Below are 144,179 nucleotides of genomic sequence, written 5' to 3' on the forward strand. Positions count from 1 at the left end.
CACAGTACTCCAACTGAGACCTAATCGGTGCAGAGTAGAATGGATGAATGACTTCTCGCGTCTTGCTCACCACGCTCCTGTTAATGCATCCTAGAATCATGTTTGCTTTTTTTGCAAGTGTCACATTGTTCAGTCATATTTAGCGTGTGGTCCACTATCACCCCTAAATCCCTTTCCATAGTACTCCTTCCCAGACAATCGCTTCCCATGCTATATGTGTGAGACTGGTTGTTCCTTCCTAAGTGGAGTACTTTGCATTTGTCCTTATTAAACTTCATCCTGTTTACCTCAGACCATTTCTCCAGTTTGTCCTGCAAAGCAGTTGCAACCCCTCCCAGTTTGGTATCATTTGCAAACTTAATAAGCATACTCTCTATGCCAATATGTAAATCATTGCTGGAGATATTGAGCAGAACCAGTCCCAAAACACACTGCTGGAGAACCTCACTGGTTATGCTCTCGCCGCATGATTGCGAGCTGTTAATAACTACCCTCTGAGAATGGTTATCCAACCTTGCAAGAGCCACTTGTGGAGCTTTCTGAGTGACCATGGATTTCCGTGACAACGTGTTCCATGGAAATTAAGTAGTGTTCAAAGTAGAATTGCTTGTGAACACAAAAGCCACGTAGCCACTTGCTGCTGGGGTTAGAATTGCCTGCCCAGTATCCTCTCAGTGTTCTCTCTTGTCTCAGACTGCAGGGAGCAGCATCGGTCTTTTAGCTCTGTATTTGCAAAGCACCTGGCACAACAGGGTCCTGATTCATGACTGTAGGTCCGAGACACAGCAATAATGAACAATTACAATGCTTGTGTGGGTCACTTACAGAGAAGCTGAGTGTGCACATGGCTTTTAGGAGCATGGCTTTTATGTCACCCCCTATTTAGGCTACTTATTGTTACGGATCTTGTTAATTACCAGTGGCCCCACATGGATGAAGCAAGGCTGAGCTGGGCAGGCTGACTTGCTCTTCTGTCGGCCACATCAATATTCATCTCTTTGTAAACATAACCTGCCTCTGCTGCTTGGAATCACTTGAGAGTATTCATATTGATTTTACAAACCGTTAATGATTAAATACAATATTCTCGAAAGCTAACATTTAACAGGAAAATCTGACTGGATTTGCTGATTTCTGCCTCACGGAACATTTTGCCATGGTGTAAGTGAAGAATCACCCTATTGTCTTTTAATAAAAATTTCCATCTCAGAAGAATTCACATCCTACTGCGTAATTGAATGAATCATTAGCATACTGTGCACTGTACCATCCCCACTGCCACCCAAAACCTCCTGAACAAAAGCTATATCCAACAGGGCAGCTCTGTGGGATTTGCAGGGTTGGGCCCACATATCTGCATTTTTACCTCAAAAGGGGTGTGTGTCTGCGCCCACCTGGGTGGGGGTGGGGATTTGTCCCCAGGTTGCAACACTTGCAGCGGAGAGAAACCTCTGGGGCTGAAACAAGGATGTTAGACTCAAGCACTTGGGAGCTGTGGCAGAGCTAAGTGGGGTCCAAGAACTGAGCAGCAGGAAGCCAGGATAGAGGTGCATTAGGACAGACGCATGATGGTCAGAGAAGCAGCAACTGGGTTGTTTAGGGTAGAAGCTTGCAAATCACTTAACTATCAGTCATAGGTACTTTTACCACCATTACCAAAGTACCTGAGAGCCTCAGACTCTTTATCCTCCAGCCCTTGAGAGGTACCATTAGCACATTATACAGAGAGGAAAGTGGAGCACAGAGAAACCAAGTGCTTTGCCCAGGATCACGCTGTGGCAGAGCAGGGCCTATGACCCTAAACCTTCCAAGTCCCCATGCTAGCACACTAACCACTGAAACATCAGTCCTCTCCATGCTACCCCCGCCTCTGTCACACCTCACACACTGGCTATGTCTACACTAGCACACTACATCGAAGTAGCCCGTTTCGACGTAAGAACATCGAAATAGGCTACTTTGACACATATCATCTACACGTCCTCCAGGGCTGGTGCCATCGACGTTCAAGCTCGAAGTAGTGACAGAGAACATTGAAAGGAGCCGCCCCAGAAGGAAATGCGGAGCGTCCACACACACAAGCACTCCCCATCAAAATAAGGGGCCAGCAAAGCCCCAAGCCGCTCCCTTAAAGGGCACCTCCCAGACACACTCGCCCTGCACAGCACGAGATCCACAGAGCCGACAGCTGGTTGCAGACCCTGGCAAGCAGCATGGACCCCCAGCTGCAGCAGCAGCAGCAGCAGCAGCAGCCAGAAGCCCTGGGCTAAGGGCTGCTCCACGCGGCGACCATAGAGCCCCACAGCGGCTGGACAGAGCGTCTCTAAACCCCTCAGCTGATGGCCGCCATGGAGGACCCCACTATTTCGACATAGCGGGAGGCGGATCATCTATACATGCCCTATTTTGATGTTGAACGTCGAAGTAGGGAGCTATTCCCATCTTCAGCTAGGAATAGCGATTTCGACTTCTCGCCGCCTAACGCCGATTTCAACATCGAAATAGCTCACGGAACGTGTAGACGCGACGCGTACTCTTTCGATGTTGTGCCAGCTACGTCGAAGTAGCTGGCTAGTGTAGATGCACCCACTATGGCTGGCGCTAGCCAGCTCCTTCTAGTCCTCAGATCCCCAGGTACTAAATTCACTCCGATTTTTTTTTTAACAGCAGTAACTAGAAAACAATACCACCAACATTCTGCAGCTGACCCAGGGGCAGGACATCTTCTCAACAGGCAGCTGCACGCCCCTGTCAAACCCTGCTTAGACACAGGAAGATACAGTCTAACATAACAAAGCCATATCCCGTCAGTGCACCACCAGGACTCAGTGCTGTTTTTGCTGAAACAGACTAACATGGCTACCTCTCTGGCACCCAGCCAGGTTAGAGCTGCATGACTAGAGCTGGGGGAACGCAGCATGGCAGTCAGGCTGGGGTGGGCTGCCTGCAAGGTTTTCACTAGCTGGGCTGTGTAAAGAAGATCTTAACAAACCCTCGTGGGAGAATAAACCCAACCCCCAGCGAGAAAAAAAAAAAGATGGATATGCAGGAAACATCTGCACACGTTTTAATGCGCATCTCGGATCACAACAGCAGATGGATGTTCAGCGTGATGGTCATATTAATTAGTTCTGAGTACAGTGACCTAGAACCGATTGATCTTGATCCATTTAGTTAAAGGCCCAGTGGATCACACGTTTTATTGGCCTGCCACACAGATGGCTACTGACAGCTCACATTTGCCCAGTAAAAGGTGGCATCATGAAACTGCTACTTGATGCTCACCAGTTGTACCCTGCGCTTGGTCCCTGCTTCACTGACTGTCAAGGCAAAGCGAAGCAACTATGGGATCTGGGAGCAATGGAGCGTGTAGATTTAGTACAAAGAAGTTAACATGTGGGGGGAAAATACTCCAGCCCTGGTCTGGCTTTGTAGAAACCTCCAAGTGAAGGGTGGTGTAGGGAGAGGAAGGCCAAAGCAAAACCAATTTGGGAAGTGGAAATGCTGAGCTAGAGCAGAACCTGCATTGCTTCCGCTTCCACTTTTACCCAGCCTGGGCTGAGGACAAACGAGACTGAACTGTTAACTGGAGGTGGTTAGCTCGCATGGCACTGCAAAGCATGGTTAGCTAGGTCACCAAACTGGCTCCTCATAGCCTCACTGTGCACAGCTTCCCATGATGTTTGAAGGCAAAGTCATAAGAGTTATCTGAACACCATCACCTCCTTTTACCTAGTTCCCCAACCCCCACTTCATGCCCAGGGCTCTAGAGATAGGAGGCCGGGGAAAATAATTCTTCTTAACCTTTATCACCATCATAGTTCTTCATACGGTAATGAAGCACTTCTTTGCTTTTTCAGTGGCCTTGCCCATTCATCAGCTCAGCAAGATTCAAATTAAAATGAAATTAAACCTCCCTTGAAGGCAAAAGCCATTTAACGATTTCACAATTTCTTCATTAAAAATGAAACAAAGCATAAATATTTATTCATGCCTGAGACAGCTTGCCTGGTGATGGCGCATGTTTCTCTGGTAATGGGAGTGGTATTGTTGTTTGCACTCCTTGCTGCAGGTTTTTTTATGTTTCAGCTTGATGTAACTCCCCCTGTTAACACAGTATCAATAGAACTGTTTTTCTGTCAAGGGATAGAAAATGCAGTAGATTACCAAGTAATACACAACTGGGGTGCAGCTTTTTGCACCCAAGGATCTCAGAATACTTTGCAAACACGAATAAAATCATACATCAAAGGACCATCGCCGTCCAGAGTGTATTGCTCATCTTCCACACAGGGCAGAGTCAGGGTACAAAGATATGAAGAGACTTGCCCAAAGGCCACCAAGAAAGTGTCAGAACAAAAAAAGAACCCAGAAGCCCTGACTAACAAACACACACTCCCCTTTGCTATGTTCTTATACAATGTAGCAATATAGCATCAGGTAGCCAGTCTCCTTCTAGTGACACCTCCCTCCTACACACTCCTAAAGAAGTCGGTATCTAAATAGCAGAGACTCCTGTGGGTTCCATAGACTTCCTGAGTTGAGAATTTGCCCTGTGACATGCGATTTATTCCTTCCCATCTCTCCCCAGGGCCAGCCTTTTGAGTGAGTGACATGGGTGACAGCTCAGGGCACCATGGTCAGGGGGTGCCACAGTCAAAAGGCATGAGGTGGGCAGGCTTAGGGTGCAAGGCTGTGGAAAGGAGCTTGGGTCAATAGGGTGGTGGCAGCAGAGTTGTGGAGTGATGGGGTAAGTGGGGAGACCAGGGAGGCAGAGGGGGCCATGGGAGTCAGTAGAGGCCAGAGCAGTAAAATACAAGCTCACCTAGGGTGACATTTTCATTAGGGCTGGCCTGTAGTCAAGCTAAAGAAGTGGTTGAGATTGATTGACCCACATGAAGTTCTTCTCAGAAAGTAGACCAATGGGGCTGGTGAAAGTGGCATGCCTGTATACTATATCTCCTTCTAACAGTCTTTCCCCAGCAATTCAATGCTCATAGGTCAATGCTTAACCTGTTGGGAAGTGTCCAGCTTGTAAGCATCTGCCCCAGCAGGACTTTAGCAATCCCCTTGCATTCCATTCCAGTTTGAACACCGAGTGGGTCTTTGATTTCCAGCTCTTTTCTAGTCTGAAAATGTGGGATCTGCTCTGCCCCTCCTGCTCATGTGAGGGCTGAGAGATTCCCCTGTCTCCTTACCCCGCCAGGCAGAATGCACAATCAACATGTGCTGGCAAAATGCTTGTTATCCACCCCTGTGGCTCGGATGTCCCATGACGGGTTAACACTCCCAACTCCAGGGTGTCACCTAATGGACTGGAGATCCACTGAGCCTTCTTTCCACCTGCCTGGGCTCCTTCACCCTGCTTTGCTAAGTCAGGCTGTCAAGCCTCTGCTAGCATACCATCTGGTAGGAACACACCCAGCCACAGACAGACAGACACTGAAATCAGCACTGCATGAGAAGGTTTTTAGCTAGGGAATTAACAAGCACTCAAGTGCACGCTCCTGAGGGGTGTAACCCCCAAACTGCATTGTCTTACACTGCACAGAGAAATCTGCCTTCTCTCTCAGTGTGAAAGAAGAGATGCACCACTGCTTGGCCCCCTCTCACTCTGTTATGAATTACACAAACTGGGGTGGGAGGTGGGGGGGGGGCATTTGGAGAAAACAGAATGAGATTTTTCACTATGAATGATAGCCTGTAAGTGATTGAAAAAGGGATAGCAAACTGATCAAAGAAGATTACTGAGCAAATAAAACCCATGCGCAAACTAAGCTTAATACACTACAGAAACTGGCTACAAATAGTAATTTCTCACCCCAAATGACATTCTAAGCAGTTTGCAGAATTTCTCGAGGACAAACTGCTCACGTGTGCAGCTTAAAGTTCCAAATGTCCCACCCATCAGCCAGCTGCTGCTTCTGATCTGGGCCCAGTACTCCCGGCTCCCCACTTTTGTCTTCCCTTCTGCGATGTTTCCAGAAGTCAACCTTGACGAGCACTCAGTGAAGAACGAAGCTAAAATAACTCACTCCCCAGCCTTAAATAAATTTACGTATGGTGGGACTCCTTTGTTTCTCAGTTTGAGCCCCGTCCCTACTAGTAGAAATACACTAGCAATCCAAGATGGAGTCCAGGACTAGGTGACATGATCACATGACCCTGCAGTGTCCTCACAGCACTGCAGGAAGGTTGGAGATTAGCATCTTCAAAGTCCTCTTGCTCTTCCTAATTGCCCATCCAGGCTGATTGCACATGCCTCGTGCAGTGGTTCCCAGGCTTTTCAGTAACATGGCTCACTTCAATGAGACAAACAATTCCATGGTACATGCACTTTTTCAGTTGAATTGATGACTCATAAACATCACATTTACTTACATTTACTATGGTTACAGTCTTACTAAAGAGGTGTGCAATGCAGAACTGCAAACAACAAGCTAAACAAGAATCAAATGCAGTAATGTTTCAAACCCACTACAGAATACACTGCCTTAGTGTAGCCACACATGAACCCCCCATTTGTCCTTTTCTTCTTCTCCCCCCACCCCCCACTGGGAGAGACAGAGAGAGAAACAAGCAGGCGAGACAGGCAGCCTTTGATGTCCTGGGAACGCAGGTGTGCTGTCTCGCCCAGCCTCTCTACTATACACAAAAAACAGACAGTGAATGGGCTAGCTAATGGCCGCCCTTCTGGCTGATCTCGGTGATTGACATGCCTGATCACTTCCCCAGGAAGAACGGGGAACCCCTGCCCATCATCTCCAAAGGTGCCCAATTGTCCATAATTCACAGGTGCAAATTGAGCCTTGCACCTTCCCTTGGAAACCTGGGGTTCAAACATATTCCTCCCGATTAGCCACTTGAGACCAGGAAGAAGCCTACATGACAAAAGGGGTATAAAGGGGCTTGGCAGCCCACCCCCTTTGAGTTTCAATCACCTACACCTGCTGGCCAGGTCTGGAATTAACTCCCGAGACTGGGGACACCTGGTTCATATCTACTTCTTCCCGAGGGACTGAGAGAAAGATTCTGGGTCACACCGGATCTAGGAGGCAGGGGTAAGAATTACACCTGTATTACACTTCTTTCCTATAGGAATTGAGGGAAACACTCTGGTTCCACCAGGTCTAAGAGGCAGTGGTGAAAATCACACCTGCAACTTGCCTTTCTTGTGTACACATTAATTGTATTAGTTTAAGCTAGCTAGTCTAAAACTTTTCTTAAGTTAAATTGTGTTGTTTCCCCTTTAAAAACCACGAGTACTAACTTGTACTTTAATCATTTGTTTTAGTTAAATTGTTTCTATCTTTGTATAAATAAAAAAGTAACTGTTAAAGCCTCTCTAAGTGTAATTTTCCTCTTGCTGCTGTGCCGGAACTAAACACAAACCAAAGAACCCAGCCTGCCCTGGCTGCTTAGCATAGCTGCTGGTGTGGCATCACTCCCTTTGCCCCACCAGACCCTTAGCTAGCACCTGGGCATCGGCTCACACTTAGTCAGAGAGCACAGACATGTTTTTTAAAATCTGCTCTACACCATGCTAGGGACGCTGAGTAAATGAATAAGCATTGCTAGAAGGCTCCCCTCCACACCAGCCCATTGGAGCCAGGACGTGGCATTTAAACCACATCCCAGCTCCATCAGGCTGGCGCCCTACCTCCCCTTTGCCATAGCAGGTAGCGAGGGTGGGTTCCCAGCCAGCTCGTTTGGGCTGCAAAGCAGCATTTCAGCTGCCTTCTGGAGTGAACAGGGTCCTGAGGGGTCAGCATTTCCCTTCATTGTGGCTCTGCAAAGAGCAACCATGGAGTGTGGAGAGTGGGCATAAATTGATGAGGCACCAGCTGGGATTCAGGCAGGCTTGCTCCTTGAGGCCCAGCTGGTATGGGGTCACTTATTCCCTCCCCACCCCCAGAGCCACAACAAGGGGAAACTGACAAAATTTCATGGCACACTGGTTGAAAACCACTGGCCTAGTGAGCATTCCCCAGGTATAAGAACAGTTGTAATTGTTATATATCCAATATTCCTAAATTCAGCTTCAGAAATGACAAATGCATACAAAGAAGATAATCATACTTGGTAAATCAGAAGCTTTCCAATGACAGCTCACTCGATCCATCCTGCACAAAATACATCTTGTTATGCCAGATTCTTCTTATAGCAATATCTTGAGGATGAATATGGGGTGGACTGTCACAAAACCTGCCTCAAAATGATATCCTTTGGCACATATGATCAGGTTCTCTGACCACCTGAGTGACGAGTTCTGCAGAGGAACCAGGACTTTATTTATAACCAGACATTACACTCAAAGCGCCTGAGACCAAGCGCTAATCCAAGAATCACAGTCTTTCAAGGGTCTCCTAAACTGCTGTTTGAATGGTGACTCGAACTAGAGGAACCGGATTCCCCGGCTCCTGGCTGGAGTTGGAAAATGGTACAGTGGCACGTTTTGCCTGAATGCCATTGTAGTGAGCAGGAGTGGGAGGAACCCCACCCTGCACCTTGGTGTACAGATGCTATCCCTGCTCCCTTTCCTCACTGGAAGGCAAGGGGCAGGGCTACCAGTATAAAACACCCAGCCCAGAGCTCAGTAGAGGCCCAGCTGCCAGGGGAGCCAGACATAAGTCCTGAGCTCTCAGGCTGGGAGGAGGACGCCTCACTCTGGGAGGCTGAGGACTGACACATACCACTGGGCCCCCTCCAGATGACCCGGAGGAGGCATACTCCCTGCCAGACCCAGAGAAGCCTGACCAGCTCTCAAGCAGGTATGAGGAAAGGGGGAAATATGGAAGTGGCCCAAGGACAGCAGGGTCAGCATGTTGCAGTGGGGCTCCCCGATGATCCTGGCTGCAGATTGCTGCTGCTAATGGGGCCCTGGGTTGGCGCACAGTGGGGAGGGTGGGCCTGTGCCCCCCACCACCACTAACCTGTGGGTGGCAGTCTCCCTGCTCCCACCCATCTAGGTGTATGCCTGGGTTGCCTGGCACTCTCTGCTTTGGAAGGGACTTGTCTCATTGGCTGCTGTTTGCTGCCCCTCCTTGCACCAGGCCTGGGCTTATTGGCTGTATATTTACTTTATATTGTCTTTGCTTGCTTGTTGCCCCACCCTGCACCAGGACCCGGGTGTATATTCTGCACTGAACTGCTTGTTTACTGCCCCGCCCTGCACCATGGCCTGGGCTTCTGGACTTTGTGTTGACTCTGTTTGTTGTTGCCCTGCCCTGCCCCAGGGCCCTTTCACTTCCGAGTAGGGCTAACTGTGTTGCCTGCCCAGGGGCCCGGAGTGAGCCCACTGAGGCCTGCACACTGGACTGAGCCCCAGGACTGGCTGTGTGGCGAGCAGGAGTGGCTGCTTACTAAGCCAACTGGCTAACTGCCAGTCAATCAGTTTCCCACTGACCCTCGCAAGGAACACATCTAGGCAAGCACCGTAATCATGGTGAGTGAGGGATGGGGGCGGCTGGCAGCTGTACATATACGGGCAAAAGAAATTCCAGCCAGGATTGGAAAATTCCCTTTGCAGGAATATAGTTCTAATTATACCACATTTGTCCACAGGTGGGTAACACCCTAGCAAACATCTCCCTGCTTGGCGTGAGCACAGAAACCAGGACACAACTTCTCCAGGCTTGTGGCTCTTGCCTTGCTCCATAAATCTCTTTTACAATTGCATCCAGGCTGCATCCTCCATCCCTCCAATGCAACACATAGCCAGGAACATACTTTTAAAGACTGCAGGGAAGTTAAAGCGTTCCCCTGTGGGTTTGTGTGCGTATTCCAGTCCCTGCTATCGGATTTATGTCCATTCATTCTTTGGTGCAGAGGCCGCCTGTTTTTCCCAATGTACATGGCAAAGGAGCATTGAGGACACATGACAGCACATACCACATTAGTGGATGTGCAGGTGTAAGAGCTCCTGGTGGTGGGTCTGATGTGGTGAGATCCAGTCATGGTGTCACTAGTATAGGTATGTGGACAGAGCTGGCAATGGGATTTGTTGCAGGGCTGCATTCCTGGGTTAGTGTATCTGTGGTAGGGCGTGTGGCTGCTGGTGTGTATTTTCTTGAGGTAGGTTGGTTGTCTGTACGAAAGGACAGGCCAGTCACCAAAGGCCTGGGAGAGTGAGAGACCATGTTCCAGATCAGGCTGCAGGTTGTTGATAATGCACTGGAGGGGTTTAATCTGAGGGATATACAAATGGTGTTCTCTCTTTTTTTTTTTTTTTTTATCTTTTTCCTTGTTGAGCCTTTCATGAAGTAGGTGACTTCTGGGTACTCCACTGGCTTTATCAATCTACTTCTTTACTTCCCCAGGTGGGGCACGAGGAGACACGACAGAGCTGCCAAAGGTGCAAAACTGCCCTAGGAGAGCTGATGAGGAACTTTTTTAGCTTCTGTTGTATCCTCAGGCCATGATGTAGTTTTGGCAGAAGCTGCTTTTGTTGCCCTTCTGAAAAGGCACCTCCCATAGACCAGCTACAGTGGAAGAGCAGCTGTGGGGAAGCATATGAGGCCTTGTCTCTACTATGTGGTGGATTGATGCTGAAGCAGTCGATCCACTGGCTGTCAAGTTTTTGCATCTGCTTAGATGTGATAAATTGACCTCTGCGCACTCTCCGTTGACTTCAGTACTCCACCTGGCTGGGAAGAATAGCCAGAATGGACGGGAGAGCAGTCCCCGCCGACCTTGCTGCATGGAAGACGCTGTGATGCGTATGTCAACTTCAGCTATGCTGTTTGTGTAGGTGAAGTTGCACAGGGCAAATTGACGGTGTGTATGCGTGTGTATGTGTGCTAGTATAGACAAGCCTGAGATTCAGCCCCATCAGATTACAACTAGAGTCCTAGGTGGACTGCAGGGCCACTTAGCAGTTTTGGAAGGGGAAAATGAAGCCTTGAAGGGTTTTTCCAGGCACTCAGCATTTTGTTGCTCTTAACCTTGTGTTTCTGCAAATCGTGTAGCTAGCAAACTGCTTGCCAGCTGTGCAGCTAGTGCTGCTTCGCGTGACTTCCTTTTCCTACCAGCCCCCGACTGAAAAGGCAAACAGATGATTTCCTTTCCCTGAAGCTTAGGCTCAACCTGGGAGAATTACATAAAGAAAAAGCTAATTGAGCAGCGACTGTGTTCTGTACCTCCATGAGAAGGTTTGTCCAATTTATCTCTGATTACACGTGTAGCTACTCAGAGCAACAGCTTTGTTGAGATCCCCAATGGTGGGGAATGCTCACATCTTGTGTTCACATGTTGGTCCCCGCACTGTTATTCCTGGGACCTCCACATTTCCCTTCAGAGCCTCCAACACCCTTCACGCTCCAACTCAAGGCCACAGCCCAACACACTAAGCTGTAGACACTCTCTTTTCACTGGAGACAGACTGGATATAGAGAGCCCAGTCTCTCAGACCCTCATCGTGCTCCTTCATTGTCCAGATGGAATTTGCTCAGGAGAGCTGGGACATTCCCTTCACCAGAGCCCAATGCTTACAAGGTCGTGAAGGATGAACCTTTCCTTAGCCATAGCCAAAGCTATAAATGGTATCCCCTAACCCAGCCCCTGTGTCTACATGAGCCCCTGGCAATTCCAAAGTGCGGCTTTCGAATCACTTGGCACCCATGGAGACGGGGACCTTCCAAAAGGACCCCCCAATTTTCGAAAGCCCCTGCTTCTTTGTCTAAGACTATTGCATTGTATGTAGCTAGTGGAGCATCATGATTTTGCTTTATCACCATTGTGTCTTTAAACTTCTAGAAGGCTTTGATGTGCAGCAGGAAACTGCCATGTGGTGATCCAGATCAGACTCAGATGACTATAGAGAAAACATGCTTGGGCTCTGCCACTTCTCTTATGAGACTACTTTTTATGTCTCTTGTTCTGCCTGAACCTAAAATAAAAGTTATTAAAGCAGAAAAATATATGGCTATTCCTTATGTGTGGAAAACATGATGGGATCAACACAGGTGCCTCATTACAGCAGGTAAGCTATTCTGTCATTACTATATATCCTGCAACGCCACGTGTGTGGAATAGAAGATCTAATGGCACATATACACTATGGAAAGCTGCTGGGCAGAGAGTAAACTGCCTCCTATAGCCACAGCAAAACACCCTCTGGATCTAAAACAAGGAAGAGCTCAGAGAAAGGGATGTAGGCAGAAAGAGGCCTTTGCTTGGAACAGAAAATCTTAAAATTATAATCCCATGGGAATCGCTTCCAGTATCTCATCCTCAAACACCCTGAAGGGGCCAATTACCACATAAATTACTCACTGTAGGCAAAATCACCACAACACTAACAGTATGAATCTAATCTAGAAGCACTTTCATTGCCTGCTTTTTGCATTCGTCAAAGTTTCCACCCTGAGGACTTGGTTTTCTATAAACAAACAATGACAATTGCCTCCACAAGAGACTGTTAACATTCCTTTGTTGATTCTATCAGCCGTAGAGGATAACAATTGTAATGCCTAGCTCTAAGGTCAGCTTTCCTCAAAACATAAAAGCAGTCGAGTATAACTTTAAAGACTAACCAAATAATTTATTAGGTGGTGAGCTGTCATGGGATAGACCCACTTCTTCAGACTAGAGCCATACCAGAACATACCAGAATGTTCTGGTATGGCTCTGGTCTGAAGAAGTGGGTCTATCCCACAAAAGCTCACCACCTAATAAATTATTTTGTTAGTCTTTAAAGTTATACTGGACTGCTTCTGTGTTTTGATATTATATAGACTAACACAGCTATCTCTCTGTTACTATTTAGCTTTCATCAGTGTATCTCAAAGTGCTTTACAAAGGAGGTATATCATTACCCCCATTTTACAGATGGGGAAACCAAGGCACAGAGTGGCACCAGTGACTTGCCCAAGATGGCCAAGGGCAGAGTCAGGAACAAAACCTGATATCCCAAGGAAACTAGCTGCTAGAGTAACACTTCCTCCTGTTGCAAGATTCCTGTTGATCATTAGTGATCTTCAGACAATGCATCTTTAGCAGTCACTGTCAGATACCCCAAAGATGAAGGTCCTTCCTTCTGTAGAAGAACTTCTTGCTGCTGTTTGACTGAGCTCCCTTCAGATATTTGGACACACCACCTGCTCATCACTAGGAAAAGGGCTCTAGTAGTCTCAGTGAGAATCACAGATCCATGGGATTGGAAGTGACCTCAGGAGGTCATCAAATCCAGCTTCCTGCTCAAAGCAGGACCAATCCCAACTAAATCATTCCAGCAAGGGCTTTTCAAGACAGGACTTAAAAACCTCTAGGGATGGAGATTCCACCATCTTGCTAGATAACTTATTCCAGTATTTCACCACCGTCCTGGTGAAATAGTTTTTTCCTAATATCCAACCTCCAGTCTCTCCCATTGCCACTTGAGACCATTGCTCCTCGTTCTGTCACCCGTCACCACTGAGAACAGCCTCTCTCCATCCTCTTTGTGATCTCTTTTCAGGTAGTTGAAGGCTGCTATCAAATACCCCCTCACTTCTCTTCTGTAGATTAAACAAGCCTAAATCCCTCAGCCTCTCCTCATAGGTCATGTGCTCCGGCCCCCTCATCATTTTTGTTGCCCTCCACTGGACCTTCTCCAATGCATCCACATTCTTTTTTGTGATGGGGAGCCCAGCACTGGACACCATTCCAGATGTGGCCACACCAGTGTTGAATAGAGAAGAACGATCACTTCCCTAGATCTGCTGGCAGTGCTCCTACTAACACAGCTCAATATGCCAGTAACCTTTTTGGCTACAAGGGCACATTGCTGATTCACATCCAGCTTTTCATTCAAGTGACCTACTTCATGATATCCTAACGACTCCCCATTCAGCAGGACAATATTGGAGCCAGGACATCAGAGACCTGTCAGGACTAATTTAGGAAAGAGACCTCCTGACTCAATGCTTCTTCCCCAAGGCTGAGCTCATACTGGGTCAGGAGAGGTCTGCTGGAGCAAGACTCATGGAACCTTTTGTTCTGAATGGAAACTTTGAGTCAGGAACTAGCTAATCAAGTCCCCTTGTGACAAACAGCTGAGATTATAACTCGGTAGGTGGTTAAGGGCTGCAACAATGCACCACCCAGAGAAGCCCACTGGCGTGATTTGGAACAAACTTTGCTCGTAGAACTTGGCCCACCCCTGGGCCCTCAGGTTTGATTACAAAGGCACAATGGTTGGCCTGAATCCCAGTTTATTACAAAAGAAATGAGAGTTCATCTCAAGTTCAGTCTCCCTTAGGGGACTGTATGTCCCACTAGTGTCTTGGAGCGAGTTGGAATTGCACAGATGTGATATCCAGTCTAAATCCATTAACCTAGCTCACCTGCTGCCTGAAGGCAGTGTGTGGCTCCAGGAACCCCTTGGAGGAACTGTTATCCCAGGACAACAGCCCAGATTTGCAGTGCGGATTGTAGACCAGCACAGCCAGGAACCCACAGGATGGGAATATGTTAGGACTGCTTTCTCACCTGCTGGGGGGTCAGGGAGGGAGCAATCGACGCACGGCTCAGGGGTAGCATGCATGTCCTCTTGTGCAAAGGGCATATTAATTATCAGCAATTATTTGTATCATCACAGCACACAGGAGCCACAATGAACCAAACTTGCTGATCTGGAGTCAGCTGGAGGTTACGTATTGACAGACACCAGCACTACACTCCACCAGGACAGCACTAACAAAACCTCAGTGCAGCTGTGTTGTTCTCTCTTTGGGCAGCACAACCAGTGCAAATGGGCCCAGAGCTGCTTTACAGGCTGAACTAGAATGAGAGGTTCTTCAGGGCAATGACCCACATTGCATATTTGAAAAACACACTGGCCTGAAGCAGGACTTTAGAGCCCAGTAGGCTCGGAGTCACCACTATTCTTATCACTAACGTTACAGCAGTTCCTAGAAGTTCCCCAGGACCTCATCATGCCAACAAACCAGCCAGCTTTTCTAAACCCTATAGGTAACTAGTGAAGTTGGCAATGCTCGGGGTGGATTGGAATCAGTGGCTTTGTTTATTCCATAAGCATAAGCCTTGGAGCCACTTTCAGCAGCAGACTCCGTCCCTTACTATTTTAAGCAGTCTACAGGTTTCCTGCTTCTCAGTGGAGGAAGCTGGGTTGGCTCAGACAAGCTTGCAGTACCATGGCAGAAGAGCGAGGTTTGCTTTCCAGTTACGTCCATGCAGACTGGCAGTGGTTGGGTGTGCTGCTGAGACTGAGCACTTTACTTAGGGACAAAAATATCGTAACTAAAACAAAGGATTCTGACACAAACTGTAAAACAAACACAGCAAATGTTCTGTATGCAAACAAAGGATGAACATTTCCCGCCCCCCAAGGACAGATCTTACAGTGATTTGCATGCGGAATGGAGCAGAAATGAAATAACACAGGTGTACTATTTCTCATGACAGTTGCTAATCTTGGCAGCCGTGTATACACTTTTCAAGATTACATTGCAATTAATTCAATTTAGCGTCAGAGCTACTTTTGTTTCATTCCATTATCTTTTCCCAGCCTTTGTCAGACCTGGGCTTTCTCTTTACAATTACTGTCTTCTCAAGGCAACAGAAGTTATTGCCTCTCACATTTAATTTCCATAGCAACAAATTCACAGGCCCAAACCCCAATAAAGTGAGTTCAGAAGATGTAAATGCGTATCAGGCAGGAACAATAAATAACCCTGGGGAAAAGAAAGTAGAACCAGCCATCCAAAACCAGAGGAACTGACTGTGCTTCAGCTAACTCTACACAGAGCAACATGTGTTGGGAAACTTGATTAGACCATTAGACTGTCAAGTGCAGTGTCTCTCCTCAAGCTCTAGTAATACCTGATGCAGCAGAGGATAAAACAACCCTGTAAAACTAAGTGTGTAAGTCTGTTCTCCTGTACTCCTGGCTATCAGCAGAGGCCCTAAAGTTTGTGCTTTCAATCTCTTTGGGATCTTGTTTAGAGCCTGCAGAACTTGCTGGCAATAGTCACAAAGTAATCTGGACCTTTAGAAGAGCTACACGTGCTGTTTATCTTGATGTTCATCTGCAGCAGTTATTCCTGCAGCTCTGCCATAAGCTAGATGGAGAAATATCACCCCCTCTTTGCTTTCAGGTGAAACCAGTGCGTTCACTGTGACTATAAAATGAGTGAGCTTCTTCACCCAGACCTGCTTAGAATACAGTATCTATAGCTAGAGGGTAAGACATGGTAGTGCCCTAACTTTGAATAGGACCAGGATTGTAGGTCCCTACCTTGGACTGCAGCCAGTTGGAAAAATTCCAAGACAAGTTTCATCAGAATTTGCTGATTCCACAAAAATCAATGTTTTCCAGAGAGAGTTCTGTTTTCCCAAAGGAATCTTGCCTGGCCAGCAGGCTGCTAGACAGCCTGGGCTCACGGGGCTTCAGAGCAGCACACCACCAGGATGTGCAGCCCAGCAGGTAGATTCACATTAAATCAGGGACACAGGAGCTTCCAGCTTTGACAGCATGAGGGCAACCCAGCCAGGTGGAGTCTAGACCCCATAGAAGAGAACATCCATCCTGGTGGGTTGATCATAATCAGAATGAAACCAAATATCAAAATACCAAAATCCTCCAGGAAACAGAATTATTTTCCTCTGCTCATCTCAGCCTCAGCTGTCTTAGAAGGGCCTGGTTTTCTGAGAGGGCTGAGCACTCCTCTGAGCACGAGCCTGCTTTATGGTATTGGCATCTGAACACCCAAAACCTGACACTCACCCCCATCCTCAACCACTAGTGCCTTATGGAAACTGCAGGCAGAGTGCCTTACTCCTCTACAGTAACCACCGTGGTCCCTCAAAACCTTCCTAGTGTCCTCATTGTGACCCTGCTCACTACTTGTTCAGAGCTGCCCTGAGAACAGCCCTCCTGCTGGGGTGAGAGATACAGATACCTCTTGTCTCACCCCCACGAGATGATAGAACCTAGACTTCTAGTGATATGGAGGAGCCCTTAACTCTCAATTGAAGGCAGCAGCAGCTGCAAATGCTCAGGTCCTGGGTGTTCTCATTTAATGTCCCTTCATCTAAGCACCCAGGAATAGGCAGGCTTGAAGAGGAACAATACACAGTGTAAGAAAAATCATTCTCTTTTGCAATCTTTTCCTTTACAAGTCTGCAGCATTCTTTCTTTCTAGCCTTTCCCCAGCAGAACTGAAGCCATCCCTCTCCTACAGAAGAGACTCCTAAGATAATTGAGTGATATAGTATGCAGGTAGCTCAACTAAGTTTTCTAAGCTTGAATCCCCTAGTGAAATAGAAAATCTTCAGCCTCGCTTTCCCCCCATGCCTCCCACCCTTATTACTAACCCACACAATTAAGAGTTATTTTAGCTGATGAGGAAATAGTTTCCTAGCCCAAGTTCAGTTCCCCAACACTAGCGGTCTATGAAACACTCAGCCACACCCTCCTACTGCCACTAGCCAAGTTCAGCTGAGGCATGTTTACAGAAGCACCTGTAGGCTGACCAGCTGTTAACAGGAAGTACGCAGTAAGGGCACAGGGTACAGTTATAAAATGCCTGAGAGAGGGCCCTAACATCATTTCTGCTTGGTGGTGGTAGATGGGAGTGTAAGAAAGGAGCTGTGGCTTGAATTGTAGTTGGGGATTGTGCTCAAGAGCTGAGGAAGCAGAAAATCCTTTGTTTGCCATCTTTAATTTGATCTATCTGTGTCCCCTTTAGGCATTGTAGCTTGATGACATGTATATTTATTTCCTTTGATAACAGCTCCCTAATATGTCTGTTTTGCAAGAGGGTTATCTTACAGAGATGGTGGCTTCTAAGTCGGGGGGATGCCAGAGCTGGGAAGTCTAAAGTTAGATCTGTTCTCTGTTCCAATTTGCAATCAGCCCACTTCATCCCCACCCCCATACTCTGGTAATGAAGGTCATATATGTTAACTCAATAGACCAGTTATACTGTTGTTTGGTGCCTGGTCCAGTGGTCAGCAGGCACACTTCAGTTGCTTCACCCTACTGGAGTGCAGTAATGCAGCAGCCAAACGGTCTGGGGGGATCTGGTGTTAAAAAGAATGCACCACCCCCAGTCTGCTATCTGGGGAGGGTGGAGCTGCTTACAGATTTGGCATTGCAGCCTGTGCTTGCCAGGAGCTTCCCCTGCCTCAGAATTGAGGCAGTTTATTTTGAGGTAATGGAGCAAGGGATGCTTGATGCTCTTCTGTTCTATTTGGGGGTCATGTTACCACTTCTGTCACCATAGGATGTGTGTGGCTAGTAGCTCCTTTAAAGCTAATCCTTCTGGGTCTGCCCAGATAGGAAGTCCAAACTGCTGACCATATGCTTAGATAGGGCTGCTCAACACCTACCTGTCAGAGTAGCTGAGCTGCGAGCCACCTCCCATGAGGTAGAGGGTTGTGAGAGGCAGTCACCAGTGGAATCTTGCCAAGTGAACAGTTGCTTGTATCTCCCTAGCTTAGTTCTTAGGCTGTGTCTACACTAGCCAAAAACTTCGAAATGGCCACGCAAATGGCCATTTCGAAGTTTACTAATGAAGCACTGAAATACATGTTCAGCGTCTCATTAGCATGCGGGCGGCCGCAGCACTTTGAAATTGACGCGCCTCGCCCAGACGGGGCTCCTTTTCGAAAGGACCCCGCCTACTTTGAAGTCCCCTTATTCCTATGAGCAGATGGGAATATGGGGACTTCGAAGTAGGCGGCGTCCTTTCAAAAAGGAGCCCCGTCTGGACGAGCTGCGTCAATTTCGAAGTGCCGTGGCCGCCGGCTTGCTAACGAGGCGCTGAATATGTATTTCAGCGCTTCATTAGTAAACTTCGAAATGGCCGTTTCGAAGTTTGGGGCTAGTGTATACACGGCCAAGGTGTCATAGAGGGTCAGTGACAGAGGGCAGAACGCAAGCCAGCATTGTCAAATCCTGCTCCCACGCCCTATTTTCTAGACCTGCCTGTCTCAATACCACTTTATTTGTTCTGCGGGAGGTTGCCTGTGAGTTCATGCTTGGGGAAGCACAGAGGGGAGAACATCTGTCGCACTGGTCTCCCTTAGGAGATCATCTCTCCACCTGTGTTGAGGCTGATGGGCGATGACTCAGGAGAGACCTACAAACAGAGAATACGCCTCCATCACTGCATCAGACCCTAGCCGGCTCAGTGGTTCAGGACACACCAGGCATTGAATCTGCCTCCTGTGACTAAAAAACAGTCTCTTTGGGGGTTAGACAAAAGCTAGTAGTAATGACCTGGGTAATAAAAGTCCCTCCGGGAAAGAGCAGGCAGTTCTCCAAGCCTCTCTTTTGGTAGAGCAACCCCAGCCAAGGCTGGATTAACTCTGCTTGGGGCCTAGGGCTGTTAGATTTTGTGAGACCCGTTGGCTCTGGGATGGGGCCAAACTAAGGGGTTCAGAGTGCAGGAGGGGGCTGTGCGTTCATGCAGGGGGGTTGGATGAAACAGGGGATGAAGACTCTGGGGTTGTGGGCTGTCACAGAGCGTGGGAAGGTCACCAGGCCTTGCCCCCCTATCCCTAGTCAGGTGTGGCTCTCACTCAGCGGGTAGGACAGAAGGTTTAGCAGGCAACAGGGACACAGAGTAGAACAGACTTGCCAGCACAGAAACCAGAAACAGTACGATCCATGTTGGGAAGAGGAGGCCCCGAAAGGGCTGGGGTCCTGCCTCCTTTGTCTCTCTCCAGCCGGAATGCTGCCTCCCAACTGCCCAGTTCCAATTCAAACGGACCAAGCCCCTCCTCCCTCCTTTGTCCTGATTCCAGGGGATTCCCTGTTGGCCGTCATCAGAGACTTCTATTGCCTACGTGTGTGATCATCCCCCTGAAACTCACGTTACCCTACACACTGAGGCTGGGCCGAGGGAAACACAGCTTGTGTAGGGGAATAAAATCCTCAAACTGCCCCCTTTTTGTCACATGGGCATGAGATGTTTGGGGTGCAGCTCAGGGCTGGGGTCAAATGATTTGGAATGTGGGACGGAGGTGAGGGTGAGGGGCTGGGATCCAGGTTCTGGGCAGGAGCTAGGCTGCAGGAAGGGGATACGGCCGAGGGTTTGCGATCGGGGGCGGGGAGTTGGAGTGTAAGAAGGGGCTTGGGGCAGGGCACTTAGATGGGGCAGGTCCCCTTTGGTTCCACAGGCCATGGGAGGTGGAGGGCAGGTGGTGCTGTGTGCTGCCCTGAGCTCATTTGTTAGCACTGCAGCTGTCATTGGCCATGATTTCTGGCCAGCAGGAGCTGCTGGGGCGAAGCCTGCAGCCAGCACAGACAGAGCTCCAGCACGTGACGCTGCAGCCAGGTAAGAGTGGGGGGTGGCAGCACTCCGAGACTTGCTCCCTCCCCTGCCAGGCAGGGCTGGCAAGCCAGGGGTTTTGAGGCTGCTAGCCAGGGCCCTGGGCTACAGAGCCCCACCAAAAGTGTTGCACTTTGGGTGGTATGGAGGTCTTTTTTGTGGTTCCCTTACCCAGGCACCCAGAGCTACAGCCCCTAAAGCCCCTTGCCGGATCTGGCCCTGATCCCTGCACTCCCTCCCTCCCTGAACCTGACCTCCTTCATGGGCGCTGGGTATCTGCCAGGCTCGGGGAGGCGAGGCCCGCTTCTTCCGCCCAAGGCACCACCCCATCCACGCCCCTCAGAGCCTATTTTGGCTGCTGGCTCCTGTCCCGCACCCCCACCTCCTCCCCATTGTGGCCTCTGGCTGGGCCCTGCCCCAGGCTAGTGTGCAATGTTCCCTCTAAGTTCTTCCGTCCATACGTGGAATACAATTTGTTATGTGCACCAAGGCAGGTGCAGATGCGCACCACCACTGGAAACACAGCTTCCAGGGTACCCTGCTAGTGTGCCCCTGCATCCCAGAGTGCTGTGTTTCCAGGCAGCACAGCTCCAGGCCTCACCCCTGCCAGGTGGCTGTGCAGCGCCAGGCTTCCTACTCCAGCCACATGGCTCCAGCCTTTCTGGCCCCAGAGCAGCAGCGGGCCAGGAAGTACAGGCCTCACTGCCAGTCCTGACCTCTAGCCTCAACTCCAGGCTAAAAGCAGCCTGCCACACACAAGTTGGAGGGCACTGGACCTGGGGCACAGCATGAGAGAGGCCAGCTATGTCTGTTTGGATAGGCAATGCTTTGCTTTGCCTTCATTACCCACTGCCCAGGACCTTCCTTTCTCTCTTGTGTTGCCTCTCTGCAGAGAGGGCAGCCAGTGGAAGTTAGGAACCTAACTACCTTTAAGGAGCTAAGTCTTGGAGGCTTTTGGAGGGGGAGAGATTTAGCCCTTGGGCCTCCTGCCCAGGGGATGTGGAAGTTATGGGAAGCAGAGCCCTGCTGGAGAGGTTAGACTTTGGCCATCCGTCTTTTCTGCACAAAAGCAGGGGGTGGTTCCTACTGAGATGACAATGAACAGCATCAGCCCATCTTCCAGGCTACCCTGGGGAAAGTCAGCAAGTGCTTGTGAATGGATTCCTGGGTAGGCAAGGAAATGGGAGAGGAGAAAGACCACGTCCACAAGGCCACGAGAAGCCCTCCAGCAGCTCCCGGGTTGCTGAGAGAAGAGTGTTAAGGACAGTTATGAAGGGCACTTCTGTCATCAGGCTGACACCTGCGTGGGGCAGGCCAGGGCTGCTGAGCTTCCGCAGGCAAACAAGGCCCTGGAAAGACTAACCCCAAAAAGGGGATGGAAAAGTAGCACAGTCATGAACTTTCATCCCCGGATAAAGGGTCCAGAGTGGAATTCAGACACAGGTGCAGCCAAGGCAAAGAATGAGTGAGCCAAGTTCCTTTTTCCTCCCTCTAATAATACGCTGCAGCCTCCCCTCTGGAAAAGTGTTACAAGGAGAAGTGCCCTGGGTTACATTAGGTCACAGGGAGTCAAGCACTGTGGGAATCTGAGCTCATGTGGCTCTGGGGAGAGGCAGCGGTCAAGTAATTCCACCCCGGGTATGATTCTCTACTCAGTTACACCAGTTACACACAGATGTCACTCCACTGACTTCATTGGTGGTGCCCTAGATTTACTCCACCATAACGGATGGAATTAGGCTGAGTACGCCAGGGCTGAAATCCACACGATTGCTGCAGACTCCAGCAGGGGACTCTGCCCGAGATGGGTTCTAGTTATTGATTTCAGCTGGTGATTCTTTCTAAAGAGAAGGAAAGTCCCAAAGAGAGCAGCAAAGAGACCAAACTCTCGCAGCATAACCCCATTGCACTGTTGAGAGCTGTGCACTCAGCTGGAGTAGAAAGGTACAAGCCCCTCTGGCAGAAGGGAGGGTGCCAAGTGGGGAGCTGTGTTAGTGAAAGAACAGCTGCGACTCACCCTTAGACATTAGATGCTATGTAAATAAACTCTTTCAAGGAATCCAAACTGACTCCTCACCGCCACCTCCTTGCCCAAGCGTTTGCACTAAGCCCAATGTGCAACCGTTGAATACAAAGAGGATTTATTAATTCCACACAAAATAATCAGCGTATATCATCTCCTGTGCCTGTCTGGGGACAGGCAGGAAAATGGAACAAACTCACACCCCAGCCACCCTACCTCCCTCAATATGGGATCCCAACAGGGTATAAGGCTGCTGCATGCCGCAGGATGAAAGCTACATCGCCCATCCCCTGGGATGCCGTCCCTAAGTTTCACTGATAAACTTCCTCTGCTCAGGGCTGCACAATGGATCAACTAATACAGAGAAAACTCCATTGAGTTCTCTTCTTTTGCCATCGAGGCAGACAGAAGCGGTGAGAGTGCTTAGAACTTGAAAGCCCCCTGTAGCCCTGCAGCCAACGGCTCCCTGCCAGCAATCACTGAAAGAAGGCTTAGAAATGGATCCTTTCTCCTTCCAAACAGTCCAAAGGCCGAATCCCTGGCCCCTTTAGGACCAAGAGGCAAGATTTAGGCTGTGGGGCCTGAGAGAGTTAGCCAGATTGAGGCCTCTCTAACCAGTGGCGGCCTCCTCAGGGCAGCACGTGACTCTCACAGCAGTCCAGGATCCACACAACTCTCAGGAGGGGTATGACACCTCTCGCTTCCCATTCTGAGCCTGCTTTACCGCCCATGCCAGGGCTTACAAAGAGGACAGCAGGGACCTATGTCAGCCCTATCCTGCTTTTGCACCCAGGGAAGATTTCTCTTAGTTCACAGTCAGCAAAAAATTGTACACAAGGGACAGAGCTGGGGCCCTCTAAATTTAAGCTGCCAAAGGCACCGTGTTTATGCTGTGATCTATGCAGCTTAGACCCCTCCCACACCATCCCCATGGGCTTGTTTCCAGCATCCCAGAGCTGCAGGAGGTGTGGGCTAGATTAAAAGCAGCAAGTAAGGAGTCTGTCCCACTGCCTTTCCCCCAGCTCTGTCACCAGCAGCATTTAGCCTCTTCTTGTTTACTACACCTTCAGAGCAGGACACAGCAAGGTGTGGTCAGGGTTCATTTGTGTTAATTTTCCTTCCATCTTCTTGTGTGCTAGTGATCCCTATCTTGCTGTCACCATCTTGAGACGCCAGACATTCTCTGCCCTTTTGATTGGCTTCAGTCCATCCAAAGCCGTCTGATGGTCTTGGCTTATCAATATCAGGTGATATTGATATATATAATACCAGTTATATTATTATAACTTAAATATAATATCAGTATATATAATATAATGTAATATCAGTATATACAAAATAATATAATAAACATAATATCAGTTATATTATTATAACCTAATGGTTGCTCAGTTGAGATCCTGGCTACTGCTGTTCTGGTGCTATCAATTGTGTGTTTGTGTACGGACATGCTCTTGTTAAGTTCTGTTGTGTGGGTTCGTTTGGGAACCAACTCAAAAGTCAGCATGGAACCTACTTCGAGAGATGGAGCTGATAACTCATGTATTACGTGACTAACTGAATACTCCAGAGGTCAGAAAGTATCTCAGAATGAATCAGATGTGAGATGTTTATTTCAGCAAAAGGATTTTCATTTCAATTGGCAGTGGCAGCCATAGTGCTTATAAAACTTACTTCAGCTTTTCCTCTCTGAATATGATTCCTTGCACCTTCTGAACGCCTGCTTCTAATCTTCCTCTCTCTCCAAATGCTCCTAAAATGACAAGAGGAGTGTATGTAGCAAAACACTGTGATTCTACTTCATTTTCTCTCCTTTCACAGCTATCATGCTAGGATAGCACTCCTTTTTCTTCTTTTTTTTTGGTGTTTACTAAAGCACCTATTTTCTGTAATGAAACTGCCCACCCAGATCAGCGAGAGGAAATCCCAGTGTGCCAGGTTTATTAATTAAGAATATGAGAAATAAACATTGTGCTTCTAAGCATAAACTAGTCACCAGCAAAGCAATCAGAAAGAGCTCTCATTTTGTCCGGACCTCTTCCTCCCCTCATATTGAGCGTTGAGGTGTTACAGGCATTATGACGATTTATTTTTATATCTTCCTCTAAATACTGGGTGCTCTTGGAGACAGAACAGATCTAAGATCTATTATCCTGATGTGCTAACCAGCACCATGTTGGACTAGGTGGAAGGAACACTGTTTTCTTCCAGCACAACTGGAACAGGGGCACCAAGAAAGAGAGGCCATTGAGCTCTTAAAAATTATTTATCATTTGCATTATGGTAGAACCTAGAGATCCCAACTGAGACCAGGCTACACAGCAGATCAGTGGATGAGCTGCGAATAGGCCCCAGGGCTCCTGACTTGTAGGTTAATGACCTAGCCAGTAGGCCACACAGCTTCCCAGAGGAACCTGTTCCAGCACCACTGCCACCATGGTCAAAACATGGACCATGTGTATCAGATACAACACCTTGCATGAGGGAAGAAGCACATCATATTAACGCTTTGCAGCAGAACAGATTCCTGTGGGAACATCTGTGAAACCCGCATTAATACCCTATTAGTTCATTAGGATTCATGCTCGGGCCAGGAAGCCTTTGCCAAAGGAATGAATAAGAATGAGGCCATTATTTTACAGGGTTTACTGGAAACAATTCTTTTTTTTTCCATGCAGCATCAGTGTAGCGTAGCTGGAAGATGATGTTCTAGGCAGAGCTGAGAGCTGTTGCCAAAACGCAGTTGTCTCCTAACTCCTGTCTGAGCCTGGCTTCAGGACTCCAGCATCATGCTTCCCTGCCTATTTTAAAGACCATGCCTTTTCCTATCCAATTAGTAGGAGCCTGTTCCAGGGCCATTGCCACCATGCAAGGGGTCAACTAGTCAAAACTGGTCAGGGCAGTGACGCTGCTGACTTCTTTTACCTCCTTTCTTCCTCTCTCTCCACTGCCTTTAGGAATGTAGGGCAGGACAAATGGAACAGTGGCCACCATTTTTTGTGGGTCGGAATGAAGCTGTGCCTGGGACAGACCAGAACAGATCTTCCCCACTTGCTGAGGAGAGTGATCGGAAACAACCAGAATTGCCAGCATCATCATCTCTACACTCACGTCTGTGGATGTTAGCACTATGAGAGTTGTGTCTTTCCTATCTCTCTGCCCATCTTGCTTCCCTGGTGATTTTCTCTCAGTATGTCTGATTGTCTTTTCTCTCTCCCTCTTTCTGTGTTCCCTGCCCCAACCCTCTCTTATTCCAATGCTTTGCCATTGAAAGGTGCCTTTTGCATAGGGAGAAATGGGAACTGGCTGTTCCTGAGGCTCAGCTGCAAAACTGATATTTTGAAATCAGCACTTACTGTGAAAACAAACCCCTCACGGCCTGTTTACACTGTTCTGTTTTGTTTTTCAGAAAAAAAAATTCCAGGAAAAAATTATCACTTGCATCCACACACTGTATAACTTGCTATTATGGAATAACAGAGCATTTAACTTTGTCATGAATGAGTGCAAGGCAGGGGTTAATCTTCCTGAGGTAACCTGAATCCCAGGTGAGCCAATGGTAGTGAAATAATTCTGTTTAAACAGAGTACAATTGCAGTTCCCCTGGGTTTTGTCTCTGCAGACAGCAAGGAGAAAGACCCAGAGGGGAGAGGGCTCACAGGCAATTGGAATAAAATCAAAAAGATCTTGACCATTGCAAAATCAGCCACAGAGGTGTAAGTACCAGGGAAATATGTAGTTAGACGCGTTTAGGTTATAGTTATTTTAAAATTGGTTCAATTCTCTGCTCTGTATTCATTTTTGTGCTGTTATTTGACTTGATGTTTTCCCTTGTAACTTTTAAGTTAAATCCCAGAGAAATATATTTCCCTGCATGCAACCCATGATTTACTTTTCTTGTTTTGTGAACAAATTACATTTTTTTTCTTTTGCAAATGGTTTGATGTCTATGTCTTGAGAAGGGTCTGTGTATACGTATGCCTTAGACTGAAAGGTCAGCTACTGAATTACAGGTTTTTTTGTGACTAAGGGGTTTTTAAGAGCTTGGGGTACCGCAGAGGAAGACATCCTGAGTGTGTCTTCCTGGGTTAGGGGGTCTTTTCCCACTTAGGTGGTGGCAATGAACTACCCCCCCAGGGTCAGGGAATCTGTGACCCTGGGAAGTTTTGAGGCTAAGCCCGTGTATAGGCAATGTGTTTTTAAGTCTCTGCAAGGCCCCACTTTCTGCACTCAAAGTGTGGAGTGGGGAAGGAACCCCTGATGAAATAGCAACGCCGCCAAAACTAAAGACTTTCACCAGCCCCACCCCCCTTTTCAGTTTTGAAATTGGCTTCAATGTGTACTATGCAGAGGTAATTATGACTTACTTGGCCTCCAGGGGGGCATCCCATCATTGCTCTTGCATCAAAATTGGGCTCTCTTGTGTGAACACCCAATTATGAAATGCTCTTGCAGTGTGAAAGCTCTTTTCAGAAGCAGCTTATTGAGATGTTAGAAAGTCAAAATAAGCTATTTCTGGAAAATCCTGCTGTGCCTCATTGCCTCAGAGGTGTTCTGCCCCTCCCCGGGCCTGAGATGTGTGCATGCAGAGTGGGGGAGGCGCAGTCTGGAACAATGAGTGCAACGACTTCCCCTCCTGAACAACACTCCGACCCCCAAATGCCAGACAGATTAAATTCCTCAGGGATAATTTCAAACAAAGGGGAACAGAGCAGGCGGAGGCAGGGTCCCCCAGCCAGTGAGGAACAGCCTGGGGCAAACTGATATGCAGGTGCCTGGTATGCTTTGCTTTCTCCCAGCTTGAGTTCCTGCACAGTCTCACACCACATGAAACCAGCTTCTCCTGCTGCTTGTTTTCTCACTCAGAGGTGGAAGCGCAGCTGTGCTAATGCCATCCTCGGAGCTCCCCATGTGCATCCCAGTACAGGTGCAGATGAAAATTGTGTTCCTTATTTTTAAAAATCCTTCAGAGACTCACTCCAGCCTCCTCAACTCTGCATCAGCACTTCATGCTTTTTGTTCCTTCCACACGAGCCAGTGGCTGTTGGCAAAAGTCTCCTTTGCCTTGCCTGCCGTCTGGAACAGCTTCCCTGTCTTTCTAGAAGGCTGGTCATCCATCTCATTTCAGACCTCAGAGGAAAGTCATTCTTGTTTTCTCACACCCATCTGAACCCCTGCCATAACCCCTGGCTATTTTTCTCTGTAATGTTATCACCCAGCTTCAAAGAGCTGAAGGATACTATACGACCTGTATGAGGCACACTTGGTAAACAAAATTAAACTCTGTTCAGATAGCAGCTTTCATTATTCCCATCTGGTTTTGTAACAAAGCCTCAGTACTGCCTGCTGAGTACTTTTCCCCCGAGTCACAGGAGGTCGAGATGAGCTTCTAACCCAGAATTCAAACCAAGTAAACTAAGTCCTATGAAGTCAGGTGGGGTTCCCTTCCAGTTACTCCTAAGGCAGGAGTAGTACATACTCCTGAGCTAGTTTATTTTCATGCTGTATTCAAAACAGCTCTTTGAATTTTGGCCCAAATAAGCTCTCCTGCTGTCACATGCCTTCCAAAAGTATCAGGGGGTAGTCATGTTAGTCTGTATCTGCAAAAACAACAAGAAGTCCTGTGGCATCTTACAGACTAATAGATATTTTGGCGCATGAGCTGTCATGGTCAAAGACTGGCTTCATCAGGTGCCGTGTAGTGGAGATTCCAGAGGCAGGTCTAATTATACAGTGTCATGAAAAGGAGGGAGTCCCAATCAAGAGGAAGGCCAGAGCTGATGAGGTCAGTTTAGTCAGGCAGCATGTGGCCCACTTCCAGCAGCTAATGTGTGTGTGTGGGGGGGGTGGTGGTGAGTGCGGTGACTTTGTGCATTCCTCAGGTCTAATAGCTCCCATAGGCTTCATCTTCTCTCACTTCCCTCTAACATCCATGAGAGCTGTGGCCATGCACAGGGCGCCTGAGTCACAGCCCACTGATGTCCATGGGAGTCTTACAGCTTAACCCAGTGGGCTTTGGATCCAGTCCAGTGACAAGAATGGGTTCCTGAAAGGGCAGAACGGCTACGGAAAAGGTTCCTTTTCCCTCCTAGTGGCACTGCCTTTTCCTGAAGCATTTGCACTGGGCAGGCAACTCTCTCAGCAGCTCAGTTAGAAGCGGGAATCACCTGTAATTGCACTCAGCATGAAAGCAAGTAGCCTTGTAAGGGCTAAATCTTAAAGGTTAATTTTTATCTCTGTCAATGGTGGAGCAAGGCAGGCTTACAAAGAGACATAATGGTGTTCAGAGCTTCACTGATAACAATATCCAGGAATCATAGCTCTGCCTGAGTAGTGTGTGGATTTGTATTCCAGCAAGTCTCACAAAGGCTCATTTGTCTTCTACATGCAGTGACAGAAATAGCATTAAGATAAACCTACACCAGAGACCCTACATGGAAGAGGAGGAGACCCCAGGAAGTATCTGTTTCCTGATCCCAAAACCTTAAAATGCTTGTGCTGAATATTGTATTTTGGGTTTCACTGTGGCAATGACTTTAAAAGTGCTCCTCCTTTCTAAACAAAGATTTGTATAATAAAAAATCCCAGCAGGGACTGAATAGCTCCAAACCTTGCTGTGAAATGTCAGGTATTTGTAATGCAGCACATGGAATTTATACCCTGATAAAATAGCAGAGCAGGTTAAAATGGTGGGAATCAAAAGATGCAAGAGATTCTTTTTCACTGCAAAAGATTAACAATTACAGGAGAGAAAACCACTTGGAATACCTGGTACTGCACCTGCGATAATTGCCCAGCAGGTCTGGCATCTTCCTTTCAATGGCAGGATTTGGGCAGACACCAAGCTATAACTAGGGTGACCGTATCTCCTTGTCCCAAATACAGGACAGCGAGACATGGGGAGGAGGGGAGGCTTCTCCGGGCTCAACCAAGCCTCAGTGAGCTGGGAAGGAGATGGCAGCTGCTGGCCCTCTCCAGCCCTGGGGAGGCAGCAGCCCCCTGCAGTCCTTGGGGGCCCTGGGGAAGTGGCAGGGACGCAGCAGCCACCCAAGCTCCCCTGCTTCCCTGAGGCTTGGGGAAGTGCCCTACATGCTCTCCAGCCAGCAGCAGCTGGCAGAACATGTCAGCAAATACGGGACAATTAGGCCCTTTTAAAAAAATAAGTCAGGACACTTTTTGGTGTCCCGAATATGGGACCGTCCTGCCAAATACAGGATGGATGGTCACCTTAGCTCTAACTGAATATGGCTTGAATAGCCACGTTACAGTGCCCAGCACAAAGGTCTTGCCAATGCGAGAGACGTTGTTCAGTAGTTGTAGTCTGTAGCTGACTTAATCCTCTCACGGTTTAGTTTCCAAGACTCCTGGATGTCTATGCTATGGCGAACCAGAGTCGATATGCCCATAGGGCACAAGATCCCCCGGGATGGGTTGCTTGAAGCATGACTGGCAGTTATTTAAGCAGAGCAAGCCAAAGAAAGTTAACCAAAATGGGATTTCATCACAAAAGAATTTATTTCAAGGGAAAATATCAATTGTGACCAAACTTTTCAGTAGAAAATTATGCAGCACAGCTAAGCTTTTTGTTTCCTTATCAATGGAAATGTTCCCTTTGTTTCCGCTTTTGAAGACAGAACATTTTTCAAAATGTTGAATTTTTGTTTTTTCTTTTTCCCACTCCCCTCCTCATACTGAAATCAATCCCAGTAAGTGTTGGACTGTCCCGCATTCTGCTAGCTAGAGAGGGGTACTTCTGGCAAGATCTGAGGTTGAATTCATTAACCTAGAAAGTTCTTTGAAACAGGTGGATGGATTATTCTAAAGAAGACTGAACTATTATGGAGGTCTCCTGATCTCACCAAGTCATTGCTCTCTTTGAATCCTTTCATGATCTGCCTACTACTGGCAGCGCCAGGCTCAGATTCCATATGCTTATCACTCAGGTACCATACAAATGTGTCCAATTTATAATAATGCCTATCTTGGTCAGGATTATTATCCCCATTTTGCAGATGGAGAAACTGAGGTACATGGAGACATGATTTGCCCAAGGTCATCCAGCAGGTCAGCAGCAGAGGCAGGACTTAAACCTAGCTTTCCTGAGACCCATACCAGTGCTCTGTCTCCTAAGCAACACATCTTCTTGAGGTCACCACTTCTAAGCCTTGCTCCCAGTCCTATCTTTTGTATCCCATTCACATCTTTAAGCTTTCTTCCATGCTGTTATGGAATTCTAAATTGTGTTATATTGTTCAGCCACTAGGTGGCATTGTGTGTAAAAATACCTTATCAAAGATCCTAAGATGAACACAGCTGGCATGTATAAGTAAGTTCTGTGACCAGTCCATATTTGGGGCGAAAGAACATAACCTGGTGTTCACAGTAAACTAAGAATGATGCAGAAAGAAAACTGCAATAAGTTTGCAGCCGAAAGGAACAAAGAAACAGAAGTTGCAGGAACTCAACATGCCACTTTTCAATGCCTATAGAACTTCAGCTTCAACAAATCTTTAGAAGGAACAGATTGGAAACAATATGTTGCAAGATGTACCATTCAGAACATATTCCACAAAAGAAAGTGCAGATATACACGTATCATCTTTCGCTTATGCTATGGCGAAGCAGGAGGGGCCTATCTTTAATGCCATTGACTTTACTGAAGACCATCACAAAGATGATGAATGATAGGTTCTAGCTAAGGTGACCATCCGTCCCATGTTGGGCAGGATGGTACTGTATTTGGGAGGCCAAAAAGGCATCCCAACTTATGTTTTAAAAGGGACCAATTGTCTTGTATTTGGGCTGTTCCCCCGCTGACCTTTTCCACCCGCAGGTGCAGCTGCTGGCCGGAGTCACTTCCCTGAGCCTCAGGAAAGCAGGGGGAGTGTGAGCAGCTGTGGTTTCCCCAGGGCTCTGGGGTGGGCTGGCAGCTGCTGCTTTCCCGGGGCTCCCAGGTAGTGCCGGCTGCTGCCACCTTGTTCCTGGCTCCCCGGGGCTTGGTGGAGCCAGGAGGAGCCATCCCTCCCCCATATCTCCCTGTGCCATATTTGGGACAGGGAGCTATGGTCGCCCTAGTTCTAGCTATGTTTGAAGCATACTTTATACCCATAGGAAAGGTAGTTTATGAACGAGCATATTTTCATCAAAGAATTCAACACCCAGGGGAAAACACTGCATGTTGTATATGCAATCTGAAAGCTGTGGTTTGAGGAATGTAAAACATGAAAATACCAGAGAGTTTGTCTATTGGGTTAAGAGAAAAAAATCTTTTCACAGCAGCTACAATTGGAGAGAGATTTATTCCTAATCACAGGTATACCATAAAACAGTCAGAACTGGTCACACAACAGAACAAAAGGCAAGAACAACTTGAAAAACTTGAATCTGGCTTTGAAGCTACAAACAAACACATGAGTATTAAAAGTCATTATCAGTCTCCAAAGTGGCCAGACAGGAAGAGTAGCCAAATCCGGTATAAAGGCTAAAAGAGCTGGCGACCACATTTACAGCAGAAGCTGCCCAGAGAACTACCAGGTCTAGAACCTGCTGACTGTGTTCCTGTCAAATTGGATTTAGTGAAAGGAAGGACAAGTTCAGTAGTTGTAAAGAAAACATATTCAGAACCCAGCTCCTTTGTAATCAAGACTAACAGTGGAAAGGTGAACAGAAACATCAACATCAATAGTTTGTTCCTCAGAGAGAGAGAAATCAACAGAGCAAGCTCTATAGATGTCAGATGCAGAAGAAGTCCCAAGGATTCCAAACCAACCACAGCCAAATGCTGCAGCTACTGGATAGATTGTGACGAATATGGGCCATGTAATTAGAAAACCAATGTGATTCAGGGGTGTTCAACAGACTGAGACAAACAGAACTTCAAAAACCGAACGAGAGTGTAAATATTATGCATAGTGCTAATGTGCAACTTAAAGGGGGAGACGTAATAGAGTACTCATCTGCATTACACAGTCCAGCCATACTGATGGACCTCAACCATGCCTAGCAGAACATCGAAGGATCTTATGATGATCATATCTGGTGTGTATTCCTATCTAATACAGAAGAACATGACACAAGCCATCTCTAATGTTTACCTGTAAGAAGCATAAACATAGCTCAGAGAGGCTGTACACCACGTAGCTCACATCTGTTACAGTGGATGCCCTCCCACAATATTAACAATGGGCTTGGCTAAATCAAATAATTACAAGACTGTCAGTAGCAAGGAAACAAGCTGCAGTTAGTTCAGGAGCAATGAAGTTTTTCCTGTTGCTTTGCTGTAGCAGCAAACTATGTGAGAGAAACAGTTGTGATGTCTGTTGCATTCTGCACTCCCTACTGTTTGCAAGGTAGGACTAAAAATATGCCAGGTGTGGTTTTAAATTTAATCAGTTTACAGTTGCAAAAATGAGGTATCTGGTCTGGTGCAAAAATGACAGTGACAGGGAAATCTAGAGCACAGAATAAGCAGTTACAGAAAGTAATCCTTTTGCTTTCAGATGCAAGCAGAGATTAAACAGATTAATAAAATATCCCTGTTTAGACACCACTGTTTGTGAGCGCAGCTGGTTCAGTCAGATGAACAAGGTTCTTTAACAACAGCCACATAAAGCAATTTTACGTTCTCCCATCAACATAGGATAAGCTGCCATAATTCAAGTTTATACATCTTGCCATGAAAGGATGAAGCTGTGTTTTATTGCAGCCATATGCCTAGCAAATTCTCCTTGCAGTTATTTTGGGAGCTGGGGGAGAAGCTTTTGCTGCATGAAACTTTTTGGAACTTCAGCAAAATATTTAGACAAATTGTGGACATCTGAGTATTTAAAAAATCTTTTGGAAATCAAGGCTCCATTAATCACTTTTTGCCCCAGCCCTAAAAACAAGGCAAACCTCAACGCTCATTTGGTTTGAAAAGCTAGAAGATTCACAATGTTCAGTATGTGGGGAATATAAAGAAATATTAAGTTGATAAATGGATAGATTAAGTAAACCCCACTGAAACTATGCAGGCTGGCAGGCTTGGATCTGGAACCAGAAAAAAAGATACGTGCGGCATAATGAAGTTTTGTAATGTGTTTTGATCTCCTTTGATGGAAGTTGCCATAGGCATGGAAAATGCCATTGATGCCCCAAAGTCCTCTAAGCCCCTGCTTCTAGGAGTCGGTGCATGTGTTGGAGACTGAGTGTGGGTCTATACAGCAAAGCTGTTTCAAAATACCAGCTGAAACCTCATGGCACAAGGAACAGCACCTATTTCGAAACCAGCCACAGTGCATCCAATGGCTCTATTTCAAAACAGGCTGTATGTGTGCAGACGCTCTATTTTGAAATAGCTAGGTGCTATTTTGAAATTGTGTGTGTAGCAATGATATTTTGAAAGAAGCTATTCTGGAATAGCTCCTCCGGAATAGCTTATTTCAAAATAAGGTGCTGTGTAGACATACTGGCTGTGTCTATACTAGCACTCCTCTTTTAAAAGAGGCATGCAAATGAGGACATAGAAAATGCAAATGAGGTCCAGCTTTACATATCTGGTGCCTCAGTGTAGATAGGCGCTTTCAAAAGTAAACCTCATCTTTGAAAGAACCCTGCTCATTTTTGGGGGGAAGAAGGGTTCTTTCAAAGATGGGGATTACTTTTGAAAGTGCTGTGTCTATGCTGCTTTTCTTCTCTTGAAAGAATATGCAAATGAGGCACCAGCTGTGTAAATCTCCACCTCATTTGCATTTTCAATTTCCTCATTTGCATGCCTCTTTTGAAAGAGGAATGCAAGTGTAGACACAGCCACCCTGAAAGACCCATCAGTTCCACAGAGCTGCTATTTGTTCTCAGGGTCTCCAGTCTTTTGGGGAGTGGAGCATAGGTGGAAAATGGCCCAGAGAGCTGAATCGGCCCACCAAAATACTGATAACCCCAGGCCTGGTTAATGGTCAAGGACAAGCTGTTGGAGGAATACAGGCTTGTTTGAGTCATTGACGTTTCTCCCCAAAGGATTTGCCTATTTCTTTCTGAGCAGCTGTCCTGCATTACATCCTTTCTATGTTTGTGTGCATTGAGCAGGAGAGCAAAGGGAAACTGCTGCTGCTGTTAAGGGGGAGCAGGACTTATGCAGAGGACAGTCAGGGACTATATAATGCCATCCTATAGGGGAGACTCATGGCTCAGAGGAGAATGAATACAGCAGACTATAGATACTGCCCCAATGTTGTCCAGACAGCTCACAAAAGTTACTGTGCATAGAACGCAAGATGCACTCGTACAGACATTTGAGGACTGGCTGAAATACTATGAAATATGAAGGCCCCGGCTAAGCTCTCTTTTACGTTTAAAAACCAGAAGATGTTTCATTAGGCCTGGGGTAACAGTGAAATGTCTAAACCAGTGTGTCTTTTACAGTCTCCAATGCTGCAGGCATGGAGTGTTTCCACTGACTGGTGCTTTGGTAAAGCTGCAGCACTCCCCTGATACGCGCTCTGCCCACCCCCAAGACCAGTGGCTCCTGCAGGCCCCTGCTGAGGCTCTCGTAGAGATGGAGTGAGGGTGAGCGCAGTAAGTCACAGAAGCAGCCGAGCTGGAAGAGTTAAGCGATGCTCATCTCTCCCCAGTAGGTGTCTATCATGATAGTTTTATGTCCTGGAGCGATGAGTTGTTTCCACCCTGAGCTGGTTCTTGTTCTTCTCTTCGCTCCAGATGACGAGCCTGATGCAGTTCTCACCGAGCCTGTGGCAGCTGATCGGCTGCTCTTGCTAAAAGCGGGGATCCTTGCTCTACCAGACAGCATTGCTGTTATCGGACTTAAGTCCCGGCCTGACCTCATTGCAGCAACTGGAGTCAGTGGACAGTGATGGGGCAGTGGGTTTCCAGAAATTTTGGTGGTGCCCAGAATGTCCAGAGCCCACATTCCTTCCCCCACCCAAACTTACCCACTCCCCACGCCCCCTACATGCACATACCTGCCAAAGGCTGTGAGACAGAGACTGGGTGCAGGCTCTGGGCTGGAGCAGAGGATTGTGGGGCAGAAGGTAGTGCAGGTTCTGGGTCCAGGAGGGGTGAAGAGCAGGGCTCTGAGGGGTCTGGTGCAGGGGAGTCTGAGGTGCAGGCGCTGGGCTGGAGTTGGGGGAATGGGTGCCAGAGAGGTGCAAGCTCTGAGAAGGAATGTGGGTGCAGGAGGGGCTGAGGGGTGCAGGCTCTGGAATAGAGCCTGGATGCTGCTGTGGCCTGGGGCAGGGGGTGGATGTCATGGGTGCAGGCTCCAGGAGGGAGCTTGGAGGGGGAGGAGGGCGTGAGGTTGGGGCAGGACGGGCGTGTCAGGAGAAGGCACGAGCTCAGGAGGGAGTGGAGTACACAAAAGGGTGCCCGGGGAGGAGGGGTGGGTGCCACACTTCCTTGGGGCGAGCACCCCGATGAACTGCTCCCCCGCAGCTGGAGCACCACACGGCAGACGGACACTGCCCCTCCCCTTGGGCCACCGGGACGAGGCAGGAGCAGCAGCTGCAGGGAGCCAGCGGCAGGGAGGGCCTCTAGCCCCACTGCGCTGCTTGTGGTGGCAGTGAGGGCCCCTGAGGCATTTTCAGTCAGCCAGAGGCAGTGGGCAGGGCCAGGGAGTGCGGGGGCAGGGAGAACAGGTGCTGCAGGTTCTAAAGCCGGGTTCCAGGCCAGGAATATTCCTGGTGCTGGGGCACCACAGGCCCATATAACTCGCCGCCTGTGGATATCGACCCTAACATGGGACTCTCCCTCTCCTCAGGTGACAGGCCAAGGATTAAAGAGCCAGGCCCTGCTATTCCTGAGGAAGCCGAGCACTCCTTGTGCTGTGCCTTCATCGCAGCTGTAGTCTGCAGCGCCGCTCAGGCTCAGACTTCTAAAGGTCATTAGGTGCAGCTGCGTTCAGTGTCTGTGGGGTCAGTGGACTGTGAACCCACATTAAAGCTGCCCTGAAGCACAGCCAACAGGAGCCAGACGCAAAATTAAGTTGATTTCTTGCAAGTATCTTCAAGGCTGAGGTGCTTATGTTAACAGTATTTAGGGACTGCCATGCTTAGTCAATGGGACTTAGACGCCCAAGTGCCTAAATCACTTTTGAAAATGAGATTTTATTCACGAAACAATGGGTGCAAAAACGGGCAGTCCATGGCTTCACCAAGCCTGCTGCAGGGGGCAGCCTCAGTGACAGGGTGTTGGAAAGTCTGCCCTCCCTGCATTCGTCCCGGTCCCACAAGGCTGGGCCCAGCTCCCCGCTCCAGCGGCTGCGGCATAGTGAATGGGACCACAGTGCTGCTCTGGTGGGCTCAGCTTCCCCTCTTTTATGGGGCACCTCAGCCTCTTCTTCAGACCCTGCTGGGATCAGGGTAGTAGTGCCAGGGCAGGGGGTCAGTGGCCCCTTGGCACTTCAGCACAGTGCACCCATGGAGTCAGGAAGCTACATTCAGCCCTGCTGTGTATAACGAGAGATGCACAGCGTCCTGACCAGACGCTCTCTCAGCACATTCAGCCAAAAGTGCAAGGGTGAAAGTGAGCTGATGTGCCCCCAGTGCAGCACACTGGTAAGAAAGTGCCTGGCTGGGGGCATGGCTCTGGTCCAGACCTCTAACCCCTGACCTTCCCTGCCCCAGAGCAATGCCTTGGATGCATGGCACTGGCAGCTGGGCCCCCAGTGCATGGGAGCACCAGCAGAGCCCCAGTCGCTGGGCCAGGAGCCTGGGGGTGCTACTGCACAGGTCTGCTGGCTGAGGGGCAGTGGGGGAAGAGGGCAGGTGCTCTGGGGCCCAGCGATCCAGAAGGGCCCAGGGCTCCTGGCTTCTGCAGCTGCTACTGCAGCAGAGGTGTGACAGCTGGAACCCTGAGCCCTTTCAGTCGCTGCCTGAGTGCTGGGTGGTACACTCCACACTGCACTAGGTGCTGATCAGGGTGGGAGGGTGGTACGGTCCAGGTGATGCTGAGGGATGGCTGCCCCACCCCTTCTGCCAGTGGTTCCACCCCTTCCAGGGTGCAAAGCCAGTCCCCACACATTGCCCAGGGGCCTGGCAAGTCTGTCAGCCTCCTCTGCTGCCACAGTGCCCCCCCAGCAGCTCTAGGTCCCTTCCTGTTTCGATGGGTGCTGACCCCACAGCTCCGGTTTGTCAAGGAACAGGAGCAGTGCTGGGGCAGGGTCACCAACCAGGGCTACACCAACCCCCTGTCCTGACTCCTGCTCCCCCCACCCCCTCTCCCGACCCCACTTCCAAGGGAAGGCTGTGACACAACACTACTGGTAACACATTTAAGTTACTTTTGCCCTGCCTACAAGACACAGCCTTTAATGTCAGCGCAGCCTCGGCTCATTTGTCTTTGGTACAGATACCATTTCGCCATAGACCACAGAGTTCTTTTTTTCTCTGATCCCCACGCAGGCTCCAAAATGCTCCCGGAACATTTCTCATCAGGTGCATTTCACAGGCAGCTTTTGGGCTGGAGGTTTGGTGTCCCCCATAAAGGCTGCCTGCCTCTCTCTGCTCTCCTACACCACGTTACCACAAACTCCAGCGAGCCACTGCTGCTTTCTGGTCTCTTCAGTGTCCTTGATCTTCAGTGCTTTCTCTGATCCAGTGCAGCTTTTGGGGTACAGTGAAAATTCAGGACACAGGGAAAGGATATTTCTGACTTTATTTGTTCTCCGAGAGAACAGAAGATTTCAGGTTCACAACAGAGCTCTGAACAAATGCAGCATGTAAACCCGTGGTGGGTGACCTGCTGCCCATGGGCCACATGCAGCCCGTAAGGATTTTATGTGCAACACACAAGACAGTTTGTTTACCATGGTCCCTGTCGCAGGATTGCCAGATTTTTCTGGCTTCTATCCATGTAGGTATTTTTTCCTACCAGTATTACTGAAGTGACATGCGTGTGAAGCAAGGGTATGTGAAGTGAGGTGTCTGTTTATTGCACACAGCATTAGGAGAACTGTGCACTCCCTCAGCATCCAGTCAAAATGCTACTCCAGTTCAGTCAGCTCACCCACCAGTTCTAGGTACATTAGCACTGGTAGCAAAACTGCCCTGTTCCAGGAGACTGTCTTGGTTACAACAATCTGGTGGCTCACTCAGATGAAGAAGAGCCACTCGTGGTCTGTTCACTAGCCTAGGTTGTCCATCACTGGTGCAAAGACTCCCTCTGCAAGCCTGAAATGTACATCCACAATGCTTACGTGCAGCTTTATTCTGCATGCCTACAAGGTGTTTGTGCTTCTGTGGCTGGCGCAGTGGTGCTCTCAACACGAACTGTGACATCAGCTACCAGAAAGGTCCCCGTCGTGGCATCAGAATAAATGGTGCCCATATGCCCACAACTGGGTCATTAAAGCCCTATTCCCAAGAGCCATGAACCAATGCAGTCGCACAAGCAGCTAAATGGCCCACAACCCAGTTTGAATTTGGTGGGCGCCAGTTTTGTTTGGAACAGAGCACATGGTCCTTTCCTGCCTTCAGTCCCCTCCTGGGGAAACGAATATGTGTCACTGAACTTGGTCCTGAGTCTCTCTCTGAAGCAGCTGGGTCTCATGACATGAGGACTCTTGCACCCCTCTTGTGAAACCTCACACACTAGTGGGGAGTCATCAGTGCTGGAGCTACTTTGAAAAAGGATCTGTCACAAACTACTTGCAGCTGGAGTCAAAATTGAATCAGCCTCTTTGTATGTCAAGCTAGAGAGTTTTCAGAGAACAGCCGCCATCAGCGGGCTGGGGAGGCTGATCTGTGAAGAAAGATGAAAAAGCACTAATGAGGCAGTGCTTGGAAAAGAGACATCTTCCCTTAGACATGATAATGAACAACATGGATTTGAAAGGTGTGATCAAGGTAACAGGCTACTGCTTTAAAAGTCTGTGATAACAAAAAGTTGTGATATCACTGGAAGCTTTCTGATCTTGGTCATAGTACAGCCTCCCAAAGGAAGTGGGGACAACCCCGTTGGCTCAGGCATTTAAAAATAAACTTGACAAAGTACTATCAAATGTACTATAGGGCAGTGTTTTTCAGCCAGGGGTACATGCTCTACTGGGGGTACGCCGAGGTCTTCCAGGGGGTACATCACTTCTTTTGCCTACTTTTATAACAGGCTGCCTAAAAACACTAGTAAAGTCAGTACAATCTAAAAGCTCATTCAGACAAATATTTGTTTTTACTGCTTCATATGCCTTATGCTGAAATGTAAGTACAACATTTCTATTCCAAGTCATTTATTTGATAATAAGATAACAAGTTTTCAGTAGTCATCTTCTGGGATATTTTTGCATGTTTTTGTATGTAAGTCATTTTTAAGTGAAGTGTGCAAAACAAATCTGACTCCTGCATAGGATACAGTAATCTGGAAAGGTTGTTTCAAGACTTGTTTCGAGACCTCAGAACACCTTAGGACCATGCTGCCATAGGGGTAGGAGAGAGAAGTCTGGGGGGTACTTTCAATTTGTTTGGTTTTTTGTTTTGGTTTTTTGTGGGTTTTTTTGTTTGTTTGTTTTTTTGAAAAAAAGGGGTACTTTATTTAAAAAAAGGTTGAGAAACAGTGATATAGGGAGCAAAACTGCAGGGCCTCAGCCAATGGACTGGCTGGTGTGTAAGTGATTCCCTCCATTTCCTATGACTCTGAGGAAGTAGTAAGCAGTAAACACAGCACAGATAATTTGGGAGGTGCATTTGTGAGCTACCAGTGAGACTGTCTCCATTTTAGTTGCTGGGAACGACTTGCACACAAGAGTATCAGAAAGACAAGTAACTGAAAGAACCCTGTGTTGCTCTTCTGCCTGAAGTGAAATCTCCTGGGTACCATTGCTATGAGACATGCCATGACCTAGGCTGTGGTCGCTAATAGGATAACAGGCCTCAAACATCAACAGCCAGCCTAGAGTTAACTCCAGCATAAGAATTCATGGGAAAGTGTGCTAAAGGGTAAAGAAGTGAGATTTCTGGCCAAATCCAGTAAAAAAAATTTCTAATGGCTGAATCTGGGGGCTGGTCCGCATGACTGCGGGAGATCGGTGTAAGCTGTGCAACTTCTGCTATGTGAATAACTTAGCTCTGCTCACCACGATGTTTTCACCATGGTGTGTCACCTGGAGATGCTCTCCTGGTGACTCCTCTCACACTTCCTATTGAGGTGGTGTACTGGAATCAACAGGAGACCGACTGGTGGTCGATTTATCATGTCCATATTAGACATGACAAATTGACCTCTGCTGGATAAACTGCTACCCTGTCAGTCTGTCCCATAATGAGGATGTGCCCTGAGTGAGAGCTGCGGATGAGAAAAGAATAGCTACCCCGTCTGTCTATAGAGTCACTTCAGAGCCAGCATCTAACCAGCTGTACTACTCTGTAAGGCAGGGAAGGGCACGTTGGAAATACTGAGCCAGTTCCTCAGATGCTATAAACAGGTGAAACATGACAATTCATCGCAGCTGAGAACCTGGCCACCAGGCATATACAAGGCAACTGTATATAAAACAAATTTGATTCTGCTGTAGATGGCGGTGCTGAGAAAACAATATTAAGAATACAAAGTATCACAGACAGTCTAATTAGCGTACAGACATGTCCGGTCTCTCTTACGCACACACACTGTAACCTTCACATCCTGCACAGCAGATAAAGAACGTGGCAATGCAGCCTCTTTTTTTTTTATGAAATATCAAGCGCTGAAATGGCTTGCTTTTATTTTGGTAGAACTCAGGGCCTGCTTGCGGCATTACATGAGGTATCGGTGGTTCCCACATATAGGCACAGGTAGGAAAGCTGTTTTACAATGCTCCGCAGTCTTGCGTTGGAGTTACAGCAAGCAGCAAGTAAATAAATAAATAAATAAATAAACGCAGCGGTGAGTTAGTGAAAGGTCATCCAGGTGAAAGCTTGGCCTGGCCGCTCTGTTCATGTCCAAACAGAGCTGCGTGTAAAGCTCAGAATTTCTGGTGCTTACAGACTGGGGGGCTGTTAAGCAGGCTGATAAGCAGAATACTGCACTAGCTCAGCTGGGTCAGGCATTTGACCGACAAGACAATCTTTCGGCCATCAGAAACGGTAAGAACATCACAGCTTTCCTACTATTTGAATGTGTTTTTCCAATGGTGCCCAGAAAGGACCTCTGCCTTACTTCCTTTTCCTTTGCAACGCGAGTAAAGAAATGTAGGACCTCCTGAACTTTTGAGATGTGAAGATCTGGGAAGGTGCTGATCACCCAGCACCCCTGAGTGCCAGTGGGGGTTGAGTGTCTTGTGGGTCAAGCCCTTAATAACCATACCAGGGCTTTGGGCCTTGTATGGATGGTACTGGGGACTCCAGGCATGTGGCGGGTGATATTTGACCATCAGGGCTGAAAAGTGATAGACGAAGCTGATCTCTTCGCACCTCTGCTTGGTGCAAAACCAGGGTGGTCAAATCCTGAGCACCATACAGTCATTGGAGTCAATGCCTTGGGGTCTGTTGGGAGTGTTGGCAGAGGAAGGCCCTCAGATTTGGCCTATCTTAACATTCCTCTTCCAGCAAAACAGGACTGAGTGGCATATTGGGTATTTATTTGTCTATACAAAGACAGAGAAGATGCCCTGGGTAGAAATGAGCACAGAGTAAACCAAAGCCAACTTCAATGTTCCTTGTCTTTCTCGTCTTTAAAATGTTCCTGCTTCATCTGAAACCTGGGCTTCTTTCCCAGGAATGGGCCAAGGGAGAGGACAGGGCAGCCCTAGAGCTTTCTTGCCTTTTAAAACAATGCTTTCCCGGGTCGAGATTATTGGAGAGAGAGAGAGAGAGAGAGAGAGAGAGAGAGAGACACACACACACACACACACACACACACACACACACACACACACACACACACACACACACACACACCTCCTAGAACTGGAAGGGACCTGGGGAGGTCATCTAGTCCAGTCCCCTGCCCTCTTGGCAGGACCAATACGACAGTCAGTATGACAAGGAAAACCCCGGGTGGCTTTTTCCTTCTGCTTGGAGATTCAGCTCGTTCCATGTGCAGGTAGCCCTGTGTTGCTGGGCCATGCTGCCTCTTTCACAGAGTGGATGCAATTTCCCATGGCTGGCTCCTGGCATGTGGCTCTTTCAGTGCCGATTGTATCCCCTTCTTATATCCCCCCAGATGCTAGATGCAGTGATGAATCCTCGCCTGGTTCTCTGCTCCTCCTTCAGCAGCTTCTCCTTCAGGTGATTTGCTGCGGGGGACGGGCTGGGCAGAAGGCAGTTGCCAAAGCAGTATTTCCCACAGTTTCACCAGTCTCAGAGAAGCATGACCGTGCTCCTGCTTTCTCTTTCTGGAGCCCATGTGAGCTCAGCGTGGTAAGGATAACACTTCAGCCCGTTCAGCTGTCAACCATTCCAGGACACCCAGGGATCTCTGTGGAGCAAAGAGAAAAATGATCAGCTTTGTGCATGACAGCTTTATAGGCCTAGAAAAATTGAAGACTCAACTCTGAGTCCTGGGAAAGGGATTACACCTCCCTGACTGCAATTTATTACGCAGTGGTGTGGACTGTATCTAGCAACCACAGTCCAGTCACTTAAGCACCCAAGTCCTGCTCCTGTTAGTGTCAGCAACAGATGTCTCCTTGGCTGCTTGTGTATAGAAGTGTATGTCTTCAACCATCTAATGGAGACCTTGCCCAACCAGTCTACTCCCAAAGCATGCAGGGCACACATTAGCACAGCCAGGACTCAAACCGGGAGGAGAAGTGAGCACAGCCTGGCACCCATGAATTTAGCCCGAATCTCATCAGTCTCCATGTTCCAGGAGAAGCCCTCTCTGGTGTTTTCAGGTGCATTTATAGGGTCCATTCCACTCCCTCACCATAAGCAAATAAATTATCTGGCTGGATTCCCTTCACAAAGCTCTTAATTCCATAACAAACAGTAGAGAGAGGACAGCTCTCCCAGAACAGTCACTGGAGAGGTCCGCTCACTATACAAGCAGGATACAAACACAACAGGAGCTGCTTGTGTCCTTCAGGGAGAGAAGCTAGTTTCAGACTCACAGTCAACGTGCGTCTCCCTCTCAGATCTCTGAGCCTAGCTAGGTTTATTCACAGCTAATTACTTCAGCCTCAAGCAGCAGGCCTAGCCCTAGCTCTGGGGGCCTCCTAAATGGCAAAACTGGTGAAGAACCATTTTTGGGGCATGAGCCCCTCCTCTACCTTTGTCAGACACCTCCCTGGGGACATCACTGGCCAGGGGACACCATAGAAGCTGTACCCCCCCTGCGTACGCCTCTGAGGCTGGTAGTTCTGCTAGGCCCCTTTTATATGGCGACAGCTCTTTACAGGTGTCAGAGGACAGCAGGTACTGTTCCTTCTGCAGGTAGATGGGGCTCTACTGTCACTTTCCCTACAGGCATTTCCAGACAACCCTCTGTGACCTCCATTCAGGTATTCTCCTCAATCTCACAAACTTTTCAGCAGGGCACACAGGGAGTTCTCAGCATTTTAATGGCTAAACGATACTTCTCCTGCCAACAACAACCCCCACCCCCAAAACATCTCAATATCCCTTCCCTACAGAGAGCAAATAACTGAACTAAATAACAAATGCAACCACTGGCACTTGCAGGGTAAGTTAGATCATCTTAGAGTTAAAGGCCAGAAGGGACCACCAGACCTCGTGCTCAACACAGGCTAATAAACTCCTCCCAGTTATTCCTTTGAGCCAAATAATCTGGATTAGACACAAGTATTTTAGCCTTCAGGAGGCTCAACTATCATAATGGTCTTTCTGCCCTTCAGATCTGTGACAAGGTGGCAGGCACAGTCTGTCAGAGGGATTTGTCCTTTTCTTGGTTAAATTTATGCTCAAATACCCCAGCAATGATGATAATATAAGAAAAAATAAAGTGACAATTTCTGAGAGAGAGAGAGAGAATATCTTGATCTGATTTTGTTTTTATTTTTAAATGCTATTTTAATGAATGGCTTGATGCACAAAGATCTGTTTTTATGGAGTCTGGAGGAGTAGAGTAGGGAATGGCCTTTCAATTCTATGAAAACACCACCAAGACTAAAATAAAGCTACATTTCTGGTACGAATGGAAGTCAAACTTCCATAATAAGATAGATGTACAACCACAGTGCTGGCTGCCAGTTCTCTTTGGTTTCAAAGCCACCATTGCTGTCTCTGCTCTGTAAAATACAGACCCTCTCCACCCTTCCTTCCTTCTAACTTACAGGATTTCTGGCTCTTGTGATGTGAATCTCTGATAGTTTCTGCAGGGCTTGAAGATTATTTTGTACACTGAAATCAGCAGCGCAAGGAAGAGCACAGAAGTCACTGAGGTGAGTTCCACGTTTTTCTTGATAGTATTGCACAGCAGGGATACAGAGAAATGGGGCTTCCCTGGGAAATCACAGCAGCATTAGAGCAGCACTGCTGAGATATGGAATCAACCCAACAGCTGGAGAAAAGCTTTGCAATAAAGTGTTTCCAGACACTTCACTATGGGCCTGATCCAAAGACTACTGAAGGCAGTGAAAAGTCTCCCATAGATTTCAGTGAAGTTTATATCAAGCTACACTCTGTCTACACTTGCATTCCTCTTTCAAAAGAGGAATAGAAATGAGAGAAATCGAAAATGCAAAAGAGGCACTGATTTATATATCTCATGCTTCATTTGCATAATCTCTTTTTGGAAGAGATTATTGGAAAAAAGCAACAGTTAGCCGTGCTAGTCTATATATTATGCAAACAAAAAAGCAGTCCATTAGCACTTTCAAGACTAACAAACTAATTTATTAGGTGATGAGCTTTCATGGGACTGACCCACTTCTTCAGATCTGAAGCTCATCACCTAATACATTATTTTGTTAGTCTTTAAAGTGCTGCTGGACTGCTTTTTTGTTTTCATTTGGAAAAAAGCCGTGTGGATGGGGCTCTTTCAAAAACAAACCCCATCTTTGAAAGAACCCTTATTTCTATTTTGTTCAGGAAGAAGGGTTCTTTCAAAGATGAGGTTTATTTTCGAAAGTGCCCCATCTACGCTGCCTTTTTTCTTTTGAAAGAATCTCTTCCAAAAAGAGATTATGCAAATGAAGCATAAAATATGTAAATCAGGGCCTCATCTGCATTTTTGATTTCCTTCATTTGCATTCCTCTTTCGAAAGAGGAATGCAGGCGTAGACACAGTCAAAGTGAGTAATACAGAAGATTGCCAGAAACTTTCCGCTGTGGCTTTCACCCAGAGACTGATGCCTCAGCTGAGGCTATCCTACGCTCTTGCTTCTTGAGTGTGATCAGGACTCATTCACATCAGCATTATTTCAAAAGAAGCCATTCCAGAATAGCGATGCCAAAATAGCTTATTTCAAAATAACACGACTACACACAAAGGCTGTATCTAAACATGCCACTTTCTCTGAAAATTTTCAGGAAGAAGGGACCTTCCAGAAGACCCCCCGGGGGTTGCACTTCTACATGCTGCTTTGGAGCCTGGAAGAGCATCTTCCGGATTCCAAATCATATGACCTTATGCTAATGAGACACCGGGAATTTACATCTGTGCCTCATTAGCATATTTTGGACCGTTTCTGAAAGAGGCATGTGTAGAAACAGCCAAAATGTACTTCAGAATAGCATATCCAGACACATAGCACCTATTTTGAAACAGTGCCATTGGACAGCATTATGGCTTATTTCAAAATAGCGCTATTTTGGGTCTTAACAGCGCCTATTTCAAATAGGTGCCATTCCTCCTGCAATGAAGTTTTTGAAATTTGAAATACCGTGCCCATTTTTTCAAATTTATTTTGAAATTGCGCGTGTAGTATAGATGCCTGCAAAAGTTGTTTTGAAATAACAGCTGTTATGTCAAAATAACTTAGCTGTGTGGCCATAGCCTGAGTGTCCTGGGTTCAGCATTCTCCAAAGAATCATTTCAACACAGCCCAACAGCACTGTTTTGGCAGCTGAGGGTGGTGGTAGGCAACATCTGGGGGAAGGGAGAGGCAATGGAAATAGGGTTAAATTGTAATGTTTTTTCTCATCAAAGCGAGGGGGATGGATAGTGCTCCCTATCTATCAGCAAGAACTACGTAAGTTCATGGAGGATAGATCTACCAATAACTATTAGTAGGAAAGGTGTCCCTAGCCTGTTTGCCAGAAGTTGGGAATGGGTGACAGGGACGGATCATTTGATGATCACCTGTTCTGTTCATTGCCTCTGTGGCACCTGGCCTTGGCTACTGCTGGAAGACAGGATACTGGTCTAGAGGGTCCTGGTACTGACCCAGCATGGCTGTTATTATGCTGTATAGAACCTTTTTCCATAGCAACTTGCCTCATGAAAAGAGACTGAGTTATTGTGTGGTGGTTTTGTGGGGATCAGATAAAGATCAGCAAACTCAGTATATCTCAGCAGTAGTAGCAGTTACAAACAGTAACTTAAGGAAACTTGAAACTAAACCTCAAAGTAAAAAAAGAAAACCAAAAAAAGCACTTCAAACAGTTTAATTACGGTGCAAGCTTCTCTTAGCTACACAAAAGAAAAGGAAGACAATTTGTCCCTTGCTATTTCCGCTTACCATAACAGTCTAGTAACAGAGAGGAAGCCGTGCTAGTCTATACACTATCAAAGCAAAAATCAGTCAAGTAGCACTTTAAAGACTAGCAAAATAGTTTATTAGGTGAGCTTTTGTGGGACAGACCCACTTCTTCAGACCATAGCCAGACCAGAACAGACTCAATATTTAAGACACAGAGAACCAAAAACAGTAAGCAAGGAGGACAAATCAGAAAAAGAGAATCAAGGTGAGCAAATCAGAGAGTGGAGGGGTGCGGGGGTAGGTCAAGAATTAGACCTAACAGTCTATTGTCAGTTAGTAGGTCTGTTGTCACAGCTGTTAATAAACAAACACACAAACACACACAGGTTTGGTTTGATATACACTTAGCACTAAACTAGTGGGGAAACCCACTCAGTAAATAATCTTGCATTCTATTAGTATTTGGTGGTTAGTTTGTTTCTCTCGCTGTCCACAGTGTATCATAAACTATTGAAACATATAAGAAATCAAGTATCAGAGAGGTAGCTGTGTTAGTTTGTATCTTTGAGAACAACAAGAAGTCCTGTGGCACCTTATAGACTAACAGATATTTTGGAGCATAAGCTTTTGTGGACAAAGTCCCAGATGCACCACTCATGCATCTGATGAAGCAGGTCTTTGCCCACGAAAGCTTATGCTCCAAAATATCTGTTAGTCTATAAAGTGCCACAGGACTTCTTACATAAGAAATCACAGTCCTTGCTCCAAAAAGCTTGAGCTCTGTCACCTCATCAAACTTGAAATTCCAAGGCTTCTTAGGTGGGATGTGTCAGATGGTTTCACTGGGCACTGGCACAACCTTAGGTGCAGTGAAAGACCTGGAGCTAAAGGTTTAACAGAGACGAATGATGACAATATCATAAAGTTTGAAATGTTGCAAGGGCGAAAAAAATCAGTCTCTCAGTGATGCGATGTAAAAACCACCCTTGGGTGATAGAAAACTGGAACTAGTAAGTGAAGTTTCTCTTCCTAGAAGTTCTAAGCTGGAATTTAAAGGGATCTTTTTCAGCATCCCTATAGGTGGTGCCCTTGAGCTGGCATTGTTAAGGAAGCTAACCTAATACCTGTGTAATAGACTTGGAGGGGTAGCTGTGTTGGTCTGTAGCTTCACAAATAACAAGCAGTCCTGTAGCACTTTGCAGACCAACAAACGTTTTTGTTGTTTTTTTGTGGGTAACTCATGAAAGCTCATTACCTAATAAATACATTTATTTGTCTTCAAGATACTGCAGTACTCATTATTAATACCTGGTGTTTGCAGAAGTGCCACAGTGCAACCTCTGACAGAAGAGCCCGACATTTTAAAAGGGAATTGCTTTAAAATAAGGGAAAGAATATGGTGGGCAAAGAATACATATGCAATCCAAAACAGGAAGTCTACACAGCAGAACAGGATTGGGTTTGACAGGACATAGCACTGGCAACATAAAAACCTACTTTAGGCAGAGGGATGGACTAATGACCTCCTAAGGTCCCTTCCAGCCCTGGGATTCTATGAGTTTGATTCTAACTTTGGAAGAGCCACACTTGGGCTCTGCTACACACTCCATCTTGCCCATGAAAGCTTATGCTTCAAAAAATCTGTCCATAAGGTGCCACAGGACTTTGCGTTGTTCTTGTGGATACAGATGAACATGGCTACCCCCGATACTCAATCTTAGAGGTATTTACTGCCCACTGTTCCTGGGTGTAACCCTGAAGTCCTTACATAGTTCTTTTTCAGGCAGACTTCCACCGAAGTCATTCTTTGTAGGTAGTTTATCAGGAATTTAATGTGATTATTTGCTATTCTAAACTGAAACTACATTGTTTAGTTTTGATTGGACAAATAGGTTAGGTTGCCTATTTCTGCTTCCTGACTGGACAAGCTGAACCTACAGACTCAAATTTCCAGTGCCAACAATTACCATTTCATTCACTTTTTGTGACTGTTCTTCCCTTAAAGCGTGCTGAATCCTGCCCATTGGCTCCTGTGCCAGCACCGTCATGGGCAGCAAACACAAAAGAATCAGGGAAAGTTGTGCTGCATTCTCCCTCTGCAATCATTCTCAGTCCTGTAACACTGAATTATGGTTTTCATCTTCCATTCATGCTGAGATCCAGGAGTGCTGGAAGGTTTGCTTTTTTCACTTTAATGGGACAGTGATTGTGACAAGCAATGTCTTATTACTGTACACATCCACCCTGTCTAATCCCCTTGAGCCATATGTATCTCAAGCTAGAATATGTACCTCTTAAAGGGAGGACTGCATTTCTTCTTGAGTTTGTCATGTTCCCTCTATGTCTGAGACACTGGACTGAGTGTGCCAGGAAAACTGAGCATGTGCCAGGAAGCCTTTTTTTTTTTCCTCCTCCCCCTGGGTTGATTCATAACCCCTGTCCTCTCTCTTAATGCCTCGTACTCTGGGACTTCAGTAGTTGCAGTGGGTGCGGATGTGAAATCAGTTCACTGTTTGAACCCTTCTGGTGATACTGTTCTCATAGCACAAGTGCACCATTTAAAAAAAAATATCATTTAAAAACAATTCACCTGGCCAAACGCCAATAAAGAACACCAGACCAGTGAGGGCAAGTAAGCAGAGCTCCACCACTACCTAATGAGCCACATGATTTATACCTGCTGCAGGTCTGGCCCTCTCTTCTCCCACCATTGGCGCTGTAAGAACTCCACACACCTACCAAGACCTCCTCAGGCAAAAGCCTCTTTAAATCTCTGAAGGTCAATAAGCTCAGGCTCCCACGAACCCCCTAGGAAACTGAGTTCCTGAGACAAGGGATCTTTCCTGAAAAGTGTGTTTCCACCTCCTCTTTCTGTTTAAGACCCGATGTAGCACAAGGAAAGAGGCAGCCTGGGTTAGCTAGGACCAAATGGAATAGAGAGTCAGAAACTCCATCAGAGTCAGTTTTGCTGGTTTTCTCCTCATCACACCAGTGTAAAACCATTGTAGCCCTTGACGTCAGTGGAACAGCTCCAAAGGTACACTGGCGTCAATGAGTGGAGATTCAAATCCAGCAGCTTTACACCACTGTAAAACGGGTGTGAGAGGAATATCAGTTCAGCAGTATGCAGTATATACAGGCCATGATGGAAGACAGGGCTAAGCTGTCTTAAGTACTGCATCACCTAAAGAATCCTTATTAATGGGCCCTGAATGTGTGTCTGCATGTAGGAAGCAGCCATGGAAGATAACAATGAAAATAAACTTCAGGCCGTTTTTCCAAAACATCTGTCGCATAAATGCAAAACTCAGATGTTGTTCTGGAATGTGAGCTATCCACACTCCGCTCTGCACAACCCAGCTTGCCTGACCTCCCCTGATCTCGCCTCTAATCTGGGAACAAAACTCCTCAGAGCTCACAAACCAAAGCATGAGTTTCAAAAGAGAAGCCCACTGAAGGAATCTCCCAATCCCTGCTTGCCTACAAAATGTCCAGAAGCCATCACGGAACAGACGTGGCGGGATGACAAACCACCTCCATGCTACGGACGCGATAAGGAGACTGGGCAATGTGCCAGAATACTGAGGGATGGTACAGCCTGCATATGTGTGTTTCTTATTATCTTGCAGCTACTTGGCCAGTCTGAACTCATTAACTCTATTTTCTGTCTTTGTATCAATATGACCGTGAAAGCGGGAACGCTTGTGTTTTGTAGTGGTAGGTGAAATACAAGCGTCAGGGCAGCCATCTTGTAGGGCTACTCATTTGTTTATGAGGAAAATGAAAATGACACTTGTACACAGAAGCCCTTATTATTTGTAACTGGATGTCGAAGGGTACTCTGGATAATGGGGCAAGTGGTTTCCTGCAGCCAGAGGGGGAGAAACTGCAGGCAGGCTACAGCTTGGCAGCAGAAAGCTTCAGTGGCCTCTACTCTGTGCGCAGGGCTGCAGGATGGAGCCCCATAACATGCATCCTCTCTGAGGGAATGTGGTGGAGCAACACAGTTATGACCGACCACCCCACCCCATATTCCAGCTCATCCCCAGTTCCAACCCTGTGCGGAGGAGCAGAGCGCTACACCACAGCAAAGAGGAATGGACACGCTGTTGGCAATCTCCAAACCCTGCTGTCCCAGTGCCGTGAAACCACACTGTGCCCACCAGACTTTGACTGAAGTGGTGGTTGAGGAAAAACTGGGATGTACCTTAAATCCCTCCAGCACACTCAGCAAATCCGAAGAGCCCAAGAGCTCAGCACTACAATGACTCCGTTCTAAGAGGAGAAGTCCCTCGTGGTTTTGTAGTCGCTGATTCCCACATCTCTGCCTCACTGACCTTCCAGTCTCACCCAATGGCTCTCGTATGAAAAGAGAACTGTTCAGGAACCCTTACTGTTAACGCTCAGGCCCGAACCCCTGTTCACCTGTAGCTTGCATACTGCCACCCAGATTACAGTGTGCATGCTAAATGGCTACTACTCTGTCCCACAAAGCAGAATGCAAAATGACTGTAGGGTAGGGCGACCCTATTTCCCTAGGCCAAATATGGGACACCCAGGTGGGATGGGGGGGCTCCCTGGCTGGGGCTCCCAAGCAAGTGCAGCTGCCTGGCTTCCTCATGTCATGGGATGCCAGAATGGGGCTGCTGTCCCACAGGGGACCTCCCTGGCTGCCCCATGCTTCCAGGAGCCAGGAAAGGGGCTGCCGCCCTGTGGGTGAGGATCCTGGCTTCTCCCAAGCCAGAGGGAACTGGGGACAGGGCTGCAGCACCACCTTGGGGTGGGGAGTCTCCCTGGCTGGAGAGGTGGCTGCCTGGGGCACCAGGTCCCATTAACATCTTAAAAAGGACTGGCGGACACACACTGCCCCCCCGCAACATGTCCTGCCTTACTAACCTATGAGATGGCCCCTCCTGGCTCCCTCTCCTGCTTCTGCCTGTACACATGGCCTTTGAGTACGTGCTCCATGTGTTCTCCGGCCAGCAGCTGCAACTATGCTGACCAGGGGGCAGGGCTGCTCAGCAGGGGGCGTGAATACAGGACAATTAGCCCCTTTGTTAAAATAAGTCAGGACGCCTTCCTAGTGCGTGAAATATGGGACAGTCCCAGCCAAAACAGGACGGATGGTTACCCTACTCTAGGGTAATTCTTCAGCTCAGACTGAAGCACAAAGGGACCTGATTCCCACACAAAAGAATTGGATGAGCTGTATTTCCATAGAATGGCTGTGGGAACCCCAACGTCTCAGCTCTGCCTGTCAGTGTACAGTGGTAGGAGCCTGGTGGGAACTATGGTGTTCTGTAAAGTGATTTATTTAGGAAAAAGAAAGGTTGAGCATTAGACCTGTAGTTCCAAAGTGAATTATAAAATCAGAGAATCCTAAGGCTGGAAGGGACCTCAGGAGATCATCGATCCCAGCCCCCTGCCTAAAGCAGGATCAACCCCCACAAAATCATCCCCGCCAGGACTTTGTTAAGCCAGAACTTAAAAGCTATCAGCTACGCGGAAGCCACTGGGACAATATTGGGGGTGGCTGGAAAACAACTATGATTTTTTATGAAAAATGTTGAGGGGTGGAAATACATTTTTATTCCTATGAGGAGCAGAAAAGAGCCATGTGTCAGATGTTTCATGGGGCGGGAGAGCCAAGCAAGAGCGCACAAGGCCTACGCCAGAATAGCCCAGTGGAGGAGACACAGCTTCAAGCCCCAGCTCTGCCTGATTCACACTAACAGCCACAGTGAAAAGCTCTGTTTGAGTCTGGCAAAGCAGTGGCTTGTAACTAGGTCACCTACATACGAAGTCAGTATCCTGACCACAACATATACCATGCCCTTACAAAGTGGGAGGGGTGAGAAGGGTGCACACATGCCCCTCTCCTGCCATCCAGGCATAGGCAGCAGGCATAAGAGGCAATGGGTGGCAATACCTCCCCAAGGTCTTAGCGCTCAACCATGTGCCTCTTCCTATCCTTATTCTGATGGTTCCTGAAGGCTCACACAGCAGCTTGCAGACTGATGACTCGCCCCCAGAGAGTGGCTCTGTTAACTTAAAAGCCCTTCCAGCTTGTCAAACCGAACAGCATAACACCAAACCTGTAAAAAAAGGCATTAAGTGGTAATTAAAACGTTTAACAGGCACCTGCTAACTGTGAATTTACTGTCAAAACAGTTGTGCATCATGTCTACAGGACTTTAGGTTAACATTAGCTTTAAATATTTCATTAGTTTGTGGCTGAAGCTTCTAAAATCACATCCCTAGAAAAATCCTTCCATGAATATTTCGATGCACAGTCTGAGTATTCAGCTTTAGCCTGGGTGTTCTGACAGGTTTCTTTCTTTCTTTCTTTTTTTTGATATTATCTTCAAAAGACCACTCTGATCTAAAATCAGCAGCCAGCTAAGATAACCCAGCTGCAGAGTCATCCCCCACTTCTCCCATACATTGTACACTAACCCCCACTCCCAGACCCCTATACTCCCACCCCCACCCCAACACTCTGCCCTGAGCCCCTCATGAGCCCTGGTGCCTTGCTCTGTGCCCCTCACAGGCCTTCACCCTTACTCCTCAGCTCCTGACATCCCCAGCACCCAACCCTAACTTCTGCCCCCCACACACTGCAACCCCCGCCTTGAGCCCCTTGTGTATCCCAACCCTGATTCCTGCACCTCCAGGGCCCCAGCACCCTGCCCAAACTTCTGCACCCCTACACACTCCAGTCCCACACTCTGAGCACCTCATATACTCCATCCCTGACTCTTGCAGCCCACATCCCTAGCTGACTGTCCTGAGCTTCCCACACTCCATCCCATATTTTCTGAAGCATTTCTAATTGACTCAGATTTGTTTAACATCTTAAAGCTGAGCTATGTGTGCACAATCTGCCTTTAGGTGTATTCACTAGCTGGAGATGTTAGAAAGAATGCTAATACAGGCATCCGAGAGTAGGGTTTATTTTCTTTTTCTTTGATTTTATATTAAATAAACATTGTAAGCATTGTTCCTTGTTAATTATCCCTTATTTTAATATGCTTTCCTCCACACCTCTGGACTGTTTGCAATATATATTTATATCGAGGATTTTTGTTCATCCTCACATCTACACACTACCTCACTGCTGGTGTTGCACATGAGAAAATTTAACCCACCCAAAAGAAAATTCAACCTGTCTAAGGATGGAAAATCTTAGAGGGAACACTAAGGGAACTCCCCTGCCCTGCGCGCCACGGTGCTGGGGGCAACTAGAAGAGCCTTGGGTGGGTGACAGCCAGGACCCCAATGTGCAGGGTATGTAGAAATGGGGAGAGGGGTCAGGCAGCAGGGGCTCCCATGTGCTCAGGCACAGCCACTGTGGCGAGGAGGTGGGCCAAATTTACCAAAAAAAAGCACACACACCCCCCAGAAATTCCTGCATACTGGTCTGGATACCTACCTCTGCTGCCCCCCCACCCCCCAGTGCAAAGCTTGGGGTTTGAGCTGCAAACGAATTTTGACACAAATCTATTTTTGCAAAGGGTTTTGGAAATTTTCGAACTGTTTCATTCCATGGGGGGAGGGGGGCAAGCCTATTACTGTTTGAGGTGTCTGCCCCTCTCCCTGAGTCTAACCAGACAAAACAGACCTTTCCAACAAGCACGTCATTTGAACTGATATGTTTCCCTGAAAACACTTGTTCTGTTGTTACAGCATTTTTTGAAGGAGGAAGGTTTCATCTACGTTTCCTCAGCCAGCTCCACTGGATAGATATGTGCCTTCAGGAGCGTAGGCGCTTGGGTTGCCATCTATCCTGGCTATCACAGAAATGTTCCTTCCAGGTTTGGTGGCTGGCTTGTGTCATACTGGCCAAGCCAAAGCAGCTAAAATCAGCGTGACTGGACATCACAATTCTAGACCACAATATGGGGCATGTCTCTGTTCTGCAGTTAAATACTCAGGGCTGGACCCTATCAGTTGACTCAGACTAAGGCTACGGGCATGGGTGGTAGGTAACACAGGCCACAGAAGGGCAGCCTGGTTCCCTGGCTACCTAGGAGGGAAGGCTGCGGAAGGGGTGGAGTCCCGGAAGTGGAAGGAGTGCGGCCTCTGAGAGGAAGAGGCAGGGCTGGGGCTTGCCTTCCCCAGCGGCTCCTTTACCCGCCACCCAGGAGAAAGTCATTGGAAAACAAAAAATGTTGTCAATGTAAGGGCTCTCTTCAACCAGGGGCGAAAGGTGAGTAGGGATGGATAGAAAGACCAGGAAGACTTTTGAAGCAAGTTTTTGTATTATAATAATGAACATGTGTATTTTAGACAATAGTGGCCTTTTGAAGGATTTATTTAAAAAACTGCCCTTACTCCAAAGTTTTTGCAAATAAATCTCTGAAAAACTTGGGGGCACATCAAAAAAACCCGTGACCGACATTTTTACCCCACAAATCAGTGCTTTTAATTAAGTACCTTCTACATGTCCAGTCTGCACAAGCTGGTGCAGTGGGAAACGTGCTCTACTTTCTTTAGAGAGAAATCTTAGAAGAATGGGTTTGGGTCTTTTCCAAAAACTTGCTACATTTGGGTTCAGGGATTTGGCTAGATGGGGTGAGGAGGAAACAGAAGAGGGAGACAGTGGGGAGGGGACGGGCCTGTGTGGAGTGGGGGTTGGGGCTGGGCAAAGCGTAGCTGGGGTATGGGACTGGCCACGGGCTGGGGAGATTGCCTCCCATGCATCAGCTTCACCCACCCCGCATCTTTCCCTCTCAGGCTCCTTGCAGCTGACTCCCCCCTTGCCTGGTCTGCAGTTTATCTTTTATCAAGGTCAACTGTAGCTGCCTGCCACTCAGTCACCCTAGGTTGGTTTTAACCCTTGTGGAACCAGTTCAGGGCAGACGTCCCATCACAGCAGGGAAAGGGAACAGCTACACCATAGGTAAACAGCCCCGTAGCCAGAGACCTGCGAGCAGAAGTCAGCTGAAAAGCATGGCCATGCATTTAATTAGTGTAGTTGTGCTTATGATGTTCGGGTGTTACATCATGGCAATGCCAAATGCGCTCAGTTGGATGCAAGGCTACAACATGACATACTCTGTAACGTGTAGTCAGGAGTCTGTTCCATGGATGCTACATAACAGCTTGGACTCATGGGCTATGTCCACTTGGCAATACGAGCACAGATTTAGCAGAACTCCCCTGAGCAGACCCTGGGTTTGTTAACCAAGGGCTTGAGTGTCTACACCCATTTGTAATCCTAGGTTAGAACTGGTGAACCCTGGTACCAGAAGTGAAAGTAAGTAAAGGTACTTAATGGTTCACAGCATGGGGCAGCCAGGGTCCTGGGCCAGGGGAAGGGGAAAGCTCTGGGACCTGGAAGGGATGGAGCTTTGTGCAGAAGGGGAGGGGATGGGGACCAGAGTGCCCCAGCTGGCCTTTCATGGCCACCACTATGGTGAGAAGCTCAGGCCTCCAGTGGCAATTTGAAGGATCTGGAGACCCAGGCCCTTTTAAATCACCAGGCCACAGGGCAGCTACCCATTTTGCTCTTCTCCCTGTCAACAGCACTGCCAGACCCTATTGGCCAGGCCGCCCCTGTGGCAGCACAGCAGCACTTTCCCCTCGACTGTGTATGGGCCAGTATTGGCAGTCAATTCTTGCTGGTACACAGGCCCAACCCAAGTTCCCCTCTGCTGGGGCACCAGAATCTGCAGTTCATTCCGGGACCCCCGGTCCAAATCCCCGACATTCCATGACATGCCTGGCCTGCTCCCAGAATATCACCACTACAGCTCCTTGCTCCTGGTGCAGTGTGGAGAAACTTCACTGCTGAGAAGAAAAAGCAAGTCGGCCTGCGGGACTCTGGGATACTTTAGGTGGACTCACAGAGCATGCATCCATTGGAGCCACAACCCAAGCTTCAGCAAGCGGGCGCATGAAGGCCTAAGTACACACTTGACCATGAGCCTCTCACAGCCATCGGTGTGTTTATTCTCATAACTCCTCAAGAAGGTAGGGCAGAGCTATTACATCCATTATACAATGTGCAAACAGAGACAGAGAGACCAAGCACTCACCTAAAATCACAGTCTGCAGCAGAAAAGGGGTTGAATACAAGGCTTCTGTGTTGCAGGCTCGAGTCCTAACCACATCCTTCCTCTCTGCTAAGCTATCACTTATTACCCCTTCCCAGTATGTGCAAAGACCTAAGTTCCCTCTTTTATTTGCCGTTGATTAGGCAGCACAGATTTCACCTCAGAATGTCACTGCTATGCAACACCAGCAGACCAGTAACAATCACTGGCCCATAAAGTGGTCCACCTAACTAGCCAGCAGCTTAGTTCCAAAGTGGGTTCTCATTTACTTCACTGAGAAATAGCATCCAAATAACATTTTAGATATCAGGGGCATTTTCTCTTTGGGCAGTGGATAATTTGAGGAACTCTGGAGTTTAGTCAGAACGTGGAAGAGCTGTGAGGCAGCAGGAGTTAAAAAACAATATTCTATTCCTCTTGTTTGCCAGGCCAGGCTTTTCTGGTTTTGTTTATATGTCCCTGAACAATTTGGACTTTGGTCCCTAAAGGGCTTTAGGTCCCTCTAAATGCTGTAAAATCAATCTGTAAAATCTTCTCTCTGGCGGCAGTCTGTGATTATAGGAGAGTCAGAAGGGCTTTGGGAGTTTTTGCCAGCAAGTATTTTTTCCTCCGTTGAATTTCCATGACCAAGAGGCTACGTGTGTGCGTTACTGCATGTATGTGAAAATAGTGTCATGTGTTGCTTTTGTGCACTCAAATCTCCCAGGCTAGTTTTCTCCATTCAGCAGAGCTACTGTGATGTGAACTACCAGGGAGAGAGGGGGAAGCTAGTACTTTTCTCTCTCCCCTGCCCTAGATCTGAAGGGGAACTAACAAACTGCCTCACTAACAAACCTGAAATATTGGCAACAGTTTCATTTCCACCCAGGACATGCCTGGTTATTGTCAAGGAGAAGGGGAAAGGAGGTGGTTTTTACAGAAACCAGAATGTTGGGTAAACTGCCCTATGTGGAATTCAGGCAAACATGCAAGAAAGGTAAAGAAACCAAAGCCTTAGCGTATATACTCCTTACATTCAACATTCCAAGGATGGGTGCTTGGTTACAAATGCGCACATAGCCAGTCTAGTTAAATGTAAATCACAGTTTGCCCTTGCAATGAAGATGGAGCCATACCAAGGTCTTGAGTAGGGGTGGACGCAGTTCACTGGGGTTAGCCCCTAGCAGGCCGTCAGATACTTTATTTAGTTATGTATCTGAGGTATGGCTACTTGCAGCTCCTGTTGGCGGCAGTTTGTCACTCCTGGCCAATGAAAGCTACAAGTAGCACCCAGGGTGGGATCATGATTTCCTGCAGCTCCCATTGGCTGAAATAGTGAACCTCAGCCAACAGGAGCTGTGAGCAGCCGTACTTTCAGACGTTCAGGTAAATAAAGCATCTCGTGGTCCATCATGATCCATCCATGTCTGGCTCATGGGCCACTTAGGGTTTGTCTACACTACAGACTTATGCCGGAATAGCTTATTCCAGAGTTGTTATTCCAAAATACACTATTCCAGAATAATGTGCCCACACTACAGGAAGCCTCAAAATAAGCAAAACTCATTCCTCAATAATGTGTCCACACACAATAGAGCCTATTTCAGGTTAGAGCCCCTGGAAGCACATAAAAGATAAGCACTTGCAACCAGTGTTCTATGTCTACACAGCAGCATTATTTTGGAATAAGCTATTCTGGAATAGCTTATTTTGAAATAGCTCCTATTCTCTATCTACACAGCCTCTATTCCAAAATATCTGTAGGCGCTATTCCTCACCGAATGAGGTTTGCAGAATTCAAAATAAGCCATCCGCTATTCCAAAACAGAGGTTTTGCTGTGTAGACACTCACAAAGTTATTTTGGAATAGTGGCTGTTATTCAGAAGTAAATTGTTGTACAGACACACTCTTATTGCCCATCCCTGCTCTTGAGCCATACTACAGGCTTAACTTTTGGAGAGTTGTTGCCCAGTCTGCAAACTTGTAAAACATGCTTCAGTCTGGTCTGCCCTTTATGACCAAAACCCAGGTTTTCGCTATGACAGGAACAAGAGTGTTTGTAACTGGGTCCCCTGACACTGTAGTTATACTGTAAACTAGATTCTAGTCGACCTAGTGCACATTCCACTTTCTTGTTGCTGATATTGCTCTAGTTAGTAGGGACAGGACTCAGGCTATTATCAAAACAACATGTTCAACTGCTCCAGCTGGAACAAATAAATAGCAAAGTGACACTGACTAGAAATTCTCGCTTTCCCTGTAGGGATAAGGGAACATTCCAAATGCTGCCTTGCTTCTCCGTTGATCTGCTCTTATATGGCTTCTACCATGGCAGCACCTGGCTGCCCAAGATATGTCACATAGCTTCTAACCCCCCATCTACCAAGATCAAAGCAGAAAGGGAGAGCGAGAAAATTCCCTTTTATAAAGTTCAATGACTGCAGATTCCAGCTGCCCTCTCTAAAACTGTGGATCTGTGCACTGCTTTCCCTCTCCCCACAGTCCTTCAATGACAATAGAAACAGGATTGAGAGGAGTAATTGACAGAATCAGTAATAATAGATGGGATTAAACCCAGCTGTTGGAATCACTGATTTCTGCCCATCTCAAAAGGTTGCACAACATGGCTGTGGCCGATATACATGGGGATAAGTGTCCCTCCCTTCCTACTAGGCTTACCCATGCAGGCATCACATGTCAGCTGCTACATTTAATTTTCCTGCACACTGCCTAATGTCATAAGACACCCACTTTATCTCTTCCCCAGTCAGACATTAAACCGTGCAACAGGCTCCATGTGCTACTAGATCACAGTGCTGCCGTTGACACAGGTTGGGTGTAATCACTGCTGTACTAGAACAAGAGGGGTTTCCTATCTGCAAGCTCTCAGTCAAAGATTCCTTTGCTATTAGTAAGTTCCACCAGCAAGAGCTCTTAACTTAAGTGTTGTGCCAGTATCTGAGAGGAGAGAAATAATATATGTGAAACATATGTTCCAACTTGATTATGATCTAAACCCAACCTCTTCTGATGTTGCTGCTTTGATGCTGAACCTTTGAGTCCCCATCCACAATTCGAGTTTTAATTTATATCATTAATAAAATATAGTTTACATGATTTAAAACAGGCATGTCCAACCCGCGGCCCACGGGCCGCATGCGGCCCAGGACAGCTAGTAATGCGGCCCCACAAGATCGTAAACTTTTAACATTATTATGTGATTTATATACATTAACTATATTATATATTTTATATGCGGCCCAAGACAATTCCTCTTCACTCAATGCGGCCCAGGCAAGCCAAAAGGTTGGACACCCATGATTTAAAAAACTTTTCAATCCTGACCAGTGCTCCCGCACCCTCTGAGGATAAGGATTCTTTATGAACAACAAGAAGTCCTGCGGCACCTTATAGACTAAGATATTTTGGAGCATAAGCTTTGGTGGGCAAAGACCCGCTTCGTCAGATACATGAGTGTGGGGGGAGGGGGTTTCAAAGGAGGATTAAAAGGGGCGGGGTCTCAGTAAAGGGGAAGGCCAGAGCTGACAAAGTCTGTTCACTCAGGGGGGATGTGGCTCATTATCGGCTGTTAATGTGGAGCTGTGAACATCAAGAAAGGAGAAATCTAGTCAGTTCAGTCATGGGGGATGTGGCCCATTGTCAGTTGCTAATGTGCAGGTGTGAACATCAAGAGGGGAGAAACTGCTTTTGCAATGGGCCAGCCACTCCCAGGCTCTGTTCAATCCTCGGTTAATGGAGTCAAATTTGCAAATGATGTCTCAAACTTGAGACTGTCAAACTCCTAAGTCATGTTGGACAGTGTAAGCTCAGGGCTGTGGGTTGTCTAATTTTAGAGGCAACCCAGTGAATGAGAGTAACAAACAAAAAGGCCAATGGCTGAGGAAGCACATTGTTGCAGTCATAGGATGGTAGGACTACTCTGTACTGGCATAGGCACATTTTGATGATCCAAACAATTTTAAACATCACTTTCCAATATATAACAGCACAATAGGTCCTGAATCTGGAGGAGGAAAACTTTGTGGATGTTTGTCTTCAAGTGATGGAAATACTTCTGCAGCTGTAAGACAATTGTTTGTAAAATTTGAGTATTAACTGCAATTCCCCCTGACTGCTAAGCTGTTACAACAGTTCCTGGGAAACTTCACGACTGTGTTTTTGATAGCTTGTTTGATTGTGTTGCATCTGTCCTACTGCGCTATCTCAAATAAGTGGGAGAAAACCAGTAACCGTTCTTATTTTAAAAAGTACAACTCTGTGACCATCCAATCTTCGGATAAAGTTGTGATCACAAGTGGAGTCCACAGATTGTTTCCAGAGCAAATGAAGGTATCGTTAGTTGTTACCAACAACCAAGAGCTGGGTGATTTCTTGTGCGGTGCATTTATGGCAAGAGCACCTGGAGGGTGAAAATTACAAAAGAAAATCCCTTTTCTGATCTGTTGAGGGCTTAATCAGGTTGAGAGCTCCCATTTAATTGCCAGTAAAACCCATCCTCCCTATGCTGAAACATTTGTTGGCAGTTTGACTTCAAAGGATGAAGGCTGGGAAATTAAAAGTTAAACAGATTATCAGGGTTAATAGATTTAACATGAAACCTGTTGGCTTTGTTTTATTATGAGAACACAGTCACTCCAGTCTCCCTTCCTGCTGCCCTCTTGTGAATTGGCAAGGCCTAGAATTTACAAAAATCCAACAAAAGACACTGCAGAAAAAAATAGGATTCATGGCAGAAATCCTACAAATACCACCCACCCACTGGCTCACACATAGCTCGTGCAATCAGCCTTAAACCCTCAAATAATCCTACTTTTACAGTCTGCCATGTGCAGCCAAGTGGTTCTGAGTGGGGCACTACCAAATTCACAGCCTTAAAAAACCATGTCAGGGACCATGAAATCTTGTCTGCCCCCATGAAATCTGGTCTTTTGTGTGCTTTTACCCTATGCCACACAGATTTTATAGGGGAAACCAGCATTTTTCAGTTTGGGGATCCTGACAAGATCACCAGATTATTTTACGAGGGTTGCAGTATTGCCACCCTTATTTCTGTGCTGCCCTCGGAACTGGGCAGCTGGAGAGCAGCAGTTTTGGGGTGGGTGCCCGGATGTTAAGTCTGCACCCTGCCAGCAGCCAGGCAGAAGTAAGGGTGGCAATATTATACTATGCCACACTTCTTTCTTTGCTACTGCCTTCAGAGCTGGGCGTCTGGGGTGTGGTGGCTGCTGGCAAAGGGCTCAGCTCTACACACAGCCACAGAGAAGTAAGGATGACAACAGCATTCTATGCAATCATTACTTCTGTTTAAATAAGAATATATAGGCCTGTAGGAAATTAAAACAATGAATTCTCACAACGGTGACTGCTTGGGGTAATGCTGATCACTAACTGGGCTCCTGAAGCACAGAATTTTGAGCATCACTGCCCTGGACTGTTCTGCTGCCTCATCTTAGAAATTATTCATAACAACATATACAATTAACAAGTAGTCCTGTGGCACCTTAGAGACTAAGACATTTATTAGCTTTCATGGGTATAACCTACTAGTGACCTTCCTTCTCCTCCCCTGGCTACACGAAGCCTAGATTCTGTTTTTCCACTCCATTTCCACCTAAAAAAGTGTCTGAAGGTGATAAAATCACATCTCCAAAAAACACTTACATAGATTTTTAAATGCACAAACTAAAGTATTCAGCTTTATTCTTAAATGTTTGGCTCTTCAGATAGTTTTTTAAATAAATCTTTCAACAGACCAACCTGCTCTAAAATACACATTTTAATTGCTATGGTACAAAAAATTTGCTTCCAGAGTCTTCATGTTCTTTTCATCCATCCCTACTGTCCTTCTGCCCCCTTGTTGAAGAGATTCCTTAAACAGACAACATTCCTTTTCTTCCGGACAGCTGGGAAAACTGAGTTTCCCTTCCTTTACCCCTTTCTTTTATTTGATTAACTATTCTTAATGCAACCCTCCACCAAAATCAGTACCTTACTAAGATATGAAATCCTTTGTTAGTCCTAAAATCTTTAGAAACATATTTTAACATAAACATTTGGTGAAAATGTCATAAGCGTCTCTATTCTTATGGAGATCATACACAGTAAAGTATTTTTCCCTTTTTCTAAAAGCAATAAACTTTGTCTTAAACACATTAAACTGCTCTGACTGATTAATTTAAAATACTGACTTTGTTTCAGTGTGTTTAATATGTCATAATCTGCAATTATTACTTTATTAAAGCTTAAAAGGACATTTAAACTATACATTCAGTTTAGAAATACTGATGAAGAAAAATGTAAAACAGAGAAGAGCTGCATCATCTGTTTCATAATGTTTAATCTTGTATTCAGCAGGACAGCTGACTTGTCCTCACTACAGGTTGAACCTCTCTAGTCCAGCATCCTGGGGACCTGACCGGTGCCAAACGAGAGAACTTGCCAAACCATGGGAGGTCACTATTTTCTAGCAGCATTACCACTTCCTCTGACAGTGGGCTGTTAGAAGACATTTCATGGTAAATTAGAGCTAAATCACAGACCAGAGCACCAAGTCCCAGAACTGGTCAAAACTAACTTTATGGGACCAGGGGAAACTTCACCACACCCATGATAAGTAGCTGCCCAGCTAACTAAAATCATGCTGGATTACGGATGTTGCTGGACAAGAGAGCTCCAGGTTAGAGAGGTTCGACCTCTACAAAGCTTTTGCAGATAAATCCCTTATAACTTCAGGATATAGCGAAAAACCTGCGACTGACATTTTTCATTCCCAGCTTGAGCGCTTTTAATTAGGTACCTTCTGCATGTCCAGTCTTCCCAATCTGGTGTGCAGTGGGAAATGTGCTCCATTTTCTTTAGAAAGCAATTTTAGAAGGGTGGGTTTGGATTTTCCCCAATATTTGCTACATCTGGGTTTGGGGATTTGGCTGGATGGAGTGAGCAGGGAGTGGGAGGAAGAAGAGGAGGGAGACAGTGGACAGAATGGGGGCAGAGCTGGGCGAAGCACAGGTGGAGCACGGGCGGGGCCGCAGGCTGGGGAGTTTGCCTCCCTAAGTGGCCGCTTCACCCACTCTCATAGACGACGCATGGGGGGTGCACAGGGGGCCACGTGTTGCCCTGCCCCATGCTCACCCTGAGTGCCAGGCCGCTTCCAATGCATGGCGCAGTGCCTCCCCTCTCCCGTGGGGTGCTGCCCAAAAGTGCTATTCCTAGGCCGCGCTACACCCACCTGAAGCAGCACAGCATTTCCACAGGAAGAGGTGGGCTGGGCACTTGCCTGGTGCCGCCTCCCCTTGCAATCACCGCACTGATCACCTCTGCCCACTACCAATGTTAATTTGGTTTCAGAGGGAGGATTCCTCAGGTGTCCAGAGCACACAATGTCTGTGTGACCAAGGCCTTGCTATCCCTTCTGTAGCACTTGGGTGGAGAGCTAACGCTCAAGGGGAACGATCCATGAATTTTATCTCCAGATGCGGCAGGAAAGCGTCGTCAACTCTCAGGATTTTCATGTGAATCCTGAGACAGCCAGCAGTTTCTCTGACGTCTGGTGCTTGGAGGCAAGGGAGTAGGTGGGAATCTCAGGTTTCATTACAAAGGAAAAGCTAAGAGTACCTTGCCCTCATGTGTGCCAAGGAAAACAGAAAAACTGTACACACATGCACCCTTGCAGCTCATTAAAGAGAAGGCAGGGAAAAAGGACCCAAACATTGTCTTCTAAAAATATCTAAACACATGATTGTTGCATGCTCACTGATAGAGAAGAGCATGAGTGACAGGGTGTGGAATAATTCAGCAGACAGCAACCAGCCACAGTCAGCAAGACCTCTTCCTCAAGAACAAGTGTCTACAATCAGAACGTCCACTCAGCATCCGAATGCAGACGTGCTGGGCAGGGTACCAACCCGCTGACCCTTGATACGCCTGCCTCCCAGGAGCCGTGCTTGCAACTCTTCTCTGACACCAGTGCATGAAAAGGGAGAAAGTGGAGCTGAAACTAACCCTTTGTTTGTCAGGGCCCAGAGGGTTTTCCTGCCCCCTCATAAAACCAAAACTAAACGGATTGCAGTGCCCCGGGGGTGTAATTGCCAGAGAAACACACATGCAAAGGATGCGTTTTTGCGTGTGTTTATTTTTTATTTGAAATTTCACTTCCCTCTAATGATGGAAACCGAAACATAGCTGCCTTGTGTGAGCACAACCAATGAGGAATCCAAGAACACCTTCACAATGCATGTAAGAAACAGGTTTTGCCCACAAAAGCTGATGCCCATATAAATTTGTTAGGCCACATCTCCATGAGATGCCTCTGTCGATAAAAGTCACTGTCGGAAGGGATTTCCCAGCAAAATTTCTGTCGACAGATTGCACCGATGCATAAAAGCAGTTTGAAAGAGCAATCCACTCTGTTGACAGGGAGCAGCCAGACTGCCTGGCCCTCTCTCTTCAAAGAGGGCTGTCTGGTGGACTGGAGGGCCCCAGAGCGTCTTCACGGCTGTGTTGTTGACAGGAAACTGTCGAGAGAGGCGTTATACCTGAACAAGAAGAGGTACAGCGCTGCTGGTGGATGTGCCGGGTTTTGTCAATGAACTGTCGACAAAGCACATTTTGCACGTAGACGTTCCGTGGGTTTTTCCCAACCAAAGCCCAGTTTTGCCAGGGAAAGCCACTCATGTAGACACGGCCTTAGTCTTTAAGGTACCACAGGACTCCTTGTTGGTTTTGTGAATACAGATTACACGGCCACCCCTCTGATACGATTTAGCACAGGAGCTCGACTGAAACAGACTAGAAGCAGTAACGATGCTGGCTAAGCTACCGCTGCTCTCTTCCTGAGTGGAGTGTGCACGTGGAAGCAGCAGTGTGTCAATGTTGCACCTACATTGGACCCTGACCAGTTCTCTCAGCGAGGGAGACTATATTTTCCTATACTGAATACGGGGCACTCGCAGGTGCGGCAAGTTTGCATAGTTTTCGGTGGTGCCCAGAATGATTTCAAGACCTGCCCCTGCCCCCGCCCCAGCCCCCCTCCCCCTGGAATGCTGATATTATATTTTTAAAATAACGTACACGTGGAGTAGAAACAGTCCCCCTTCCCCTCCCCCCACCACAACCCCAGGGCTCCCTACTCTCAGGTCACTTCCCCACTGGGCCTGTGCTGAGGCAGCAGCAGCTGTGCTCTCCTTCCTTGCTGTGTGCTCATCCTGGGCTGCCGGCGGTGATAAAGCAGCAGTCCAGTGTAGGGGTAAGCTGCAATGCCAGCTGCTTTGTGCATCCAGGTGGGGCAGTTCCCCCATGTGGTTGCAGGAGGAGGCGCAGGACTTAAGAACATATGAACGGCCATACTGGGTCAGACCAAAGGTCCATCTAGCCCTGTATCCTGTCTGCCGACAGTGGCCAATGCCTGCTGCCCCAGAGGAGGTGAACCGAAGACAATGATCAAGTGATTTGTCTCCTGCCATTCATATCCCGCCTTCAGCAAAAGGCTAGGGGCACCATACCTTACCCCTTGCTAATAGCCATCTATGGGGCTAACTGCCAAATATTTATCGAGCTCTTTTTTAAACTCTGTTAGAGTCCTGGCCTTCACAGCGTCCTCTGGCAAGGAGTTCCACAGGTTGACTGTGTGCTGTGTGAAGAAAAACTTTCTTTTATTAGCTTTGAACCTGCCACCCATTAATTTCATTTGGTGTCCTCTAGTTCTTATATTATGGGAACAAGTAAATAACTTTTCTGTATTCACTTTCTCCACACCATTCATGATTTTATATACCTCTATCATATCGCCCCTCAGTCTCCTCTTTTCTAGACTGAAAAGTCCAAGTCTCTCTAGCCTCTCCTCATATGGGACCCGGTCCAAACCCCTAATCATTTTAGTTGCCCTTTTCTGAACCTTTTCTAATGCCAATATATCTTTTTTGAGGTGAGGAGACCACATCTGCACGCAGTACTCAAGATGTGGGCGTACCATAGTTTTATATAGGAGAAGTAAGATATTCTTTGTCTTATTTTCTATCCCTTTTTTTAATTATTCCTAACATCCTATTTGCTTTGCTGACTGCCACTGCACACTGCGTGGATGTTTCCAGAGAACTATCCACTATAATTCCAAGATCCCTTTCCTGACCTGTTGTAGCTAAGGGGAACAGGAGCTACAAGGAGCAGGAGTGAAGGGGCAGAGGGCAGGAGTTAGGGGCACAGATGGGAGGTGCGGGGGGTAGGAGTAAAGGGAGCATAGTGCACAGTGGGATGGGGAGAGGGGAGCATGGTGAGCCTATGGGGGACCAGAAGCAATGGGGGGCACATGGCCACAGGGGCATGAAAATGCAAATTTGCCCAGAGTGCCATTTTCCCTAAGGCCAACCCTGTGCAAGACACTTGCCAAAGAAGCCCCCTCAGGTGGCAGGCAGCTGCTCAGGTGCAAGGTCTATGCCAGAGGTCAGCAACCTGCAGCTCTGGAGCCGCATGCAGCTCTGTAAGGACTTCTTTGTGGCTCCTGATGCTATAATTGCAAAGTAAAAAAACTCTCCTGATTATTTTCACTAAACAGTGACCCCCCTGCAGTAAGCATGTATCACATGACAAATCACTGAATAGTAACAGAGAGGGAGCTGGGCTAGTCTATATACTATCAAAACAAAAAAGCAGTAAAGTAGCACTTTAACAAAATAATTTATTAGGTCATGAGCTTTCGTGGGGAAGTGGGTCTGTCCCATGAAAGCTCACCTAATAAATTATTTTGTTTTTTGTTTTGCTATTACAAATCATTGTGTGCCCTGTTCTAAACACAGGGGTCACAAAAAGTATGGTTTGACAGTATTTATGAAGGCCCATCATGCAGTCATGCGCATTGCAGTTCTTGAATCACCGAGCATTTTACTAAAACAAAAAAGCAGTCATGGAGCACTTTAAAGACTAGCAAAATAAGTTATTAAGTAATGAGCTTTCATGGGCCACACCCACTTCTTCAGATCATAGCCAGGCCAGAAGAGACTCTCTGTTGTGAATACCAGACTCTGTTCTGGCCTGGGTATGATCTGAAGAAGTGGGTCTGTCCCATGAAAAGTATCAGAGGGGTAGCCGTGTTAGTCTGGATCTGTAACAGCAACAAAGGGTCCTGTGGCACCTTATAGACTGACAGAAAAGTTTTGAGCATGAGCTTTCGTGAGCACAGACTCACTTCATCAGATGTTGGTCTTGGAAATCGGCAGGGCCAGGTATAAATAAGCCAGAGCAAGGGTGGGGATAACAAGGTTAGCTCAGTCAGCAAGGGTGAGGCTTACTACCAGCAGTTGATCTGGAGGTGTGAACACCAAGGGAGGGGAAGCTGCTTCTGTATTTAGCCAGCCATTCGCAGTCTTTGTTTAAGCCAGAGCTGAGGGCGTCGAATTTGCAGATGAATTGTAGCTCAGAAATTTCTCTTTGGAGTCTGGTCCTGAAACTTCTTTGCTGTAGGATAGCTACTTTTAAGTCTGCTACTGTGTGGCCACACAGTAGCTAAATCAGTGGTAGGCATCCTTCAGTCTGCATAGACTATGGATCGCACCCTTTAAAGTTTCAATTGAGGACTTCATTTACAGCATCTATTGTGACTATGAAGACCCACACGAGAGTAACAGTCCTTGCTGCATCTCTTGCAGATGTAGTGGGTGTCTGGCAAGTTCTTATTGTGCTTTCTGTGTGCTCGCTTCTCCTCTGCTAGCTGTCTGATCTTCATCTCGCCCTTCTGAAGGCCCTTGTGTAACCCCTGCCTCCATCTGCTGCGGTTGTCAGCTAGTTCTTCCTAGTTGTCCAGCTCGATGTCTACCTCTCTGAGGTCTCTCTTGCAGACATCTTTGTAGCGCAACTGGGGGGCGCCCGGGAGGTCTTTTGCCAGAGGCTAGCTCACCATACAGGATGTCTTTTGGAATCCTTCCATCGTTCATCCTGTGGACGTGGCCAAGCCAGCGGAGTCGACGCTGCCTGAGGAGGGTGTGCATGGTTGGGATTCCAGCTTGCTCAAGGACAGCAGTGTGAACAGTAGCTAAATACAGAAGCAGCTTCCCCTCCCTTGGTGTTCACACCTCCAGATCAACTGCTGGTAGTAAGCCTCACCCTTGCTGACTGAGCTAACCTTGTTATCTCCACCCTTGCTCTGGCTTATTTATACCTGGCCCTGCAGATTTCCAAGACCAGCATCTGATGAAGTGAGTCTGTGCTCAAGAAAGCTCATGCTCAAAACTTTTCTGTTAGTCTATAAGGTGCCACAGGACCCTTTGTTGCTGTCCCATGAAAGTTCATCACCTAATAAATTATTTTGTTAGTCCGTAAAGTGCTGCTGGACTGCTTTTTTGTTTTGACAAAATACAGACAAACAGGGCTATCTCTCTGTCGCTATTGAGCATTTTACTGAATTTTAAAAAATGGCTCTTCTTGCTATTTTGATTGCAGACCCCTGGTCTATCTTCTCCTCTTGCTGTCCACGCTAGGAATGGGACTGGGGCGGGGGTGGGGGGGAGCTGCCAACCATGTCATAGCCTTCCCCCTCCTCCCTCTTGAGGCACAGGTAGAGAAGCAGGGGATCACCAGCTGCCTCAGGCACTGATCCTTTACAGGTCCTTTGCAGCTCTGTATGAAGTAGCTTTCAAACGCCAACAGACCTGGCTCTCGAATCACTGCTGGAGCTGAGCACCCAGCTGTGAATATACATGGGGTTGGGGCACCAGCAGCCCACGTAACTCACCACCTATGGACACTTGGTAACATTACTGTATTCAGGTGGCCTCGGAGGGGTAACTGTGCTAGTCTGTAGCTTCACAAAAAAGCAAACAAACAAACAAAGACCGAGCAGTCCTGCAGCACCTTAGAGACTAACAATATTATATATTAGATAATGAGCTTTCATGAGTAAGACCCACTTCATCAGACTCAAGTGAGTTCAATGGCAATTAGCCAGAACTATGCAGTTTAAGCAGTCAAAGTAACATCAAGTTGACTGAGCCCCTGTTAAAAACAAATACTGCATAGCCGAAGACTTCTTATTTCCCCCCTTATCTTTCAGGTTTGCACAGGGAGAGGAGACGGGGACACACTCACACACACACACATTCCCAAACCTCTCTCAAACAGGGATGGGGCGGGCAACTGAGGAACTTGACCCAACCTTCCCTGCCCAATTTCTCCACCGTTCCTGCCTGGCTGGGCCCCTGGGACAGACTCACCTCTCCTGTTACCTGGCACCACATCTCCTCAAGGTAATATGGGGGGAGGGTCCACAACGTCACAAGCCCCTGCCCAGGTTTCTATTGGGGCTCACGACAGAAGCTGGCAAGCTGCAGCACTTTTGCACTATGTGGGAGGGAAGGGATGGAGCTGCTTCCAGACAAAGACGGGGCAGGGGTAGGGGCAGCAATGACCTGGCCGGGGTTTTTTCAGAGGTTATTTCTCCCCTCCATCCCCTCTCTTCCCGCTCCCCTGTGGCTAGAAGCAAATTGTCCCTTCCTGCTCGTGCAGTGCAGCAGGGCAGCTAAGATCTGCAAGCAGCTGCAAGCTACTGACATAACTCAGCCAACCGCTGTTCTTTGGCTACAGTTCAGGCAGGAAGGATGCACTGAGCACCAGTGCCCAGGAAACCTGACTGCAGGGGTTTCAGCGAGTCCAGCCAGAGACGTGGCTCTGCAGGGCAGGGTGCCTAGGGGACAGAGCAGCCCTGCAGACCCTGCGAGTGGGGCGGAGGGTGGGAGCAGCATATGAAGCACCCCTGGCTGGGGATCTGTGGTGCTGGGATGTAAACAGGCTGGAAATAGCTTCCTCCAGGTCACTGCAGAGCCTAGCTGAGGGGACCAAAGCTTCCCCCATGCCAGCGCTGCGCGGGGAAGGAAGGAGTCTGGTTCTCTAAAGAGATCTGGGAATGCAATCAGTGGGTTAGGAAGGGTTGGCTGAGAAAGGACTAATGAGCAGATTGGTAATGACAATGCAATGACACGGGAGGTATATGGAAAGACATGCAAGGGAGAGAGAGGCAGGCTGGCAGAGCTAAAACCAGAAAGATTTTTCTGGGTAGATCTTGGCCCTCTTCTCAGCAGAGAACCAAGGAGAGAAGAAAACTGACTATAATTAAGCTATATGGGACAGTAATATGCTGAGAACAGGACTTGGTCACACAGGTGTCTGAGCTGGCGTAGAGGAAGCAGAAGGCAGGTGGGAGACAGGAATCAAAACTGAGTCTCTTGATTGGCAGTTGCAAACAACCCCTGGCTTTTCTAGCCCAGGCCCAATCAGAGACCAGGGATGGAAACTAAAAGTGCAGTTCCAACACGGCTGCACACTCCCGGGGAAGTAGAAATGGAAGGCCTTATTCCGGAATCTTCTCCTGATTTGAGACCTACGACCATTCGTTACTTTCCCCCTTTCTGCCTGTTTGACGCTTCTCCAGGGGAAAGTCTCCCCTGCATGGTACATCTGTAAGTCTCCCTGCTTAAACACGTGTCATCTGACTGTCCACCTCCCTCCTTGCAAAATAGAAACAACGCAGCAGGTCAGATTCTCATCTCAGTTACACCACCCTAAATGAGAGTGAATCCATTCACTTGAAGACAGTTATGCTGCCTTTACACCCAGGTAATTTAGCTAAAACTAGCCAAAGTGGCACTTTTTCTATTCTGGGCTGTGCCATTGAGGGTTCCGAGCACGTTACCCTTTATGGGAAATCCATGGACCCTCCTGCCTTTTCACATCAGTATTGGTCACACTAAATTATGCAGTTGGGTGGACAGATGGGATAGGGATGAAGAACCAACTCATTCATTCTCTGCTGCAAGATAAATCTAGAATAAAGGTATCAAGTGCATCCAAGTGACTTAGGAAACTAAATTCCATTTTCAAAATTGGGCAGTAGTTCACTTGGCCAGGGTGAGTAATTTTTATTTGACAATAAGTGGAACGAAATTGATTTTACCCTAATCAGCACCGTGAAGGGTGGGGTAGATGTTGTGCCTGAGGGGATCCACGTTCCTGAGTTCTGCACAGCAGCACTGTGAGAAGAGGAGCCTGTGAGAAGGCTGGCCAGACCAACAGTGAAGTAAGTTATGGTACTTTCTGTTTGGCCTCATCCATCTAACCAGCGTTACAGCCAGTTCCGCGACTGGTGCAGCTCTGAAATGCTGCGCTCCCAACGGTCTATCAGACAGACAGTATGCAACCCCACAGGAGGTGCAAGACCTAGTTCTGACACACAAACAGAATAAAAGTAATGACCTGGAATTCTTGGGTGGAGCACGTGTAACACCCAGCTAAATAATGTCCCAGCAGCGGGGCCTGTTTTTCCAGGCCCTCGCTTTGCACGGTGATTACACCATTCAGCCCTTGGGGACTTTTCTGCAGAGATCTCTGGCAGTCACCATCTTTAATGAGCACAAGGTTGGCATCTGCCACAGGGATAAAAAAAAGATTTCTACGTGAGGTGGAGCTCTGCTTGCTGATGATATCATGGTTTCAGTCACAGCATTCTTCCATACTAGGTTGGTGCACCCACTCCAACATTCTGCTTGCTCCCTGCTTTGTTAGCAATTTTTTTTTTGCCTGTCATTTCAGCCAGGAAACCCAGGCACTTCTAACCTGTTGATCTCCAGCTCAAATCTCATCCTGACGTGCAGCTCGATGTAAGGACACATCCTGCTTTTCCCCAGAAGGGATGGTAGAGATCAGACAAGGCCTGGAAAAGTTCCAAGAGGGGAAAATAAAATCTAAACATCACCAGCAAGACTGGAAACAGTTGCTGCAGGATTTTAAGGGAGGCTGCAGCCTAACAATCATCAAATCTTTATATCACAGCATCATGACTCTGCAGCCCATTGTACTGTGCAGGTAAAAGGGACATGGTACCAAATTTAAAATGTAAATGGTCCCAAGATAGTTCTCTGTGACTGTTTTGTACCCAAGGCCTGATTGCACCTTCTTCACTGCTGTGATGATCTCCTGGGGAAAGTCCTCTGGATTCCTGTTGTTTTTTTTTATTTTTAATGTAAGATTCATAGTGACCACATGCCACTGACAGACCTAGAGACTAAGGTCCTTCATTTACCCACAAGAGAGGTACAGCACAGGCATTGATAGCAGACATTTCTCTCACTGGCCTCCAACATATCTTACCCTGACCCACAGGGAACCCAGGAAAGATCAGTTTTCCTGACCCTTAGCCTCTCTGTTAAGATTGCCAATAACAATAGAGATCACTATCATTTGTGGTGTTGTTTTCAGTGACACAGAAACCCATCTACTGGGATTTAGAATGAGGACTTCGGAATGAATTTCACATAAGCTACTGAGCAGTCACCACATGCTAACATCTTCCAAAACACAAATACGCCTGATACATGAAGGTCCTGGCAAATTACATCTCCTCTCCTTCTTCTTCTCCTCCTCCTTCATCATCACTCAGGGTCAGTGGCTCTCAGTCTTCATGTACTCTGACGCAGCTACCTTAACTGATATTGCCTTGGCTTTTCTGGGATGGGGTCTACATCACAGGTCATATCCTTTTACTGTGTAGGCTATCAGCTCTCATCTTACCAACATTCACCTGAGCATTTTCATTTCAGCATATTGATATATATAATTAGTTCTATTCATCTTGCCTCACAAACCAACCCTTCAGTTGGTTTGGTTGCTCTTCTCTGAAGTCTCTAACATAAGTTATCAATCAGGCCTGGCCCTAAGGCAAGGCAAGCAAGGTGGCTGCCCTGAACCCCAGGCCTTCAGAGCCCCATACCCACCAGTTGAACTCCACTGTCAGTGTGCAGCCAGCCACCTCACTGCCCACCAGCTGAGCCCCCACTCTTAGCATGCCGCCCTGCACCCCACTCACCATCTGGGTCCCATTGAGCTGTCTCTGTTATCAGCAAGAAGAATTTATTTATTAATTGTGTTGCAGTAGCACTGATGAATTCTATCATGGACCAGGAGCCCATTGAGCCAAGCAGTGCATAAACACAGAATAAAAAGATGGTCTTGGTGTCAAAGAGATTCTAATTTCAATGGGCTACATTTTGTTGGTATATTTTATGTACCGAAGCACTCAGAACTATGGAAAGTGTCCAAAAAGCTTTTCACAGTGTGATTAATTAACAATGTGAACAACTTAACAAGGATTGCAGTGGATTCACCGTCCTGCACAATTTTAAAATCGAGATTGAAAGTTTTTCTAGAAGATATGTGCGAGTTCAAACATAAATGAATTCAGGGTAGTTCTGTCGCCTTTTTATACAGGTCAGACTAGATGATCACAGTGGTTTCCTCTGACTTTATAACCAAAGACTCTGTGATGAATCCACATATCTTGGTAAATCCAGCAGACGAAAGGATGTGAAAGGGAATGAAAGGAAGTATTGAGATTGTGAGGTGGAACACGCATAACTTGGCCAAATGACAGCACAAAGGTGCTGGGGGAACAAGGGGCTGGTGAACTATAACTGATGATAATATTTGAGCACGACAAGCTGGGTGACATAGTATCACATCTGTTAGTGCAAGGGATACACTTTTGAGCTTCACAGATCTATGATGCAGCTCTGGAAAAGTTTGTCTTCTCCACCAACAAAAGATATTACCTCACCCACCTTGCCTCTCTTATGTCTTGGAACCAAGTGGGCTACCATTCATACAATCAATACTACAATCCATAAATATTTGAAGCAAGCACATACAAGGAAGGAAATAATTATGCAGATTGCAAATGTGTGGGAGCAAGATACCAAGATTTCCTTCATGTCTTGTAGTGTACGAACAAATATTGATAATAATCACTGTTTAGCATGGATCAACAGCAAACAATTAGTAGGGATGAGATGAAATTGAGCAAACCTCAAATGTAGGCAGGATAACAGAAAATGCAGTGCTCTGCGGCATGTGGGCAGGATCTCCCAAGGGAAGTGGGGGAAGCCCCACCATTTGAACTGAGCAAAGAATTCAGCTGCATTTACTTTTAAAAAGCTTGGTATTTATTGACCTAGTGACATCTTGGCACAAAACAGGTACAACTGTGTACACTGCAGAGCAAAGCAACTCAGCACTGGGCTATGAGCAATGGACAAGATGCCCTAGAAGATCTAATTCTATTTGTCATCAGCTTGTAACAACCAGCTTGTGAAAACCTTGGCTGAAATCCCTGAGGACTCCTGCAGAAACAGCCAAGGGAGGCTCTAGCCCTATGATTCTATAATTACCCTGTGTACAGAAATTTGCCTATGTAGAACCCGCCTGTGCCTCCTGCCTGATATAGTATGTGCCTTTTCTCTGGTGGGAGGGACACGATTGCTTCCTTGATGTTCAATTTTATGTCACAAACAGCAGCCTGTAGGCTGGAAATAGTCCCATGTAAACAAAACCTCTCTCTTGGTAATCATTAAGCATGCACAGCCGACTAAGGACTGTCACACCACCCAGCATGACCACAGTTTATGGTGTCACATAAAGCATCATGTAATGAAGTTCACAGATCCAGCTCAACCATGTGAATCCCCCAAACCTCTGGAATGACCCCATGGGTGGCATCGTACACTGATGAGAAATTTGAGAGCATAGTGTGCTTGGATGGTTTTGTCCACCTTGGTGACATGGCCAAAGAGCATGCAATGCTACTTGGAATATAATGAATGATTGAAGGAAGGCCAGATATTTGCAAGACTGTAACATTTCACAGAAAGTCAAACCACTTTCGGTGCAGGATTTTGCAGAGCTCCAATCAGCAGATGGAAGGAAATACAGAAAAAGCTGTTAAACTGTGAAATCAAAGGACAGAGGACAGTTGGTTTTAAATATTATTATTTAATAATAATAATTCAGGACTATTCAGACTAGCTGACAAGTATAATGCATAGAAGGTCAGAGGCTTCTGCAATTAGTAGCTAAGAATTACCCTGTTAGCTCAAGAAATTGTGGCCTGTGATTCCAAAAGGAAAGCCCTGGGTTTTCTCACTTGCAGTTTAACAGACAATCTCGGAACACACTAGGTAGATGCAGCAAAATAACAAAATGTGCTGATTAACAATTCATAGAGTCTTGCTGAGCCTCTATCAGTCACTGTATCAGCTGAGGTCTGGCTTCTTCTTAGGGTGATAATATCTGGGACTTATGAAGGTTCTCAACACCCTTTGCAAAGATGAACAAATTTACTCTCTTAGGCAGCATGCAAGATGGGTGAATGCTAATAGGCGAGCATATTTCTGGGATATATAAGCAGCGTGTTGTAAGCGACACACATAGGAGACGTATGGGGGCATACAGGGGGCTGCACTCCCCAGCATCGCCCCCCCTCACTCACCATCAGCAGCATGCCATTTCCAATGAGTGTGGGGGTGGTCCTGTTCCTCTCCAAGAGCAGTGCAGCCAAAAAGCAGCACTGCCGCTTTGGGAGGAGGGGCAGATTTTTTTTTCCAACAGATCCTGCTTCTCAGGCCTGTTACTCACAAACCCCTCCTCCTGGGACTGGAGTCAGCCCTCAAAGGAGCCCCAGGTATGGGAGGAGCCTTTGTGCTGAGCTTGCCGAGGCACACACCAGGAGCTCACACGCCTGTTAGTGCCAATACGTAGGCAATCTCTACCCGCTCTTATGGACACTGGTGACTGCTCGTCAGTGGAGATTGCCGCCATGAGACTGGGAGTACGGCTACCTTAGTCACAGGCAACGAGCGCAGTGTGCGCGAGGCATGTCGTCCCCAGTGACCAGATGTCCACTCACGCTAGCTCTCACCGAGTTAGTGCCCATCTGAATAGAAGTGCAGCTGTGGTAGCAGAGGCGCTGGCCATGCGCTGAGCTGCCTGTGTACCCAGTAGGTTGTACGTGGCATGCCTTAGCTATGAGATGGTGCAAGTTTGTGTAAGGCAGCTAAGAACTGCCCCCCTAACTCATAGCAAAGACATAGCCAAAGAGGTTGGTGACCACGTTAGCTAATCACTTACTAACTATAACCTTTTCTCTAGCGTAGACACAGGCAACCACCTTTTGCCTCCCTTTGACTGGCAGAGTTTAAATGTCTACTGACTTCCCTACACGGATCACTTTAAAGACTAACAAAATAATTTATTAGGTAATGAGCTTTTATGGGGCAGACCCACTTCTTAAGACCGGGGCCATGCAGAAGGCTTGGGGCTTTGGGGGCTGGGTAGCTCCAGTGGTGTGGCTCTGGCGTGGCAGCTTCAGTGAGTCACTGGGGTCAGCGGAGGGTGGGTGTAGGGTACTTGTCTGTGGGGGCTGCGGGGAAGGCACCTGGCTGTGGGGGTAGGATGCCTGTCTGGGGGTGGGGGGGCGGTACCTGGCTGGGTGTGGTGGAATGTGGCGATTGGTGGATTTCCTTTTGGACACCACTGCTCTAAACTTTTTAGTGCAGTTACTGGCTCATCCTATGTTCTCCTGCCCTAGTGCAATGGGGCTGAGACCCAGGCAGGGACTGCTGTGAGCCACTGTAAAGCAATGAATGTGAATTAAAGCCAAACTAAGAAAGGGGAGCACAGAGAAACACCCAGTAGGGTCCGGAAGTCCTGGACTTAGCCAAGTCCCAGTCAGAGAAAATCCCATGGCTGCACCCTTTTCATGCCACTCTACCTGTGCTCTTTCTCTCCAGAGAGGTAAACAGCTTTGATTGCTGGAGGGAGAATGCCATCTTACTCACACATTCATTGGCTTTCAACAGGCGGCCCTGCTTGAAAACCAGCCCAAGCCCAGGGAGAGCGTTACGAGAGAGAGACAGAGAGAGAAAGCAAAGATCATGCAGATTCATTTCTGCATGTGTCGGATGCACTTGCAGAAAGGGATAATTACCACACCACCTCAGAATGACAGCCCCGCATCTGCTCCACGCCCATTGAAGTAATGGGCTTGAGCTAATGAGAGCAGTCTTGGAGAAGGAAGCAGGCTTGCTATTAATCTGTAGGAGACACATTAAAGAACAAAACTCCATCAAGCAAAGGTTGGGAAAGGAAGGGAACAATGGAAGAACTGTATCGTCAGAGAGAGTCTGCTCTGTGACAGGTCCTGTTGAAGACATTCTCCAGACACACAGCCTGGCTCTGGAGTCTCCAGCAGGAAGGGAAGGAAGAAACTATGTTAGAAAAACACCTGTGTTGAGTTTGAGCAGCCCTAGGAAAGGAAGGAAGGAACAAGAAGGGAGAAAGATGTGATAAGACCTCCAGGCAAATTCCTGGCAAAGATCAGCAGGCTGGCCCTACTGGTCTGAGCTGGGCTGCTGGCCCCCTTTCATCCAGTCCCTGCTTTCAAAGACAGAGCCCAGAGATGAGGAGGGGGACCTGCTAGCATATTTTTAAATTCTAAAAATTATGGGAACGTAGGAGGGTCAGGGCAGTGGGCAGGAAATGTGGGGGTGCAGGAGTCCGAGATGGGGTATGGGATTGGAGTGTGTAGGGGTGCAGAAGTTAGGACAGAGTGTGGAGGGACGTGGAAGTGCAGTAATCAGAGCTGGAGCGCATGAGGCACTGAGGGCAGGGGGTTGCAAGGTGTGCAAAAGTTCGGGTAGAGTGCTGGGAATGTCGGGGTTCAGGAGTAAGGCTGGAGGGGTGTGAGGGGCCCAGCGCAAAGCATCAAGATTCACGAGGGGCTCAGGGGAGGGAGCTGGGGAGGGATGCGGCATGGAGTCAGGGCAGGGGCTAGGAGTGGGGGTTAGGGTACAGTCTGTGTGGGGAGAGGGGGACATAACCTGGGGTTGGGTTATCTTACTTGGTGACTGATTTTCAATCAGTGTGGTCTGTTGAAGAATTTATTTGAAAAAGCTTCCCAAGGATGCAAGCATTTAAGGCTAAATCTGAATATTCAGACTGTGCATCTAAATATCTATGCAAGGATTTTTTAGAGATGCAATTTTATAAGACTCAGCCACAAACTAATGAAATATCTAAAGCAAATTTTAAGCTAAGTTCCTTTGGACAATCATGCACAACGGTTTTTGCCAGTAAATTCATGTTTGGCACGTCCCTCTGATATGCTTTAATTACTACTTAATGTCCCTTTCACAGGCTCTATGTTATGCTAATAGGTGTGACAAGCTGGAAGGGTTTTCGCTTTTGAGTTAACAGAGCCATTTCTAGGGGAAGAACAACAAGAAGTCCTGTGGCACCTTATAGACAAACAGATATTTTGAAGCATAAGCTTTCGTGGGCAAAGACCTGCTTCATCAGATGCAATGGCGTGTCTTTGCCCACGAAAGCTTATGCTCCAAAATACCTGTTAGTCTATAAGGTGCCACAGGACTTCTTGTTGTTCTCAAAGCTACAGACTAACACGGCTACCCCCTGATACATTTCAGGGGAGGAGTGGTGAGTCTGCACACTGCTGTGGTGGGAGCCTTCAGGAACCGTCAGATTAAGGACAGGAAAAGGGGAGCAGTTGAGCGCGAAGGCACAGGGGAGGCTTTACCACCCATTGCCTCTCGTACCCAATGTGTGCTGGCGGGGAGCAGGCTACGCTCACACCCTTTGAGCGCGCGCGCGTGCGCGCGTGCGCGCATGCACACACACACACACACACACACTCCACCTATGGGTCTGAGAAGGGACCTTTTCCTAGGGAAACGTCAATTCACACCAGCCATAGAGGGGGCCAGGTTGGCAACAGACTTCACTAGGCCCTCGGCAAGGTGGGTGGGAGCTCAGCTCTGGGTCTCCAGGGGGGCAGGTCCCTGGCCAGAAGAGACAGGGCTGGAAGCTGGGGCGCTGAATGTTTAGGCTCACTGATTGGGAGATGGGAATAGAGGGGGGCAAAAGGTGATTGAAAAGGGCCTGGAGCGCCCAGCTGCCACTGCTGCAGCAGCCAGAGTCCCAGACCCTTTAAACTGCCACCAGAATGCCCTGCTGCACACTCCAGCAACACTAACGGGTGGCCTGTGTGTGTGTGCACCCTCCAGGTGGCACTGAGGGCCGGCTGCCCCAGTGCTGCCCCTTCCAGGAGCATGGAGCTGTCCCCACGCCTTGCCCAGGGGCCTGTGAATTCTATCCACCCTCCCTGTCTGGGCCTTTTTAAACCACTGGGCTCCACGGCAACTGCCCCCTTACTCACCCCCTCCCACAGCAACCTGCCACGTGGCAGACACTGCACAGATACAGCCAGCCCCGAGCTCCAAAACTCAGGAGTCTGACCTCTCCCCACAAACTACAGAATATGGAAATACAGGGCTGGGAGGGACCTCAAAAGGTCATCTAGTCCAGCCCCCTCTGCCAAGGCAGGACCATGTTAACCTAGGCCTTCCGGGTTAATTTGTTCCTGAAAACCTCCAACAACAGAGATTTCACAAACTCCCTAGAGAGTATGTTCCCTAGTGGTTAGAATGGTTTTCCTGATGTCTAACCTAAATCATCTTCGCTGTAGATTAAGTCCATTGGTTTTTGTCCTGGCTTTTAAAAAATACTCAAGGTAAGCAGGCTCATTTTTGTTTGCTTTCTGGATTTTGAGGCTTCAGAGATCATGTCTTCCGGCATTTCTCTGCAACCAGGTGAGCAAGCAACTTACATTTTTAAAAAGAAGGCTGAGGTTCTTTCACAGTCATGTCAGTCCAGCAGCTGAGATTTCACAAAAAACATCATAAACCATGAAGTTCACAACAAACGTGAGCGCTGGCAACATTGCCAAGCTGTCCCACCAACCTACTGCACAGCTTTGCCTCGGTATCTCATGCCTGACAGGCAGCACTCGCTGCTACCCCAGTCCCCAGACATCCAGATGCCTCTGTTAAAGCCTCTCAGTCCTACAGTGCATCACCCTCCATTGTTTCAAAGGTCACCTTATGTGAGCCAGGAAATCAGTTCTATCCTGGATTCCTGTGGGACCTTCATGATGTAGTCACCCCAGAGTACGACCCTGCTTGATGGGGATCCTGTCAGACTTCATTCATAAATATTTATACTGCAGTTCAGTGACAGCTGTCATCTTGGCCAACACGAGGGACTGAGCTGGAGACCTGCGGAGCTGAAAGCAGAAGTCTTTGTAGCTCAGTCTAAAGGACCAGCCCTCTTAGCTGGCTGTCAGACCCACTTCTTTGGTGTGAGCACAGACAGGGAGACACCATTCACTAGTGGTTACACTTTGAGATTGTCCTTTGTTGTTGTTGGTCTAATCCTGGCACTCTACCCACCTATGTCAAAGCATGACACCACCCCAAGAAGGGACTGGCAACTGCAAAGCACGTGCCGTGTGGAAGACAGGTGCCTAGAACCTTTCTCTCTTCCACTGTAGTTTGCATCATGATCTGAAACCTGGCCTCATTGGAGGCGTTCCATTGTGCCTCCCACGCCCACACGTGCAGGGGCTGGGAGGTAGAATGCTGATGTGACTGAAGTTCTTACACTTCCTTTCGTAGTTAGATAAACTTGTTTCTTACTTCCAGTTTAACTCGTGCCCACTTCCTGATCGGAGGCTGCTGCAGTACCTATATTTAACAAAGCCCCAGCCAGCGTCGCTCCCTTTGTCAGCACCTACAAGCTGCAAGTGCTGCTCACGGACAATTGGCCTCCGAGCAGCTCTTCACTTTGCCGACTCTGCTGAGCAGAGCTCTGCAATGGGATTAAGTCACTGGAAAAACAAAAACCATCCCATAGGCCACAGGAAGGCTCCTACCAGAGGAAACCTCTTCAATGGGGCTTACGGGCCTCTGATTAGGACTCATTTCATGCCCTTGACTTTTAGTGTTGTGAGGGCCCTTGCTCAGCAATCTCAGCCTTGGCTGAGTGACAGTGCTCAGGTCACACTGGGTTAGGCACAGGAGATAATATGTAATTGTGCCTCAGTCACACAGGGTCCCATGTACGCAGCTTGCTAGAAAACAAGGCACATTTTGCCAAGATTTCTCTATGAGGTCACTGGTTGAACCAACAGCTGCTGCTGGACTGTTGGCTCCCAACTTCCAGACTTTGACAAAACACAAACTTCAGTGTTTATCCTACGGCGCAGTGTGAAAAGAGGCTTGGGGAGCGTGCGGCAATGCCAGAGGGAACTCACGCTGGAGGAGAGGCAGTGACGAACAAGGCTGCTGTTCATCTATGTTCCCAAAACCAAAACAAGGGACGGCCCCACTGGCGAGAGCTCCCTGCTAGTGGCAGCTCTCCCTGGATCAACGTATCGGTGAGGCGTGTCACAGCTTCTGAGCGGAGGGAAGGAATGTTCTGAAATGGTTCCTGTGCCACTGGCAGCTAAGACTGAAGAAGGGGCAGGGAAAGACGAATCTAGCCTGCTACAAACTGGACCATCATTCTTCCGTGCACAACAGGTGATGGGGCAGCTGCAGGGGAGAGGACAGGGAAAAGTGGCCATGCAAGATGCAGATGAGGGGGCAGATATGGTTCAAACAAGGGTGCAGCATGCAAGTCGAGCTGCAACTACGAGAGCAGGCGACGGGGCCGTCACACGCGGTCTTCAGGCACAACCACCAGGAATTAGCTAAGTAGCCTTGCGAACTCCACTTACCCTGGTGCCAGTAATGGTTTTTGATGGGATGGTAAAATATCATTCATTTTTTCCATTGCTACTGTCATCACCTTCAGTACAAAGGGCTGGAAAGTGGATTTATTACTGAGCTAGTGAATTTCATGTCAGCTTAAAAAGTCTGAGCCACAGGTATCAAGAAATTTAAATACTGCAGTGACATACCCCCACTGTTGATCTGCATTATCACCACAGGTATATTCACACATGGGTATACTGAAATCCTAGGCACACTGCTCAGGTCTGCATGACTATTTTGCCTGATGAGGAATGGCAGTATTCTCTTTCTTTCTTTCTTTCTTTCTTAAATTTCCTGAACTCCCATTTCTGGTGCCTGACATTACAAAGTGCTTGGGTTCCCACTAGCAGCTGGACATTTTATTATTATTCATCATGTTTATTTGCAAAGAGCTTAAGGACTCAGTAAGAATGGGACGAACAGTCGGAGATGGCTGCTGTGTTGAAGATCTTATAATCTAATTAGGCAAGACAGACGTAGGGAGGGGAAGAGATAGAACACACAGGCAGGATAAACAATGTAATGGCAACAAATGTTGTGTTAGTTCCACACAGGGTGGAGGGGAGAGTTAGTGAGCAGGGCATCAGCTAGATGCACAAGCCAGAACAGCAGTCCTCCACCTTTGCCCCCCTGGCCTGACCTAGCCCGTATGATGGTAGGAGTGAGCCAGTGGCGCACTGTCCATTCAGTGGGACTGAAAGCTGAGGGGAAGAGATTGTGAAGGAGCAGCTGAGGCAGCGAGAGGGTTAGAGGAAACTGCCCCTCAGCGCTGGGCAGAGAAAGCCCAGTCAAAGCTATAGGAAGGTCTCTGAATGTTGAGGTGTCCAACCCCCTTGGGCTGCTTCTGCTTCCACCAGCCACAGTCTCTGGCTGGAATTTCTCTGCAGTTTTTCCCCCAAGGTCACAAAAGGGGGAAACCACCTTCATCCAAGTAACCCCAATATGAGGGGGAATTTCCTGGCACATTTCTGGGTGCTGGGGCCAGGAGTGTGCCAAGGGGGCTCTATTTTGTGTCCACGTCCCAAGTGCAGCTGTCTCTTCTTTGGCTGCCTGAGCTCCTACGTCTCTGGCTGGTTCCTTGTTACTTTCATCCTCACTGAAGCCCTTGTCTCTAAGGCTCAGGAGAGCAGATGGCAATACCAGCCTGGCTCTAGCATATTCTGTGCCAATGGTTGGCATGAAATCGTTATTAGGACGGGCAGGAAGGGCAGCGACCCAGCCTAAATGGAATTTGCCAGCCTGCCACTAATTTACTCAAAACAAACACCCGTTTAAAGAGTAGGAACGCCCCAGGAGCCAGCTTGTCTGTGCACATTCCTCAGGAAGAATATTTTCTAGAGACAGGCCCTAAATAATACGCGAAGGTAACAAGAAATACAGAGCACATTTGCCTGAGTTAATTCCTGCAATAAACTCTAGCTGGGACCCACAAGTCAGGCATTTCCTCATACCCCCAAGATAGCTCCAAGATGGATCTCTTTTGGCCACCTTTAATACCTCCTGGATAGGTCAGACTCAGCAAATGTTTCCGTCCCCAGAGTTTGGTTCAGAGTCCTGTCAGACATGGGATCATACCTGTCCCTAATGCTACACTAACTCAAAGCTGTCTGCCAACCTAGCTGCCAGAGTGGGTAGCTAGGGGTCAGGCAGGATGGTACTCAGGTAACTGGCTTAAAACCCCACCTGCCACTGCAGCCTCCCTGTCACTTTTAGGGGCTAGCTCGAGCACAGCCAGCATGCAGACATGCACCCAAGCTGGAATCCCACCTCCTGGCACCTGTGTAGATACGCCCTGACTGACTGCACAGCACCTGGGGTTTGTCCAGAACGCTCACAGTAATTGCCTCACTCGTCCTATGGACAGGTTCCAGGGCAGCCTGAGGGATCGCCTGATGCAGGGCAGCAGCTGGGGTCACCCCCCACCCACACGTGCTTTGACAGCAGCGGCTGGAGTGCCCCAGCCCTCTGCTCAGCTCTGCGCCACCCTTCCACCTTCTCCCAGCCCGCTGTGCTCAGCTTCACTGTGGTCCAGGAAGCAGAGCAGCCCTGCCCAGCCTGGGCTCCAGAACACTCTGCTTCCTTCTGGCAGGTTGCTCTGGCTTCCACTGCCACAGGGAGTGCTGGCGGGGCACTGCCTGCTGTCACCCCATGCTGCTGGGGAGAGACAGGGCCTTCCGGTCGCCGCTGTGACTGGCAGCGGCGACATTCAAGGTCCCAGGCTGTGTTCCCTATAAGCCGAGCACTGCGGCAGCCACCCAGGAGAGATTCAGGTGCTGCCCAGCTGATTAGCAGAGCTGGCAGCCTGTGTGCTACCGATGGGGCACGTCCGCAGATGCCCTGGTGCACATAACAAAATTTAGTCCACCTAGGGATGGAAAAAATCAGCAGGAGCTCTGATGCCAGGCCCTTTAAATCACCACTGGAGCGCTACGTAATGTGCTCCAGGTAGCTCTAAGGGCAGGGAAAGGGGCGGCGTGCACACTCTGGCTGGCATTGAGGTATGGCTGCCCCTAGTCCCACCCCTTCCACCCGAGGCCCTGCCCGTTTTGGGAGCGTGGAGCTGGCCCAGCCCACCTTGCCCAGGAGCCCAGCAAAGCTGTTGGCTCCCCTACGAGCCCCCAGGTAAACTCCTGGCCCACACTGGGGGGAAGGGGTGGAGCAGAGACGGGGTGAGGGAGCGTGGCATGCAGCAGCGCATGCCTGGGGCACAGGAGCCGAGCAGGGGGAACTGCCCCAGACCCCACATCCCCCTAGGGACACAGCCAGGAGCTTTTCCATTTTCATGGCTTTGCCCAGGACTTTGCCTGGGAACCTGTGGAATTCCATGGTGGACTGGTGTGTGTGACCAGACAGACACGGCCACAGTCTTCCCTGTTTTATCTCCGTTTACTCTCCTGGGAATACGTGTGGGGCGAAATTCACCCACAATGTTAAATTGCTGTGTAGTGTCTTAAAAGTAAAGACGTGTTTGCATCTTGGCCCTCATGTATTTTTTCACATTGATAAATCCAGACGTTTATGGCTGAAGGAACTCAGGGTCTGACTACAATACAATTAGGCTCTCAGGGCTGGCCCATGCCAGCTGACTCAGGCTTGCAGGGCCCGGGCTAAGGGACTGTCTCAATGCAATGTAGATGTTTGGGCTTTGGCTGAGACCCTCCCACCCTGCAGCATCCTAGAGTCTAGGAGCCAACCAGAGCCCCAGCATCTACTCCACAGCTAAACGGTCTCCTAGCTTGAGCCCTGCTGGCCCAGGACACATGCATGGTTTTGATTGCAGTGTTGACATACAAAAAAAAGAAAAAAACTATAATGGAGACATAAATGACACTGCAGTTTCATGCCTGGGCCTTGGGCTCTGGAGATGTGAGTTCAAATCCTGCTGCGTAGTCACAGTGAATGCAAAGAATTTCTCCCTAGGACTGGAGTGTGGTCCAGGCCACTGCCCTTTTTTGCCTGCTTCTGGGATGAAGTTGACACATGCATTGTGAACAACCCTTGTAATTTTTAGCAGGAGTCTTCTGAGTTTTTGGTGGTGTCGTTATGTAAACATTGCGGCTTTTTTTTTTTTTCCTTAAGTTTATAACCTTCCTAGTGGGGAAGAAGAGCTCGAAAATGTGAAGCCGACACACTCAACCTCAGAAGGAAAATAAACAGAATCCAAACAGTAGTTGTACAAAAAATAACGCCCCTGGCTCTTTACATCATCTCATGATTTGGGGGAAGACTATGGGCTCTTGGACTTGAGCCTAGGGGTTGGCATACTGCCATTATTGCCGTTATTTACACAGGTGGTGAGTATCAGAGGCGGGAGAAGACAATGCCTTCCAAAACTGCCAGCCTGGCGCCAACCACACACTGCCCCCATGATCCTCTTCAGCCATGTTGCCCCCACTTTCCCAGCACTATTTGGGCTGGGGCCAGGTGCTGCCCATCCCTTGGGTCCTTGCTCCTTTCCTATGCTCTGGGGAACGGTGGGGCCCCATGCTACCCATCCATCCTCCCTCCAGTGTTCTCTCCAGTTTTTTGCCATCCATCGGCAGAATAAATTTTATGTGCACCAAAGCATGTGCAGAGGTGTACCACCAGTAAAAACACACACTGCCAGCTGTGGGTGCCTGTGGGTGCTCTGCTAATTGGCTGGGCAGCACCTCAATCTCTCCTAGGCAGCTGCCAAAGCACTTGGTTTGCAGGGAACACTGTCTCTCTTCCCCACTTGCTCTGGCCAGGGCCAAGGAAGTCAGGGGCCATGCACCACCTGTTAGGGGAGAGGTCCCTTGCCCTTACAAGGCCCTTGGCTCCCCTGGAAACCTGTTCAGCAGAGACAGGGCTGAGACTTGCCTCCTGCCAGCCCTAGATTAACTCACCACCCATGAATACTTAGTGTTACTGTTAATTATTATTTGTATTTCCAGTAGGCCCAGCTATGATCTCAGGACCCTGTTATACTAGGTCTTGCTTAACAAAATGATGCCCCTGCCTCAAAGAGTTTAGAGCCACTGTTGTTCTTCCAACCTTTTCATCTTCAGATGGCACTCTTATGCAGCAGAAAGATCTTCAGTGCTGGCATTGAGGGGACCATGCTATAAGAAACGTACCTGAGTCTATGGAAAAACCGCCAGAGCTTTGCAATGTCCCCATGGTACAAGCGCACTGTGGCACCATGGCACAAGTGTTCTGCTCCGCTGTCTTACGAGGGAGACACCTGCTGCTGTTTGCTCCTAGGTCAGAGGGTGGAATGAGCCTGTCCCACGTCTCTGAACCCCTCTAAGATGGGAGCTGCGGGACATCCATTCGTGCCTGGGTGATCCAAGAGCCGCAGAGCAGAATGCTGCTCCAGCCAGCAGTCACGGAAGCCAAAGAAATGGAGGCTTTGTGGTTTGGTTTTTTTTTTTTTCCTCCCCATCTCCCTACTTTGTTTTTATCTCCACAGGCCAAAGTAAGCGCGTCACACCTAAAAACAAGAGCCGTGACTGCCTGCTGCTCCCCTCCGGTTCTGAGACCGGTGACACCTCATTTGCATGCGGCGCTCCTGACCCTTCCTTACGGGGAATGGCACAGGCCCGTCGCCATGGGTCACTCCTTTTTGCCCCGTTCTGTTAGGTACGCTGCGGCTGGATAAGCCCCCACCCCCGCCCAGTGCTGGCGACGTACAGTATGTCATCACCTTTTATTGCTCCTGAGCACTGACCGCAAGTGTCCCTTACGGTCTGCTGGCAAATGTCAGCTCACCGGCTGCGTTCAGCACAGGGGGTGGGGCCCAGAGGGAACAGCATGTGCATTGCTCTCCTTCTGGGAGACTGAAAGATTTTCATTCAAGCCTGGGCAGTCCTGTGCTACCTTTTCGCAGGGTTCTAGACCGGGAATAAACACTTCCAGGAACTGCTTGGAGCAGCGGCACCGGATGTAATAGGCCGGGGCAGGCTGAGCCTCCCCGGCGCAGCTGCAGCCACTGGCTGCCGACTGTGAAGTTTTCAAGGGCAAGGTTCTGCTTATTACGATGCCCCGTGCAGGTTCCAGGATGGCTGAGGAGGTGGGATGTGCTACTCAGCTTCCTGGGTTCAGCGGCTCGGGTTCTTTGGGGAGATGTCTTTTCCCCACAGGATGGAAAGAAGTCTCAGGAGGGAGGCTGTGGGCGCTGTGGGGGAGGGAGGGTGCTGATGGAAGGGGTGAGGTGAGGGGAGCTACCCTCCACAAAGAGGGGTGTCACCCACCACCCTTGCCTCAGAGAGGGAATTGTCTCCCCACTGACCCATGCAGGGGCTTGTACAGCCTGCCAGTGTCTCAGTAACTGAATGACACACACAGTCCGTGCTGTCCTTTTCTAAGCTGTACAATGCCTTGGCCACGGTTTCTCTCTCTCTCTCTCCTTGTCCTTCTGCCTGGTCCCCTTCTCGCTCCCTCATTCTCTTATTACACTGAACACTTATTAATCGGTTCAACTGGTCTCTGATCCAGCCTGCTGCTGGGTCCCTTCCATTCCCCTGTACTTGGGGTGGGGACCTGGGCCTCCTCTTTTCTTACAGCCATCAGGGCCCCACAGTGCAGTTACCTAGCACACCAAGATCTTCCCAGGTCATCTTTGCCACTAGAAAGAGTTACCCCCAGTGAGTGTGGGCTACAGGAACCCCTCGGTGCTGGTCCCCAGAGGCTCTGGCTCTGCTATTGAGCAGCGATGATTCTGCAGAAGGTGTAGCTCACCTCTGGAAGCCCCGCTTCAGTCCCTGCTACGTTTGCTAGAAGGAAGCAGATGGAGCCCCTGGGCAGGAGCAGAACTTGGGAAGGAGGCTCAACCTGGCCTTGCTGAGGTTCACCTGAACCGGGAACTGTGCTGGCTCTGCAATCACTATTGTAGTCAGGCTTGCCCCCTTCTAAATCCCTGGGCTGCTGTCATTAACTCAGTTACAGGGAGACGTCTGTTTTCTTTTTTTAAAGTGGCAGTTGCCTTAGAGTGGGAGATGGTGCCCTAGGGTGAAGAGTGACAGGGGAAGGAAAGGTGTCAGTGACTGCCTTAGGGTGTGGCTGCACTACCCCAGAAGATCGAGTCCTTCAGAGTCGATCTGCCGGGGTTCGATTTGGCACACCTAGGGGGGACATGCTAAATTGAACCATTGGGGCTCTATAGTCAGCTGTGGCACTCCTCGTTCTCAGGGAAGTTGACAGGAGAGTTTTTCCTGTCGACCTCCCTCTGTGGGGATGGCCAGAAAAATCAATCTTCACTACATCAGTTCCAGCCATACAATTGTCGTAGCTGGAATTATGTGCCTTAGATCTATTTTTTGGTCTAGTGTAGACCTGGCCTCAGTGGGCAAGCCTATGGAGGCCTGCTTCTGACCTTGTCCTGACTTTGCTCTGCTGTAGCTATTGACTGGAAGGGAGGAGATACTCCTGATCTGCATACCCCCAAGAGAGGAGAAACTTATCATCTACAGCCTGTACATGGGCACTGGGAGGAGTAAGCCCCCATCTTCCACTCCTGTACAGGCAATGTGGACCACAAAGACATGAATCAGCACTGCATTGCCTCCTCCTTCTCCCGGTACGGGCCAAAGTAGGGGGAAACCTTGGCACTGTGCCCCAGGTGCAGCACTGCCTTTGTCAGTCTAGTAACCTGATGCTAACATAAGTCCACAAATTACTGCTTCCCTAGAGGAGCAGGGAAGGGACTGTTCATCCAAGGGACATTTCTGAGGCACAGCACCCCTTCAGACTGTGCACTTGGTATGAGACCCCCTTGTTCAGGGCCTGAGCAAACTACACACTGAAAACACTGGTACCTTATCTACACTAGTGAAATGTGCCACATTACATAACATTCGTTCCACTAGCACTGTTATGAAAGCTGCCCCATCTACACACAAGCTCTCTGCACTGATTTCATGACTAGGCTCACAAACCATTCAGCCCATGCTCTGCCTTTTCAGCGTTAATATCAATGGTTGTATCTGATGTCAGTGGAGTGATCTCCACATTTTCACTAGCATGGTGGAGAGCAGGCTCTGACTGTGAAAGGACAAAGCCGCTGACTAACAAGCAATACTCTTAAACCTGTGCCCTGGCAGGTCACAGCACACACATCACTCCTGAGGAATGACCAAGATCTGGAGATATTTGGGTTTAATTAGGATGAGTCATGCCAGCTCTTTGCTTTGGAATTTAGTTCTTGATAAGTGAGAGTCCTGACCATTTGTGAGAGCCCACATAGAGAGGATGGGATCAATGAGGGTGGCGTGGGAATGGTAAAATGGGGACCGATATATAACAAGGTGTGGCAGGGAAGATTAAATCTTCCAGTGAGCCAGACCTACACCTAGCTTGCAATATTCAGCATTCATTTAGCAACCCCACCCCAGGCAGCAAGCACTGTGATGTTTCTTCCTCTAATCATCTTTTTTTTCCTCTCATCATTTCTTTTTCTTTCTATTATTAGGTCACTAGGCTGATCACATAAATCCTATACCCAGGAAATTTCTGCACCTAGAACAAAAGGGATCTTTTAAACCAGTGTTTTTCAACCCAGCGTACATGTACCCTTGGGGGTACACCAAGGTCTTCCAGGAGGTACACCAACTTGTCTAGATATTTGCCTAGTTTTATACCAGGCTACATGAAAATACTAGTAAAGTCAGCACAGTCTAAAAGTTCATTCAGCAACTTGCTTCTATGGCTTCATGTGCCTTACGCTGAAATTGCCACAGTTCTATTCCAATTCATGTATTTGACACTAGGATGGTAGAAAGTCAGCCCGTTTTTAGTAGTCGTCTTCTGCAAGATTTTTCCATGTTTTTATAAGTAAGTCATTTTTAAGTGAGGTGTAACTTGGTGCTGTGCAAAACAAATCTGAATCCTGCAAAGAATATAGTAATCTGGACAGGCTGAATGACACTTGTTTCAAGCCCTCAGATTACCTTAGGATCATGTATCTCAACCAGTGGTACAGGTACCCTTAGGGGTACGCAAGAGAAGTCTGGGGGTGCTTTATACAAAAAGGTTGAGAAACACTGTTTTAAACCTCGAACGTGCATGGAAAGACAAAGGGCCAGGTTTTGAATCCAATTACCCCAGTGTAAATCTGCCGTATCATGATTATTGGTTTGTAGTACAGGCTCAGGCAGGGACTCCAGTCACGAACGAGGTTCCCCTGGGCTGGGCACAGTGCAAGCACACTTCAGGAGCTTGCCTCCCTTCCCCAGAGAACCTGCTGACTGAACGCGAGGGATGCCAGGTTCATTTCCACTGGTGTCACAGAGACCTGGCTCGTAGGCCTAGTTTCAAGCCAGAGCTTATTGGAGATGGAAGGACAACCTATATTTAACATACACGGCTACCTGCCATCTATTCTTGGAACAAATAAATCAGGTGGTGGACAAAAAGGGGGGCACGTTCATGAGTCAGGAACAAGGAAACATTTGGCTAGTGAATGGTGCGGAACTGAGCTCCCACATCAAAATATTGATAAATGAGCTAACACATAATGAAAGGAGTTCCTTCTCTTCCTTCCCCCACCTCTGCAGGCGCTATAAGGCTGTGAGAGTTCTGTTTCAGGAAGCAAAATCTCCTTTCAAAAACATGTGACCCAGATATGTATCTCATTGAGCCATTTGCCTCTACAGCCTGATTGTGAGCTATTTACTCATATTTTATTCAGTGCTTAGTCAGGCAAAACTGCTAGTAAAATCAGTGAGTGAAGGCTGAGTAAATACCTTCCAGATCTGGTCCTTGGATCATGTAACATTACGCCAATGAGTCTGAGAAGCAAGTGTTCAAGTTGCAGTGGTTCAGCGGTGGTGAGTGTCAGACAGGGTGAGTAATGTTTGCAGCTGGGTGGGTCGATGGGAGTGACAACTGAAGCCAAGAGACCCTACCCTGCACGCCCAAAGTCGCTTGAAGGATTTCATCCTCTTTGTGGACCTAAAAGATTAAGGAGGGACTCTTCAAATAGCATGCACATGAAAGAAGGAAGTAGTTGCCTAAAGAGAAAGGCCTGAGAAGGGATTCCCTCTAGGCTCTTTTTACACTATATACTTATCACAGAACTGGGTTGAAGCTGGAGGATTCAGCTCTGGAATCTGGATACCCTGGAGCCCAGGAAGGAGTGTGTGGAACTGAGTATTCGGACTGTCTTCCTTCCAGACCAGGTTTCCCTTCTGCTTGAGCTTGCAGTGAAGTCAGGTGTTCAGGAGACTGCAGGTAGTCTTCATAACAATCACTGCGATGTCACATTGGTGAGGTCACAGCAGGATCAAACCTGAGGAGAGCTCTTAATCCAAATGCCCAGCAAGAAGACAGGCTGGGGAAGGAGGCAGCCCTGGTTCAAACACAAAGAGATTTGGTGGGCACACCCCACAAGGGTAAATGCCTTTCTGTGCAGTGTGACATGCTAACTAGCTACTCCAAATGAGGTCCCACTTGAAAGAACTTCTGGGCTGGGCTGGTCCTGGGTGATGCAGAGTGTCCTCGAATCCCATTGAAAGTCTGGCTCCAGTTCCAGGCCCGCCTTGTCAGGAAAAGCTGGCTATCTCTCAGGTTCTTTTCAATGCAAATGAAAAAAAAATATTGCAATCCAGATAGTTGCAGTGTCTTTGGCAATGGCTTGGATTTAACTACTTCCCTGCTCAAACTGTGCTGGGCTCTGCAATGCCCCACTATTATTTTTGGGACAGGGAACTGCTGAGCTGCATGGGGCATACACTGCAGAACCCCTTATCATGGCCCTAAGTAGCAAAATACTTTTCATTGCAACACCCAGGCTGTGTTTCTGGCTCACAATAATCATTTTGTTTCCTCTCAGTCATCTGCAGTGATGTGACCCTTGGTGTGACTAGGGGAATGAGGTGCTATAACAGTTTTCTGCTAGAAGTACTACGGGCAAAAACCCATTAGGTCTTTGCTACCCAGGAGATCAACCTGGTCAGGGTTGATCTTCTGCGGTTTGATTTCACACGTCTAGTGGGAACATGTGAAATTGAACTATTAGGGGTCAGCAGTTGACCCTGGTACCCCTCAATCTCTCAAAGAGTAAGGCAGGTCAATGGGAGAGTTTCCCATTGACCGCCCTCAGTGAGGATGAGCAGGTAAGTCAATTGTACATACATCGATTCCAGCCACACAATTGCCATAGCTAGAATTGCTTGAGGATGGAGCTTGATATATCTATTGATGTTGGGCTGCCTGGGATAGCAGGGGATTGGATGACCCAGGAAGTCCCCTACAGTCTCGCGTTCTCAGGCTATTAATCCTTATCTACTTGGTGAAATGAGCCACAGTCCACCTAGCTGCTCCAGCTCTGATTTGGATGCACCTTCATGGAGCTATAGAAGGTAGAAATGGAAAGGACCTTTTGAGATGTGCTACTGCCATTCCCTGCCAATGGCAGATTGGTCTCCGGAATGCAATTTCTAGCGCTTGCTCCTGTCTCCTTTTAAATGATCTAATCGAGCAGGGAACTGCTCCGTATTTTGTGTCGGTTCTCTGAAGTCCTGCTGGAACACTGGCACTGGGGGAAAGCAACTCAACGGTGTAAGGGAGTTGTAAATAAGTGCATGGCAGCACCTCCTATGCAGGCCTGTTCTGTGGCAAAAGCACATTACTCATTCCGCGTGCAGGCAGTTGGAGGGGAGGGGCTGAGTACAACTTCACTGGCACAACTTCGGTCGGTGAAAGAGAGAAGCTTTCAACCGGGACACAGCTTAAATTCAGCTGGAGCTGTCCAGAGCAGAGCTCTGGTAAATGTTTTGAGCCCCAGGTGCCTCCTATGGTGTTGAAGTCCCAAGACCCAGTGCTCCCTCCACCACACAGCGATGAAGCCCTGAGCCCCAGCACACTCTTCCCCAACAGAGCTGAAGCTCAAAGACCCTCCCTCCCGCCACAGGGCAGAAGCCCCTCCCCTTGCCATCCTGCAGGACAGAAGCCCTGAGCTCAACCCTCCTGCCCAGGGACCAAAGCTCTGAGGACCCCCCACTTTCCACCCCAACCCCCGTTTGTCCCTGAAGATTTTATAGCACAATGGGAGGAGAGATGGGTGTCCTCCGGGATATAATCTAGGAGAATGTAACCCTTGAGTTGGTCCAATAAAAGATATCAGCTCACCCATCCCATCTGTCTAATGTGTGGAGACCGACACAGCTACAATAACGCAGCAAACAGTATTCATCCCAGGCGGGGATCGGTTTTTCACAATGTGATCAGACAGAAAAGCAGACAGGTGGCTTGAAAGCCATGAGAATGTTAGTCCTCGATGGTGAGATGAAACTCAGAGGTGCCCTATCCTGGGAGGTGCAAAATACTCTCAGTTCCCCTGGGATGAAGGAGATGAGGGTGCTCAGTGCCTCACAGGATCAGGCCCCAAGACAGGAAAACTTCTACAGACTCTGGGAGAGACTTTGCATCTTGAATCCGGAAGCAATACGTGGCTGGTGGCTTTGTTTTGTTTCCAAATCTCGGAGGATTCAACAGAAGCGCTACGGGAAAGATGAGACACGCAGCCGACCAAAATGACAGCAAAACAAGACACAAGCACAAACAGTACCATAAATACCCTTTATTTAAAACACATGTCAATCAGTATGGCCTGCAATAAACACTCAACATATGTACATATACATTTTTATCTCTCTCTCTCTGTATCTTGCTATCAGAATAAAAATAGCTTTACATTTCTTTACTGTATATTTTTATATATACAGTTGTGCAAAAATGACCTTACCAAGGGCAGTAAACAAAAACTAGTTCCCCATATACTCTCACTGGCACCAGCAGTATTGCACAGGAATTCAGATACCCTTTCCAGCCACTGGGATGCTGCAAAGATGGGAGGGGAGCTGTCATGCTCTTAACAGAGGCCCTGAAAGCCAATTCAGAAGTGCTCTTTCAAGAGCTGACACCTTGTAAAACTATTGGGCCAGATCCTTCATGCCATTAAGCAACCACCCAGGAGACATTGAGCTTGAGACCTTTGGAGCTTAATGCAAAAACCGCTACAGTTTGAGTTAAAAGCCAGCTGGCTCTCAGCTAAAGCTGTGGAGTAAACTCATTCTGTCTCTGTAAGTGGTCTTCGTGCCACTATGTGGGACAAGTATCAGAGAGGTAACCATGTTAGTCTGTATCTGCAGAAACAATGAGAAGTCCTGTGGCACCTTATGGACTAACAGATCTATTGGAACATAAGCTTTTGTGGGCAAAGAAGATGCAATGTGGGTCTTTGCCCACAAAAGCTTATGCTCCAATAGCTCTGCTAGTCTATAAGGTGCCACAGGACTTCTCGTTGCTTTTACACAGGACAGTGAACCACACCCCTAGGTGTGTGGGTTACATACTTCCCCTAGCTAAGGAAGGCAGCTGGAAGGACCAGAGACCCGTGTGAAATCCCCAATGACCCCCCACTTGGAGCCTCTCCAGTTTGAGCTAAAAGCGAAGGCTGGAGAGGAGATTCATTGTTTCTTCATGGAAGTGGTGTAGGTGCCACTTCATGGGCCAGTGACCCACCCTCAGGTGTGTGGGTTACAATTACATGTGATTCCTGTGTACAGTTGGTGTCAGAGTAATGCATTGTGGCGACTCTGGCCCTGGCAGTACTTTTCAGGCAAGATGGCCCAGGGAATTCTACCATGCAGCCTTTAGCTGCCTTCAACTGCAGTACTTAGTTGTGGCCCCTGGAAACCATAGCTCCCATCATGCTCTGTCTGGATCCAGACAGCATTCCTGAGACGTGCTGGGATTAGGCTAATTGCAGTGTGTTCCATATTCTACAAACATGGGCCCAGACCCTACAGCTGATACCTACATGGACTGCTGTGCCCACCCGAGCCTGCTGTAGCTTCAGTGTGGCACTCCAGGTGTGAAACAGTCTGCCCTGCATGATCAGGGCCTTAAAGTGCAGTCATAGGGCACCTGCAAGTGCAGATGGGCACAGATTTAGTTCCCCACTTTGTAGTATCACAAGAAGTGGCTGGTCTAGTGCACTCACTTCAGTGGGTATATTTACACTGGAATTAAAACCCTGCAGCTGGCAAGTGTCAGCTGACGGGCTCACAGAGTTTGACCTAAGGGCTATTTAACTTGAGTAGACATTTGGGTTGCGTCTGGTGCTCAGTAACTCTTACCTTGCAGGGTCCTGGACCCTGGGCTCCAACCTGAGCCTGAATGTCTGCCACAGTTAAACAGCCCAAGTCAGCTGGCATGGGCCAGCCACAGGTTTTTAACTGCCCCAGAGACACACCCATTAAGACCACTCTCCTGACTCCCGAGAGAGAGAGAGAAGCATGATGAGAATAAGGTCTGGCAAACCACTCTGAAACGGGACTGTGTTTTGCAACAAGGATGATGCACCTGCTCCAAGACATTCTGTCTGAGGTGCAGAAGATGGATTAGGGCTAACATCTATTTTCAGACCACTGCCAATAAAAAACAATGAAACACCAGTGCAGCGGGGCGTGAGGGGGGCAGTATCATGAAGTGAAAAGATCTTCACGTAGAAAGAGCCTTTGCTACACAGACACCAAATGGTGCCTGGGGTCCTGCATGGGAACCAGAGAACTAACAGAATGTAAAGTGAGCAGGGCAAAACCCTCAATCCCAGGCGTTTCTGAAATGAATGCACTGTAACTTAAATCTGCTTTGGTAGGCTCGTAATCCAAAGGCAAGGTTTCCAAAAGAGCTCGGCACCCAATAAGAACTGTAGGTACTGAGTACTTTTGAAAGTCTGGCCTGTGTGTGTGCAATGAAACATCACTTATTAATTTTAGCGAGCGAAATGGGCTGGCACATAAGACATTTTGCCTGGTATGTGTCAGTTACAGATAACAAGGTCACACAAGAACCACGTTCCATTCTACTTTACAGGGGAGGGCAGTTTCCATTACGCAGGTGGGGGGATCAGTGATCCCGGACAGCAGAAAGTGAACCTAACAAAGGAGAGTAAACAATGGAGTGAGCTGGCAGCTGAGGGAAATGAGCCTTCCCATAAGTTGATCTCACTGGGAAATGGATTTGCCAGGCTTGTGGAAAAAAGCAAGCAGAACAAATGGGAGAGAAAGCAAAGAGAGAACAACTCTTTCCTGTTTGCCAGCTGAGGAGTCTCTGGCTCTCAGAGATGAGAAAGTCAGGAGATCATAGAATCCTAGGGCTGGAAGGGACCTCAGGAGGTCATCGAGTCCAACCCCCTCCCTAAAGCAGAACCAATCCTAACTACATCATTCCAGCCAGGACTCTGTCAAGACAGGTCTTAAAAACCTGTAGGGATGGAGATTCCATCTCCTCCAACAGCAAGATTCCATCTCTTCTGTCAGCTCATCACTCTACTGTAGACATAGCCAAGGCATTTAATCTATTTAGTTTATCCAAGAGAAGGTTAAGATGTAACGATCACCACCTGAAAGAATCTACTCAAGAAACCAAAATATTTAATAGTGGGCTCTTCAGTCTACTGGGGAAAGGTACAACATGATTCAATGGCTGGAAGTTCAGGCTACACAGATTTTGAACCTTTGCTCTAATCTGAATGTAACATTGTTCAGTTAAGAATAATTTAGCAAGAATCATGCTAGCGTCTCCATCATGGATTATTTTAAAATCAGATTTGTTCAAGAAGTTATTGGGAGGCAGGGAGGGGAAAGTTGAACGGCCTGTTACACAGGATAGATGATCACAACAGTCCTTTCTGGTGTTGGCTCTATGGCTATTTTCTACCCCATTATGAATAAAAATTAATGAGGTACGAGGAGAATTAAAAAAGTTATTTACAATTTGTTACATTTAAGGTAAATTATACTGACTTTTTCTTTTCAAAACAGCAACCTGTTTAAAATGAAGTCTGAATTTAATACAAAATGCGCTAAGGCCTAAGCTTATTATAATCTCTTACAAAATCACATTAAAAATATGTTGAAAATGAGCCTCTATTAAAAACTGAGTTAAAGGCTACTTTCCTGTGTAAAAAAAAAAAACACACCTCAAAAGGGAAAATGTCCATCTTTTGAAGCCAAACTTTACAAATATGGCACAATGTAGTAAAAAGCAAACATGTCATCCAACATTCTTTTATAATAAAAATGTACAATTAAGAAAAAGCAATTATATAGCTTAATATTTTCAAATAGTTACAGCATATCTTCTTAGGAAGCAAAACAATGTGCCAAATTGAGTATAAACACTGTATTTAGTTGTAAATCAACATTTTAATAGTTAAATCAATTAATGGAAATGTACCTTTCTTTAGAAGACAAAAGTATTATAAATGGAAAAGTTGATTAACTGATGGTTTATCGTAAGGATTTCCATTTGAGGATTTAAATAGTTATTTCAATATCTGATTTAAATCAATCCTTCCCACTTTCCCCTGGATTTTGCTATATTAAGTTCAAGCTCATTTTCAAAGTTTCCTGAAGGTCAGACATTCCTTATTTTAAAGGGATCAATTCTACAGTTCTTTTCCCGAGTGAAATTCCCATTTAGTCTAGTGGAATTTTTGTCTTTAAAATAGATCTCAGATTCAGGCCCTCATGGCAATTTCTCAGAGACTATGATCTCTTCTCCCTGCAAGTCTCAATTCAAATTGCAAAACCAACCAGTAAGTCCCTCCTTGGAAAGCACAGTCCCTGGGCTAGAATAAAACATTTTTACAACTTCACATGTCAATTTGAATCATGTTTGAAAATGGCCAGAGTTACTGTTTAAATTTCCCCCGAAGGCTGACAATGTAATGCTTAGGATGGTACCCATACAATAGGAGAAAGATTTTGGTAAAATAACCATTTACATACTTTTCAGAACACATTTTACACGGGTGAAAAAAATATGACTTTTCTGCATTGACTTCAGAGACAGGACTTGAGTTTCGTTCTTGAACAAAAAAAAAAAAAAAAAACTCTGTTCACTGTTAAATTATAGGTTTACCTGTGTTATAAGCAATGTTTATTTCAAGAACTCTAGCTCCTTTTGTTTAGTAATACCATGTATGCTCTATCAGTAAGACTGTGAAACTTATATTAAGCTGCAATTACTGCAGTAATGTCAGAAAAATCATTCCTAAGGGAACAGCATAGTAAGTACTTCGTCTCCATCTACAACTACCACCTATGAAAAATGTTTTGATTATGTAATTCTTGACTTGGTATTTGTAATTCACAGAAGAACACTATCTATGAACATTTGAACTATGTAATGACTAGATGTTCCCCATTTCCATGGAGATTTGGGCACATGGACATTAGTATTGGTATTGGTTTCTTAGAAAACCATTTTTAACTTAAATTTAGCTTCGTCTACCTTCTTGGGAAGCTAGAACAGACATAGCCAATTACTCGCTAAAAAGTCTCTCACCTCTGGAGATGTGGAATAAAACCTTGCCTAACATCACAAGCACTGTTTTGCAATATCAAACTGGTCCTTAGGACACATTTTCTTTAAAAAAATCCCAAACCCAAGACACTAATGTGAGATTTTTGAAGCAAAGACATTTAAATAGAAAAAACTTTTAGAATTTTGGTTGAAAGTAGGGACAAAAATCCCATTTAATTAGTTAACCAGATAAATGTTAGTCAATTAAACAGGGAAAGAGGCTTTGAAAAAAACTCTTGCCCAATATGACTACTCGTAATATGCACTCAAAACCATCCCTTAAAGTGGACTAAGGAGCAGTACCAACAGGATCCAAAGTAATCCTAGCAACTTTTTTGTAACCAAAGGAGGACTCTAGAAAGAATCTTCAAAAGATGAGGGGAAGAGAGATGGCCCTCTGGACTCTTGAAGAGACACAGAAAGTTCCTCCCTTAGGAAAACGCATGTCTATTAGTCTTCTCTCCACTCTTAATCCAGGTAACTCTGTCTCACACCAGACCCACCTGCCTTTTATGGACTCTTGGGGGAACATCAGAGTCACAATGTGCCAAGCAAATGTTATAAAAAGTGTCTTCTTAGAAAACTCAGCCAAATGGGACATCATGCTGAAATATCATATTGACAGGCAGCTTCCAGACAGGCATACATAGACACCCTTCAAGGCTCCAGAATCATCCACATGCATTACAAACCAAAATCTTAAATTTTAATTAACTTTTTCATAATTACTGTGCAAGTATACTGCCTGTCACGCAGGGGAAGGAGCTCAGCATTCTGCCCAGCACTGTCAAAATTGGAGGCCTTGCACACCAGCTAAAATAGATCCCTTGGTGCTAGTAAGAATAAATAAATGAAAGGTTTGGAAAAAGTAGAACTGTGTGACACAGCTGAGCTGGAGAGCACAGGATGTGCTCACTCACATTTTATTCCCTCTCCAGGGCGGATGGGACTCTTTCTCAACTTCCTTAAATTTGGGGATGCTCGTATTTCTGGATAGTTGGTAACTAGTATAGTCAGTGAAACCTCAACTGTTTGCTTTGGTCCATCAGTTCACAACTTTGGCTCCTCTATACACATCCGTACATGCCCCTATGATATCACACTACAGCATAAAATGCATTGACCTGCAGTGCCTTTCACTAATTTCTAGCAATCAGCTGTTTGCTGACTTTGGGAATCTCAATTAGCTAGGTTCTGCAGCAGAGGTCAGCAACACCCATGCTGGGTGTCAAGAGTGGCATGCAAGCTGATTTTCCATCAGCACCAAAGGTGGGAGCTCAGCCCCAGTTCTCCTCTCTCATGTAGCCGGGAGCTTTGTCAAAGCCACGCCACCTGTGGATTAACAGAAGACCAACTAATGCTACCAACCACCACCTAAACAGAAAAGCTCTGCATCTTAATTTGTGTATTAATGAAGCTGTTGAAAGTAGGAGAGAGAGAGCCAAGTTAGTCTGTATCTTCAAAAAACAAGAAGTCCTGTGGCACCTTATAGACTAACAGATGTCTTGGAGCATAAGCAGGTCTTTGCCCATGAAAGCTTATGCTCTAAAATATGTTAGTCTATAAGGTGCCACAGGACTTCTTGTGGTTGTTGTAAGTAGGACTATCAGCAACTTTAAAAAGTATCACCAGCACTTGGGCTGGCACTCAGACTGTACATAAAAGTCTAAAGGTCAAATTTCAGCACTCCACCTCAGAAAGGTTGCTGACCCCTGTTCTGCAGCATATACCATATGGCTGGAGGAAGAAAAGCACATCTGAGAGAGAGATTTCATAGTACCTAGAGACGGCACAGATCAAAACCCTGCTTCCAAAATTCACCATAGGCAGACTCAAAGGACGGGGCCCAGAACTTACAGGTTTGAAATCTAGGTGTAAACCTGAATTTTTTCAGACATTTGGGTATTTGCAGAGAGGTTCGAGTTCTGTGAATTCCCCATAACTTGGATCTGGATCAGAATACTTCTGAGACATAAGGGCTGTGTCTACACGGGCACAAATCTTCGAAACAGCCATATTTCGAAGATTACTAATGAGGTGCTGAATTGAATATTCAGTGCCTCGTTAGCATTAGGACGCTTCCGACCGCGGTGCTTCGAAAGCGCGCGGCTCGGCGCAGCTACACGGGCTCCTTTTCAAACGGACCCCGTACCTTTCAAAATCCCCTTATCCCGATCACTGATCGGGATAAGGGGATTTCGAAAGGTGCAGGGTCCTTTCGAAAAGGACCCCTGTGTAGCCGTGCTGAGCCACACACTTTCGAAAGCAGTGCTTTCGAAGCGTCGCAGCCGGAAGCGTCCTAATGCTAATGAGGCGCTGAATATTCAATTCAGCGCCTCATTAGTAATATTCAAAATGGCCTTTAGCATGGCTATTTCGAAGATTTGTGCCCGTGTAGACACACCCAAGGTTTCCACAAAGTAAAAAGCTTTCCAGCCATGTCTCCAATGAGGAAAAACTAAGTGATACAGTGAAGGAACTCTACATTCTGCATCTGCTTTGGAGATGGAACAGCAGCAGCTCCTGAAGTGGAAAATGCAGCAACCTGCATGAAAGTGACTCAGGGATCTTCAGCTACTACATTATTTTGCAACAATGCAAAAGCAGAAATTACAGCACTGCAACTTACCAGAATTAAAAGAATTACACAACTGAACGTGACATTATGCAAAACCCTGTTCAGCCAAAGTACAAAAAACAATAGAGGTGGAGGACACTTCTGCCCCACCATTAAATATGTTCACAGGGACTGTACACAAAGAGTAGAAAATATTCTACTTGCATCCAGTGGGATCACGCTGATGCTGCAAGAGTTGCGAGAGGCACAGAAGAGCAACACAGAATGAAGGCCTGTGTGTTTTCAGAGGGCTAGAGTGTTTTAGGTTTGGACACGATATTTCACTTCAGCGACAGCGGAATTTCCTATGATTTTTTTTCCCCAGTAGTGAAAGCAGCTCCGAGCCTGACATAGCTGCACTGAAGTCACTTTACACCAGCTGAAGGGCGGGTGGGGGGGCTGCCTCTATCTACACATTTCTATTTTCTTCATTACAAAATAAAGGATCCTTCAAAGAGGTTTTACTTTCTGCATTTGTGATCTCCAGGTGGCAGTTTCTATAGAGGACTGTTCATTGTGTGAGTTACATCGTAACTGCTTGGCTCCATGCGGCAGTCTCATTTTCTCTGCTGTCAAGACTTCTAGGGAAGATCACCAGTTTTTACTGAGTCAAATTCAAGGAGCATTTTGGCCGAGTAAGACTGAGGGTGTGTCTACAGCATGCAGCTTTTAGCAGCAAGGAAGGGTTCACACAGCTCTGAAGCCAAAAGTCAGAGCGTGTGAATGTTGCTCCTCTGCTTTTTGCCGAAAAAAACACTTCTACCCCAACGAGTGGGTTTGGCATTGTCAATGCTCACAGAGCTGTCCTGTCCCGTTCCAGGGGCCCCACAGCGACCACCTCAACTGGCCTATGGACCAAGTGAATACTGGAGGCCCTGGCATGGGGTGGCAGCAAGGGCTGCGAGAGCGCTCTGCTTCCCACTGCTGCGAGTCTGGGGGAAAGGGTCACCCTTGTAGCAAGCCCATGCCAAGCTCCACCCCTCCAAGAATCCCCCAGCTGGCATTGCCTGGGGGAGGGGACTTCAGGCAAGGGAACAGAGCAGGAGCAGGAAGGGATGGAGTAGGGGTGGAGCACAGGCAGGGCTTGGGGAAGGAGGACAGCAAGCGTGGGAGCCCTGGGCCACGTGACTGGGGTTCGGGGATGTGTTACAGCCCTGAGTGTTTACAGGTGAATTTGCCATAGGAAAACTGTCCCTCACTGGTGGGACGGGGGGGAGAGACTTAAGCGCCAGTGAATGACAAAGCTTTTATGGACTGAGTGGAAGTGCAGGCAAAGCCCGAGACGCAGCCCAATTAAGCAGCTGAGAATTTGTTTGTGGATTTTCAAAGCAGCTGCTGATTCTTTCATTCAAGTTCAGGTGGCTTGAGACCTCCACGGCTCATCCGTCACCTGCGTTGACTTCAGAGACAGAAAGGTAAAATATGCAGCAATTGCCAGCTAACTTGCATTAACAATGCCTCCTTTTCCCCTCCGACCCATCTTGGTCAATGCCACTTCATCCAGGTCATCTCCCCAGCCTTGTCTCACAGTGACTAATCTATCGGTTCCTGACCCTTCCAGCTTGCAAGGCTTTGAACAGCACTGGTTCTGAAATAAACCACATCCCAGATGACGCCTCCTCAGATACGCGCTGCAACAGCATTTGAAGCTTTAATATCAAATGGCCAAACAAATATGGACACAGACAAAATATGCACAGCACTTGCAATGGAGACACAGCATTTGTTTGCATTCTGGGCCTGTGCCTGTTCCCACTGAAGTCCATGGAAGGTTGGCCAGTAAAGAGAATGTCACCCTGCCACCTGTGAGATGGTGCCATTTCCTCCCCTATTTGGCCCAATCAATCTTATAAGCCAGGGGGCAGCAAACCTTGGCACAGGTGCCAAGAGTGGCATGCCAGCCAATTTTCATTGGCATGTGAGGCAGGAGCACAGCCCCACCCTTCCTCCTGCATGCAAGCCAGGAGCTTGCTCAAAACCACGCCACCTCTGTTAATAAAAGACCAGCTAATGCTACCAACCACCACCTGAACGGTAAAGCTCTGCATCTTTATTTATTTATTAATGAAGCTGTTGTAAGTAGGACAATTAATGACTCTAAAAAGGATCACTGGCACTTGGACCATACGTAGGAGGTGAAAAGGTCAAATTTTGGCACTCCAGCTCAGAAAGTTTGCTGACCTCTGTTATAAGCTATCCTGTCCTGGTATGCATCCTCTATGTCACCTGTGCATGCCATTCCATTCAAGAAGGTATTTTCATATTCATCTCACAAACACTGCACGATGATGCAGAATACGAACATGTAGATCACCAAATGTGTTTATTTACATCCACCTACTGTACTGCACAACAGCACTCAGTATCCAAACCCTTGTATTGTACAAAACAAGTAGCACCTGATTTTCTGAGTTCCTAAATGCTGCATCGTGTCAGGTTTCATTCTGCTAGGACATACTGTTAATGTTTATTTGGAAAGAGATTGTTTTTGTAGATCCAGTGACTTCCCCTAACAGCAACTGCATGTACCCCATAACGTCAATACTCTGTGCTGGCTTCAGCAGAACTAGCTGTATTTTAAAGACTTAATATGGGAATTAAACTGTGCTCAGGATCTGCTTACAGCCTGACATCAATAGCAGAGGGAGATTCACCAAGCAACCTCCCGAAAGCAAACCCTGTTCTCTGCTTGACACTAGAGAGCAGCCAATGGTAAACAAGCAGGGACATCCTGGAACTCACCTCACATGGCAGGCAGCTAATAAAAGAGGAAAAAGCTTTCTTAGGCCACAGGCCCTTTCCTGCCTATACTTTGGGCTCAGCTCTGCAGCCCTGATCTGATCCAGGCAAAACTCCCTTTGTAATGGCAACCAGACCCACCATCCCTTGAAGGAAGGTTGAAGAATCAGGCTCTTTAACTCACTTTGCCCAGAGGATCCAGGCCCACCTTACTGAGGAGAGGAAACTGCAGCAATTTCAACCCCGCTTTCCCACAAAAGCCAGTAGAGCTGAATTCCCTGCAGCACCTTGTACCTCCCTTTGTACCAGCACAAAGTGGGTGTGCAGGAATGTGAAAAACAGGCAGAATGGCAAGTGGGGCGGGTGAGGGGGTCGAATGCTCTTTGTGTTTGAAGAGCCTCTGGTCTTGGTCTTCTAAATTTTGTCACCATTATTTTTATTCCACATTTTTCGAGATGTGAATAATACACACCCAGAATACCTTAGTTTTTCCTACACACTAGGGTTACCATGTAAAAAAAAAAAAAAAAAAAAAGAGGACACCCCTGAGAGGGAGTGTATCTACTAACTCACATTGTATTAATGTGTTACGGTATGTGTAGCACATTAATGGAGCCTGATTTGGTAGATACAGATGAGCTCCGTTTAGGGTTGTCCTCTTTTTTGAAAGGTCAAATATGGTGACACTGCTACACACACACACACACACACACACACACACACAAAGTGCACACGCACTTTAGTAGTCTCTGAGCCCACATCATCTGTGACAGAAAAGATAGGACACTGACTTGCTGATTCTGGGCATACTCCTGTGCAGAGTAGCTCAATAGTGCAGTGCATGTACTGTGACTGCAAAGTCTCAGCTATAAATAGCCGCACCTTATTGTGTTGCATGGTGTCTGACTTTATGTCTTGTATTTGGCCATCTCCTTCAGGGACAACTGTTAGCAGCACAGAAGAAAACAGATTTACATAGATTTGCCTTAGCATTCTTCTCATTTCACTGCTGCAGTGAGTCTCTCCCTCAATCACACTTCATATTTAGCCCAGAGGTGCAGTAAGGGCTGTCAGAAAGATTCTACTCCCATGCATTTTCCTACAAACTCTGCTGCAGCATGGTCCTCCCAGTCACTTCTCCTGAGCCTGACTTCAGGCTTTTCACGCCTTAATAACCACTTGCTTGTGTAAAAGCTAATCCCAAGCATGACTGCACACAGAAGGAAAGGTTTATGAATGCGGTTTGGGCTACAAAAGCTCACTAGCTGCTAAATAGAGTGCTATCTCCACCAGAAGGGCAGGTGAGTGAGCTGATCAACATGTTCCACAAAGAGCAACTTCCATGCAGGACATCTCAGCGTACCTTTTACCAGTCTGGCTGGTAAATCACAGATCATGTTGCTCCCTAGATACGTGAGCTTCTCTACATTCTCTAGTTCAATCCCATTTACACTAATCTTCTTCTCTATTTCCTTATCTCCAAATATCATTGTCTTCCTTTTATCAATGTTCATAATCAGTGCGTAAATCAGTCCAGAGGGGCACTTCGTAATTAGTAACATCCCTGGCATCTGCTTTTAAGACACAAAGAAGATCTTGCCTGAAAGAACAAACTACAGATTTCTGATCAAAATGCAGAGACTTTTGCCTGTAATACATTAACAGGCAAATCCTCACCACTTTCTGCTCACTTGACAATTTCTGCAACAGGCCTCGCTTGAAGGACAACGCATAGGAGAATTGAGCTTTCTGATGCCTCAACAGTTCCTAAGAACTACGGGAAACTTCCTCAGCAAAGTGCAGAAAGTATTGTCAATACAGAAAGAACAAACCCGAACAGCCTACAGACGTTCTCACAAATGCCCAACAAAAGCTCTCAGAAATTCATTGGAAACCACCAATTACAATGACAATTTTCACAACATAGGGTGGGTGTGTGGTTGAATAAACGCTGTGTTTGGGAGCAGCTCCCCGCCTGAAAACATTACTACTATTTGCAGTTTTGTTTTCTGAGATTTCTTTTCATTAAGGTACTATTTCAAGAAACACCTTATGCAAATGCTAGGGCACAGGTCATACAGTTCTTACATGGAGTTGCCTGACCTTTGTATGATTCCAAGATTGACTAAAAGCTATTTCAAGCAAATTAGTCAAAGCTCAAAACAGTTCCCTAAGACAGAACTTCTGTATTAACAGAGTGCAATAACAAAGCAGCAAAACAGACAGTGTCCAACGTACCAAGATATGCAGCATTCAGAGGGATTTGGCATATACATACGCAGAATAGATCGGACTGGGAAATGTGTCACTGCCTCATAAAAGGCCCAGGGAGTGATCTTCCCCCACCTCACTTTGTTTTGATAGGACACTTCTATTTCACATCCTCTTTGCAGTTGAGCTGCACCCTTCTAAAAAAAACATTCAACGTGAGCCTAAAGGAAGAGTCTGGTTTTCTGATCACCCACTTCCTGCCTTGAGAGAGGCAGAAGAGCAACAGTTCCCTCTCAGTCCTCCTTCCCCCTCCCATCTCTGTGCTCTTCCCATCTGCACCTGTCCACTTGTGTCTGAGTATTAACTTCCCATCTGACAGCCCTGGGGGAGCTTGGAGCCAAAGTGAAGCAAGTATTGCAAACAAGGAACAAAACGCAACACCAGCTAAGAGGAAAACTAATAAATTAAAACGGTGCCACAAACATTGACAGTGATATTGTGGACTGACCCAGCTTTCTATATCCATTTTCCCTTGAGACCACACACTCCCTGAATTAAATAAACCAGGTTATTTTCATTTAAAGATTGGGAAATACCTTTAGCTAGAAGTTTGACCAGAAGAATGTTCTGTGACTGTAGCAACACAGAGACAACTTTCCACCTACTTATTCAGTGAAATTTACAATCATAGGTTTCTTTATTCCCCAAAATTCCCACAGCTTCCTCCATTTTTTTATGAGGAAGTCTTATGGAACTTAATAGAGAACATTCTTTATTTGTTTCTGTAAGCCATCCTACCAAATTTAACTGAAGTATCCCTCTTGTATATAATTCTACAGAGTGAGTCTGAATCCCTGCAGAAAAGACCTAATTTTCTTTAAAAAACTGCAAAAAGTGTTATGGGAAATTCTAACCAAGTTCTATGGAACGCTGTTGGTGTAACCCCTGCAAAATTCCAGGGACTTTTCCATAAGCAGGTCTTTCCATCTGAGGTGAAAATGGATTCATGTTTTGACCACGTTTCATTTGGTTGTTTTCTTTTGTGCACGGGAGTTCATACTCAAAGCCAGGTTTATTGGCTGTGGAGGGAGGAATTCACTGTACAACAGTATGGAGGGGTGGGTCAGGGTCATGGTATAGTGTTCCTGGCCATCATGTGCAAAATGCAGTATAAGAACAATGAAAGGGGCAGACTGTCACCTTATGACCCCTGTAGCATTGGAGCCAGGGGATGCAACTACTGCTGAAAGATGGAAAGAGGGAAATTTCAGAAGGGGAGAAAATAGTGCCTCAAAGATCGCCATCGAAATGCCATTCGAGTCCCTCTGTAACTGAACCAGCTGATGGATTGCGGTAAATGGGAACTGCTTGTAGCTATTTGCTGAGCTAAAGTCTGCTGGACTCTGTTCTGACCCAGACAGGCTTGCTCTCCCGCAGCACGGAACAGGCTCAGCCACAGGTGGTGGCCTATGATTCAGGTTCACTATGGCCAGATGGGAAGCGCTAACTCATGTTGCGGCTCTGGTTGAACATTCCAGCTGCCCCAGCACCCTGCGCATGAGTGATGTAAACAGAAAAAAGCTACTGCTACCATTTGGTAATGATGGGCTTAATCCTCCTCAATTCCTCCGGTGTCTATGTTCAGACCTCTCCAGATGCCAAAAATTACCTACAGTCCCAAGTGAAGGACACAAACCCACTGTGATCCAAAGAAACACCTAATAAAGGGAAAGAGGGTTGGTTTCTTCAGCTTACGCTGACAGGGCCCATTACTTTCACAGCTAAGCCTTTGGGATTTCAATATTGTGCAATAAAGAAGACATGACCCCCATATTTGTGCAAGCAGAAAGCAAATGTAGCTCTCAAATGAAGGGCAGCTGAAGTCACATGTACTGGACTACTATGAAGAGTGACCAGCTGAACTGAGATTAATGGGGATTTTGTGCAGAGGAGGGGAGCCACTCCCAGCAGAATTTAGTATGAAGCCACTAGAGTGTCATCACGCTTCTACACTACAGACAGGACTTTGCACACACACCTGCAGTGAGGTCACAGCAACAGCCACGGCACAAAGAAGTAAACTTCAGACTTGATTCCTCAGAGGATAAGAAATGGAACCCTGACTGGTCCCTGAAGTAAAAGCTCCATAGACAGTCCTATCATCTTCCCCTCTGACCTGAGACATCCCAGTCACCCAAGAGCCTTGAGGCCAGCCAGGCTTTGAGGGCAGGTTACCCGCTTATTATTCCTAGATCTATGAGGTAGATAAACACAGTAACAAGAACACCACAGTTGTCATGAATTCTTCATGGGATGAACCTCATCCAATCTTAAAATAACCCTGGGTTGAAGAACTAAAGTGTATATAAAGATGTACCTGCCCAATGATTTTGTACACCCTGCACGTAAACAACCCTGCCCCCAGTCCCCCAGCAGGGAACTCCCACATATCTGTGTACAGCTTGCTAGGCTTAGTTCTTTTGCATTACAAAAGAACCTGAGCAGAGGCTTTTAATGGAGGGGTGGGGGGTGGGATGGTGGTAAAGTCTCATGTCTATAATATGGAGTCTTGTGTGCTATGCCTGAGGCTCTGGGACTCAATGCAACCCTTCAGCACAGTACCTTTACAGTGCAATAAGTCCTCGCTGGCAGGCAGCCCAGATTCTTCACACAGCAGTTCACAAGTTTTGTCTTGTCCCAGGGGACAGCCATTGTCCTCCTCCTCCTCCTGGAAGTCACTTTTCCCATTGCTGTTGGAATATCCATTGGCGTGCAACTTCCGAGCAACTCGCTGGAGGCACAGGAGCTCCTGGAAAGCATACCTGAAGTCTGGGCTTCTGCAGTAAATAAGGGGGTTGAAGGCGGAATTGACATAACCCAGCCAGTTCAAGAGGATGTACAGGTATTTGGGGATGATGTTGTCCTGTATCACGTGCACAATGTTGACTATGAAGAAGGGCAGCCAGCATAAAGTGAAGGTGCCCATGATGATCCCCAGGGTTTTCAGGGCTTTGTGCTCCTTCAAGCAAAACTTGGAGGTTCTCCGGTGACTGGTCCTCCCATTCTGCTCCAGCTGGTTGTTGTTCTGGTTATGGAACCTCCCTTCACATTTGTCTATCTTCTTCAGCTGCTTCTTGGCTACCTGGAAGACCCTGGCGTAGACGAAGACCATGACCACCAACGGCAGGTAGAAGGAGATGATGGAAGAAGTGATGGCATAGCCTTGGTTGGTGAAGAAGTCACAGCATGTTTCGTTGAGGTAACACATCTTGGCTTCCTCGTTGTTGGCTCTGTACCAGTGCATGTGGATAGGCAAGAAGGAGGTCAACACAGACACCACCCAGACCAGCAGGATGACGATCCTGGCTTTGCTTTTGGTCAGGAGGCTCTGGTACTTGAAGGGGGAGGTGATGGCGAAATACCTGTCCACGGCGATGACACAGAGGGTCTCGATGCTGGCCGTGACACACAGGACGTCCAAGGAGGTCCAGAACTCGCACCAGAAGTTGCCGAAGTTCCACTGCTGCATCATGATGTGGCTGGCACCGAAGGGCACCACGCCCAGGCCCATCACCAGGTCGGCGCAGGCCAGGGAGGTGATGAAGTAGTTGGTCACCGTCTGCAGCCGCTGGAACTTGGCGATGGCCGTGATCACCAGGACGTTGCCGAAGACGATGGCCAGCACGATGAGGGACATGAGGACGCCCATGCCCACCATCCCCAACTCCTGGGACAGGCGGGACCCCTCCTCCTGGCTGCTCCCGTTGCCCGCGGCAAGCGCCGCGCCGCTGGGTCCCACGGAGCCCATGGCTGACTCCGCGCAGCGCCGAGGGGTCTGCGCCCTGCCTCCGGCGGACACGCGAGCCCGGGGCGGCCCCGCGTCCGATCCCCGCCGCCCCGTCCGGCTCCTGCGCGCCGGGATGGTGCCCCGCAGCGGCGCCTGGTGCTCGGGCGGAGGGGGCTCCGCAGTCAGGCAGGTTGCTGGGGGCTCGGGACCGGCCCAAGGTTGGTCCCCGCGCGCCGGCCGGGAGCTCCAGCCCGGGCAGCTCCACGGCTGCTGCAACAAGTGTCCCGAGCCCGTTATGTGCCGGGGCGCTTATAGGAACGCCCAGCCGTGACATCAGGCGGCCCCCAGCCAATGGGGCGCCAGCGGCGCGCGCGCTGGCGCGCACCCAGACACACGCGCGTGTGGCTGAGCGAGCTGCTGGGGCTCCTGCTCGTCCGGCCCCGGCCCCGCGCGGGGCTCGCAGCCCCAGCCCCAGCCACGCCCGCGCCCGGGGGTCCGCTGCGCGCGCAGCCCGCCGAGCAGGGCGATCCCCCGCGCGCCGGCCCTCTGGAGTTCGCGCCGCTCCCTGCACCCCCTCCCTGGGGCACCGCGGGGCGGACGGGGGGGGCTCTGCTGCGGGCGCCCGGCGTGTTCCGCGGCAGCGGAGCCAGGACCCGCGCAGGGCGGAGAGGAGCGGAGTGCAGCGCCCTTAGCCCACCCGCCCCGCACACCACCTGGCGCCCCGGGGCGCCGCCGCTGTACGGCTCCCAGCGGCCGGGTGCCGGCTAGCTAGATCGGAACTTCTGCAGGTTGAACTGACACCCGCCCCCCCCACCACCACCCCGTCGCGCTGGGCTGCTCCGTTGCTGCAGTTTCCCCGCCAGCCCTCCAGTCCCCCGAAACGCAGGTGGCCACAGCCCCGGGGACCGCTACGGGAGCCACGTTTCAGCGGAGCTCCAGCCCAACGTGCAGATGGGAGCGAGAGTTTTTGAGCTGTGGGTGCGAGTGCTTTGGTCGCTAAACGAGGCTTGGGAATAGACGGCGTTTCTCCAATTACAGTGTTTTTGTTGCAACACCCTCCTTCTAAATGCATGTCTAAACTTAGCACATCTTCACTTAACCCCTCTCAGGAAAACGGCCTTCCTCATGGAAGAAAATACAATGCCTCCTTTCATCCAGATGTCTGGAGAAAGCAAGAAGTTCCCAGCCGAAAGGGTAGTGGTGTATTGCGTATGCACAGTCACTTTGGGACAAGGACCCCAATCTGTCTCCTCCTCTGTATGTGCCTGCTGAGCCTGCAGGCCCATTCCTTGCATATAGTAGGAGGAAAGGTAGAAGAATCGGGCCCTTTAATATTTTTCAGCTTTTGTTTTGAAAGCAGGCGGAGTGTGCCCTTGCATGGGGAAGTCATCTGCATTTAGGGGACCAACTGCCAGGGCAAAACTGGAATGGATAGAAGCTTCCCCAAATCTGATCCTGAGGGGTGTTGAGGATACAACAATGTACATTTCTCATTGTCAGTTTCCATCCAGATACTACCTCTGCCTGTCTGCTTGGTAGCTATCAATGGGATAAATTCAAGAGAAAAAAAAAAGATGAGGGAAAGAGACCATCTGTCTTGGAAGGAGTTGGAAGAAGGCAGGGGAAGAGGATAAAGGATTCAATAAATCTGAAAAAACTGAGCCAGCCCCAATCTCGGACATGCTGGTGGAGCTATATCTGTGCTCCCAGAGGCCATATTCAATTGAAGGTTAATATAGTCTTTTAATCTGCTATAGGACAGTTCAGCTCCTCCTGAGGATCTTAACAATAAAAGAAAGACCTATTCTACCTTGGATTGTGCTGCAATTGACAGTTTCCTGATTTCTTGGTAAATAGTGAGAGAGCTTTTGAAAGAAGAAAAGCAATATATAGGAAGAGGGACAGATTTTTATGTACTTTTGTTACATAGTAGTTTGGGGTTTTTCAGTCCTTCCCCCCATGTTACACTGGAATAGTTAATACAGATTGTAGTGATTTTACCTTGCAGTACACTCAAAAGACAAAGTAAAGGTTAGTAACTTTTCATTTAAATGATTCGTAACAAATGCATGAGGTGAGTGCCCTTTCTTGCAACAGTTTTAAAGATTTCTCCTTAATGCGCATCTGAATTGCTATCAGAGTTGTGACCCATCTCCAATAAAACCATGGTACTGAACAAATGTATTTAGTGATTCTCAAACACTTGAGAAATAACTTTAAAAAATGCCTAATCTGTCCATACATCTCCAATACGTTCTATTTGGTGATACTGAAGCCAGATGTGGTTTGAGTTTAAAAGCATTTTCTCAAAAAGCAAACAGTTTGCTATATTATGGAATAAAGACTACTGCATGCTCCTTTTCATCTAAAAGGAGATAATTTTGGCTTTCATGTTTAGTGTCAACTTGTTTATTTGTAATGAAACCATAGCAATGCAGCCCTTTTTTTTTCTGAGATAAACTGTGTTCCATGCAGCGTGCAAAGTCTTTTGGGCATTACTTTAAAATCTGAGGCCCTGTGGGCTGTGATTTGCATGAACATAAAGATCTCCTAGCATTTAAGGTTATGGATTGCAGTGGGATTACTCTGCCATCTATAATTCTTCAGGATGATGTGCACTTGCAGCTGCCTCTGGTGTGAAGGACAGCAGTTACCAATTCAGTGCTCGCGCTCTCTCTCTCTCTCTCACACACACTCTCTCACACACACACACACACACACAAAAGCAGGTCTTATTCACAAGAGTGAGCCCACACACACAAAAGGAGGTCTTATTCACAAGAGTGAGCCCATTTATTTTAGCAGAACCACCAAGTAAAGACTGCTTATGCATGCATACGTAGGAAGAATGGGACCCACAGTTTGCAAAGCTTTTAGGAATGAAAGATGCTATACAAATACAAATATTATTCTTAATTAAATGGATTTGAGGTAGGGGGCTGTTGATTGTTTAGACTTGAGCAACTAGTAATGTTGAATAACACTTTAAAGTCTTAGGACATTAAACATTCATAGGGTTTCAGGATTCTGCCTCATTTTTCTATTCCTAATAGAAAATTAAATGTAAAAGTAATAGACCCCGGATGTTAAGTTCTGCAGAATAAACCTGCCTATAGTTGCTCTGCTTCTCTCGCTGTATCCCTCACTTCTCAGGCCTTGTGATATGAGGCAACTTCTCAGAATCAACGACTTTAAAGCCACTAGGTGTCCCATGTCATGCACATGATTCTCTTAAGGGTTGTATTGTTTAGGCACGAGGTGCTATTGGTGGAGCACTATATGTATATAGGAAGTTTATTAAAAGCATCGTGGTTTTTATAAAAGATGGGCTAGTGAGGTGCTAGAAACAAGAAATAACTTGTGAGGTTTTTGCTAATTGTGACAGGTTTTGCTTAACAAGTTTCAGCCACAGTACTGCCAGCATTTATTGATCTTACACCATGTTTTGCAGTTGAGACACCTCTGCACACAGGATCTTTAACATTACTGAAATGAACAATATTCAGCAAAGCATGCTGCATGTTACACTAGGGAATATAAATGACATTTGCTAAAACCAGCATTTCAGTTCACTGGAATTGGGTAAATACACTAAATACACCTCTGTCCACAATTATTGGGCCTGATCCCCAACAGGTGTAAATCAGCATAGCTCCATTGCCTTAAAATGAGTTATACCAATTACTGCCAGCTGAAGATCTAGTCCATAATTGTTTAATGCAGTCCCACCTGGTGTGAGACCATTCCATAGCTTGCACTTTCCATTCCTCTTTTTCAGATGCATTCACCTCTCCCTTACCCAAAGGCTAGTGGTCCATGCTTTGCAGTGGGTATGCCGAGAAAACAATTAGGAGAGTGGGTTGGGGAAATGAAGAAAAGGCAGGATGCACTTGGGAGTTTAGGTACCTAAAGATCTTTGAAGATCTGGGTTTGTCACAACACTGAACCCACAAGGGTCTTTCTCCTTTCTTAGGATCTGGTCACATAAGTCAGAAAGTGGTCAACAAATGTTTTTGCAAATAAAGTAGGAAGTTTACTTCACTGTGGGAAATAATATTTATTGATTGCATTTAAACATCTGTGCCAAGAGTTCAAAAAAGCCTATGGAGTCTCATGACATCTATTTCTAACCTGCAAAGCACCAAATCTCCATATCAGTAAATATTCCTTACACACACACAGCCACTGCCAAAAAGCATATCTTTACTGAGGAGGAAACTTACTGCAAAATACCTGGGGGATAGGTATGCTGAATTATCTGTCTGCAAGTCCAAGAGTACTCAGGGGGTCTTGTTACACGCTCTGTCTCTCTCTCTCACACACACACACCCTCCCTAAGCAACTGGCTCATTTGCTCCCTCACAACTCATCTCCAGACTGAACACTTTAACATTGTGGATGGGGAGAATCACTCCCCCCATTTTAAGTCTTTGCTTTTGTCTAGGCTTCACAAACTTCTGCCTGGTTAGTAGGGTAAGGTGGTGAAGTCAGGAAGGGAAGATTTCCACTGAGTCAGGTGCCTGTTGGCACACAGGGCTTTGTGCCTGATGAGAATGAGATACAACCTCATTATTTAAATGGTGAGATTTGTATCTTTACTGACATGCCACTGAGTTTCCCATTGTCTGACTTGCCTGGAACTTGCCCACCTTTATTAATTCAATATAAGCTGTTCTGGTGACATGAAAAGGAAGATCTCATTTATCATCTCCAACATGTTTTCAGGAGTTCATTGCATGGTTAAGAAGTAATGGGGCAGGTTCTTTGATCCAAGAAGGCCATTATAGCAACCAAAGATTCCCAGTAGAGAATTCTCCCTACTTAGATGTGGCGAAGGAGAACACATTAAGCAAGTGATGGGGGCTGAGGTCCAATCCTCTCATAGCTGAGGGACCCTTATGCCAGCAGTGCTAGTAGCCTGAGTTAGAGCTGGATGTATCTAGCACTAACTTACAACAAGACCAGGCAACTCTGAATCAGACATAATGAAGAATCAGGACTATTATAGCACGAGCTCAGGAGGGCATGGGAAAATACTTGGTGTGAAATGCTGGCTCTGGTGAAGACAATATCCAAACTCCTATTGACTTCAATGGGGGCATGGTTGCACCACTAGCATCCTGTCACAGTGCAGTCTGCAGAGGTCTCTGGGGCTTTAAACTATAGAATCGGAGCTCCCATAACACTAAAATGTTCACAAGACATCGCAAAGCATAGTGCACAATGCAGACTCCAGTACAAGCTTCTGCAATCCTTTCTTTGTATAGCTCAATGGTTAGCACATTGGCCTTCTAAACCCAGGGTTGTGAGCTTGATCCTTGAAGAGGGCCTTTCAAGGGTCTAGAGCAGGTTAGGTTTAAAAGAAAAAACTGTCAGGGATGGTGCTTGGTCCTGCTGTGAGGGCAGGAGACTGGACTCTGACCTCTCAATCTCTCTTCCAGTTCTATGACATGTGTAAAGAAAACTGTAAAGCAGCTGAACCACTATTCAAATAACAATGACCCAGCCTAGTTTTTGTGGTCACTGAATAAAATCAGACTCTTGTTGTGGATGGAAAATTCGTGTGAATGTCTGATCAGTGGTAGGTATCACTACAAGGGGCAGAAATAAGCTTGCTCCATAATTAGAAGGAAATAATTTTTCTCCCTCCTCTTTGTAACAACCTTTTATGTACTGAAACATGGTTATCAAGTCCCCCCTCACTCTTCACTTTTCCAGACAAAACAATTCCAGACAAAGGGGGGTGTAAGGGTGAATATTTTTCGTTCTTTTCTCATAGGTTGTGTTTTCTAGAACTTTAATCATTTGTTTACTCTCCTCTTGACTCTCTTATTTGGCCACATCTTTCCTGAAATGTGGTGTCCGAAACTAGACATACTGTTCCAGCAGAGGTCATAGCTGTGTGGACTAGAGCAGAACAATTATTTCTTGTGTCTTGCTAACAGCACCCTGCTAAGACATTCCAGGTTAACGTTTGCTTTTTTTGCAACAGTGTTACACTGTTGACTCGTATTTAATTTGTGATCCACTGTGTCCCCTTTATCCCTTTCCGCAGCACTCCCCCTGAAGCAGTCATGTCCCGTTCTGTATGTGTGTAATGTAGAGGTGAAAGTAAGGCCATGTACCCTAGTGCACCACTCCGGTAAAGTCCAGCTGCACTCCAGCCAGAGCCAGCTGGGGCACTTGAGCTGGCTGGGGTGCTCTACTCTGCTGCAGTTTGGCGCTGGCACCAGCAGCTGGGCAAGATAAACAGCAGTGAAAGGGGAGGCCTGGGAGCATGCTGCAGGAGAGGTGTGCACTCCCAGCTGGGCTACAGCAGGGGACTGGCAGAAGCCTCTATTTGTCACAGGAGGGGCTGGCAGCAGCCCCCATCTGGCTGCGGTGGTCGAGCTCCAGCCTCGCTCCTGCCAGGGCAGCGGTTAGGCAGAATTGTCTCCCATCTGGCCATGGCGATCTGAGCCCAGCCCCACCTGGAAGTGGCAGCCTGGACCTGGCCCCAGCCCCGATTGTGGGGCAGGTCCTGCTGTCCAGCCCTTATCTACCATGGGAAGGGCTGGTGATGGCCCCCATCTGGGCATGGCAGCCTGCCCCCAGCCACTCCCCAGCTGCAGCAGAGATGGGATGGAATCAGCCCACATCCAGCCACAGCAATCCGCTGTACAGCTGCAAAGGGCCCTGATCTGGGCCCGGCCCCTCATCCGGCTGTGGCAGCCTTGCCCCGGTTATGTAAGTTAACCTGGCCCCAGGGCCCCCTCCACACTGTCCACCCCAGCCCAACCCCCTGCCCTCACTCCTGCACCTCCCCACACACTCACAACCCCCTGCCCTGACTTCTGCATCCCTCCCACCCTAACCCCAGGCCCCAAGCTCCTCATGCACCCTGACCCTCACTCTTGCACCCCCCCTATGTTTCCAGCCTCCTGCCCTGATTCCTGCAACCCCGTCACCCACCCCCCTATACACACACTCCCAGCCTTCTGCATTGAGCCCCCACACTCCACTCAACACTTAAATTTCTTGTAGATACTGCAGTATCACAACTTCCTCCTGCTCTGAGCCCAGGTTGTGGTAAGAGTACCTGTAAGAAATTTAAGCCACTTTCACCCCTGGATTGTTCCATGAATACCTTGAGAGAACCTGATTCAATAAATAACTATATCCTTCTCCAACCTCACACCCATTTGTCACCTGCCACCCCGTACTGGAACCTAAAAGGGTATCATCAAATAATTACAATCCATGCTTAGTGGGGACCCCTTCTGAAATAAACCTTTTTTGAATCCCCTCTCTGACCTTCAAACAAGGTCAGAACCTTACCAAACAAATCATCAGAAACAAAGTCCCCCAGGAACCTGAATACACAAACTCAAAGGGGTGCCAGATCCTGTCAGAACAGATGAAAAATTTTGTAGGCTTTTCTTCATTGTTACAATGATCAACACCCTCCACAACATAACTTTCAAGATCCAAGGGTCTTACATATATCTATAACAACACAGAGAAGCATTAGTGAGTCACTTAACCTTCACTGGTTCCTTGAAATATGGTTTAACTACTGATGCTAAACAATCTCTGCATACATATCTCAGACCTAAAAGGTCTCTGTAAGTGTGACAGCTTGTGTCTCTTACCAAGCTGACCCAACAAAATACATTCCCTCGCTCACCTTGTCTTTCTTGGGGCACATCTATGTTTAAGATAGCACAGATAAACTGCTGTAGGCACTTTCTATGCTCATAGGAGGTATTCTCCCAGCTGTGTAGGCAATCTGAGGCTCTTGCATTGACCTAGTGCTGACTACACAGGGATTTAGTCCAGCTTAACTATGCCGTGCGCAGGGCATGTGGATTTTTCACACGGCAACTAACATAGTTAAACCAATTTAACATTTTCTTGTAGACCAGGCCTAAATGTGATTCTAACACTCTGGAATGGCAAAGCACTCAAATCATTGCTGTGTGACTGCTGCTTTAGAGCCCAGCCACAGGGATCAAATGCAGTCCTGACAGCACACACTGTGACAGGTATGTTGTGGTGGAGAATGAAAAAACAAGTGAAAGGGAAACTTCAGTGTGGCCATCCCTCCTGTCAGGCATGGGTCAGGGGTCGGGGGGTGTTCCCAGCTCACGAGGGGTTTGTCTCAAGGTTAAACAAAAGAGCTGGGCAGGAAGCATGTAGCTTTTATAAGGGGAGTGTTGTGGTAACAAAATAATCAGGCCGGGTGGTTCTTTTTCTCTTCCTCTTTCTCTTTTTAAATTGGGAGGTGGGTCAATTTGAGACTAACCTGGCACCGTGAGTCACTAGAGCAGGAAAGTATTTGTATGTGTTCTGAGCTGCAGCTGTTCTTCCTTAGTCAGATTTGAAATGAACACTGAAGTGACAAATGAACCTGAGATTTTTCTCTCAGGGCTCCCTGCATTTCTCTGTGAACAGCCTGAGGACACCCCATTCCCCACCGCCCCCATCTCCCTTCTTTTCTTTTAGGCCCCAATCTGTTGCAGCCATTCCCACAACCAGACAGGAGCTAGCAAGGAGCTCCCTTCAGAATCCGTCAACATGTCTGCCAGAAGGTTTGGCTTACCATGGAATAAATCTGTAGCACTCGCTCCATTTCTTTATCTTTCCCACAGGGGGGAAAATGTGGTACCTCTGTGCGCCAGGAAAACACGCTTCCCTATATAATGGAGAAGCTATTTAGATAAGATTTAGGTGAATGGCCTGGGCTCAGCCAGCAAGACGGCAGGGGTTGTGGGACAGCTTAGATGGCACATGAAAAAGAAAAGCTTCTTGCTTCGTTCAGCAATGATCCTTCCTCTTGTTTAGGGAGTGATGTCGGGCAACTAGATGGGTCAGTAGATTGGCCATGGACTGCCTTTATCTTGCATCTCTAAGTCCTTAGTTTGAATTGAGGCCAATAGTGATTGGAAGGTGATGCTGTCACAACCTGTCGCATTTCTCTCTCCTAGACCCAAATCCTGGGCTCCACATAATTCAAGTTTGGGTAGGGAATGATCTCTCTTCCTGGCTTTTGGTCTTTCAGGCACACTCCCAGGTGCAGAACTTTGACACCCTCCTTGGGTAGTAGGATTCAGGAATTCAGTGCCTTATCCCCTGAAATCAGCACTGCAGCCTTCCCAAGCTGATAGATACTTACACATATTCCCCCAGAGCCCACTTGGCAGGGGGCGGATTGTGACAGGCAAGCAGGGAACACAAGCTTAGCAAAGGAATTTCTTAACTGCAGATACTTTATTTTTAATAAGGCATGCTAGAGTGATAGACAGCAAAACACTGATTGTATACCTCCCACTTTGATCTTACCCATTCTATGAGCCTGGGACCAGTGAGCTTCCTGCCTTCTTTCTCCTTCACCTGGCATCCCTAACTGTGGTGGTGTTCTGGCCTCTTGCTTCGAAAAGCACCTTCTTCTAAGACATTCTCTCCCATTTCCCCATATACTTGAGCCAGCAGACTTCCATGCTCAAACTTCTCTGTTGGCTTCTGTGCAGACAGATATGCAAAGTCAGTGGCCCTGCCAATAAAAATCCTTTGTTCCAGAACAAGAGAATCGTTCAGTATTGGTGGCCCTGGATTGTGCTCTCACTGTTTCTCAGATATAGGCTTTCTTAGAGGTGTCAAATTCTGTCTACAAAATGGGTGCTCTAATACAGTGGTTTTCCCTTGGGGGCTCCACAGACCATGTCTAAGGGATACGTGAAAGGTGACTGGGAGAATGGGGGTATGTCTACACTACAGAGTTATTCTGGAATATATTATTCTGGAGTTATTATTCCAAAATAAGCTATTCAGGAATAATGCGTCCAAACTACAAGAAAGCTCCAAAAGAAGCAAAACTTATTCTGCAATAGTGTGTCCACACAATAGAGGCTATTTTGGATTAGAGCCCCTGGAAGCACTAATCCAAAATAGTGTGTCTACACAGCAGGTTTATTTTGGAATAAGCTATCCCAGAATAGCTTATTTTGAAATAGCCCCATTCCCTGTCTACTCAGCCCTTATTCTGAAATATCCCTGATGGGGCCCTTCAAAGTTCTGGGGCATGTTAGATTAAAAAAAAAAAGCCTGTCAGGGTGGTAAGTCCTGCTGTGAGTGCAGGGGATAGGATTTGATGATCTTTTGAGGTCTGATCCAGTTCTATGGTGAGATTTATAACTCCATGCTTCATCCTGGAGTTTCAGACCCCAGAAAAGACATTCAGTGTTTCTGATCAATCCAATGTATGGGAAAACTTTCACCTACACATGGAAACCTACAACTGTTGTCATTAGCCTAGGAACCCACGCTTTCAGGCCCTTTCTCATGTGGCATCAAATGCCGTGTCCATCATACATATTGGTAGTTGAATTCTGTTCGGCCAGTTTTCATTGTCAGACTTCAATGGTGGGAGCCCCCTGAAATAACCAAGGGAGTTCACACCTCTATATGAAATTTTTTAGGGGACCACAAGTGTACAAAGTTTGAAAAATTACAGCTGCGATATGCAACCGGGGGTGCACAGAGACCACAAGAAGGCCACAGTTCACCCTGAAGCTGACCATTCAACCCAGCTCACAGTTTGTCTCAGAAATGTCCCCAATCTGCTCTAGTTACCAGCTGCGTGAAATCGGCCTGCTGGGCCCCATTCCACTGAGCAGGTTTGTACATCACAGTGTCACTGTCTGGGTTGAGGGCTCTTGATGGTCAAGCGCTGAATGGGTTGCAGGGAATTTTTTTCCACATCAGGAGGGAAACGTTTCCACAGCCCCAGCCTAGTCAGACATTGAAAGTGTTCTCAACTCTCTGTACAAGCATACAAGGGAATGGTGTGAGCAGCCTGCAGCAGCACTGTGGCAGGGGTATTTTATTTTACAGCAGGCTAACCAACATCCTCTGGTCTTCTTCCTGCCTTCTGCAAAGTGTGACTGTGCTCATCAGAACTGCCTTTCAGACAGCACTAAGGGCAAAAGAAGCTGGTCAAAATGAGTAATCACCCCAGTATATTTGATTTGCTTAATATGAAATTTGATATTGGATACAAACAGCTGAATACTGGGAATTTATAGCCTTCAAAACAAGTGCTAAGTTGCTCCCATATAAATCAATAACAATGGGGAATATAAGTTATAAAATGACACAGCGTGAAGGCAAAAGAGGAAATAAAGAAAACTCCAAAATAATAGTTAAAGATAAATGTGTTTTTGGAAAAGTTTGATATTACTACAGCCGGTGACTGAATTTTATGCTCATAAATGTGGGTGATAACCTTGTGTACTCTATCAACAAGTGGACCTCGATCCTCTCCTGCAAGCACCCCCAGTTATTCTAACGTTAATGCCTCCTTGTTCTCCCCAGTGTTCTTGGACGGCACCTCAGTACTGTTCACAGACTCCACGTTGTCCTTGGCAGATACTGACTCCTATGGTGAATAATATAGCAATTTCATGATATGAGGAGACTGGGTTGAAACACCCATAAGTGATTTTCACTTGTAATCCAATCCTGAGTCAAACTCTCATACATGGCCAGCACGTCCAGTGAAATCAGTGAGAACTATGTGTGCGCAGCTAAGGGCTGGCACCCAGGTGTCCAGCAATGCAAAGTGAAATATTTTCTTATTTGTCGTTCAATGGCTTTGCAGATGCTGGTAACATTTGGTGTTATTTGTAATGTCCCTGTCTAGATCAAGCCCTCTCCTATCAACACAATGGCCTCAAATTAGCTCCTGCATTAGGAGAGTACATGCATAAAAATAATTGAACTGTAACCTTCCAATGTATTATCCGCAGGCAAAAGTTGGTATCTTTGTAGCATGCCCTGAAATTCAGGCTCTAATGGACCAGCATGGGGAATGGGCTCCCAAGTCAAGGATCTTTCAGAAAAAAACCCAAAAACGTTCTTTTACATATGGCAGTGTCAGGACCCAAGGCTTTTAAATAAGGCAAGGTCAGCGTCAGCACATCAGTTGATCTGAGCTCTTCCTACACAATACAAGAAGAGAGACGGTCTCCAAGGTATCAGGAAACGGTGAGGTCTCCCACATGGGATGCATATGCCAATGGACAGCACAAGAGTCAGGAGATCTAGGTGCTGTTCCCAACTCTGCTACTGAATCACTGTGTGACCACTGGCAAATCACTTCTCCTGCACATGCCTTAGTTTTCCCATCTCTGTAAGACAATGGAAGTGGTTGATGCTGTTAAATCTTGTGGGGACTTAAACAACAAGGAGCAATAGAGTGGAAAGCATAACGTATACATAGGGCCTGTGAGAGGCTGGATCACAGAAATCCCTTTGGGGTTGTCACCAGTGTTTCCTCTAATCTTTCCTATCCATGTGCAGAATACATTGTATGTGCACTGAGGCATGTGTGAATGTGTACCACCAGCTGAAATAAAGAACCTAGCTGTGGGCACTATGCTAATCAGCTGGGCAGTATTTGAATTTCTCCTGAGCAGGCGCACAAGCACACAGCTTACAGGGAACACTAGTTGTCACCCAGGCTGTGTCTACATGGTGTGTCTTTCCTGGCAGATCCACGCTAAAGAGCAGCCTCAAAATTGCAAAGGGCTACTCATTAGCATGGTCCTGTGGCTCATAAGCATAGCCATGCAAGAGCTCAGTCTCGGCAGAGGGTGGTGCTGGCAGTAAATAGGCCATGTGGACATGCCCCTGCCAGCAAAAAGCCCTTCTGTCACCGACCCTTATGCCAGAAAAAACAGCATGCTAATGAGTGGCCATTTGCAATGTTGAGGCTGCTTATTAGCATGGATCTGCCAGGAAAGCCATGTCATGTCATGTCAACTCACCCCCCGTGCTGATCATGCCGCTGTTGCCTGCCTTCCTTCCCTCTGCTGCACCCCACCCCCCTGTCCTGCTGCGCCAGAAGCTCTGGTCTCCCCCAGCCAAGGCATGGAGTTGAGGTAACCACCGCTCTGCAGAGTAACACAGATTGAACCAGTTTAGCTCTGGGAGGACTCACCAGTAAGACTTTGGTACCACTCAGGAAACCAACTGGCAAAAGGAACCAAACTCCCAAATAAATCCCTTTTACCCTGTATAAAAGTTGTATAAAGAGAAAGTTCATAAAGATGTCTGCCCCCTTTATTGATGAAACAGATATGCAAGGAGGTTGCTCCCACCCACCTCAGTAACAATTATTTACACTGGGCTTGGTAATAAACAAAAGTACTTTTATTAAGTATTAAAAAGTAGGATGTACATGGGTTCAAGTGAAAACAGATCAAAGTAAATTGCTAAATTAAAATAAAGAAAAAACACCAGCTAATCCTAATCCACTAAGAAATAGTTACATGGAAATTCTTACCTTCTTCAGCTCATTTAGAATTGAGACCAGATTCACATTTCATATTTCTAACTTTACATAGGAGAATTATACATGCACAAAAATAGGCTATACAGATTCAGCAGATTGTAACTTTAAAATTGATATTACATGAGACTTTTTGTTTAAAGCATCTTCAAGGTATGCATATTCATAAGCCAATTTTCATAAAGCCAATTTTCATTGACCCTGCTTCCTTTTCAACCACCGATGTGGGGTGGCAAGGGGCTGGGACTGGAATCCTGGCCCCACTTAAATCAATGGGAGTTTTCTCACAGATTTTTGTGGGTCCAGAATTTCATCCTGGCTTCTAATTTTAGAAAAGCTACTAAATGAGATTATAGGAAAGGGAACTCTATGTGCTGCAGTGTGTGCCCTGTTCAATTTAGTCCAAGAGGAAATTTGTTTTTTCCTGAGAGCTTTCTTATTAAATCTGCTACACATCAAACCAAAAATAGTTTGTGGCTGCTGGTCAGAGAGATTTTTCTTTCAGCTCTATGGGGTCATTCCAAAGGTTGATGTAAGGGAAGAGAAAGCCAAGAAGAGTAGTGTCATGGGCATGAAAGAGGAGATCTGTTAATGAAGCAACCACGTCAAGCAAGTATGAAGTGGAACTGAAGTACTGCCCCTCTGCTCCTGGTATAAAACCCCTGTCACATCTTGCCTTTCTCCACTTTCACACTATAGGGAACAGTTGGCAAGTGTTCCCTCCTGGACAAGACGGTCAGCTGTAGAGGAAGGGAAGAACTGCTTTCAGCTTCTCTCTCAAGCTAGTGAGAATCCAGGCCCCTCATGTGACTCAGTAAGAACTTAATGAGGGATTGCAGCCTAGCTACTGACAAAGCATGAAAGATGGAAAGTGTAAGAAAAGGGTGGAAAGTTAAAGTTAGTTTTTTATGTAAAGCACTGGTTTGGGTCTCAGGAGGGCTGTGTTCAGGTCCTGCCTCTGCCACAGGTGTTGTATGTGACCTTGAGCAAGTTGCTGAGGCTAACATTTTCAAAAGTGATGTGACTTAGGAATGTAATTCCTATTTAAAGTTACAAAGAAGAGCTGTAATCGGTGAGACTTAGACTCTTGAGTCACAAGGTGCTTTAGAAAATGTTCTTAATTTCTGTGTGCCAGCTGTCCCCTCTAACGTGCTAAAAACACCTCCTTATGGTGTCCATTGGGTAGGGCTACGTAGACAGAGACTAGTGGTGATTGGTGTACAGTGCACAGCATCATTTTGGAAGAAGGTTGTTCTCTTGGTCTCTAGTCTGATTTCTCAGATGTGGACCAGCCATTTCCCTGATAGTCTCTGACTGTTCTCCCAGTTGGGTCTTTCACAGAAACGGAGGGAATTGGCTGGTGTCAGTGGGGCTGATGGCCGCTGTGGGTCCCAGGGCAAGGTGGGAGGGAGCCCTGTCTGCGTGCCCCAGAAGGGGCAGAGCCAAGTGAGGAAGAGGTGGGGCCTAGGGCATTCAGCCATTAATATTGCCCCAACAACAATGCTGGGTCCTCCCCACTCCCAAATGGCCAGGCTCAGTGGCGCAGCTTCAAAGGGTCATGGAGCTCCAACTGCTGCTGACAAAGACGTGGTAGCTAGAGCTCCTGGCCACTTGGAAATGCTGGGCCTGGGGCAACTGCTCCCTTTGCCCCCAAGCCCTCATCATCAGCCATGCTAATTGAGGTCTGTGGCAGGGGTCCTGCGTACCACGCTAATTAGGGCCTTGCCAAGTTCACAGTCCAGCCTGGTCAATTTCACAGTCAGGATTTTTAAAATAATTTAATGATTTCAGCTATTTAAATATGAAATTTCACAGTGTTGTAACTGTAGAAATCCTCATCCAAAAAGGAGTTGTGGGGGATCACAAGGGGCCTTGCAGTACTGCTTACCTCGTTTCTGCACTGCTGCAGATAAGGGTGCTGCCTTCCGAGCTGGGCAGTGGAGAGCAGCAGCTGCTGGCTGGCAGCTCAGCTAGGAAGGCAGAGCTACCACAAGCAGAAGCATAGAAGAAAGGATGGTCTGGTAGGGTGGGGTATGATATTGACACCTTAATTTGTGCACTGCTGGTGGTGGGACACTACCTTCAGAGGTGAGCACCTAGCCAAAAGTCACCACTCTCCAACCATCCAGCTCTACAGGCAGCCCAGAAATAAGGATGGAAATAGTGTGACTCCCTAAAATAACTTGTGACCCTCCCACAACTCCCTTTTAGGTCAGGATCCCCAGGCTGCTTTCCCTGGCCCAGTGTCTGACCTTGCAGGAGGGCAAGGCTGGATATCCTAATTGTGGGGGAGTCATTGCAGGGGGACAGCAGGGGCCTCCCCGTGCAGTGCAGTGGCTGAGCACCTGAAGGGGGGCTGGCACTTATCTCTCCAGAGGCTGGAGAGCCCTGTCTCTGTGTGGCCACTGTTTTGCTATTGTGACTGCCCCCAATGGTTATGCTGCAGTATCATTCTTCCCTGTGCTTGCTGCCCCCCAGCGGTGAGTCTGAAGTATGTTATTCCTCCTCTTGGTGCCCCTCTCTTTCCTTGTTCTGGAAAACAGTGAGATTTCAGAAAATTATTTTCAGGGAACAAGCAACCCCTGACCTTGGTTTAAGTTAGGGTAAGAGGAAGCTGCATACCAAATTGCTTGGGCATAGCTCTTATGGCTTATGAGGAGTCCTTGAACAAATGTAGCACCAACAGACAGATGGATAGACAGACGGATGGATGTAAGGCTGGTGGAAAGTGTTTGACTAACAGCCCTGGAGACTGAAATGTCTCGAACCGGTAAGACCTGAGCAAAGACACCAACTGTGGTGAAGTGTCCTCAGCTCTGATCTCAGATGACTTTTAGATGTGAGAAGGACTTTAGGTAAGTAGATACCAGGGCAATAGACACATTAGGAGAAGGACCTAAGCATAAGTCAGTCTTCACAGGTCATTCACTCCTTGATCTTTCTTGGGATGTTTGTTTTTTTATTTGTGTGTTTTTGTTTCAAGATCAACTGTGGTGGTGTGTTTGGTGACATGGTATCAGTTCACTCAGAACAGGATTCTGATTCTTCCCCATCCCCAACTCATGCTGCACAGGACATACATCTGTTGGATGCTGTCAATTTCTACTTACTAACAATCTGAGCCAAAGTCAAACTGGTCGCCTGGAAAAGAAAAGTGTATCACATGACCACCCAATCCCAGGCTTCTTGTGTCAAGTCAAAACAATGTGTGTAGTTTCTTAAACAATGCCTGTAATTGCTTTTCGATTTACTATTGTGCATGGCATTCATCTGGGTGATGGTATCAGTGAGTGGTGTTATGCACAGTTATTGTATGCTCATAGCCCATGCAATTGCTTTTATGTGGTAATGGATTGATTTTTTGGTCTAACTGTTGGTTTTACAGTTGCTGCTGCTCCTCAGGGAACTAATGTAAAGATGTAGCTTGACTGCAGGGAGACTTGGGCTCTTATTCAGAAGTAGACCCTAATAAACTTCCTGTTCACAGATTTCTAAGTGGTATTTGTTGGGGGGCAGGGGTCTTCCAACCTTGGCTTACTGGCCTAGTAGGGGATGTAGGCCAGAGCTTTGGCTCTGCTCTCACTCTCTAGTAACCTGCCCCCCCTGCAGTGAGCACATGAGCTAAACCATCTGAGTATTGATAGTCCTCCAATGGCTTCCCACAATGCCTTTCATGTGGGCAGCAGGACAGACTAATTCTCCCACAATCAACTGGGAAATAATGTTTTTACTTGACTTACAGCAACACAAAGGCCCTCAAGGTAAATGTGTCTTGGGGACATATGCACAGTGAGGAAGCAGAAACTCAGGGAGGGCTTTGTACTCCTGTAGCTGTAAACACCTAGGCCGGGCTAACCTGGAGATGCAGACAAGGTGCCAGTCACCCAGGCTAACTCAGTAGTGGAGACAAACCCTCAGTCAGATCCTGCCTTGGGAACCTGCACAAAATGTGTTTCTCCACAGAGTCCTCTCTGCCTCTTTCCCTGGGAGCTGCTTATGCCATCTTTGGCACGTGTTTTATGGGATTCCTTCAGTCACTGGCTTCTACCACAGTAAGTTTCTGCACTCAGGTTTCGTACTTACAGTAGAGGCAGGAGGCCAAATTCTTGAATGCTTGTAAATACCCCAGTGAACTGGTCTCTCCCCAGTCCTTCATGTCCCACTTCAAAGGTCATAGTCATTTGGTTTCACAGTAATTGATGACATCTCTTAACAGGAGTGAAAGAGGGATTCATGTGTTAGAATCAGAGACAGGTGACAGTGAGAGTGGTCCCATGTTTCCAAAACAGTAGAGGGAGAAACTCAATGTGGTGGTGAGAAACTGGGAGATGGGATGGTATGTTGTTTTGTTAGGCAGTCCCTATTAACAGCCCCTTTTTATTCAGTTCGAGTGGAGAATGCAAACACTGAATGGGAGGTGGAGACAGTTCCTCTCTCCCTGCTAATGCTGGTTCCAGCTGAATCTGGCTTTGAGGCAGACAGGTGAGGAAGAAAGTCACAACTGTCAGAAGGCTGCCCTATTGCAGTGCCTAGTCTCTGGAGACGGAGGGGCTACACATTCAGCCTCACAAGCACAACATTCACACACAAGCTTTGGTGAGAAACTACAAACATGACTTACCTCAAAGGAATCAAGTGTCTGACTCAGCAAAAACCATCTCTGTGACTAAGCAGCCAGATGGCTGTCAGTCCTGGTTCTTTCGCATGGTACATTTCCAGCTGAATGTGAATATGTCAACCCAGCATGTCTACTCAGCAAACAAGGGTGCAACTGACTACACAGGTGGGCACACCCAGGTTGCTTCACTCATGCTAATACACATAAGGCACATGGCAGCACAGGCTTCAGCATTGGCTAGCAACCTGTGCATGTACCCTGGTGGTGGTGTAGTCAGGTTGCTAGCATGAGCTGAAGTCCAGCCTTGCAGGTCTTCCCTAGGATTGCTACCCAGGTTAACTAGATTAAAGGTAGGTCAGGTGTGTTACCGTCACCTTCATTTGCTGTGCAAATCCGTCCTATCCCCATCCCCACCATTAGTAACAGAGAGGGAGCTGTGCTAGTCTATACACTATCAAAACAAAAAGCAGTCAAGTAGCACTTTAAAGACTAACAAAATAATTTATTAGGTGAGCTTTCGTAGGACAGACCCACTTCTTCAGACCATAGCCAGACCAGAACAGACTCAATATTTAAGGCACAGAGAACCAAAACAGTAATCAGAGTTGACAAATCAGAAAAAAATTATCAAGGTGAGCAAGTCAGAGAGCAGAGGGTGAGACTTACAGGGAAAGGAATAAATATGGCTTTGCATTGGCCTGAAGGGCAATTAGGCCATTTTGGGCTCCCAGAAGGGTTCCTCCCCTTCCAGGTCAGTGGGCAGCCCCTCTGCCCCACTGCCATGGGTACCACCGCAACCCCCAAGTTAACAGTTCGGTGATTCCCACTTTGCCTCAGGGGGATAAGAGGGGACAGTTCGGGGGCCCAGCCTTAGCGCAGGTGGGCCCTGGGGAAATTAACTCAAGGCAGACAGCTCACATATGCTCCCAATGCGCCCGAGCCCTCGCTCAGGGCAGGGCAGCAAAACACCCAGTCTCAGGAAAGCTGGGCCCTCGCTAAGGGCAACAGCAACCCACCAGTCAACAAGCCCCAGCCCTTGCTCGGGGTGGGGCAACACACACAGCAAACCAACACACAGAAATCAGCACAAGTCTTAGAAGGCCCAGGCCCTAGCTCAGGGCAGGCAACAAACCAACAGTCTCAAAGGCCCAGGCCCTGGTGCAGGGCTGGGCAGTAAACCAAACAGTTCACAGTGGAGCCCAGGCCCTAACTCAGGGCAGGGCAGCACATAAACAGCTCCCAGAAGGCCCAGGGACTGGCTCGGGGGGTGTGTGCAATGAACCAAAAGAGCCCAAGCTCTGGGGCACGGCCGGGCAGGCCCAGGCTCTAGTGCAGGGTGAGGCAACAACGCAGTCCCAGACAGCCCAGGCCCTAGCTCAGGGCCAGGCAATAAAACCAAAGGAGCCCAAGCTCTGGTGCAAGGTGGGGCAGGCCCAGGCCCTGGTGCAGGGCAGGGCAACGAACAGCCAAAAGAGCACAGGCCCTAGCTGAGGGCAGGGCAGCAAACAGCACAGACTCCAACCATGCTGACAGAGTGGGGGGGGGCTGCCACTTGGGAAGTGGGTGGTGGGGGGTCACAGGCTCACCCCACTCCACCACGTCCTGGCCCAGGGGCCCTGGTCACAGCAGCTCAGTCTGCTGTACAGATTGGTGGGGAATCTGGACCACAACATGCCAACCCAGGGCCCTTTAACAACCCACTTACCCCCTGGGCCACTCCTGGTCTTCCCTGCCCCAGCCCAGACCTAGTGTCCAGCTGGATTCTCAGGGCTCACAGGGTTCCAGGACCAGCTGGCCCAATCCAGACATAAGCAGCCTATTGTGGTACCAGCTGAGGCCAGTGCTCCCACCACCTCAGGCTGGCTCAGGGTGCAGGCTGAGGCAGGGACTCAGGTCAGTCCAGCTGGTCTCCTCCAGGCAGGTTCCACAGGTTACCAGGGCCAGCAGGGACCCAGGCAGCCCAATCCAGACCTCAGGCCTGCTCGGCCAGTCCTCAGTCTCCCAGGCAGGGAGCCCAGACCCATCCTCTGGAGACTCAGCCCAAACTGAGTCCTCAGGCTGGGCTTTTATAGCCCTGGTCCTGCCTTCCGACGTCCAGTCAGGTGACTGGGGGGGCCAGGCTCAGTACAAAATAGCTCCCAGAAGGGCTCTTCCCTTTCCAGGTAGTGGGGGAGGCCATTCTGCCCAATACAGGCAGCTAATTTTTATTTTCATGACTCCCATATAATCTTCACATACCCACCCCCTATTCTCCTAGTGTCATTTGCAAGTTGCTTAGTCATCATGACCTCATTCATAATGTAACCACAGATGATCCATTGGATATAATATATCCATTGGATATATAATAGATACATGTGCATACTTTATACACTTTTGCTTACACTGGCATTCTCAGCCCAAGGTTAGCAAGGAAAGCAGCTGGACAGATTTGACATGGGTAAACACGGCACTCTGCATCTGTACCTAGGCACATGTGAAAGGGGTGGGTGTCTTTTGACTAGCCTGGCACTTGTTGCTTGTCAGGGCTGACAGAACTGTACTGGGGTCCTGAAACTGCTCACACAAGGAATCTGCAGATCAGGATTAAGGCGCACCCACACAATCATGCATGGGGTAATCTTGCACAATTCCTACCAACATAGGATATGGCTACACTGCAATTAAACACCAGTGGCTAGCCCCTGTCAGCGCACCCGGGGTCAAGAGGCTTGGGTTATGGGCTGTTTGACTGGGGGTGTAGATGTTCAAGTACAAGCTGGAATATAGGTTCTGAGACCCTGCCCTCCTGCAGGAACCCCACAGTTTGGGCTTCAATCCGAGCCCAACCTCTATATCATAATTAAACAGCCCCATGGTGTGAGCCTGGTGCACCTGAGTCACTTGGCATAGGCCAGCCACAGGTGTTTAATTATCATGACTCTGCTTTCCTCTGGCCAGAGCTACCATAAAGCTCCTTTGTTTCATGAGCAATACATTCATATCACACTATTTACATACAGCTGAAAGGAATGGGCTGATGCTTTCAGTGCTGACTACGGGACTTGAACATCCAGTTCCCATTAAAATTGCCCAGATCCTTTAGATGGCTTTGGAATTCTCAGCGCTGGTGGTTGTTTCATAGGTTAGGTCCATGTGTAACTTATTTGACATGTGGGTTTTCCTATTACAGTACATGGGAATGATCTGTGATTTAGATGAAGGACAAAAGTCACCTTTCAAATGCAGCTCATTCCTTTTAGCAATCGCTATGGCTACGTGGATAGATTTCCTACTAGGCTCTCTAAATTTAAAATAGCCTAGATAATTCTGTAGGCAAACAAAGGTGTAGAGGAGGCCAATTATTTAGCTATGTCTGCTATTACAGGCACTATCCAAAACTGTGTAGTGAAGCCTATAGAAGACACCATTCCATACCACAATGTGCCAAAAACCCAACAATATTTTTCCTTTCAGCATTTAGGACATGGACATTTTCTTGATCTACAAATCCTCATAGGAGATAAATGACTATTAGGAAGGCATTTCTTCTGTCCTTGCAAATCCACAGCTCATTCCTATTGCATTAGTTAAAGGAGAACAATAAAGCAAATGTGTGTTAGAAATTAGTATCTTAAGATCCAATATAAATCACATAACAAATTTGGTGTTATAAATTATTCAGATACATTTCAATACATTTTCTAAAAAATCTACACACCCAGCCTATCATTTAGCAGCCAGAACAGGAGTTCAGAGGTCTGTGCTTCCCCAGTCAGCGTTGATTAGGACAGTTTACACAAGAAGCTAAAGTAGCCTAAGGACTACAGAACCTGGCTTCGACTGCTTATTATGACAAGCGAAGCAACATTGTTCACTGAACGAAGCCAGAGACCAGCAAGTCCTGAGTCATAATCCTGGCTTTGCTGCAGATTTACTTGAGTAAGTCATAACCGAGCCCTTCTTTTTCCCCATAAGGAAGAGTTAACTTGTGTAAATTGCGTGAGTAAGTATTATCCTCAGGTCATCAGCTGTTGTGGGAGAAACAAAGAACCTGGATTCCCTGGGCTTCCAAGTAAGTGCAGGATAAAGTGTGTTGGAGCTCATCCCTGCAATATACCGAGTGCTCTCAACTCCCACTGTAGTTAATATAAGCAGCCAGAGGAAGGTGCTTGACAGCATTCAGGAGGTGCTTATCATCCCACAAGACTGGCCCTTGATTTCTATTTTAAAAATTAAACATACCTCCTACACACACCTTCTCTTACAACCAGGCAGGGGCCTGCCAGCCCAAGGGGGAACAGAAGGGTTTAACACCCAAAGGCTATGTCTACACGTGAAGCCTACATCGAAGTAGCTTATTTCGATGTAGCAACATCGAAATAGGCTATTTCGATGAATAACGTCTACACGTCCTTCAGGTCTGGCAACGTCGATGTTCAACTTCGACGTTGCACAGCACCTCATCGAAATAGGCGCTGCGAGGGAACGTCTACACGCCAAAGTAGCACACATCGAAATAAGGGTGCCAGGCACAGCTGCAGACAGGGTCACAGGGCGGACTCAACAGCAAGCCGCTCCCTTAAAGGGCCCCTCCCAGACACAGTTGCACTAAACAATGCAAGATCCACAGAGCCGACAACTGGTTGCAGACCCTGTGCCTGCAGCATGGATCCCCAGCTGCCGCAGCAGCAGCCAGAAGGCCTGGGCTAAGGGCTGCTGCCCACGGTGACCATAGAGCCCCGCAGGGGCTCGAGAGAGAGCGTCTCTCAACCCCTCAGCTGATGGCCGCCATGGCGGACCCCGCTATTTCAAAGTTGCGGGACGCGCAATGACTACACGGTCCCTACTTCAACGTTGAACGTCGAAGTAGGGCGCTTTCCCCATCTCCTGATGAGGATAGCGACTTCGACGTCTCGCCGCCTAACGTCGAAGTTAACTTCGAAATAGCGCCCGATGCGTGTAGCCGTGACGGGCGCTATTTCGAAGTTAGTGCTGCTACTTCGAAGTAGCATGCACGTGTAGACACGGCTAAAATGAGCAGTTAAATCAACTGATGGCACACTATATTACTCTAAAAGCTTATCAGGTCTGGTCTTTCATGAATGCTTGTAATGTCTTAGACATGAGGGTCATTATGAGATAGGTATGCAGCCTGTGGTCATTGGTCTGTATACATAGAAAACTGTAGAAGCTTTCAACACCAGCTCACAACTGGGAAGGGAAGCCATCAGATGTGGAGGAGCATCTCCCAAGCTAGTTGTTTACATGAAACCACCTTTAATTATCCGTCATTGTCCAGCCCAAGAAAAGACAAAGGTAAACAATCAAACAATGAAACAACTTGAAACTGGAAAGCAAAACCCAGTCTTCAGAAAACAAGAAATTAGGGAACCTGTACTCCCACTTTGAGCAGCTATAATGACTGAAGAAAGCAAAACCCAGCAAGGTCTGTTAGATAGCCTATGTGGTTTTCAGGGAAATTGCACAAAGACAAAGTTAACTTGTATTAGAAATCAACCTTTACGCAGTATGGAAGACTAAGACCTAAAGTTGCTCTTGATGTTTATTTGCTTCCCCTCACCATTGTATCTCTGAATCTGCAGGTTTTTTAGTAAATAAATCTTTTGTTTATTTTTGCCCCAAGGAGGTCTTGGGAGTGCAGTCTGTGTGGACTGTCCACCAAAATGAACTGAGAACAAGGAGGCTGGTTCAAGTGTCTGGTACTGAAGAACTTGAGAAGAATGGATCTGGGGAGACTCAGGAGTGAAGGGACTTATTGGGATCACACTTCAAAGAGTATCTAGCTGTGAGAGCCAGGATGAGACCCTATGGTTGTGGACAGGCTGGTGGTGTCAAGGGATCTCAACCTTAGCTGCAGAGGTTCAAGGTACCCCAAAATTAAAGGATAGGCAATAACCAAAACCCCAAAATATCATAGCCAGATCCTGCAACCCTGATGCATGCAGACCTGCCTGTGACCTCAGTAAGAGTTTACATCAATGAGATCTTTGCTGCAAAATTTGGATAGTTAAGTTAGCTGCCTAATAGGTAGCTTAGATATCTTATTCCTTATTATGCCTTTTGAAATGAAGCTTTGTTGTTCCCTGGAATCTGGGGTGTCACTTCTCAAAGTGGGCTGGCGAAGCAACAAAATGCTGCATTAGTGGGCTGCAATTAGAATCTGAGGCTCTGACTGATCATGTAAAAGCCCAAACATGGTGCTGAGGGATCAAGTTTGAAAACTGAACTGTGTCTGTTTCCAGCCTTTCCTATCTCCTTTTCTCACTCCTCTATTTGGTGTTACGTTGAGCTGAAATGCATCATTCATGATCATTATCACAATATTATCTTCTAGTGAGATGTGATTTTCTCAGCTCCAAATTCACCCCATTAGCATTGTTTCAATTTGTGCTTTATACCAACTTCCTTAGACGTTTATCTTTGTGGCTATGTCTAGACTGCACACAATTTCTGGGAGACCAGAGGTTTCTCTGAAGAGGTCTGCTGTTTCAGGAGCATTCTGTCACCCTCCCTGTAAACCTCATTCTATGAGGAAAAAGGGATGGCTCGACAGAAGGGGTTTTTCCAAACTTTGGTGCTGTGTAGCCAGGGCAAATTTCAAAAAAGCAGAAAGCAGAACAGAAAAGCAACAGAAAAGCAGGAAAAGGTACACCAGTTGTACTACGCAATTTGCATATCTTTACCCAGCATTTCCCCACAGTCTAGACATAGTCAGGCAGTGTAGCTGCAACCTCTGAACCTTGGCACCTTTAAAAGATTGTAGCCCTGTAAGAAATGTCTTCTGCATTCTAAATCCTCATTTTACTGACCTGACTACTGTGGAAATATTTATCCAATAAAAGAAAAAATACACACCAAATCTTTAGGTTTGGTCTCATTTCTGCATGTGAAAGCCAAAAATATGCTGGCTGCTTGTTATTCCTAATGTAAATACTTGTTTGAAATTAAATAATTCCTGAAATAACATCAAAGAATGGTCTGGGCCATGTATATCAACATGGGTTGATAAAATGGGGGTTGGACCCGCATAGATGAGGGTGGTGCAGTGGCTTTCTATACTGTTTGTTTTTTTATCTTGGGAGACATGAGTACTCAAGATAAGACATGAGCTGCATTTACTGGAAGTGAAACAAAGCTGGTGGGTCTTATTGTAGTTCACATTTTTGCAGCTCAGTACACAATTTTGGAAAACTGCAGATGCAGACACAGCTACTTACTGAACTGGAAAGGCTAAGGGCTCTGCAGTGAGGAAGGAAATAAGTTGGCAAAGCTGTCTCAGGACCCGAGAGTGAAATAACTGAGGTAATGTTGGTTCTGCTGATGGAGCAGTCTGGACTATGCAGGACTGGAATGTCCATGGACAGGGAAGGACTGGAATGTCCATGGACAGGGAAGGACTGAGGTGCATTCACAGTGGCCACCGACTGGAAAAAGAAGGCAATAGGTATGGTTAAGACTCAAGCAAAGTTCTAACTATGGGAACCTATGGGAAGTCTGCAGTTTTTGTGAGATTCCTACTTGGTCCAGTAGGCAGGCTGCAGGTGCAGAGCGATGGGGTGCAGAGATGGTGTCTGGAGGCTCATAGGACTATCTCTGCTACTGCTGTGACCTCTACCAAGCTCCAGTAATTTTGTAATTCTTACATCTCAGGCAGCAAATACACAGTGGATGCTGAATGGGAGGGAATGGGCCTTATGTTCCCACAGATACAGGTTGATAGCCAAAAAAATCGCTCTCCAATTTGTGGCCCAGAAAATAGCCTCTATACCAAGAACACTCCATTTCTCATAAATTCTTGGAAAATTCAGAGTACGACAATAGTGCCGGGAGCCATTTCTGTTACAACTCAGCAGCAGTTCTGGGCTTTGCCTGAAGTGACTTCTGCTGTACTAGAGAGACATCAGATCGGCTTTAGGACAGATAAGTGATTATCTCCTTTAAAATACATGTTTTCAGCTAATCCCTGGCTTCCTGCTGGTGTGACATGAGACGATGATTTCAAAGCAAATATTATCTGATATTCTAACAGCTGAAACATAGAAATAGCCATGTGGCAGGTGCAAAAATTAGGAGTGAAGTAGAAAGTCAAGGGTGTAACCAATTAAGCAGCAGAGGTATGGGTAAAACCTCTATAGTCTCACAAGCAAGGGGTTCCCTGGGGTACCCTCTGCTTTCCCTGAACTTCTGGGAAAGTGCTGTTTTTGGAGTGAGCAAGATGAAAGATGAAAGTCAGCTAGACATCAGACAAATTTGGACAGTGAGGGAGCTGTCATAGGTCAGGACATCAGCCTCTCACCTTTGCTCTATGGCTTCAAAACCTACCTTATGGCCTAATGGGCTTTGTGTTCTTTTATCTTGCCACCTGCGACGTATTTGTCCACACCACAATATTGACCATGAGTAGGAGTCTCTGGGAGAGTCTGAGGCCATGAAGCAGGTTTTGGAGGTGAGAAATATGATACTGTACAGGCATCTGGGGGCTCAGAACAGGAGCAGCCAGCAGTATTGCAGGTCAAGAGTGAATTGAAAGGGGCCTATGCTGTAGCAGCAAGACACCATGCAGGGAAATTTAACATTTAAAAACAAAAACTTCTTCCTGTAAGAGTGGTACAAAGCCAGGCAAGGGCCTGAGCTCCTGCTTGGAGTCCATAATCTGCAGCTTCTCATTTGTATGAACCATTCTGGTAAGATGGTCCTTGGAGTTGCACCATGATGTTCTCTGCTGCAGGAGGGTTAGACTCAGACAAGGAAACGAGACAGATACATCACAAATCCCCTCCCACTTCTGAAAATCTTACGGGGGCCCATTAACTGCTATATGCCACTCCAGCTGGTATCTCATGTGAGAGTTGCTGACCTCCGAGATACAGATGTGGATAAAAGGCTTTGTATTTGTAACATAGATGCTCCAAGGTAGTTAGCAGGAAGGAATGAACCTGCAACCTTGGGGACTAAAGCCCTGCACACTACCACAAGAGCTGAAAGCCAGCTGGCGCTCAGTCAAGGCTGTAGAGCAGAGATTTCTCTCACCGTTGTCAGTGGTCTCTCCCTCTGGGATTACACGTTACTGGGGAAGGGAGGGTTTACCTTGCTCTGTTGCGTCAGCTACAAGCTGCTGCCAGAGGCGGTATGCCAGGTCAGCTGAAACAGCCCTTTGATCTTGTATGAAAAGTTCTATGCTTCTGTGAGCCTCTGCAGCAAGCCTGGCAGTGTGCACACAGGGTCCTGCAGAGACCGGAGAACAGCTCCCTTTGCACGCACGCGACTCAGCAATCAGCAGGGGTGGCAGAGGAAAAGCTGGTCAAACAATGACCATTGCAAACAGTGACCGTGAGGAGCTGAAGATTTGGTAAAATCACCTATATTTTGAGTCTGAAAGGCATTGCATAAACCAGGGTCCACCCTACAGAAAGGACGAAGGGTCAGTCCTGCAAGAGGCCAAGCACCTTCATCTCCTATTGAAGCCAATCCCGCCGTCAGTGAAATCAATAGGATGTTTGCCATTGGCTTCAATGGAAGCAGGATCAGGCCCAAAAGGAAATGAGCACGTACTGGACATTGCAGGATTGGGCCTTGGGATTAGTAGTATTGCCTCATTTCCATGCAGCTTTGACACACAGTTGGATTCCCTGCTGTGCCACTTCTCATACTCTCTGTCTAGGGACTTAGCGATCCGAGCTGTGATGCCTCCTAGCATGTCAGGTGTTCTTGTACCATGGACTCTCCAGGAGTAGTATCCTCAATGACAAGCCCCTGCCTTTAGAACTCACTCCCCTTGATAGTCAATGCCATCCGCAGCTTTGCTGCCTTCAGAGCATAATGCAAGGTAGACGTACTTGGATGAGGCTTGGGTTGAGATTTCTTGTTAGCTCTTGAGGCTGTGTATTGTGTTCAAATCACTGGTCTAGTCTAGTATATGTAGGTTCTTCGATCACCCTCATCACCATAGAATCTGAGCAGCACCCAGGAGTGCATTACATGATATGTGACTGAACATGTGTTCCTTCTAGTTCTATCTCTGACAAGTTGGATATTTAGGTAGGCAGGGAAGTGTTTTACTTTGGTAATTACTGGAGTTGTATTTTAATGTACAAGCTGCTCTGGGTTTATGACAGAGAAGGCAAGTGAAAGCAGTTCACCTTACGCTTAGAATGGAAGGTGGTAAGGTCTGTGATGGCCTTTAGTTCCTGTAGAAATTTGTTCTTAAGAAAGGTCTGTCTCCTGCACACAGAAGCTTTGTGGTTGAAGTCCGTTGTCTCAGAGAAGAGGAGTTCGTTCTCCTCCTGGAGCATTAGGCAATCATTCATTTATTCTGGGCCCATTGATCACTTCAAAGAGAAGGAATGAGATCCTGAACTTAACCTGATGTCCTAAGGGAAGCCAGTGTAGAGAGTAGAGGACAAGTTAGATGCATTTGCAGGGTTAATGTTGGTGAGGGAAGGGAATACTGTTTGGAAGCGGGGAGCAGTATATTGAAATATTATGAAGGCCTTATTCTGTCCTTGCTTGTATCTTTGCAACCAAATTGATGTCAGTGGAATTGCTGTTGATTTATCTGAACATAATTAAGTTGAATATCAGGTCCCTGTTGTCCACAGAAATGATACAGCAAAACAAAAGAGTTAATTAATTACTAGTCTAGGCCTGATGTCTCTCTCTAATTTGTCCACATCTTTCCTAAAGTTTGGCTCCCAGGATTGGACACAGTACTCCAGCTGAGGTCTCACCAGTTCCCAGCAGACCAGGACAAATACCTCCCATCTTTTACATACAACATTCCTGTTAGTATACCCCAAGAATATTAGCCTTTTGTGCAAGTGCATCACGTTAATTCATATCCAGTTCATGATCCACTATATCCCCCACAACCTTTTCTGTATTTCTACTTCCTACTCAGTTATTCCCTATTTTTTCTTTGTGCATTGTACTTTTCCTTCCTAAGAGTAGTGCTCTGCATTTGTCCTTATTGAATTTCAGCTTTGTTGATTTCAGAACAAAATCTCCAATTTATAAAGGTCATTTTGAGCTAATCCTGTTCCCCAAAATGCTACCAGCCCCTTCCAGTGTAAGGTCATCTGCAAATTTTATAAACATATTCACCATGCCATTATCTAAATCATTAATGACAATACTGAATGTGTCATTGGCTGATAATTTAGCTGGCCTGTTCTTAGTTCCTCTCCTACTCTTTTATTTCTTTTTTCCTGTTTACCTTCTTGCAGGGTTACACCAACACAGCCGTTTACTAAGCATCAGCCATCAGTGCCTCTCTGGGAACTAGTAGCTCATTAAAGGATATGCTACTGTAGACTTAGCTGAAGCTTGCACACACACACGCTACTTCATTCTGTCTCTGGAGCTTGCATGGAGCCATACCTCCATGAAAATCCTGACATCTTTTCAGGGTTCCTAGTGCGCCTCTGACTGGACACTACAAGGGTCCTCAAGTGCTAACTGAATTGGACTGCTATTGTATAATGCTTCCCTCCTCAGGGGCTCAGAAACACACAGAGCATTCACTCCCACCCAGGGAGCCAAGTTTCTGGGACCCAAACACAGTGACATTAGCAAGGAAGAGTTTTGGAATTCCACCAGGGCTGGATCAGCACAGTAATACTTCAGGATTTCTAAATTTTATTTTAGGACTCATTAAATCATACTCCTTATTGGGTACCATTTAGTCAGGCCATGTTCTGTGCAAGACTTCCACAAAGCTCTGTAAATGCATTTTAGTCGTGACCTGCAGCACCATGTGATAAACTGATCCTAACCCCCAAAACAACAGTCATAATGACCCCCATTCTTTGCTTGACCAGACTATTCCAGGCCTGGCCCTTCTTGCAGCTTTTCCAGTGTACCCCTGTCCAGATGTCCTGCACACCCTACTCATTCAGACCTGGGCCTCTCTTGAAGAGGTAACATCATGTCCTAGGTCTATGTGGTGACTTTGTGCTAATGACACGAATTAAGTGCATCACCCTTATTCCTCTGCTTTACAACTGGTGAAATAATCACGGTTCTTGCTGTTGTTTGTTTTTTTGTGAGGTGTTGGTTCAGCCAAACGAGTTGTTCTTTATGGATAATGACTGATTATGTTCTGCAGCCTCATGTCTCTCTCACCTCTCCACCATTAGAAACTACCAACTTCTTCCTTCTCTTTCGGCATCATCATCACTAGAAACACAGCTCAAAGACATTGAGCCACTAGTTTGCAAGGAAAGGTTCTTCACTTTCATATCTATCTGCTCATCGCCACAATTCTAATGGTCTCACACACGTATAGGTGCACATATGGGCTGTGTCTACACGTGCACGCTACTTCGAAGTAGCGGCACTAACTTCGAAATAGCACCCGTCGCGGCAACACGCGTCGGGCGCTATTTCGAAGTTAACTTCGACGTTAGGCGGCGAGACGTCGAAGTCGCTAACCTCATGAGGGGATCGGAATAGCGCCCTACTTCGACGTTCAACGTCGAAATAGGGACCGTGTAGACGATCTGCGTCCCGCAACGTCGAAATTGTGGGGTCCTCCATGGCAGCCATCAGCTGGGGGGTTGAGACACGCTGTCTCTCCAGCCCGTGCGGGGCTCTATGGTCACCGTGTGCAGCAGCCTTTAGCCCAGGGCTTCTGGCTGCTGCTGCTGCAGCGGGGGATCCATGCTGCATGCACAGGGTCTGCAACTCGTTGTCGGCTCTGTGGATCTTGTGCTGTTTAGTGCAACTGTGTCTGGGAGGGGCCCTTTAAGGGAGCGGCTTGCTGTTGAGTCCGCCCTGTGACCCTGTCTGCAGCTGTGCCTGGCACCCTTATTTCGATGTGTGCTACTTTGGCGTGTAGACGTTCCCTCGCAGCTCCTATTTCGATGTGGTGCTGCGCAACGTCGATGTTCAACATCGCCGTTGCCAGCCCTGGAGGACGTGTAGACGTTATTCATCGAAATAGCCTATTTCGATGTCACCACATCGAAATAGGCTACTTCGATGTAGGCTTCACGTGTAGACGTAGCCATGCTGTGTGGAGCTGGCCTATCGGATCAGGTCTCACACAAAGCAATAGTGGCAGAGTGCCCTCCTTATAATCTTAGTGCAATGAAAATACTAGGGGGCTGGAGAACATGACTTATGAAGAGAGGCTGAAGGATTTAGGCTTTAGTCTGCAGAAGAGAAGAGTGAGATGGGGGATTGGCTATCAGCCTTCAACTTCCTGAAGGGGGATTATAGAGATGCTGGAGAGAGGCTGTTTTCAGTGGTGATGGATGACAGAATCTGGAACAGTGGTCTCAAGTTGCAGAGGGGGAGGTATAGGTTGGATAGTAGGAAAAACTATTTCACCAGGAGGGTGGTGAAGCACTGGAATGTATTACCTAGAGAGGTGATGGAATCTGTATCCCCAGAGGTTTTTAAATCCCAGCTTGACAAAGACCTGATTGGGATGTTTAGTTGGGATTGGTCCTGCTTTGAGCAGGAGGTTGGACTTGATGACCTCCTGAGGTTTCTTCTAACCCTATGATTCTCTATGCTCACTGTTATAGCTTGACGGATTTAACTGGACGTATTTCATACTGGAATAGAGCAAAGCACTTCTGAAAATAGGGCCCTTGCATCAGTAGCTTTTGGCCCACCACATAGCAAATGTCTCTGCTGATAAAGACAGAGTATTGTTAGCTTTGGATCTGTCAGTCACGGGGAAAAATAATGCATTGCTACTCATACATGTTATAAATCATTAGCTTCTCAGCAGCTGATTGGCAGCCAGGATTTCCCACTGCTCTAAGGAACTCTCACTGCTAGCAGCCCCAGCTCAGGCCGCCTTTAAAGCACTGAGGGATCACAGTTCACTCACTGGGCGATTTTTTGTTCCATGTAGCCAGGGGAGAACTTCTCTAAGAAACAAGTTATTTAAGCCAGTAAACAAACCCTCAACTGATAATAGTGACTGTGGCTCTGAACTTGACTGCCACCCACCAACATTGCTCTAATGCTGTTACAGCACCAGCCATTTCAGTGGAATTGCACTGGATGGGCATGAGAGATATAAGTTGTGTGAGAAGGATAATTTCACGCGAGGAGAGGCACGATGGCTGGATGTTGTGTTTGGTCACAAGGGCAGTCATTACAGTTTGATTGTGCTGTGTATCCCTTTTACCATCACCTCATTGCTGCTCTGTCCTGTGGGGAAGATTTTTGAAAATGTTGCAGCAAAGCAGTTCTGAAATCATCTGTTTGACTTCCTGCCTCCTTATCTGTCATCCCCTTTTCATCAGATCTGAATAGTGATGTCTCTTCTTTCCCCACAAGCCAAACGCTGGAGGACAGTCCCACAGCGTGATTGTTCTTTCCACATGCTCCTCTTAGAAGCTTAAAGGGTCCCCTGGCCTTTTCTCACATTATACACCGCTACTGCGTTGTGGTCTACCTCTTCCCAGCCACAACAGAATGGAATCAGTGCCTCCCTTTTAATCTATCAGAGATGTCAATGATTGATGACCAATGCAAGGCCCCTCTTTTCCCTTTCAGCCCCTGCTAAACCCTGCTTAGGAAAGCCCAGGAACTAAACTCTGGCATTGGCACTGCAGAGCGCTATTCCAGGCTGCAGGCCCCGTTGCTCTTTACTGTGTTAGATGCAACATGGTAGAACATGAATAGATTTGTACTAAGCACATTGCAGAGTGGCAAAAAATGTGGAAAGATCATGCACAGATGTCTAAAGACGCATGGGCTGAGTCCTATAGCATACCTTGGGAATGATTTTTTAAAAAATATTCTACGTGACTTAGCACAAGCACATTGTCCCTTTGAAGAGACAGACTCATTGGTCAGTGTTTTTCATAAGTAAATGCTTATGAGAAGGTAACACAGATCACCTGACTAAGATCTGATAAAGCAGAGAAAGGGCAGGGGATCTGTTTCTGCTGCCGTGTGTGATTATCTGCTGTTCCGAACTGCTACACCTCTTCCTCTACCCCTTCAAAATGTGTGTGTCTTGGATTATTTGGAAAGAAAGAAAGAAAGAAAAGTTTATGCTCAGACAGTTTTAGGAGAGGATTCTGCCACTTTTACAGCACAGCCTGAGCTATGTGTGGTTTTGTGGTCACTCATTTCCCAGACTTTTTCACTGGGAAAGAATGCCCCCACCCCCACCCCTTAATTTTATAAGCACATGTTTATCTATCGGTGGGAAGGGGGTTATCACTCCAATTAAGAATGTCCAGTGGGTTCACATAAGCAAGTTTAAGAAAGTTAGACTGTGAAGAAAAACAACTGCTAAAAACAGGACAGCAGCAACAACTGGAGCCAACAAAGGGTCAACACCCGATCTTGCTCATCCAGCTCTCCTTTGATTTCTGCAGCCACTAGAGGAAGTGTGCAAGCTCAAGAACACTCATGCTCCCACATGGAGTTGTTATATGCACACATTACAGGTATTTGCACTTAAACACACGAGCATATACACAGCAAACCCACATGTACCCATACAAGTTTATGCGCACACACATATAAATCACATATAACCATATAATCACATACAAATGTCATAGCTAAATATGTGCACACATAAAAGCATATCCAACCACGCATGTACGTTTGCACAAACTAGGCCATGAACCCAGGGTGTAGAGGACATGCACTATACTTTATTACTATTACTGATAGATTGAAACTCTTTTGAAAATGCTGAGGAAATTTTTGACCATAA

The 144,179-nt window shown here is 47.3% G+C and overlaps 1 protein-coding gene across 2 annotated transcripts; it reads right to left on the minus strand.

The window, feature by feature from the left end:
- Window positions 1–37,946: 37,946 nt before the first annotated feature.
- Window positions 37,947–110,860, minus strand: ADRB2 (adrenoceptor beta 2). 2 transcript variants are annotated; one of them, XR_012647590.1, is made up of 2 exons: window positions 106,775–110,860; window positions 37,947–42,681 (listed from the first exon to the last, which is right to left on the minus strand). XR_012647590.1 is itself a non-coding variant. In XM_075009428.1 (2 exons), the coding sequence occupies exons 1-2, from the start codon at window positions 110,553–110,555 to the stop codon at window positions 42,647–42,649; spliced, it is 1,221 nt and encodes a 406-aa protein (XP_074865529.1). In that variant the 5' UTR covers window positions 110,556–110,860; the 3' UTR covers window positions 37,947–42,646. The 2 variants fall into 2 exon arrangements, 1 of the variants encoding a protein (XP_074865529.1); XM_075009428.1 differs by having other exon boundaries at window positions 109,370–110,860.
- Window positions 110,861–144,179: the final 33,319 nt, after the last annotated feature.

Source organism: Carettochelys insculpta, chromosome 15 (genome assembly GCF_033958435.1).
Source record: "Carettochelys insculpta isolate YL-2023 chromosome 15, ASM3395843v1, whole genome shotgun sequence".
NCBI classification, from domain to species: Eukaryota; Metazoa; Chordata; order Testudines; family Carettochelyidae; genus Carettochelys; species Carettochelys insculpta.

Coding starts and splice junctions, on each gene's coding strand:
- ADRB2 (XM_075009428.1), bottom strand. CDS start 110,555: ATGGGCTCCGTGGGACCCAGCGGCGCGGCGCTTGCCGCGGGCAACGGG. Junction 42,682..109,369: donor GGACTTATTGCACTGTAAAG/GTACTGTGCTGA, acceptor TTTGCTCCACAG/AGATCCCTGGGTGTCCTGGA.